The sequence below is a fragment of the Silene latifolia genome, chromosome 2, assembly GCF_048544455.1.
Source record: "Silene latifolia isolate original U9 population chromosome 2, ASM4854445v1, whole genome shotgun sequence".
In the NCBI taxonomy this organism is placed as follows: Eukaryota; Viridiplantae; Streptophyta; class Magnoliopsida; order Caryophyllales; family Caryophyllaceae; genus Silene; species Silene latifolia.
Window position 1 is genome coordinate 48,533,646 of NC_133527.1, and position 144,179 is coordinate 48,677,824.

The following is a 144,179-nucleotide window of genomic DNA, read 5'->3' on the forward strand; positions in this document are numbered from 1 at the left end:
CGTGGATGTGTGAACCATCGGATGACTCCTCATTTTCAACAATTGTTGGTTGGTGAACGGGGGGTTGGTTTTCTCCTTGATGGTTAGGTTCATTTTCAGTACTACCAAACCTCTTCTCCAAATTAGCCACCGGAGTGTTCAAATCATCGATACCAACTTGCAGCTTTGAGAATATGTTGTTGATGGAGACGGAGAGCATCATTATTGCGCTTTGTAAGCCATCTTCGTCAATTGCATGAATTTTCTCATCGTCAAGAGAGATGAGATGAGAGCAGTCTAGGGAGATTCCTGACTGTGTCCAATAGGATTTTCCGGAGGGTTACTTTTGTGGTTTGTTGAGGGAGGTAATGGTAACTCGCCCTTTTCGATCATATCAAGGATGACACCCTTTAGGGGGAGACATATTTCAGTATCGTGTCCGCGGCCTTGGTGATATTGACAAAACAGTTTTCCGTCCCATCTACGTCCTCGCTTGTGTAGTGAAGGGTCTGGAGTTGGACCAATCGGACTGAGCTTTCCATAAGAGATTAGCCTCTCCAAGGCTGTGGCATAAGGTATACCCAAATCAGGGAAGGACCTATGAGGTTGTCTGGTTTTGGTTTTGGTTTTGTCGATGGCAAGTAGCCGGCTTTCAAGGAGCTTAACCCTTCGCTCAATATCAGAAGAGGTAAACTTCCCGGTTATCATTTTGTCCTCCACATGGGAGAGACGAGTGCTCAAGTTTTCCACGGTAGTTGCTGATTTCGGCGGAAGTCGTGGCAGATGCAGATTGATCAGCTTCTTGAGCTCCTGGTTGGCAATTGATGGCACCCAAGGGATTCGTATTTGACATAACGATAGGCGTTATAACTTGTCTTGGCAAGAGATTGCACAAACAAAGGCAAGTACGACACATATGTACAAAAGGCAGTTTTGTTGTGGAGACGCGACGGTGTGACTAGGTTATTAGTTCATTAAAGATTGTGAATGACCTCTTGTGTTTGAACTCTTTGTGCATGACTTTGAACTTAGACTCGAGTGTCGAATTTGGCATAGTGATGCCTAGACAGACGACTTCTAAAGAGATTTGGAGGTTTGTTGATGGCTTGATGCCGTCGGACGAGATATGTACACAAACTTGACCTTTGACCCGTAATTTAGGGGAAAGATGGGTTTAATACCCGAGAGGTTTCGACTCTGCTAATGCCATTGGAGATGTCTCGACAATTAGGCGATACGACCTAGAGCAGAAGGTAGGTACTGACTTCGGCAGAGACTCGACGTTGTAGAGACAACTTGACTTGAAATCGACTCGACTCTAATCGACTCAAGGCTGAACCAGAAAGGTGGACTGAAATTTCGAAAAATAGAAATTTTCAAAAAGATTCATTTGTCGTTTTATGGACGGCTTCCGAAATGATCTTCAAAAGTCGGTCAGTTGAAAGGGTTATCCTAAGTTTGTAATCAAAAGACGGTTGAGATTGTGACGGCTCTCAAAACAATGTGTTGTTTCCGAAGACGGTTTTTGAAATTCCGAATCACGGATTTGAAAATCGTATTTGGAATTGTCATCACAATGGCCATGAAAATAGTTAAATTTATTTTCAAAGGATTTAAAATTGGGTTGAAAATTTAAAAATGGTTAAATTTGTTTTCAAAGATTTAATTTTGATTTGAAATTTGAAAACGGATAAATTTGTTTTCAAAGATTTGATTTCGGATTGAAACTTGAAAACGGTTAAATTTGTCTCCAAAGGGTTTGGTTTGAAATTTGAAAATGGTTAAACTTGTTTTCAAAGGGTTTCAAGTTGGATTTGAAATTTGAAAACGGTTAGATTTGTTTTGAAAGATTTGAAATTGAATTTGAAATATGAAAACGGTTAAATTTGTTTTCAAAAGAATTGATTTTTATTTGAAATCTGAAAACGGTTAAATTTGTTTTCAAAGATTTGATTTTGAATTGAAATTTAAAAACGTTTAAATTTGTTTTCAAATGATTTGAAATTGAAATGAAATCTGAAAACGGTTAAATTTGTTTTCGAAGATTTGATTTTGAATTGAAGTTTGAAAACGGTTAAATTTGTTTTCAAAAGAATTGATTTTGATTTGAAATCTGAAAACGGTTAAATTTGTTTTCGAAGATTAAATTTTGAATTGAAGTTTGAAAACGGTTAAATTTGTTTTCAAAAGAATTGATTTTGATTTGAAATCTGAAAACGGTTAAATTTGTTTTCAAATGGTTTGAAATTGGATTTGTGAGGATTGAATTCGTCATTACGACGGGTAAGAAAACCGTTTTAACTTTTGAAAGACGGTATACAAATCGAAAAGTGTGAGAATTGAAATCGTTATTACGACGGCATAGAAAAGCCAAATTTGATTTCGAAAACGAGATTTATATTTGGAAAGTTGCACGGTTTGAAGTCGTCATTACGCTGGTTTGGAAAACGTTTTTATTTGAAAACTGATTTTGAATTTTGAAAATTCGAGGGTAAAATTCGTCATTACGACGGCGTGAAAAGAGCACTTTTAGAATGCAACGATCGGCGACAGACCGATGTTTGAAACGGCCATTATGACGACGTAAAAGGGTATTTTAAAATGGTTTGTAAAAACCAAGGTTTGAAATCGTCATTATGATGGCATAAAAAGTTGCAATTGAAATGGTTATAAAAACCGGGTTTTGAAATGGCCATTATAACGGCATAAAAAGGTGCTTTGAAAAGGTTTTAAACACCGAGTTTTGAAAGTCGTTATTACAATAGCCTAGAAAGGCGTTAAACGGTCGGCGAAAGACCGAGATTTGAAATGGTTGTAGAAAACCGGATTTGAAAATAGTCATTACGAAGGTATAGAAAGGGGTGTTGTTTGAAATGGTTGTAGAAAACCGGGTTTTGAAAATCGTCATTACGACGGCCTATAAAGACGTGCAATGGTCGGCGAAAGACCGAAGTTTGAAATGGCCATTATAATGGCATGAAAATTGTGTTTTGTTGAAACGGTTGTAAAGAACCGGGTTTGAAAATCGTCATTACGACGGCCTAAAAAGGCGTGCAACGGTCGGCGAAAGACCGAGGTTTGAAATGGCCATTATAACGGCACAAAACGGTGTTTTTGAAAGTTAAAAATGACATGGAAGGACTTATGATCACATAACACATAAGCACTCGCAATTTCATTATCTTATGCATAATGCTGACACGTGTTTTGGCTTAAAAGGGTGGGTTACACACCAAGCAATCAAACCCCGATTTGCGAGAGGGATACCAAACAAAATGTGTAAGGAGGGTGCCCTAGCCTCGTGCTCGAAGGTGATGAAAGATCTTTGACGAAACAGAAATGTGTAACGTTAATGGTATGCTTGACTCAATCGGGATTCAAAACGCGGGGTGATAGGTCCAAATTATATACATTTTTACCCCAATATTTAGCTCAATTTTATATGTATTATGCACTAACATTAGTGTTAATGAGCTAATATTTGCTTTCTAGTTCTATTTGTATGTTTTGTCATGTTTTGTAGGTACATAAGCTTTTAGGAGCTTAATCCTACTCATTTGCAAGTCACTAGAAGCAAGCTAAGTTGAAGACTAAGTATGGACTAGCATGAAGATAATGCATGGACTTGCATAAGCAAAAGTGATGGATTAAATGAAGAAATGCACAACAAAGTCAAATGGAAGTCAAGTCCAAATGCAAAGTCCACAAAATGCAAACATAAGATGCTAAATATTGGATGCTACTTTGAATGCTTTGAGAAGCTTGGGATGTCAAAGTGTGATTAACCGGGTGATTAAACAAGCATTGAATCATAAGCATTGGATACCATTTGATAATTAATCGCAATTGAAGACAAACAAGCGAGAAACACACGACCCCGATCGGGGTTGGCATCCCCGATCGGGGTTGAACAGTCTGTGGGTGTGTTCAATGCTCCATCAAATGCATACGTTTCCCTTATGATCTCCTATAAATAGGGGCCTCGAGGGACACCTTTGGCACCAACTTTTCTACACACTCTTACATAGAAATTCTCTCTAAATTTAGTAGTTAGTTTAGATTAGCTCTTAGTTTAGCTTAGTTTAGATTTACTTTATGTTATTTACATTTCCTATTTACATTACAAGTTATAATACAATTTACATTTATAAGTTATTTATATTACAAGTATTGTTCTTCCATTTCCATTTCCATTTCCAATTGCAAGGTAATTTCTTATTCATATTTTCATTATGTTTGCCATTTCATTTATCATTAGTTTAATTTACATTTCCACCATGTTAGAGTAGTTGCATTTGTCTAAGAAGTAAGGGAAGCCATGCATGATTAAGTAAATTGTAAATGTCAAAATGAGGTTAAGTTAATATTGATAAATTGTTTCTATCACATATTTGCAACGTCACGTTTAATCTTTGGTTATTGGCCGTAATCGTAGATTAAGTTTGTTCATTCTTTCTAAAAGTCGAGAGGCATGAAATCGAGTTAGACTAAGCATGTGTAGTAGGACGACCTAGTCATGGACGAGAGTTTCTCTAGGACCCGATCTATGGTTGACACTAATATCGTAAGGTGGGTGTCTTTAAGCCTAAACAATTGACAATATTGTTATTATCGAGTTTAACATAATCATATATTTACGTAATTGGCATGTGTGACCCGACCTCCCTAGACATTTTATTTATTATTGTTTTATCACTTCAACCCAATCAATCAATCGATAATCTACCAAGGTAACATTCAATCCATAACAATTAATTACTAACTCCCTTCTCCTTTGCGTTCGACCCCTAAGTACTACATTAATTTGTTGTTTAGGGTATAAATATTATCTTTGCATAGGTGTGCGATAGCCTATCAAATTTTGGCGTCGTTGCCGGGGAGACTGTTTTGTTTGTTATTAGTTGTTGAATTTTATCTTATTTTATTTTATCTCGAGGAACACTTGTTCCTTGAGATTCATCTCACCATTTTCTTGTAGTTTTAGTGCCTATTTTTGTAGGTGATAAAGCTATTGGCCTTTAATAATGAATGACGAATTCGTTCCACAACCCAATGATGAGCATTTCTATGACTATTATGCTCGATTTTACTACTACCGCAACACTAGACTCATCCCCCTCATTTCCCTTGGGTATGTCCTTGATGCGGATTACTTGGGTCGTCTCGTGCTTCATGGCATGAATCTTGAGACCCGTGAAAAGGCTCTTAATTTGAGTAATGGGAGTGTCTACTACATGGTTGGGCCGGAACTTTGGAATTTCTTTGAGTTCATGGCTTGCGAAAGTCGGGGGGTAGCTCGCCAAGAAGAATTGAGGCGTGCAATGCTTCTTCAAGATCATTTGGAGCAACAAGCGTCCGAGGCTCGTATCATAAAAATACTCGAATACATGCTCACAGAAATGCGAGAAGGAAATGAGCGATTTATCGAAGCTTCTACTCTTCCACCTTCCCAATGTGAGTCTTTTGCAACTAATAATTTAGAATTATTGGAAGATGATGATGATGGTCCTAATTTTTCTTTTAAAATTCCCCATAACATCACTCCGATTGACCATTTAGAGACTCATGACATTGACCTTGTAGTAGATGACACCCATGTCGTGGACGATGTTGGGCCGACGAGGTTTTACCCGAGACCTTAGAACCCTTTACAAATCCTTCCATGGAGGATATATTGGACCCATTAGAAGTAGATGGTGGACCATGTGACATAGAAGTTAATAGGGATGAAACCCCCAATTCCCCAAAGTTCTACCATTCAGAGTTTTCATACCACCCAATTGAGACCGTTTATGATGATATGTTATGCACTCATAATTTGTTTCATGGTCTTAAGCATGGTGCTCCATCTCTTACTGACGAGTGGAGTGATACGGTGGTCAATCTGATCCGTCACGTATTCGGATAAACCGTAATTGGAATCGTCCTAGACAAGTACCAAAACGAGGCAGAACAGTGTTAGGCAGCCCCGTTAAGGTTCGAGCCTATTGGCGAGATAAAGGGCTCTACCCTGGTTTTGAAAGATGGAAACAGACGGCCGCTTGGGGCACGAGCCATGAGCCGTCCTAAGGGGGCATCTCCTGGTTGTTGAAAAGGTTGTTTAAAACCGTATTTGTGATTAAATAATTTGCAAGTATTGTTTGCATGACTCGGAATAATTACTATTAGGTTAGTAATATTCGTTGTCGGATTTGCAAGTTTGAAAAGCATAGTTTACAAATAAAAATGTAAAATGTTTGATTTGAACTAATTATGTTAAGTTCATTTCTTTGTAATTAGTCAAGTTAATCATCGTACTCGGATTAACCGGCATGGTATAAATAACCAAGGATGATTATGAATTATGACTAATATATTTACAAATGTAAACAAATGAGAAAAATGGTAAATAAAAGAAAAGGGTGTTAAAATACCCATTAAAATATAATTAACCAATAATATCATCGAGTCACGGAATAAACCGTCATGGTATAAGGAACCAAAGATGATTTTGTAATGGTCAAAATATTTCTCATAAAAATGAATTAAAATGGTAAAAACCGTAAAAGGAAAGAGGTAAAAATAAAAGAAATGAATAAAGAGGAAAGACGAGAACAAACACGGATGAGTCTGACCTGGACACTCACAAGAGGCGCGAGCATCCATGCATAGCAAGGAGCTTCTGTCTCAGGCCAAAACTCGGTTTTGGCTCGTCTAACCTATATTTGAATCGTGTTATGCATTGTTCATGTTTATAAAGTTATAAAAATAGTAGAGACATGAAATAAGTGAGATATTTACACCCTCAAACTTACGTGTATTGATGTATGCGAAGTATATGACTTTAGAGACGGTTTTCTCGTTGTGACTAATCGCGATCAAAGAAGTTCAAAAAGGTGCCTTAAAAAAAGGATTTTGTTTTGAAAATGAGTTGAAAAAATGTTGTTGAAAAACATATTGATTAATGTTGAGTTGGTCGAATGGGTCGATCGAATTCACGGCGACGGTACCAAACAATATGTGTAAGGTTTGTGTTTACGATCGGTAGGTCGTAAACACGTGTCGATTTTGTGACTCAGGAAGTCGGGTCTAGAAGTTTAATAGAGAGGTGAGGGGGCGGACACTCGCGTGAGGATTATGTTGTGTGAAGGGTGGTACTTATAGAGAAATGTGAGATGGTAGGTCGGTTGTGTTTGCTTGGAGCCTAAGCAGACACCCTAAAGAGGCGCGAGCTACCTTGAGATACAAGTGGGTGTATTGTCCCTTTCGCAAATTTGGATTTTGCATTTGTTCTAACCAATGTTTTGCTGGTTTTGATTTGTGGTCTTTGAGGTTTGCTTAGCCGTGTAAGCTTCCTCTTTGGTGATATTTGGGGTAGGTATTTTGTGTCTTTGGCTCGGGTTTGACCCGTGTGAGTCGGGATTTGAATTTCGAGTCGGTTTTTGGCTCGGTGTCGGTTTAGACTCTAAATAGGGTCATTTTAATGGAAATGATATGATGAAGACATTCATGGCATTATTTTTGACATTCGAGATTTGGGTTGACTCAAGTTGACTCGAGTTGCGGGTTTCTGAGTCGGTTTTGGGTCCGAAGACGGTTTTAACTCTAAATAGTGTTATTTTAATGCAAATGAAGTTAGAAAACTTTTGAAATCATTTTTCATATTCGAGTGGTGCATTAAACCGTCTCACGTATAGCCAATCCACGTACGCATATCAAAAACACGTTATAGTCTGATCATCATCGGGTTGTTTTTGGGAGGTGCAGATACTGGGTATCTACAAGGACACTTACTCCGACAATCTCCCACTTGTCTGAGACAAGTGTGAGTCACCAATTCTCTTGTCCTATTACAATCTCCCACTCAATGCAAGGTGTCTTGCAGGTCGTGCTTGCATTTGATCATATCTTGAGTGGTTTCCTCGATCTGGAGAGTAACTGTCTGACCGAAATTATCTACCGTAGGTACCTTCCGAGCGTGGCCACGCATTTTCAGTTCACTACTCCTCGAGTGGCCCTGAGATTTTAAATAACCCTGACAAAGGGGTGGACAATTCTTATCGCATTATTCCCTTCGTATAGCCACAGTTCATCATGACCCAAAATGCACCCATTTGACTTCAGTTACGATAGTCGTAGAGCATAAATCAAAGTCAATTAGAAACTTGTGCCAACTTGGGTGAATAGTCTCTAGTCAAAAGAATTGACTCATAAGAATACTATAGTAGCTCTCGCCATGACCACGCTTTATTAATTTCCAGAACTCTATTAGCGGTCACTGCCCGATAGAGTGTCCCATACAGTCTGTCTATGTGATCGACTAGTCATCTCATATGACCCTATGGCACTTGAACTTGCCACCAATCGCATCACACTCTAGTCACTTTGAGACGTCACCTCCTTTAAGTAACTAGGGGCGAATACTATGTTAATCCAGTTCACTTTAATAGGGTTCAACATTGTCTCAACAACCTATTTAGATTAACAAAGTAGTAAATAAATGAGTTTACATAATGAAACTCAAACGATAAATGCGATTATCATATATGAACAAAACAAAAACAATGTTTTTCATTCCATATCTCATAATCTAATACAAACTTGGCATGCATTTAAGACCCATGGAAATAACATGTTTATCATACTTAGTCTGCGATAAAGGCTTGGTTAAAGGATCAGCGATGTTTTCATCTGACCCAATCTTACAAATCGGTATTTCCTTCCTTTCGATGAAATCTCTAATTACATGAAATTTTCTAAGTACATGTCTAGTCCTGTTACTAGACTTGGGCTCTTTAGCTTGAAATATAGCCCCACTATTATCACATAAGACCGTGATAGGATCTTTGGCGGTAGGAACTGATGCGTGTCTTTTATATGATGTTTTACATCCCATTTTACACGCATTTCAGAGCTCATTCATGTAGTTTATGCTGCATTTCTCTCTATTTCCGTCTACTTCCGTATTTTGTACATTATTGCAGAAATGTGAAGAATCCAGCGGAAATCAAGCTAAATCCGTCCCCGAGTATCCTGCATTTCATTTTTGACGTGAAGTATTCACCCGAGGAACGAGCTTGGTGCGCAATTCAAGGCCCAAAAGACAAGTCCACGAGTTCATAGAAGTCAAGTAGCAGCTCAAGCAGTCGATCGACCATCACCTTGATCGATCGACCAACCCTCGAATTACTGAAGCTACTGTTCATCGCCAAGCGATCGATCGACCCTTCACATCAGTCGATCGACCACGATGCTATTCCAGACGAGAATTAAAAGACTGAGGAAACGCAAGCCCATGATGCTAGGTTTAGGAAATAAGAAGTTACGTTAATTGCTATATAACGTAACCTAGAAACATTCAGTTAGCATCAAGTTTTTAATCAAGTTTTATTCAGTAGTTTTACATTAGTTTCACATACGGTTCTTTATAGTTAATTAGGGTTTGGGATTATTGTTGAGCATTGGATCTTTGGTTCTTATCAATCTTTCCTCTGCAAATTCGGTATTCATCTACCCCAATTTCAGTTTATTGCTTTGCTTTATCATTAGTATAGAATTGCTAGCTAGATTCCCGCAACCAATTTTATCGTTTATGTTAATTGTTTACTTTATCGTTTCAAGCATGAATTCAGTAATTCTTATCGTTAATGTTATTGTTTTTACCCTTAGCATGAGTAGCTAATTAGTTTGTGCTAGGATGTAGGCGAATTTTAGCGTAGGCGGCCAAGTATTGAACACGGACTGATTCGCATGTCAGTCGATCGACTGACATTCTCGGTCGATCGACTGACCTCGTGAGGTTACCCTTCGTTTTAATTGAATTTAATGTTGTATTTAACTAATCGAATGCATGCGACCAGTTAGATGCTTATTTTATGACTGACCCATTAGATCGAAAGATAGGGAAAGTTATTTGACCACCAATTAAAATGACTAAACTGTGCTAAGATCGAAAGATAGGTATAGTTTAGACCGTTAGTCACTTTTCAGGACGAGAGTCAGTATTAGTGATATTAGGGACCTATAGCGAGATCGAAAGATGCTATTTGTTAAGAGTGGACCGAGAGGACCTCTTGTTTTCCGCTTCACCTGTGTTCGATTTAGACCTGTTTAGTATGCTGCCGTCGAAGCTTTAATGAACCGATCATCCTAGTACCCCTTCTTTATCTGTTTAAACCGCCTTTTTAGTTTATTGTCTTTATTTATTCTTAGCTATAGACTATCTCAACTCAACCCCCACAATTGTTACCTTAGACTGAATATAAATCAACTAGAATTTACATCTGCCTCCTTGTGGTTCGACCCTGTTACCACTAGCCTAGGTTAGTCTTAATAGGAAATTATAAATCTTATTTTTGGTACTCACAACGACGGGTATCAAATTTTGGCGTCGTTGCCGGGGAGGCAATAGTTCTAATTTTAGTTGTTTTATTTTTAGTTTTTCTTAGTTTAAGGGACTTCTGTTCCTTAAACTTTTCTTATATTCTTTTTGTAGTTTCTTCTTATGCGCAGGTCACAGGGTGGTGAACTAGTACCATTTGATCCTGAGATAGAGAAATCTTTGCGCGAGTTGAGACGAACACAAAGGGTATTACCGACAGAGGAAGAGTTGAGTACTCTGTCAAGCTATTACGAGAACGACCTGTTCGAAGAAGACCCACATTCTTCACCCGTTTCCACTTCTTCAGCCGAGACAGTTACTTCTCCAGAAATTCCAGTCATGGCCGAGGAAGCGAGTATAGCTAGTCATTCTGAGCCGACAGCTGAAAATTTATATAAGGAGTTCGAATTACCAGGAGATGTCAGGAAGTTCGAACCAAAGCCTTCATACATCAACATGGTTGAGAGAAACCAGTTTGGGGGAGCTGCAAATGAAGATGCAGCTAAGCATATGGAGACCTTTATTGACTACTGTTGTTCCATACCCCCACCAGCCGGTGTGACCCAGGACCAGATCAAGGAGACCATGTTTATCTTCTCCCTTCGTGATGCTGCAAGGGAGTGGTATAGGGATCTGGACCGAGCCGTTCATGGGATTACTGATTGGAATTCCTTGGCATTGGCGTTCTACAAAAAGTACTTTTCTGCTTCAAAGACGATTGCTATTAGAGCCCAAATCACAAGTTTCAAACAAGGGTCGGATGAGAACTTCCACGAGGCATGGGTCCGATTTAAGAAGCTGGTGCGAACCATACCGCACCATGGGTTCGAAAAATGGAGCTTGTGCAATCATTTCTATAATGGGTTGTACGACGATCGAGGGCCATTTTGGATCTGCACCAATGGCCGATTTGCTGAGAATTTGGGAGCAACCAAGGGGTGGAAGATCATTGACGATCTAGCCACCCACAAGGTGAGTATGGTAATTCCGGAGGGAACCGAGAGGAGAGTGCTTGAATCTTCCTCTGTTGCTGCGCTTGAGGTTCTCACTGCGAGATTTGACAAGTATGAACTAGGAGGAGCTTCTAAAGGTGGGATGTACCAAGTAAATGTTGTGTCAGACGGTCCTTTCGTCTGTGAAAGGTGTGGAGCTGAGGGACACGTTTCAAAGAACTGCCCTAGTCCCTTTGAGTCTTGTGCTGCCTTTCAACACTATAGGCAGACCAACACCTACTATGAGCCAAATACCCATCCAAACTTGAGTTGGAGGAGCCAAAATGTCCTGAACCCAACTCAAGCTCCGCCGCAGCAGCAACCCTATGTGCCCCCTCATCAAAAGCAACAACAATATCAGAAACCTCCCTATGTGCCGCAGCAGCAACAATCGCAGAATTCTGAATTCTCCGAGCTTAACAACTTGTTGCTAAAGGAGTCCCAAGCACGAGAGGCCGGGATGAAGCTACTAGAGAGCCAAATTGCTCAATTGGCTAGCAAAAGTAACACTCGAGCTCCCGGACACTTACCGACCCAAACTGACCAAAAGGAGACCTTAAATGCCATCACTTTGAGGAGTGGGTCCACCCTTGATGGTCCTGCCATGGTCGAGGACGCTGTTGAAAAAGATGAGCCGGAAACAAGTCAAAAGAAAGCTTCAACGAATAAATCAAAGAAACGGGCGTTTACCAGATATATCAGTCGATCGACTGATACAACCGGTCAATCGACTGATACACGGGTTACAGGAGCTTCTGGAACTGTACACAACAGTCGATCGACTGAGGAGAGTGGTCGATCGACCAAGGTTACTACTGATAGCGAGGAATTTCGTCCTTCAATGCCCGATAATTTGAGAGACCATTTGTTCCGAGGTTCGACAATCCCGAAGACGTTAGGACCAGACCCGAGTGCTGATGGGTCCATCCCGGTTCCGAAGTTTGACCCAATGACGGTCAATGGCTCACATTTGAGACGGTCTGAGGAGGGTTCAAGCTTCAATAAGGAGAAAGCAGTGGACTTCCAGCCTAAGTCCACGGATGCGGCATCTTAACCTAGAGGAGAGGGCTAAGGTACTTCTTACAGCCCCATATCCGGAGAGACTAGTGCCAACAAAAGAACAGGTATCTTTCAGTAAGTTTGAGAAAGTTATTCGTAGCTTGAATGTTCAGGTACCCTTCCTTGAGTTAGTTAACCAAGTGTCAGCATACACCAAGTTCAGGAAACAGTTATTGTCTAAGAAAAAGTCGCTTGAACATGTTCACACTGTCGCTCTAACTAAAGAGTTTTGCTCTTACCTATCTCACACTGCACCCCATAAGCTAGAGGACCCGGGTAGCTTTTCTGTTCCTTGCAGAATAGGTATCTTCTCTATTGAGAAGGCATTATGTGACTTAGGAGCTAGTATAAGCGTCATGCCTTTGAGTCTAGCTAGGAAGCTTAAATTGATTAGGTTCGCAGTGATGACATGACATTCGGATGGTGACCGATCTGCGGTCCAACCCATAGGAGTCCTAGAGGACATCCATGTCCAAATAGGGAAGTTTTTCTTTCCTGTAGACTTTGTTGTCCTTGACATGCCTGAGGATGCTCATATTCCCATTATTTTGGGTAGGCCATTTCTGCACACTGCTGGTGCAGTCATAGATGTCGGCCTAGGTACCTTGACTTTCAAAGTAGGCAAGCATTCTATTGTCTTTGCCCAACCGGCTAAGAAAAAGGACCCCATGTGGCCGGTGACTTGTAACACGGTTTATGAAAAGAAATCGTACTTTGTGGTTCCTGAATTACCTGTCTCTATTACTACTTATGTGTTAACCCCTCCGCCCCAGATTGGGAGCAAGAAGGAGGAAGAATCTGTTGTTTTAGATAATGCAAGAGCTGGTTTGGGGAAAGAAGTGCTGCAAGTTGTGCCAGCTGTAAAGAAGCCGATCATTCAAAGAGGAGGTCTTGGTTGCCTGGGCTATGGCATTGATGAGGTAGTTGATGACGAGCCAGTTAAAGCCAGAAAGTCTGATCTGGATTCTGACAAGCCCGAAGAGATCCTTGACTGGGGAGATGATGAGAATGTTGATCCGTTGAGCCATACGGACGTGGAAGCTAAGAAGGGTGCACCTGCTAAGATAAGCACCATTGAGGCTACCTCTAGTAGCCAAAAGCCGACGAAGTGGGCCATACCGTGGTCTTTCTTGATCAACTATTAGTTGATCGAGTTCGTTATAAACTTCATTTCATTTGCTTTTGTTAAGACATTTTTTTTTATTGCTTTTGTGTGCGCGAAAACTTCGCATTTTATTTCGCTTGCTTAGGATTTTTAAGTACTTTAGACTTTATTCTGGGTTTTGCGCAATTTTGGGCGCGTATTATTGTGCATTTAGAGGTTTTTAGACCTCATTTGCTCAAGTTATTGAGCAAATACGAAGAAATAAGGAGTACAGCAGTACTTTCAGTCGATCGACTGGCCATCTTGGTCGATCGACTGAGTTGCGCTTTCCAGGAACTTCTGTTTCTGTTCATCTGGTCGATCAACTGCCACTTTTGGTCGATCGACCAAGGACGCTGCTGTATCTGATCACGACCTCTCCCCTCCTGTGTTTGGTCGATTTGCGGACTTGAGGGAGTTTTCTACTCCACTTTATCTTCCGTCAAACTATATATTTCTTCTGGTTTTCTCATTTGTGCACAATTTTACCGCTTCATTATTGTCTTTCTCGGTTTTATGCGTGGTTTTTGTCTGTCTTTTCAGGTACCTTTTAGTAGCACTGCTGGCTACTGAAACCTCCTAGCTCACGCTGGTTTGGGGAGGTTTCCTTGCTGCGCTTAAAGTCTTGTGAGTTCCCAAGTTCCACTTCATGTCATATTTACTTATTTTCTCGCAAATTCCCATTTCTCTTTTATTCATTACATGATTTTGCACAATGGGGACATTGTGCGATTTGGTTTGGGGAAGGGTTTTGCGTTGCATATCATTTGCTTGCATTCACGTTTAATTCTGTTTTGCATTGTTTATTTCATTTCTTTTATATATACAAAAATTCCAAAAAAAAAAATTGAAAAATTTCAAAAATTTCCATAAAATGCACGTTTATTTTAGCATATAGGTCGAGTCGGAACGGTAGTATTTCAAGGATGATATTGCATTTGCATCTGTTTTTGCCTGAGCCTTGCTAATTAACATGTTATTAGTAGAATCACATATGCATAGTCTACGAGTTTTCGTTAATTTCCTTGCTGGACTTGAAACTTGACTTTGAAAATTGGCAAACTACATCATATTTCTGAGATTTAGAGCCTATAACTGGTGTCATTCATGACCAGTTCATTTAGGAATGTGAGTAGTACTCCTTATGAGGCATGTCACATAAATATGCATAAATATGAACTTAATCTGCTTAATACCTGTATGCATTCGGTATGTGGTTAGTTGACACATGTGGTAGAGGTTTCCTTTTCTCGTTTTGCCCATAAGCTCCACACTGCTAAAAATATCCTTTTTTGTCCTATTTACTACATCCTACATTTAGCCTGTCCTTTGTCGAGCTAGTAGTCTGTGTTCTTGGGGTTGTTACTCTTTTTTTGGTGGCATATGCTCATGTTTGAGATAATATTGGGAAGATGAAATGAAGGAGGAAAGGAAGAAAAAAAATAAAATGAAAAAAAATGATTCGGAAAAGAAAAGAAAAAAAAGAAAGAGTTCTGTAGTGGTTAAGCAGTCGATCGACTGCCCCTATAGGTCGATCGACTGATGTTCAAAGAAGAGAAAATCAATTCGCATAATTCAATCTTTTATCTTATGGCGATTTTTGCTCCCATGTTTTATTCTTACTTCATGGGGAGTTAGTTGATTACTTGTATCTCTGGAAATTGTGAGATTTGTGCTTGCTATAGCACCGTTTCGTTTGATTATGAGCAAGAAGTTGGCTGTTGCCATTTGGTTCCGTTTTGGTACTAGCTTGATCACCTGTACCTCCACTTTACCATAAAATGCTTTGCCTCTTCTTACCCATACCTCACATATCCACATTTATACCTCGGCATGTGTCATGGTCATTTTGTTGGTTGGAATGCGTATGTACGGTTGTAGAGATCATTTTCATATTATATTGCAGGCATGTTCTTATAGGTCGTAGTTAGGTGAGAGTCACTACAAAATTAATTCTTTCTATCTTACATATATTCACCTGTACTTATTGAGTGATTTGAGCGACCCGTGAGAGTCCAATTTGATAAGTCTCTACAGTTGACGGTTCAGGGGTTTTTTACGGCTTCATAACTCGTTTTCATGATTCATCTGCTGATTGATTGTTGGTTGTGCATTAAATTGGTTAGGCTTTACATGTTGCATTTCGCTCTGAGATTGAACTCGTTCCATTAGGTCATTAGATCGAGTCTAGTTCTTGCTTGGGGACAAGCAAGGGTTTGGTTTGGGGAAGTTTGATGCGTGTCTTTTATATGATGTTTTACATCCCATTTTACACGCATTTCAGAGCTCATTCATGTAGTTTATGCTGCATTTCTCCCTATTTCCGTCTACTTTCGTATTTTGTACATTATTGCAGAAATGTGAAGAATCCAGCGGAAATCAAGCTAAATCCGTCCCCGAGTATCCTGCATTTCATTTTTGACGTGAAGTATTCACCCGAGGAACGAGCTTGGTGCGCAATTCAAGGCCCAAAAGACAAGTCCACGAGTTCATAGAAGTCAAGTAGCAAATCAAGCAACGATCGATCGACCATCACCTTCATCGATCGACCAACCCTCGGGTTACGAAGCTACTGTTCACTCGCCAAGCGATCGATCGACCCCTCACATCGGTCGATCGACCACGATGCTATTCCGGCGAGAATTAAAAGACCGAGGAAACGCAAGCCCATGATGCTAGGTTTAGGAAATAAGAAGTTACGTTAATTGCTATATAACGTAACCTAGAAACATTCAGTTAGCATCAAGTTTTTAATCAAGTTTTATTCAGTAGTTTTACATTAGTTTCACATACGGTTCTTTATAGTTAATTAGGGTTTGGGATTATTGTTGAGCATTGGAACTTTGGTTCTTATCAATCTTTCCTCTGCAAATTCGGTATTCATCTACCCCAATTTCAGTTTATTGCTTTGCTTTATCATTAGTATAGAATTGCTAGCTAGATTCCCGCAACCAATTTTATCGTTTATGTTAATTGTTTACTTTATCGTTTCAAGCATGAATTCAGTAATTCTTATCGTTAATGTTATTGTTTTTACCCTTAGCATGAGTAGCTAATTAGTTTGTGCTAGGATGTAGGCGAATTTTAGCGTAGGCGGTCAAGTATTGAACACGGACTGATTCGCATGTCAGTCGATCGACTGACATTCTCGGTCGATCGACTGACCTCGTGAGGTTACCCTTCGTTTTAATTGAATTTAATGTTGTATTTAACTAATCGAATGCATGCGACCAGTTAGATGCTTATTTTATGACTGACCCATTAGATCGAAAGATAGGGAAAGTTATTTGACCACCAATTAAAATGACTAAACTGTGCTAAGATCGAAAGATAGGTATAGTTTAGACCGTTAGTCACTTTTCAGGACGAGAGTCAGTATTAGTGATATTAGGGACCTATAGCGAGATCGAAAGATTCTATTTGTTAAGAGTGGACCGATAGGACCTCTTGTTTCCCGCCTCACCTGTGTTCGATTTAGACCTGTTTAGTATGCTGCCGCCGAAGCTTTAATGAACCGATCATCCTAGTACCCCTTCTTTATCTGTTTAAACCGCCTTTTTAGTTTATTGTCTTTATTTATTCTTAGCTATAGACTATCTCAACTCAACCCCCACAATTGTTACCTTAGACTGAATATAAATCAACTAGAATTTACATCTGCCTCCTTGTGGTTCGACCCTGTTACCACTAGCCTAGGTTAGTCTTAATAGGAAATTATAAATCTTATTTTTGGTACTCACAACGACGGGTATCAGGAACTATCCTCAGTCCTTCAAAAAATTGCCTAATCCACACGGCTTCCTTAGCAGCTTCAGATGGTGCAATGTACTCAGCCTCCGTTGTATAATCTGCAATGACCGACTCTTTGAAGCTCCTCCAGCTAACCGCACCACCATTAATCATGAAAACAAAGCCAGTCTGGGATTTCAAATCATCCCTATCAGTTTGAAAGCTCGAGTCGGTGTAACTCTTCACACTCAGCTCGGAATCTCCTCCAAACACTAAGAATGAATCCTAGTCCTTTGCATGTACTTAAGGATATTTTTTACGGCTATCCAGTGACTTTCACCTGGATTGGCTTGATATCTGCTTGTCATGCTCAAAGTATACGATACATCGGGACGAGTGCATATCATGGCATACATGATTGATCCAACGGCGGAAGTATAAGGGATCAATTTCATGCGTTCAACATCTTCAGGTTCTGTGGGTGACTGAGACTTGCTCAATGTAATCCCACTACCCATTGGAATAAAACCCCTCTTGGAGTTATTCATGTTGAAACGTCGAAGAACCTTATCAATATAAGACTCTTGACTTAGTGCCAATATCCTCTTAGATCTATCTCTATAGATCCGGATACCCAATATGCGTTGTGCCTCTCCTAAATCTTTCATCTGGAAGTGATTCCCTAGCCACCCCTTTACAGAGGTAAGCATTGGTATATCATTGCCAATGAGAAGTATGTCATCTACATACAAGATTAGAAAGATGACTTTGCTCCCACTAAACTTCATGTATAAACATGGTTCTTCGACACTTCAAGTGAAACCATTCTCTTTTATTACACGATGATTCCAACTTCTTCATGCTTGCTTAAGACCATAGGATAGATCTCTTAAGTTTGCATACCATGTTAGGATTTTTAGGATGTACAAAACCCTCATGTTGTGTCATGTACACTTCCTCCTCTAAATACCCGTCTAGGAAGGCGGTTTTGACATCCATTTGCCATATTTCATAATCATGAAATGCGGCTATCGCTAACATAATCCGAATAGATCTAAGCATGGCTACGGGGGCAAAGGTTTCGTCATAGTGTAAACCATGAACTTGAGTGAAACCTTTTGCAACTAGCCTTGCTTTGTAGATATCGCCATGCCCTTTTATACCATTCTTTACCTTAAAGATCCATTTGCATTGAAGTGGTCTCACATCTTTAGGCAAATCAACCAAGTCCCATACTTTGTTCTCATGCATAGAATTTATTTCGAATTGCATGGCTTCTTGCCATAAAGTCGAATTTGGACTAGAAATTGCAGCTTTGTAGGTTGCGGGTTCGTCACTTTCCAAAAGTAAGACGTCCAATTCGTCATCTATCTCGATGATACCCACGTATCGATCGGGTTTGCGACTAACTCTACCTGACCTCCTAGGTTTGGAAGGAACAATAACTTGATTAGACAATGAAGAAACATCTTCTTGCACCTCTTCTCCAGTTTGTGGTTCTTGAACTTCGTCAAGTTCAAATTTTCTCCCACTCTGTCTTCTAGAAATGTAATCCAATTCTAGAAAGACAGCCTCATAACCCACAAACACTTTGTTCTCATGATGGTTGTAGAAGTAATATCCACGAGTGTTCTTTGGATAACCTACAAAGTAACACTTGTCAGATTTGGGTGCTAGCTTATCGGTAGACTTATTCTTGACATAAGCATCACAACCCCAAATTTTCATATATGACAAGTTTGGGACTTTTCCCTTCCATATCTCATATGGTATCTTATCTGCAGCTTTGGTTGGACATTGGTTTAATGATTTTATGGTCGTCTGAATTGCAAAACCCCAAAACGAATCTGGTAGATCCGTTTGACTCATCATCGAACTATATCTAGTAGAGTTCGATTCCTCCTTTCGGCAACACCATTGAGTTGAGGTGTGCCAGGTGGAGTGAGTTTGATACAATACCATAATCCTTTAAGTGAGAATCGAATTCAATGCTAAGATATTCTCCACCACGATCGGATCATAGTGCTTTAATCTTCTTGTTCAATTGGTTCTCTACTTCCTTTTGAAATTCTTTAAATTTCTCAAATCCTTGACTTTTATATTTGATTAAGTAAATATACCCATATCTACTTAAATAATCAGTAAAAGTGACGAAGTAGTCATAATTTCCCCTTGTGGTGGTACTCATTGGACCACATACATCGGTATGTATTAGTCCCAACAAATCACTTGCTCGTGTCCCTTTACCACTAAAGGGGGCACGAATCATTTTTCCAAGGAGACAAGATTCGCATACTCCATATGATTGGAAATCAAATGGCTTAATAATTCCAGTCGACACTAGCCTTTTAATGCGTTTCTCATTTATGTGACCTAATCGAAAATGCTAAATGTACGATTCATTTGGGTCACTTGTTTTGAGTTTTTTGGATTGTATGTTATAGATATCTTTGCTTGAGTCAAAAGTTTCAAGAACATAAATGCCATTAGTTGAAGTGCCTTGGCCTATGGCCAATTTATTTCTAGAAATTTCACAACAATTGTTCTTAATAGCAAAAGAAAATCCTTCCATGTCTAACATCACAACGGAAACGATGTTCTTAGATAAAGTAGGTACAAAATAACAATTATGTAAGTACAACTCAAATCCATTAGCCAAAACAAGTACATAAGCCCTTCTTGAAGTGGCGGCTACCCTAGCTCCATTTCCTAGTCGGAGATCTGCATCACCCTTGTTTAGTTTTTCCACGTTTCTAAGCCCCTGTAAATGATTACAAAGGTGAGAACCACAACGGGTATCCAATACCCATGTTGAGGTAGAAGTATAATTTATATCAATAACAAAGATTTCGGAAGAAATATTACCAAGTGGAACGTCAAGTCCATCATTGATATCTCCCAAAAAGATGGGGCAATTCCTCATCCAATGGCCCATGCCATGACAATAAAGGCATATATTATTGGTAGTCCCACTAGCCATTAAATCCCTATGGTTTGAATTAGACTTCTTACTTTTCTTCCTCCATTTGAACTTTCTCTTATTGGTTGCAAGCCTTTTGCTAAAACTCTCACTAGCTTTATCATTTCTCCTTGCTTCCAAAGACAAGGATCCCATGGTGTTAGTGAGGTTGTCTTCACAAGACTTATCCACTAAGTTGCTAGATATGATAGGAGGTGAGGAAGTAGTAATGAAGTTAAGACTACCATCGGAACCAATGCCAAAATGAATTTCTCTAGTCATCCATTGCGGTAAAAGATAACTACAAAACGGATATGAAGGAAATTGTTTAACATTTATTGTTATAATACTTGTAAACATTAAGACAAGTATAGCATTTATATAGTGACCTCTACCCAACTATAATAAATGATTTCGAGACCCAAAATTCATATTAACTTGGATGTGAGCCAACGGGCCCTCTACACCTTTACTAATGTAACTTGGTGGGTTAACCCTTTTAACCGATTCTACAATTATAACTCTCTGTCGATGAATTTACGAAGTTCATCTTTAGCCCGAACCTATTGCGGCTACGGTCGCAAATACTTTCGTTGAGATCAACCAAATTTTCGAAGTGTAATAACTATTTATTACCCCCACTTACCCAACGTCAATTGAAGTACCCCGAAAAATCGTATTGTATCCCTTATGAAATTGAGATTCATGGGCTCCTACTATTTGGTAAGGCTAAGTCTCAATCTTTTAAAGTGGTGGTCTTGTCAATTTATTATCTATCAATTTTAAGTGAGCTAAAAGTCGAATTACCGATAATTATAATTGACACGGTCGAAGACTCGATATGATATGCATGTGTTGTTATGGCGATTTGGCAATGCATGCAACATATTAAAATAAATGCAAAGCAAATAATAAATTCCTAGTATGGTCTTCCTAAAATAGAAAATAAAGTAATCTATTACAAATACGGAAACCAACTCCTTTGGTCCCTTGAATCTTCAAGCGGCACGCCTCCCAAGAACATCGTCTTTGTCGGAACGCCTTTCCGAATGGCACTGTCTTGAAGGAACTCCGGGATTACAAATAATAATAAAATACATAGTTATTCCTAATATACATTTGTAATATGAAAAACTAGTAAAAATAAAAGTGATACGAGATCACATTAAATTACAACCGAATAAATATCCCCTTACTTTACGAAAAATATCGATTAAAACTAAGGCCATACTAAGATAAAATTACATAATTCAAAATTACATAAATAAAATATGACATTCAACAATGAAATATGCAGCATTATAATATGTATCTAACATGCCAAATTAAGTGCCAAATCGCCCTATTTAACTTATATCGTACACATAACCCGGTTTCATGGAAATTCACGATTTTCAACTTATTAAAATCGCAAAATAATACTAAAATCTATTTTTAGCTCAAGTTAATTATCCTAACTCTCTCAGGACTCAAAAATTAGTCATTACTCAATTTTTGACGATAATTCAACTTGATATAATATTTATGCTCATTTTGACCCTAAAATCATAACTTTTATGAAATAAATCCAAATTAAATTACAATAATTTCAAAATTTTAATTTTAAATTTTTGAATATTCTGGAATATATCCATGACACTCATAATATCAAAAATTAAGGTTAAAATTTTCGAATTTATTTCGACAAAAATGTAGTTGAGATTTATCGGTTTTATCAAACAAAACATCTAAAGCATATGAAAATTATTCTAATAAATGTTTCAACTTTAGATATGATAAGTGGGATATAAATTAAACCTAAAATAATTTTATCATGCCATGTAATTCGTTTTAGCTATTTATGCTAAAATAGTCACTATTTATGTCATTTTTACACTAAAAATTCCTAAATCATGCAAAATGAATCAAGTTCATCTTAAATTTTACACACGGTGAGTAAAATATGCATGTGACAACATATTAAAATTTCATGGCCTGTTTTGAAGTTTAACTAATTTTAACTATTTTACCTCCATTTATTCCATTTCTATCTCATAAAAATCATAAATCATGCAAAATAAATCAAATTTATACGAAATTTTACATACAATAAGTAAAATATGCATGTGAGGTCATATAAAAATTTCAAGGTCATAAATTAAGTCTAACTATTTTTAGCATTTTAAATACCATTTTACCCATTAAAATGTAATAAAATCACTAAAAATCATTAAAATAAGCAATAAAATGCCATAAATCATCAAAATGACCTAAATACATTTTAGGATTAGAATATATAACATGTAATATGATTTCATGACATTATCTAATAAATCACAAATTATTAGTTTTAATTAAGTTACTTATAACTCGAAAAAACTATAAATCGATTATGCATGCAACATCCTATGCTCTGATACCAATTGTTAGGTTCATATACCTATTATTAGATATTTCTAATAGTGATCTAATTAACATTTTAACTTATTCATGTAAGATCTAGTGCATGCATAACTAAAAAGAGATAAAAGAAAACAATGTTCCTTACATTATTGTTTTTGGTTCGAAATTTTTTGGCACAAATAAGGACACCTTCCTTATTTGTTCTTAAGCTTAAGTATTATGGATGATCCTTCAAAATCTCAAATGTAGAGATTCTCCTCTTGTTGCACCCAAAACAAAACCCTTAATACTAATATACTAATTAACTAGATTAATATATTAGTGATCCTTAACAATTCTAATAATATTATTTATATTACTACACTAGTAATAATATGATGTAATATTAGAATTTAGTTGAACAATTTTATAAGATCTAAACTATTTTAGAGAGAATAAGGAGAAGCATGTAATAATGATCAAAAATGCATAATAGAAAAATGAGAACATTTTTCTCTCATTAAAGAGGAGGGGGAGCCGGTTTTGGGAGGTGAAGAAGGGTAATGCATGGCCTTCACCTTTTCCTTTTTCTCTTCTCTAAAAACATAGGCATGTAAGGCTATTTTTTAGGTAATGATTATGTTTCATTTTAACAATTAAAATAAAACACCCACTAACCTCAAAACCCTCCAATATTTCGGCCCATACATAAAATGGACATCCATTTTATGTTTGTGATTTTGTCAAATGTCATATGTTAGGTCATGTATCACACACCATGCCCATATCTATTTTTAATGCATATTTATCCAAATAAATATCATTTCACAATAAATTAATTACATATGACAAATTAGCTAGTAATTCATGATCACAAGTATTTAAAATGGTTTATGTTAATATATTCTATAACATTTTGTAATCATAATTAACTATTCATTCTTATCTCAATTGTTTCATAAATAATAATCAATTTTAGTAATGAAAACATTTCAATTACTAAAATGAATCTTATTTAATCAAATTACAATAAGATATAAAAATTCTCACTCACAAATAAATTGTTCAGTTTTAAGGAATTGATTAACTTGTATCGATATACAATTAATTAACTTATCTATTAAGGGAATTGTCCTATAGGTGTGACCATAAGGGATCAACTGATCACCACCGTCAAATGACAGTAATGTCAAACTCTAGTTAGCCAATCATTACCGATTAATGTTAATCAGTTGACTATATAAATGAATCATCCCTTACGTATTCTTATCATGAGATTTAAACATGTGATCGCACTATTGTTGAGAACACTTACTCCAACAATTACAACCCAAATACTCAAGTTTAAACTATTGAAACTAAGTAGATCTAGGCTAATTAAGTAAGTAATTAAGGCTTAATTATGGAAAGATTAAATATTTGATTAAGGAAACTTGCATAAAACTTAGTAATAATTAGTAGTCTAGGGTTATGTGTCAATGACTAAGGGATGGGGGTATTTATAGTCTTGGTGCAAATTAGGTCAAAACACAAGGGAAGCTTGAGAAATGCGTAAAGGCGTCCCAGCCGGTGGGTCGGCCGTCGGTGCCCTAACCGACTGGGAGTCTTCTGTTGAAAAATTCTTCAAAATCAAATGCCAGGTATGCTCAGCCGGTGGGTCGGTCGTAGGTACCCTGCCCCGCTGGGAGCTCCCTGTTATTTTCTTCACTTTTTCAACATTGTCAGGTATGTCCAGTCGGCGGGTCGGCCGCCGGTGCCCTACCCGACAGGAGTCTTCTGATCTTTTCTTCACACTTCTCATTGGGCTTGAGTGGGGTGGTTCCCAGTCGGCTGGCCGGCCTACCGGCCAGGGCTTCTTCTCAGCACTTCTTCTTCCTTTCTTCCTCAAGTCCACTTCAACTCTTGTTTTATCAACTTCTTTTCTCGATCTCGACTCCTTTCCTACAAAATCGGGGAGGATAGTCATAGTATGGGATACGAGGCACGAAATACGAGATAAGTTATGCAAACCATCTCGAAATGGGTAAAAATGTGAGGAAGAAAGGGGTAAAAATCGGCACAAAATGGTGATACATCAACAACATTGCATGAATCTCTATCTATTCAACTTCTCCTATGAGATCGAGAGCCATGTCTATCGCGAAAATCAACTATGTAAGAACATATTTTTTTTGAAATGTAAGACCACCCCCAAGCAAGGTCAATTGGGGGGGGGGGGTCAATTGGTGAAAGGTCACCTTAATCCACATTTAAGCAAAAGATTAGGGTGACCCAAGGATTGAAAAGGTGAGAAGAGGTCAATTGGTGACCTTCACTTGCTCAAATTGACTCAAGAATTGACCTTACATGTGTAAAATTGTAATTGGTTATAATATTTAAAATCCAATAAAAAAAAGAAAACTAATATATTAACATTAAAAGTACAAAGAGTACAAAGCCTAGAAAATATTCTGCCAAAGTGCCAAATGTGTGAACTTTCATGTGCTTTTACTACCACCTCTTCAACCTTCAACCAACTCCCTCTTCAATATCTCAACTCAACTCAACTACCAGCACCTGCATGGAAAAAAAAAATTAAATGAACATTAACACCAACTTTCCATTTAATTGAATAATAAATTTTTTACTGTCTAAAAATTCACTATAAAATGGCCAAAATCAGATTTTTTACATAAAAATTACTCCTTGTCTTCTGAGTAATTTTTTCAAAATCTTCAAAATCATAAAAATTATTGGCTTCTTTTACATAAGGAAAAAAAAACACTTATAATCTTTTCTGATTTTCAATACAATATGGATTTAAATCATTTTGATTTTCTAAGTTATGAAAATGACGATTATATATCACCTCTAAATACTGAAAATATCGATCTAAATCAAAGTACTCCAATTCCTACTTTTACGGAATTAGTTTCGGGTGATTAAAATTATGAAAATTTTGATTGTTTTGGAAATCCAATTTTGTTGTCCCAACTCCAGACTCAAGATTTTGTTGAGGAAACCCCTAATTTTCGTGCAAAAAAATCCAAAAAAAATCATTACCATAAAAAAAAAATCAATCCAAATCACTTGGTGAAGGTCGAAAGTGGACCGAAAAGGAGGATGAAGCTCTTATGTCCGCTTGGTGTTTACATACCACCAACTCAATAGTTGGCAAAAACCAAAGAGCAGTCACAATATGGAGTAAGGTACACGAGTTGTATGAACAAACTCGGACGGAAAATCAAAATCAAAGTAAAATTGGTATTAGGAGTCTTGACGGAATGAAAAACCGTGCTAAACGACTCAATTTCCTAGTCAACAAATGGGTTGGTTGCTACGGAAAAGTTTTAAATAGACCACCCACAAGCGGTACTAACATTGAAGACGACATTGAATTAGCTCAAAAATTATTTCGTATGGAGAACGAAAATAATGATTTGTAGACTTTCATGTTTATAAAATCATGAGTAAATACCCAAAGTGGAGCGTACAAAATTTTCAAACGAATTTAAGTGAAAACATTAGTACCTCGGGTTCAAAAAGGTCGAGGTCGGAAATGGATTCTAGCCCTCTTAGTGTCAATTACCCAACCCCGTCTAATGTTAATGTCCCGATCCCGTCTAGTGTTAATGTAGCAACCCCGTCTAGCGTTAATGTAGACACAAAAGACCGTCCCGAAGGACGGGATGCAGTGAAAAAAAAGCAGAATGGTAAAGCACCTGTGGTGGTGCTCGAGTCTATGTTTTGTGAAGATGATAGGTCACTCATTAGCGGAAATAGAGACGCTAATATAGAGCAAATTGAGTTTCGGCAAAGAAGGATCGCATCAGATGTTGAAATAGAACAAATTAGAGCCCAAAAAATGATTAAAAAAGCGGAGATGGGTTGGCTAAACACATTGCTCTCTCAACAAAATTTGAATGCGGCTGATCAAGATTTGAAGGACAAGCTAATGAACAAATATGTGCCATCAATTTAGTTTATTAAACCTGTTTTTATTTTCTGTTTTTATTGTTGGTTGAATTATTAATCAACAATCTAATTAATCATCAATGTTTTTCTGATCCTCGAAATAAAAATGAACTAAATAATCAGAATATAACCAGATCCTCGAAATAATCATAAAATAATCAGATCCTCAAAATGATCAGACAAATTAATCAAAATGATCGGACAAAATAATCAAAATGATCGGACAAAATAATCAAAATGATCGGACAAATTTAACAATAATTTAACTAGAATGTACCTGCAATCCAGAAAAGATTGAAGCTCCCCCTCCCCTTCAGACTTTCCTGCTCTGATTGCAATCCAAACGGATGATTTAACCCACAAAAGATCAGATTATGATTTAACCCAGAAAAGATTCCAGAAAATTTAACAATGATTATGATCGGATTAGAAAAGATTCCAGAAAAGATTATGATTTATGATGAATGAAATGTTGGAATATGTGTCCTCCGACAATAATGCGATCACGACTGTTGATCATGATGATCACATGTTTAAGTCTCATTAAAATGAATACAATTGGGAAGTAATATTGTTACTGTCAACTGGTCAACATATATCGGTAATGATTGGCTGACTAGAGTTTGACATTACTGTCGTGTGACGGTGGTGATCAGTTGACCCCCTAGGTCATACCTAAAGGGCAATACTCTTAATTGATTATTTAATTAATCGTATAATGTTGCGAGTTAATTAAATTACTTGAAAATTGACGGACGATTTTGGAAGTAAAATTTACGTATCAAATTGAAATGTGATTAAATGAGATACGGTCTAAGTAATTAAGTTGTATAATTACTCGGATGAAATAAATTGTTTAATGTAACAATTAAATTTGAATGAATTGTTATAAATACAATCTGTTGTGATTTATAAATGGTAAAATATTTTGGCACAAGTAATTATGAAATTACTAAGTCGATTTTTGTATGTGACGTATTTTTATTAATACGTTGATTTTTAATATGTTAAAAATACATAGCAAATTTATGTGACATGTGACATGTGACATATTGACAATTGACAAAGATAATATGGACTCCATATTAGCTATAAGTGCCGAAATATTAGAGGAGTTTTAGGGTTAAATTGTGTTTATATTTTAAATAGAAAACATAATGATGAAAAGCTAAAAGTAGCCATGCATGCCTACTCACCTTGTGAAGACAAATATGGGCATGCATTGGCTCCCCTAAAAGCCCCTCCCCACCGGTTTTCCTTTAGCATTTTAGAGAGTTTTCTTCTCTAAAATTATTCATTCAATAACATTGATAATATTCTAGAGTTATAAATATAATTACCTCTCTACATTTTATGATAAATTAGAGAGATTATTTACTCCAAAATCTCTTCTCCTCTACCCGGTTTTAGGAGCTAAAATACCAACTATTTTGGTTCAATTTTTCATAAGATTAATATTATACTAGATCAAATAATATTAATTAGATTAAGAGAAAGCCTTGGGTATAAAGCTTAGGGAGAGAGCTTACACTTAGATCTTGTTCATCCATAAGGAAAGCTCAAGAACAAAAGAAAAGGAGATTTCTTTTGTGCCCTATAAATCCGAAATACCCATTGTAAGAACATGATTTCTTCTCTTTGTTACTTTGTTTGCATGCATAAAATCCGTAATTAATTTTATGACAAATTATTTAGACATATTAGAGTATGTTAGTATGTATATGAATCTACATTTCCTTCAATCGGTATCATGAGCCACGGTTGTTTGCATGCAAATTGGTTAAAAGTTTTTCCGAGTTATAAGAATAACAAATAAAACTTGTAAAATTTGTGTTATTATGATATATCACGAAATTATTACATGCATGTTAATATTTCTGGTCCTAAAATGTTTTAGGATTTTTGGTTAATTTTTCGGATTTTTATTGTTCATAATTTACAATAATGGCATTTAAATGTGATTTTATGAGTAAAAATGTCATTTTTGGTCTAAAATTTGCTATACTTCGAATTTTCAGGTAATTTTTGGATATGTTGTCACATATATTATTTTGAGATAACCTGTAAATTTTCATAATTTTTGGACTTGTTATGCTCGAAAAATGGATTTTTCATTTTTAATTCGGATTTAAAGTGAAAAATAGGTTAATATGAGTTAAGTTTCGAATCTGGTCATAGAAATTTTATATGTTGTCACATGCAATTTTACAAGATGTGTGTAAAATAATTGGCCATAAAGAAGTCTTTATGCATGATTTATGGATTTTTGAAGAAAAATAGCATAAATAGTGACATTATTAGTTAAAAATTAATAAAACATAATCTATGACTTAGGAAAAATGTCTAATGTTGCATTTTATTATCATTTTCAGATATAAAATTGAAAAGTTAATGAATATATTTTTTCCTCTTGTTTTATGATTATTTTAGTTAAAATCGATAAACCGCAACATTGTTTTTCCGAAAATTTCGAAATTTTTTAACCTAAGATTTTGAACATTATGAGTGTCATGGTATTTTTCCAGAATTTTCATGAATTTAAATTTCAAATTTTGAATTTATTTGAAGTTTTGTGATTTATTTGAAGTTTAATAGCTTATTTTTGGTATTTTTGGACTATTTATGAACAAATTTTAGTATTTTAAGTTAATTATGGTCAATTTATTAGTGAAGACTAAATATTGAGTCCTAAGTGGTTAGGGTAATTAACTAGTGCATAAATATGAATTTATGTATTTTTGTGATTATAAAATGTTGAAATCACGCAAATCCGTAAAAACCGAGTAATATACGATATTGGCTATTAAAGGCGATTTAGCATAAAACTTGAGCATGTTCATACATATTATAATGCTGCATTTTTCTTTATGATTGTCATAATTTTAATTTATGTAATTTTGAATTATGTAATTTTACTTAGTATGGCCTTAGATTTTAATTGATATTTCCCGAAATGTATGGGAATATCGATTCGGTTGTAATTTTTATTGTGATCTCGTATCACCGTTTTGTAATTTAATAGATTTATTTATTTTAGTTACAAATGTATAATAGGAAATTATGTAATTTATTATGTAATTTTATTCATTCCGGAGTTCCTAAAGACGGATTTCTTCAAGAATGGCGATACATAAAGACGGTGTTACCTCGAGATGCGTGCCACAACCGAAGTTCAAGGGACCAATGGAGTTGGTTTCCGAATATGTAATAGTTAAAGAGTTTTTCTAATTTAGGAAAGGCCATACTAGGATTTATTTATTTTATGCTTGCATTTTATTTTATGTCACATGCATCGCTAAATCGCCATAACTAAACATGCATTGTTATTTTATCGAGTTTATCGACCGTGTCAATTAGAATTATCGTAGTTCACCGCTTTAGTTCACTTAAAACGTGATAGATAATAAATTGACATGACCTCTCGCTAAAACAATTAATTGAGACATAGCCTTACCAAATAGTAGAAACCATGAAAACCTATTTCGCGAGGGAGTGCACTCGGCCCTACCGGGGTACAAACCTTGTTACGTAGGGGAAGTGGGTGATGAGTGTTAATCCACCGAGTTCATGTTAATAAGGGTTTCATCGGCCATACCGTGCCCAAGTTGATATGGATTTGGATCATGGACACATTTATTCGAAATTTGGATTGACCTCAACGGAAGTATTCGCGACCGTAGTTGCATGTGTTCCGGGCTATAGATAAATATTAGAGTAATTTTATCGACCAAGAGTTCTAAAAGTAGAATCGATTAAAACGTTAATCCACCGAGTTATATTGATAAGGGTTTCATCGGCCATACCGTGCCTAAGTCGATATGAATTTGGGTCTTGGAATCATTATTATAGTTGGGTAGAGGTCACTATATAAATGTTCATATCTTGTTAATTTGCAAGTATGATTTAAAAAGACAAATGTTAATATTTCCTTTTCCTCCATATTTGTAGTTCCAAACAATGAATCCATCAAATGCTACCGCACCAATTACTATTGATTCTTACCACAATGTTCTTGATGACATTTGCTCCAACAACGATTTCGATACAACTAGAGAACTTCATTTCGGGATAGGTTCGGATGGAAACCTTAACTTCATCACCTCTTCTATACCACCCACTACTACTAGACCTCGTGTGAGTCCGTCTCAGGAAGACTACCTCATGCAATCTTTAGGGTCTTTGTCTCTGGAAGATAAAGATGCCAAAGCTAGTGGGAGCTCTAGCAATCAAGTTCTTGCTACAAAGGGCAAGAGGTTTAAGAAGAAGGGAAAGAAAATCAAGAACTTCAAGCAAGTTAATGATGAATGCCATTATTGCTATGGCATGGGACATTGGCTTAGGAATTGTCCCGTGTATTTGCGAAATATAAGGGAAGGAATCATCACTCCGAAAGGTACAATTCCTAAAGAAATTTATGTTATTGATATAAATTATACTTCCACTACGACATGGGTACTAGATACCGGTTGTGGTTCTCACCTTTGTAATCATTTACAGGGTTTAAGAGATGTGGAGAAGCTTAGCTAGGGAGATGTGGATCTTCGACTTGGAAATGGAGCTCGGGTAGCGGCCGAATCCAAAGGAACTTATGTTCTAGCTTTGCCAAACGGTTTTGAGTTGTATTTGCATAATTGTTTTTATGTTCCTACGCTCTCTAAAAACATTATTTCAATCGCCATGCTAGACATGGACGGTTTTTGTTTTGTCATTAAGAACAATCGTTGCTCTATTTCTAGGAATGATTTGGTTATTGGCCAAGCTTCTTCCATAAATGGCATTTACATTTTAGAGAACTCAAATCCGACTAATGATATTTATAACATTCAATCAAAGAAACTCAAAACAAGTGACCCAAGTGAAGCGTTCATTTGGCATTGTCGATTAGGTCACATAAACGAGAATCGCATCAAAAGATTAATTTCTACTAATGTGATTACACCATTTGATTATCAATCATTTGGTACATGCGAATATTGCCTACTTGGCAAAATGACTCGTAATCCGTTTAGTGGTAAAGGGACACGAGCTAGTGAGCTATTAGGACTCATACACACCGATGTATGTGGACCAATGAGTATCACCGCTCGTGGTAATTATGACTACTTTATAACCTTCACCGACGATTTAAGTAGACATGGGTATGTCTATTTAATGAAACATAAGAGTGAAGCGTTTGAGAAATTCAAGGAATTTCAAAACAAAGTAGAGAACCAATTGAACAAAAAGGTAAAAGCACTACGTTCCGATCGTGGTGGTGAATACCTTAGCCTTGAATTTGATTCACACTTGAAAGGTTGTGGTATTATATCACAACTTTCTCCACCCGGAACACCACAACTCAATGGTGTTGCCGAAAGGAGGAATCGAACCCTACTTGATATGGTTCGATCCATGATGAGCCAAACCGAGTTACCGAACTCGTTTTGGGGATTTGCGCTTCAAACCGCAATTAGATCTTTGAACAATAGTTCCACTAAATCCACCGAAAAGACTCCATATGAGATGTGGACGGGAAAGGTTCCCAATATATCCTACATGAGGATTTGGGGATGTGATGCTTACGTCAAGACTAAGCCCGACAATAAGCTTGCCCCAAGATCCGAAAAATGCACTTTTGTGGGTTACCCCTCGCATTGTCGAGGATACTACTTCTACAAACCTCAAGAAAACAAAGTGTTTGTGTCTAGTGAGGCTGTCTTCTTAGAAAGTCAATTCATTTCTAATCGACAGAGTGGGAGAAATTTTGAACTTGACGAAGTTCAAGAGCCACAAACCGAGGTAGAGACGCAAGAAGATGTTCCTTCGTCGTCTAACGCGGTTGTACCTCCTCCACTAAGAAGGACGGGACGAGTAATTCGCCATCCCGATCGATATGTGGGACTTATCGAGGAAGATGGAACACTCGATGTGTTGCTTATGGAAAGTGACGAGCCCGCCACCTACAAGGCCGCAATCTCTAGTCCTAATTCCACCTTATGGCTTGAAGCCATGAAGTCCGAAATGGATTCTATGCTTGAAAACCAAGTTTGGGACTTGGTAGATTTGCCTAAAGGGGCAAGACCCCTTCAATGCAAATGGATATTCAAAGTCAAGAATGGCATAGAAGGACATGATGATGTCTACAAAGCTAGGCTAGTGGCAAAAGGATTTACCCAAGTCCAAGGTCTCCATTATGATGAGACATTTGCCCCCGTAGCCATGCTAAGATCCATACGGATTTTGTTAGCGATCGCCGCATTTCATGATTATGAAATATGGCAAATGGATGTCAAAACCGCTTTTCTAAATGGGCATTTAGAAGAGGAGGTGTACATGATACAACCCGAAGGTTTTGTTGATTCTGAAAATCCTAACAAAGTGTGCAAGCTTAAGAGATCCATTTATGGTCTTAAGCAAGCATCTAGAAGTTGGAATCATCGATTCAATCATGTTATAAAGGAAAATGGTTTCACTCGAAATGTTGAGGAACCATGTTTATACATGAAATTCAGTGGGAGCAATGTTGTGTTCCTAATCTTGTATGTCGATGACATACTACTCATTGGAAATGATATTCCAATGTTGTCTTCTGTTAAGAAGTGGTTAGGTAACCACTTCCAAATGAAGGATTTAGGAGAGGCACAACGCATATTAGGTATCCGGATCTATAGAGATAGACCCAAGAGGATATTGGCACTAAGTCAAGAGTCTTATGTTGATAAGATTCTTCGACGATTCAGCATGGACAAATACAAAAGGGGTTTGGTACCTATGGTAACCGGGACGATATTGAGCAAGACTCAATCTCCCTCTAAACCCCATGATGTTGAACGCATGAGTGAAATCCCTTACGCTTCCACTGTCGGATCAATCATGTATGCCATGATATGCACACGCCCTGATGTCTCGTATGCCTTGAGCATGAAGAGTAGATATCAAGGAAATCCAGGTGAGAGTCACTGGATTGCTGTCAAGAACATCCTTAAGTACTTGAGAAGAACTAAGGACTCTATTCTTGTGTTTGGAGGAGACACTGAGTTGCGTGTTAATGGATACACGGACTCAAGTTTTCAAACAGATAGAGATGACATGAAATCACAAGCTGGTTTCGTGTTTATGCTCAATGGTGGTGCCGTAAGTGGAGAAGCTTCAAGGAAGTCAGAATCATGATTCTACAACGGAGGTGAGTACATAGCAAAGATCTGAAGCGCCAAGGAAGCTATGTGGATCAAGCAATTCACGGAAGGTCTAAAAGTAGTACCTACCGCCGATGATCCCATCACTCTCTATTGTGATAATAGTGGGACAATCTTCCAAGCTAAAGAGCCAAAGTCTAGTAATAGATCTAGACACGTACTTAGAAAGTATCATGTAATAAGAGATTTTATTGATAGAAAGGAAATTGCGTTATGTAAGGTTGGGACGGATGACAACATAGCCGATCCGCTCACCAAGCCTTTATCGCAAGCTAAGCATGATGGACATGTTACGTCCATGGGACTTAAACGTGTACCAAATTTTTGTTAGATTTTGAAATGAAATAAAAGTGTTGTTTTTGTTCATGTTCATAATCACATTTGTCTTTTATCTTTAATTTATACATTGTTGCATCCAAACGGGTTGTAGAGACAATTGAACCCCGTTAAAGTGAACATGGATTAACATTGTATTTGCCCATAGTCACTTACATGAGGTGACGTCTCGAAGTGACTAGAGTGTGAGGCGATTGATGGCAAGTTCAAGTGCCATAGAGTCATGTGAGATGACTAGTCGATCACATAGGCAGACTGTTAGGAACATTTTGTCGGGCCTAATGACCGCTTATAGAGTTCTGGCAAATTTATATAGCCTGGTCGTGGCAAGAGCTACTATAGTATTCAAATGAGTCGATTCTTTTGACTAAAGACTATTCACCTAAGATGGCACAGTTTCAGATTAACTTTGATTTGTGTTACTACGACCTTCGTAAATGGGGTCAAATGGGCATATTTTGGGTTATGATGGCCGTGGCTAGTCGAAGGGAATGAGTGCGATAGGAATTGTCCACCCCTAGTTAGGGTTATAACAATATCTCAGGGCCACTCGAGGAGTAATGAACTGGAAATGCGTGGCCACGCTCGGAAGGTATCCAGAGTGGATAAATCCGGTCAATCAGTTATTCTCCAGATCGAGGAAACCACTCTCGATATGATCACTTGCAAGTACGACCTGAAAGACACCTTGCATTGAGTGGGAGATAGTAATAGGACAAGAGAATTGGTGACGCACACTTGTCGAGGACAAGTGGGAGATTGTTGGAATATGTGTCCTCCGACAATAATGCGATCACGACTGTTGATCATGATGATCACATGTTTAAGTCTCATTAAAATGAATACAATTGGGAAGTAATATTGTTACTGTCAACTGGTCAACATATATCGGTAATGATTGGCTGACTAGAGTTTGACATTATCGTCGTGTGACGGTGGTGATCAATTGACCCCCTAGGTCATACCTAAAGGGCAATACTCTTAATTGATTATTTAATTAATCGTATAATGTTGCGAGTTAATTAAATTACTTGAAAATTGACGGACGATTTTGGAAGTAAAATTTACGTATCAAATTGAAATGTGATTAAATGAGATACGGTCTAAGTAATTAAGTTGTATAATTACTCGGATGAAATAAATTGTTTAATGTAACAATTAAATTTGAATGAATTGTTATAAATACAATCTGTTGTGATTTATAAATGGTAAAATATTTTGGCACAAGTAATTATGAAATTACTAAGTCGATTTTTGTATGTGACGTATTTTTATTAATACGTTGATTTTTAATATGTTAAAAATACATAACAAATTTATGTGACATGTGACATGTGACATATTGACAATTGACAAAGATAATATGGACTCCATATTAGCTATAAGTGCCGAAATATTAGAGGAGTTTTAGGGTTAAATTGTGTTTATATTTTAAATAGAAAACATAATGATGAAAAGCTAAAAGTAGCCATGCATGCCTACTCACCTTGTGAAGACAAATATGGGCATGCATTGGCTCCCCTAAAAGCCCCTCCCCACCGGTTTTCCTTTAGCATTTTAGAGAGTTTTCTTCTCTAAAATTATTCATTCAATAACATTGATAATATTCTAGAGTTAGAAATATAATTACCTCTCTACATTTTATGATAAATTAGAGAGATTATTTACTCCAAAATCTCTTCTCCTCTACCCGGTTTTAGGAGCTAAAATACCAACTATTTTGGTTCAATTTTTCATAAGATTAATATTATACTAGATCAAATAATATTAATTAGATTAAGAGAAAGCCTTGGGTATAAAGCTTAGGGAGAGATCTTACACTTAGATCTTGTTCATCCATAAGGAAAGCTCAAGAACAAAAGAAAAGGAGATTTCTTTTGTGCCCTATAAATCCGAAATACCCATTGTAAGAACATGATTTCTTCTCTTTTTTATTTTGTTTGCATGCATAAAATCCGTAATTAATTTTATGACAAATTATTTAGACATATTAGAGTATGTTAGTATGTATATGAATCTACATTTCCTTCATGAAAGAGGCGATTTGAAAGAGGCGATGAATTTGAAAGAGGCGATTTTCTTATGATGAATGATCTCAAATGGTAATGATGAATAATCTAGGTTTATTATGATGATCGGATGATTTATTGCAATGATGATCGGATGAGGAAGGCGTTGTGTGATGAGGAAGGCGATGTGAACGATGAGGAAGGCGTTGTGTGAATGAGAAAATGAAGTAGGTTAGGTTTCATTGTGTATTTGTTTTATCAAATACGGTTATATCTGTCAACAATATTTGTTTTCATTGTGTATTTGTTTTATTTCTATAAATCCGTCAACTAATTAATATTTCTCTAAACCCGTCAACTAATATTTCTATAAAGCCGTTGCATTATTTTTAACCATAAGATTAGAAATATAGCCGTTGGATTGATTTCAGCCATTCGATTAGAAATATAGCCGTTGGATTGATTATAACCATTCGATCAGAAATATAGCCGTTGTACATAAAAAGATTATATATACCTCACATAGTTGTTCAACAATATCACACTCACATTTTCTTTCTTTCAAATTACTCTCACATTTTCCTTCTTTCAAATATCTCTCACAAAAACACTACTAAAATGTCTGATTCAAACTCCAATTCTGATTCATCAAACAACAATATTGTCGATCAAAATAGGCTTTCCGATTACCAATGGGAAGCCGAAGTCGATGAAAGATCTGAGGTAATACAAAACCTTATTACAAAACGTATGAATGCTTATGTCAACAGAAGAATCCGTCAACCAATTCCTCCTCCTAGACGTCCTAGGAGAAACATTGAGAGGAATCGTGAAGAAGGTCATAACCAATTATACAATGACTACTTTATGAATCCAGTCTATCCCGAAGATGTATTTCGCAGGAGATTTCGCATGCACAAGCATCTATTCATGCGCATTGTTAATGCTTTATCCGCCAATGATCGATTTTTTCAACAAAGAGCTGGCGGTAATAAGAGACCTAGTTTCTCCCCATTACAGAGATGCACAGCTGCTTTAAGAGTTCTAGCTTATGGTACGTCTACGATTCAGTAGATGAGTATTTGCGAATGAGCGAGACAGCCGTAAGGGGCTCTCTCAAATTGTTCGTCGAAGGTGTAATAAGCTGCTTTGGGAACGAATATCTACGGAGGCCGAACCCTCAAGATTTAGGGAGATTACTTCATATGGGGGAAGTTCGTGGATTTCCTGGTATGGTGGGTAGCATTGACTGCATGCACTGGGAATGGAAAAATTGTCCCACAGCGTGGGCGGGACAATATACCGGGAGAAGTTCAAAGCCAACAATAATTTTGGAAGCGGTCGCTTCGTACGATTTGTGGATATGACATGCCTTCTTCGGTACACCAGGTTCGCTCAATGATATTAATGTTCTTCAACGTTCTCCACTCTTTAATGACGTTTTGGAAGAATCCGCCCCTAATGTTAATTTTGCGGTTAATGGCACGGAGTATAATATGGGATATTATATTGCTGATGGTATATATCCTGGTTGGGCAACGTTTGTTCAAACAATTAGTGCGCCACAAAATTCAAAAGCATAAGTTATTTGCAGCTCGACAAGAGAGTTGTCGAAAAGATGTCGAGCGTGCTTTTGGCGTCCTACAAGCTCGATTTGCGTTCATCAAACGCCCCTGTCTTCTTTGGGATCGAGATAATATGGGGAAGGTTCTTCTGTATTGTATTATTATGCATAATATGATTGTTGAAGATGAACGAGAAACCTATCTTAACTATGAAAACATAATCGCAGAGTTCAAAGAAGATAATCCGATTTCAACTAGTGATGATCCGTATGAATATCATCGTCTTAGAAGATCGCCTCAAGAACGATTCGTAGAAATTCATGGTGAGATTCGTGATCGTGCCACTCATATCGCTCTGAAAAATGATCTCATTGAGCATATTTGGCAAAACTTTCGTAACTAAAATTAGTTTTGGATGCTTTATATTATTTCGTAGTATTTCATGCTTTTTAATATCATGTTTGCTTTTTTTTTTTTTTAAATTATGTATGCGCCTTTTTTAATTATGAATGCGGTTTTTTTTATTGTCAATGAAATCGTCTTTTGGATTATTAAATTTTAACATTGTTATTTAATATTTTTTTTCCAAAGTGTACGTCATTAAATTTATGTTTAATATATTAGATTACTTTTATTTTTTTTAAATTACAATAAAAACTTGTGTATAATTAGTTAGTAAATAATAATTAAAAAAGTAAGAGAGATGTTTTAGTGGGGTAGAGAATGTGGGAAATGATTAAAAATGTTGAAAAGTGAAAAATGAATTGATTAATTGACCCAGGTCGTGACCTTCTGCTTAGGAGGGTGAAAATAGGTCAAGTTTTTTTTTTTTTTGATGACGAGGAGGTTGGATCCTCCCCGGATACAGGACCCCACCCTGCTAGGCGCCTGTACCATGTGAGTTCTTTCCCGCGGGGATTATTCCCTCTCCGGGCGTCAGGTCCCCAGGAAAGTGTTCATCTAGGGAATCGACTCTAGGGAATCGAACCCAGGACCTCGCAATTCCTCCTTAGAAGGCTTTGAGGTTACCCTGGAATTCCACTAGACTCACACATCTTGGGTAAAATAGGTCAAGTTAATAAGGGGTGATTAAGAGTAAAAATTCTGATTGACTCGACTTGAGGATGGTCTAAAGGAAAAAAAAACTCAAAATTTACACTTAAGGACCAGCTAACCAAATAAGGTTGAACACCTATATTTTAAAGCAAAAAAACAGAATTTTAAAAAAAAAAAAAGGATTTGGTGGGTAAAGAAACAAAAGAAAAGAAAGAAAATGGTGAAAAAAAGTTAGTGGCATGTTCCACATTCCAGCAACACAATCCGTGTCATTTTCTGTGTCCTAACTAAAATTTGTCCATCTCCTTCTCCTTCTCCTTCTCCTTCTCGGACACGCCGGAAAATGACGTCATAAGGGGTGCCCTTTGAATTCCGTAGCGTTCTAACAATGTCTCGGCAAATGGCGCCTCATTTTCACAAATCCAAGACGCTCGATAACAAATATGTGAGTCCCATTCATTTCCCTCCTTTTTTTTATTTTTTTATTTTTTATATAGTTGCTGTGTGTAATTGTTCTTGTTGATTTATATCCACTGATTGCTCGTTTCACTTGTATTGATGTTAATATTTAGATCCGAGGTTGGCAACAAATAAAATCGAGTAATTTAAAAGTCAGTCGCTGAAATTAGGACAAAATAAAGCAAAATGACTCGCTAAATTGGTTATTTTTTCAGCTCCACAATAAAATGAAGACTCTATTTGGTGGTAACCCTGAAATTATGACGAAATAAAGCAACAAATTGGTTAGTTTTTTCAATTCTGAAGTAGCAGTCCAGACAACCTCTTTGGTGTAAAATTGGGTACATCCCACCCCGTTACCCCCTGGGAGTCATGACCACTTTCCAAAAGTCATTCGACATGCTCAATGAATATTAGGGAGAAAGGGTTTACCTGTCGTGCCTTGCTTGACAGAAGGTATAGGGGTATGGACATGCCTGCATTGCAACCCTGCAAACAACCTTAAATGTCGGCGCTGTATTTCTCACAATATTATGACAAGTACGGACTCATACTGAGTACAACCACTAAGGAGGTTAAACATGATCAATGAATATTTGAGAGTTTTGTTATGGATTTTTAAGACAAGATTCTACATAAGGGGGGGAAAGCTTATATTACAATGAGAGAGTATATTTTACAAAGAAAGCTTACAAGAGAGTTTTTAGAGATATAAAGAACTTAAGATTTAGCTTGACCATTTCAAACACTTCTTTTGATTGTGCACTCTCATTTGTGAGTTGTGACTTAATTGCTTCTTGAATTACATTCCTTGAGATACTGTGTGAATTCTTATATCGTCGTCACAATTTTCGCATGTTCTAGGTTAAACTCCCTTCCATGTATTTGCTTTATGTACTTGACAACATTAGGTTTTCTTTAATGGTTATGGCTAAAGTCAAGTACTTGCTTTTAGTTCATTTCATATGCTTTTTCCTTATCGGACGTGTTAAAAAATTTCATGATAGATGCTTGGTGATGAGATTGGCAAAGGTGCATATGGTAGGGTTTACAAGGGATTAGACCTGGAAAATGGAGATTTTGTTGCAATTAAGCAGGTTTCATTGGAGAATATAGCACAAGAGGATCTTAATATTATTATGGTATGTTTTCTTGCCTCCACATGTCTTAGACATTAGAGAGTTAACATAGGAGACACTCGCTGCGTAATATCCTTTTCTCACTCCCGCACCAAAGTTTTCGTAGTTTCTGGTAGTATGGAAGACCAGTCTTTGCATGCAGTACATTTTTTGTTTTGTTTTCAGCTCTCTAAATTTCTCAACTGTGGTGGGAGCAATATTTTTCCTGGGTTTTATTTGTTTTTAGGATTCAGGTACTTTTATGAACCTAGTAAGTGAGATGTTTCCATCTTAAATGGAGCCAAAGCCTCGCTAATATTTGATTATGGGTTATAATGGAATAAGACAAAATGACTCCTTAAACTGCCTGGACTTCTTTTTATCGTAAGGTTGCTGTCTTTGATGCAATTTCTCCGCACAATATTCATTACGAGTCATCCAAAGCAGCTTCTTTATGTAACACATGGTTAAAGTTGTATACATTCCAACTTCCCTATCCCACCATTTGTTGGAGCCCTTGAGAATGATCTTGTTGTTGAGTGTAGGAGAAATTCTCTTTGTGCTGAGTTTGAAGAAAGGAAAAAGGATATCTGTGGTGTCTTATTTATTTGTTTATTTTTCAATCTCTTCCTTTTCATTCGAATCTCTCCTTTGTCATTTCCCCAAGTGTTCTCTGTTAACTTTTCCTCTTGATTTATCTTGCCACTATATAATCCCTTTCCAATCTCTTATTAATTCACATTCAAAAAGTTATTTTTTTTCTCCCATCCTTTATTTTCTTCTCTTCACACTTTTTTAATGCATATTTTACTTCATTCTATTACCTTGTTCTCCCTTCACTTTCGGAATAGGTCTTTCTTCAGTCTCACATTATGATCCCCCCCTCCTAAGAAAAAAAATGAAAGAAAAATACATATTGCCGTGTAATATATCCGTTCCGTATTGGACTTACATGTGATTTTTTATTTGACATCATATATATATCGTTTGGCTTGGCGCATGGATTCTCTATTCCTAGCAAGAGATTGACCTCCTCAAGGTACTCATTCTTTGCTTTCACTCATTAGCAACCCTATGCGACGTGTGCATAATGGGAGCTGACCTCAAGTTTCCAAGTATATTTATTGACTGCTGAGCATTGTCCTGCCTGCCTGTGGGGACACGCTTTTGGGATTGACATTATACATATCCTATTTCCCTGGAGCCAGGCTGATTAACATTATTATAGTAATTGTAGAAAATATGAAAGTAGTTTGGTGAGACTATATAAAACTGAAAGGCACACTAATAGCTGCATATTGTGTTGGAGCCTCCTTTTTCTGAATATTGCACGCTTAAAACCTCTGTAATAATAATGACAATAACAATAACAATAACAATAACAATAACAATAACAATAACAATAACAATAACAATAACAATAACAATGACAATGACAATGAAGTGACTGTTAGCTGATTTGCATGACATTTGTGCAATAGCTCATTGGTAATAGGCATTTTTGTAACTTCACTTTACAGAATCTAAACCACAAAAACATCGTGAAATATCTTGGATCCCTGAAGACTAAGAGCCACCTTCACATAATACTTGAGTAAGGGCCTCTTTTTGTTTTAGCTTTTTGCACAGAATCCAGTTAGCATCTATTCTGTATCTAGTAACATTTTGTTGTGGCCAAATCTTGTTTCTGCAGGTATGTGGAAAATGGATCACTTGCAAATATTATCAAGCCAAACAAATTTGGGCCATTTCCGGAGCAACTAGTTGCTCACTACATTGCGCAGGTTTACTTCTACTTCATGTCATACTATCTTTTTATCTGTTTATGTTTGAATATGATCATCTATTTGTGCTCTTGACTAGGTTTTAGAAGGTCTAGTGTATCTCCATGAGCAAGGAGTCATACATCGTGACATCAAGGGTGCCAATATATTGACTACCAAGGAGGTATATCTTTTCGACATTGATCATTTGATGTAATTCTATAAACGCCATTATGGTCAACAACAACAGAGCCTTAGTCCAAACATGGGTTGGGGTTGGCTAACATGAATCATCATTCGAGTCCTTTTAGGCATGAGTCCACCAATACAATCCAGGGTAAATAAGCAAAGTAAAGAAAATAAAATATAGATGAACGAAACATGTACGTTGTAAAAATAAAGCAAAGCAAGAGAAATGTGAAAACAAAAATAGGTTTGTAAAATAATAGGAGTATAAGTCAAAGAAAAACTGTTCTTTAAATAAAATAGTAAAAAAGTAAGTAAAGATCTAAAATTCGAAGTACATCTTCAACATGAATTCTTTCTCTCCACAATACCATCTCCATCGCCGTAATCTCACAAATCCCAAAAACATTCATATCGCTTTCAATCTCTCTTATCCAGGTTTGTTTCGCTTTTCCCCTAACAATATTACCCATTTCCGATTTCTTAATCCTCCTAACCGGTGCCTCCAGTGCTCTCCGTCGTACCTGGCTAGTGGCTACCCATCTAGCGGAGTATACGAATTTCAGCTACCTAGCTACCCTCATCGTTTGTACATGTCCACGGTTTACCACTCAACACTCACTTTCGTAGAGAAGTGCAGTTCTAGCCGTCGTGCGATAGAATTTACCTTTTCACTATAAGGCACACCCAAATCACATAGAAATTCCGTGGCATATCTCCGTCTAATTTTCCATTACTTCAACCATTCTGCTTTGATTCTATAAGTCATATTTCTGTCTAATTTTCCATTACTTTGGATAATAGATCCTAGATACCTAAAAAGACGGAACCATGGACTATCTCCACATCAAGACTGATTGATACCTCCATACCACCATTTCCGCTAAATCTACACTAAATATTCCGTCTTCTTTCTGCGGAGTGTAAAGCCACGATATTTTAAGTCTATCTCCAAAGTTCCAATTTTCTTTCAACTCCATCCTTTGTTTCATCTATCAATCAGTGAAATACCGTCAGTAAACATCATACACCATGGAACCTCGTCTTTAATTGACCTTGTCAATTCGTCAATAACCATAACAAAGAGCAAATGACTAAGAGTCGAACCTTGATGCACTCCAATTGCAATAGGAATTCTTCTGTCTCTCCCACATTAGTATGTTTACTTGTAGTGGCTCCCTTATACATGTCCTTTATATGATCAACATGTTTCGTAAGTTGTCTTCCAAATTTCTATGTCCTCATTGTGGTTTCCTACTTTCCTTTGTGTTCTTCGGAACATTTATGTTTTGCTAGAAGAGTGGCATTAAATATCATATGTGAAAGATTTACTGTTTGCCACGGCTGATCTTGTGTGATAAATGAAAGGCTAAGAAACATGCTCCACGAATCTTGTCCATTTGTTTACTTATGCCTTTTTGGTCTGGCTTAACCATTTGTTTACATTTCTCATTTAGGTAACTGTTTTTTCTTAGAGTGTTACAACAACCCTTTTGCCCTTATGACACTCTCATCTATAAATACTCCTACTCGACTTGCATGTGCTTGAACAAGAAACCGTTCCAGAAGCAAAAGTAAATAAATGGATATGGGGGAGGAGTAATTGGTATTTGGCCGATACCGCTGATACTTAGCTGACACATGGCCTATAAATTCGGCTAATATGACCAATACAAAAAGAAAACATGCTCCTTCATGTTACATGCTTGAGAAGTCACTTTTGTGTCAGTAATAGTTAGACTACCCATATCATGTTTTTTGCTCAAAGATTACTCCTTCATATTACTTGGACTAAGGCCTGAGATACTTTTATCTTGCTTTATGATACATTTTGAGAAACCATTTTTGTTATATGGTGAATTTCACAATGTACTTTCTCCTCGACCTCAGTCCCACTGAAGTTGGTTTACTTCATTGTCTCTTGATTGGCCTGCATTCTGAAATTTTTTGATGAAATTGTGCATTTTGAGCGCCCAATCCCTTCTTTGATTATTTATTTTTAAAACTATAGTAGTAGTATTGGATGAAGGAGACATTTGGTAAAAGAATCAGGTAAGCTAGGATTCAAGTACATGAGCCAAACTCTGTATTTTGATGCTCTTACTACCATAGATCAGCCTAATTACAAATCCCAGAACTCTTTTCTACCGGCTACTAGAAAACCTCAATTTCAGGTGGGAAAAGGGTTACTAGCTAATTGTACTAGTATCCAACTAATGGGTAGGATGTAATCATTTATTACCAACGGCATTCAGTGTTGAACGCCTCATCCAGGGTAGAATGTTTTCCAGATACTCTTCTTCTAGTCAGAGTTTTAAAGCGTTGGTTTACAACTTTTGTAGAGATTTGAAGACTTCAGTCCTGCAATGTTTATGGAAAATGGGTGTCTGTTGTAGCTAATTTTTATGAATATATGGTGTCTTTATCTGTTGTTGGGACTTGGATATCGTAGTATAATTGTTTACGGTTTACCAGACTCTTCGAAATATTTTGATACGTGTGTCGGGTGTCTTGAACTGAGGGGAGAAGTTCTTGTTCTCAACTCCAAGTTTTCTTACTCTTTGTCTGTTTGTTGGGGTTTTCTCATTACTTGCCTAAAATCACAAGTTCACTACTATCCTTCAGGGTTTAGTCAAGCTTGCTGATTTTGGGGTCGCAACGAAATTGACGGAAGCAGATGCCAATACTCACTCTGTTGTTGGAACACCTTACTGGATGGCTCCTGAGGTACTTAAATGGTTTGAGCTTGTTTCTCATGATGCTTAAACTTTTTCCTTTGATTCTTTTTTTTCGTCCATGTTTGGCGCTTGCTTTTGTTTTATTGGGTTATTGTGAAGGGAAACTTGAAGTAATGACTCTTTGTCAGATAAGCTAAGCTTTTGTTCACGAACATATGAACTGTAATACCTTGCATATGAACTTCTGAATATGCTATTGATAGTTATGACCGCTGCTAACTGATGGGATCCATTTATGTTACCTTTGTTTTGTAATTAGTGTTGGGGTGTTCAATTTTATGTTGCTGAAAGAGTGAAAGTACATGAAAATGTTCAGGGTTTTGATGCCATGAGTTTGTACTGCATCAGATATATGAAGCATCATTGCACTGTGATTGAAAATGAACTTCTGAATATGCTGTGTGTTGTTTTGCTATTTATGATCACTGATAACTTGTGATATACATTTATGTTACCTTTTTATTTTGTAATTTGTGTTTGAGTGTTCGATGTTTATGTTGCTGAAAGTACTTGGAATTGTTCAGGTAATCGAAATGTCAGGAGTTTGTGCTGCATCAGATATATGGAGTGTCGGCTGCACTGTGATTGAGCTTCTCACATGCGTACCTCCATATTATGACCTACAGCCTATGCCAGCTCTCTTCCGTATTGTACAGGTCTAGGCTCTATTTCGCTCATGTCAGTCAAGTTGTGCACAATGTATGCAGGAGTTGTATTTGTGGGGTTTCATTTTTTTTCCCCACTTTAAGCTGGTTGCTTAAATGTCTAAGATCATCAAACAGAGAAATGTATGCTGTTAAGTGTTGAAGTAAGGAATGCCCTTAATGAATATAAAGGGATAAGGGGAATGCTGTGGCACTGTTGAGGGTAAGAAAGGGTGATGCCAAAGAGAGAAAATGCCAAAATGGTATAAGGGTGGCATGGAATATGCTCCTATGTTAAATGACGAAACTCATAAATCCATGAGCTCAAATTTGCTGATATATGATTTGTCAGTAAATTGGAGTCTTTGTGCAAAATCCTTTGTTCAAATGTGGAACTTATACAAACATTCCCTTTCAAGATTTACTAATCTTTCATGTTCCCTGTCGTTTTTTATAATGCGTTTTTTATGAGAGATTGGATTTTGGGTGATAAAATTCTCCTTTAAGAGATTTATGGAGGTTAAATGTGATATAGTCTTACCTGTACCTAGGTTGTATCTATGGCATGCATCACGGACGATACTATAAGAGATATAAGTTTATGAATAAAAGTTGTATTTACCATTGAATAGGTTACAAGTATTTATAGTGTACATAGATTAGCAAATATGGTAAGGAGATAATCTACAGAATAAAGAAAGCTATATTTTCAATATTTACTAGATTACTTTATACAATTTCCTAATTGTGAGATATTTGGTTAATACGCCCCCGCAAGATGGACGTCCGATGGGTAAGACCAATCTTGGAGCGAAGTAGGAGATGCTGAGGCTTGTGAAGAGGCTTGGTGAGAATGTCAGCCAGCTGATCTTTGCTTGCGACATGCTGGATGCGAATGTTGCCATGAAGTAATTGTTGTTTGACGAAGTGGAACGATAATGCCATGTGCTTCATGCGCGAGTGGAAGACCGGATTCTTGGCGTAGAGGGTGGCGGAAATGTTGTCGCAAAAAATGGCAGGAGGTGTGGAAATGGATATATTAAGCTCGGTTAGAAGGTTACGAAGCCAGAGAAGTTCGGTTGTGACAGAGGCAATTGCTCGGAATTCGGCCTCAGTGGTAGAGAGAGCAAGACCTCGCTGTTTTTTGGAGGACCAGGAGACAGGATTTCGACCAAGGTAAAGGATGTAACCAGTGGTGGAAACATAGGAGTCTTTGTCGCCGGCATGATCAGCATCACAAAATGCATGAAGGCGAGATGGAGAGTTGCGATACAGTTGAAGGCCAACGGTTTGAGTCCCCTGTAAGTAACGAAGTAGCCGTTTTAAAGCAGTCCAATGGGTGGTGGTGGGGTGATGTAAGAATTGAGCAAGACGATTACCGGCGAATGCAATGTCAGGCCGTGTGAGTGATAGGTATTGGAGACTACCAACGATGGCTCGATAGTCCGAATGGTTATCAATAGCAATGTGGTCTTCACGAATTAATGGGGGAGAAGTAGCCATAGGTGTCGAATTTGGCTTAGCCTCGAGCATTTTGTACTTGGTTAAAAGATCATGGACATATTTAGATTGGTTTAGGTGAATACCATGAGAGTTATGAGCAACCTCAATGCCTAGAAAATAAGATAACGGTCCGAGGTCTTTAAGCGAAAAGCGTTGAGACAAGGTTGCAACGAAGTGGTGTAGTTGCGTGGGATTCGGACCAGTGATGATAATGTCATCAACGTAGATAAGCATGTAGATAAAGGTGGTTTGTGTTTGTAAAATGAATAGGGATGAGTCAGAAACGGATTGTTTAAAACCATAGTTGAGAAGATAGGAGGTTAATTCCATGTACCAGGCTCGAGGAGCCTGTTTTAGGCCGTAAATGGCTTTGTTCAATTTGCAAACATGATCGATTTTTGATTGGTTAACGAAACCAGGTGGTTGGACCATAAACACATCATCACTTAGTGTGCCTTGTAGAAATGCATTGTTAATATCTAATTGGCGTAGCGACCACGAGTTTGTGACTGCTAAGGATAAAATTAAACGGACGGTCGTAGGTTTAATTACAGGACTAAATGTCTCTTTAAAATCAATGCCAGGTCGCTGATGAAAACCCTTAGCCACAAGACGAGCCTTGTGTTGTTTGAGGGTGCCATCGGGATTGAATTTGTTGCGGAAGACCCACTTACAACCTATAACATTTTGAGAGGAATTGCGTGGGACTAGTGTCCAGGTTTCGTTACGTTCAAGGGCGGCAAATTCTTCTTGCATGGCGGTACGCCATTGAGGAAGAATGAGGGCCTGTTTTACTGTGTTGGGTAAACTATCATTGGTTGTCGATGCTTGAGCGAGGTTGTTAGTGTAGTTAGGATTGGGTTTTCTAATGCCATTAGCTAGACGAGTAACAATGGTCTTAGGAGGAGGTTGAGCTGCTTGTTTGCGCGGCTTAGGAGTGGCAGAAGTAGGGATAGGCGTGGGGTTGTTGTGCGGGTTGGACTGGTTGTGAGATGCCGTGGAAGGAGGCATGGTTGAAGGACGAGGCCGTCTGGAATATGTGATTGTGACAGGAGGGCGCGGGGTGGGTTCGACTGAAGGAGAAGGCTGAGATGTGGGTGTGGACACGGCAGTGGGCAGCGGAGAGAGGAGAGGAATGTGAAGAGTACACCAATCATCAACCACGGGTGTAGGAGATGACGAGGTGGGGTTGAGATATGGGTAGTGGTGTTCGATGAATTTTACATGTCGTGAGGTATATATACGATGAGTTTTTGGGTCCAAACAATGATACGCACTTTGGGTATTAGAATAACCAATAAAAATGCAAGCTATGGAGCGATCTTCTAACTTGTGTTTTGTATATGGTCTCAGCCACGGATAGCATAGGCATCCGAAATTTCGAAGCTTATGATAGTTTGGCTGAATGTTATGTAGGCGAAAATAAGGTGAGTCACCATTCAAGATTTTTGTGGGTAAGCGATTAATTAGATACGTTGCGGTGGCGAAGGCAAACGGCCAGTAGATGGTGGGAAGGCCGGCGTGATTAAGTAAGGCAAGACCGGTTTCTACAATATGTCTATGTCGTCTTTCGGCATAGCCATTATGTTCGGGTGTGTGAGGTGGACTAGTATTGTGTGATATGCCATTAGTAAGCAATGTATGATTTAATTTTGTGAATTCGCCACCATTATCTGAAAAGAAGCGACGAATGGGTTTATTAAAATATTTCTCGACTAGTGCCTTAAATTGCGTGAAAACTTGAGTAGTTTCGGACTTTCGTTTTAAGGGATATAGCCAAACATATTTAGTATAATGGTCTACAAATACAACATAATATTTGTAGTTGTCACGAGATAAGACGGGACTAGTCCATAGGTCGGAAAAAATGAGGTCTAATGGCGCGTTGGAGGTGATGGACGTAGTGGAGAATGGAAGTTTTTTGCTCTTAGAAATGCAACACGCATGACAATAATCAAAGTTTCGAATGCGAAAAGATAAATTTTTATTGATTAGGTGAAGTACATCGAATGTGGGATGACCCAACTTGTGGTGCCACGAAAGAGGCGTGGTTCCTCTATTTTGGAGAGCGGCTTGGTGGACGACCGGTGGTGGACACCATTCATACACTCCCTTGGTTGCTCGGCCCTGGAGGAGGGTTTTCTGGTTGTGACGGTCCTTCACAAAAAAATAATTATCAGTGAAAAGAACATAAGCATTGTTATCTTTACACAATTTCGAAATAGATACAATATTGCGCGATATTTTAGGGACATGAAGAACGTCATTGAATTTAAGATTTTGCATAGTAAATGAACCTGTATTTTCGATTTGGAGTGCAGAGCCGTCACCAATGATGAGATCATCAAGGCCGTCGTAAGGTGAGTGGAAGGCGAGAGTGTCTAAATCATGGGTCAAGTGGTGTGAGGCACCACTGTCGAACAAGAAATTCGGGTTAGGAATGGTGTTGGTGTAAGATTGGTTGCCATAATTTGCAACGTGTGCTTGCGGTGGGGGTTGGGTTGCGTTTTGGTGTTGACGATAGGTTGGTTCAGGGAACTGGATGTTAGGGAATAGTTTTCGAAATAGAGGACAATTAGCAATTACGTGTCCTGTTTCCCGACACCATTGGCATCGACCCTTGAAAGGGCGTGAAACAGGCGGGTTCGAAGGTGAGGTTTGGTGAGTGGGTTGTTGATAATATGTGGCAGGTTGTTGGCGATTGGTGGTACGGTACTGATTGGTGTGACGGTGTGCGGGATTGGCCGAGGGAGTGAAGTGGTTGTGGGTGGTGGAGTTGTCATGATTAGACATAAGGTCGTGGTTCAATAGTTGCTCGTGAAGAGCTTCGAATGAGATGGGTGTGTCTCGGCCTCTTACGGTGGTGATAACGGGTTTGTAGGTTTCATAGTCGAGACCTTTGAGGACTCTATCTATGACATCTTCAGGGTCAAGTATCTTACCCATGAGAGCGAGTTGATCAACACAAACTTTGATCGAGTTCATGTAATCGGTTATGGTTTGGTCGGAGGTTTTAACAATTGACTCAAAGCGGTTTTTAAGTTGCATTATGTGTGCCCTCGAAGGGTTGGCATAGGTTTGAGCAAGGATATCCCATGCTTCTTTAGCGGTTTTGGCCCGTACTATGAGAGGTTGTAGGGCAGCCGAGAGGGTACCCATAAGGGCCCCAAGAATAAGACCGTCTTGTTTGAGCCATGTCAAGTAAGACGGGTTTGGTTGTTCACCTTTGGTGTCATTCACGGTTTTGGCACTTGTATCTGTGTACACTGTACAGTAATTCCATATGCACCTGTGTTCAACACTTGCAACCAAGTCTGAGTAACATATATCTGTAGTACTGAAAATGTGTCATACAAAATTGTTAGATATGTGGGGATCAACTGTGGGATTTTTACAGCACTCCACAATCCTGATGGGGAAGTGGGTGGGAGACATCATAGTGATGTTAAGCTTCTTATTGCACAGACCTCCATCTTTAAAAGGAAGCGAGTAGTATGCTTATAGATCCAAGATTATTTCTAGTCACATTTTGTGAGTTCTAGACTTAGAGCTAGCCACCTGCCTGAAATTGTTAATCCTAAATCTGCTTTTCTCACAGGATGAGAACCCTCCCATTCCAGATGGCCTTTCTGCTGACATGTCTGATTTTCTGCGTCTATGTTTTAAGAAGGTAAATTTTAACATGGTGTACAATTTTCCACTTTAGATTTTGTTTTGCCCTGTTATGTTGCTATCACTTGCTTGGTTATTGTTATTTGAGCATATATTGCACAATGGAGCGATTAAGGATCTTCAGTACATGTATTCCATTCAGCCATTGCTAAAACTATGTCTAATTGTCCCTCTGAAATGAGTTCTCTACTAATCTTTGATTGATTCAAAGTAAATTACATGCCTCTTGTATCTTGATCTTTCTAAATTTTGTCAAAGTTGGGTGGGGGAAAGGTTTTCTTGGGCGAGGTGGTGGTGTAGTTTTGAGTGTGGGGATAGGTTTCGACAGGGGTAAGATCACTGGTGGCCGCGGGGGTGTCGCTCTGCAACGTTTGTGGTTTCAGGGTAGGAGTGAGTTTTCGAGGTAGGTGATGGTGGTTTCAGGGAAACTGGGGTGGTGTTTTGTCATTCTTTTTCATGTTCAAAACCAAACAAGGGAATTAACGAGATATCCCTTTTCTTTCTCCTTGTATCGCTTTCATGATTCCTTCCCTTACCTCTGCATGAAGCAAATGCCTTCTTAATCTGTTCGTTCTTTTTTTGTATGGGTATCACCCTCTTGTTGTACGTTGTTCATGGCATCACCCTGTTGGTGTCCATTAATCTATATGCTGTTACTTGTCATAAAAAAAATTACCTCTTATTGATGGCGTCTAAGTGAACATATGTAGTTACAAATTTTTATGTGTCAATGTCTGTTTGACACTTTTTGTCAATGTCTCCTGACTCCTATCATTTACTTTTTCCTTCTTATGGTGACATTTTCTAGCTAATTTCAGGATGCCAGACAGAGGCCTGATGCCAAGATGCTTCTTTCTCATCCCTGGATACTAAATTATAGGCGTACTTTGCAGCCTTCTCTTCCCCCGAGTGATGCAATCAGGTAGTTGATATCTAGCATGAAAATCTGGTTTTCTCCTTTTTGCCAGATTGATTTCTGGGTTCAAGTCTTAGCAGCTTTTTATCGTCTTCTGCAATTTCACTACTTCTCATGAAATAGACCCTAGGTTTTTTTCATAGTGTTTTGAAGTCTGTTAGATTTGCTTGATATCTATTCTGGTCACCTTGGAAAAGGAACCAAAATAATGTTTCTGAAATTACTAGGGTGATTCTCAAATTGCTTCTTAAAAAGCAGATGATGTAATATACTACTCTGTTGCTGGAGTACTGATAGTGATGATTGAAAATTTGGATTGTCCGGGAGTTGAGGTCTGCTGGCCTTTTTTTTTTCTCTTTGTTTAATTCACCTAATATGTTTAGTTTTGTTACTGAGGTTGTTTGCTTGCAATCAAATACCTAGGGGCAATGGCGTTCTACTCTGAACAACCTGCAATATTTGAAGGCCATCTTAGCCAGAATTACGGTTCCGTGTTTTTGTATTCTGAAGCAATTGCATTGTATTGCCACGGTTTAGTAATCAGAAAATTCAATAAGACTGGCCATTTCAATCATTTCTGTTCAACAGTTATTCTTGCATTTTTGGCGTAATCATTTCTTTCTATACAGTTCATGCTTTTCTCTTTGCTTACCAGTGCGTAAAAATTAAGCATGGTCCATATACTGGGATTTTTAGAGGATGATCTCATTCACATGGCGCTACAATATTAACAAGTGGATAAGCATAACTATATGTATAAAGCAACGTTGTGCATTCTTCGCAGATTATTCCTCTGGTTTAACAAGCAGTCTTCTGCACTCTTCAACTTTTGATTATTTATGTAATGATAGCGCCTTGTTGTTTTACGTTCTCACTTAAATTGTTTATTACATTGAAAAATGCTCTCACCAAAACTCCATGTTGGCATGATCTACATTTCTACACAATGTTATATGGAACATTCAGGCTCTACTCCTCTGTGTAGTAAAGTGTTATTGGTTCTATTGTTGCAGGAGTACACAGGACGATGCATTGACGGATGCACAGATATCTAATGGTCACGAAATTGTCATGGCTGAAAGCCATTCTATGGATGGAGTAAGTATAGATCTTTGGTGTTATAATATAGTACTTGTTAGTAGTTATAAATGCTGATTGTTGGCTTTGAATGGATATAATATAACCTCTTTATACAGTTAGCAGAAAATTCTTGGGCTTTACTTTTCTTTCTGACTAGTTACTTTCTGTTTTTGTTACCTTTCTCCAATGGCGTCATTCCATTTGTTTTGTCGCAAATTTTATATCGTTGTAGGGTCCACATCATTCATTAGTGTTATTTGTGCATGATCAAATGATTTCTAGAGTGTCAATGTTTTGTTGTGAACTCCATGTTCCTTGAGTTTTAACTGATACAACTGTATGCATATTAGTTAGGAGAGCAAAAACCTTGCTGTGTTCTTTTCCCTGTTTTGTTGTTTGAGTGACCGCTTAACCTAATGGCAGGCTGCCCTGAGAGAGGCTTTGTCTAGTGATGATGGTGATGCAAATAAATTTGATGATGTTGATCATGGACATACCATTGGTGCATCTGAAGAAAGAGCAGAAATTTCTGGAAGCGTGCCATCAGATCAGGTGCCTACGTTAGCTAATCATGATAAAGTTGCTCAGGCAGAAGATTTCCCTGCTTCATCTGAGCAATTTCCTGAGCCAGGTCATAAGAGTTATCACGGTGAAGTCTGCACCAATGGTGAAGCAGGATCTGTAAAGTCTAAGAAAAAGGACGTGTCTGGAGAAGTTGAAGGGAAATCAAGTGCAGTGCAAAAAGTGAGCAGTTTATTCAGTTTCGGAGCAAGGAGTCATGACGAAAATCTTCAGAAGGTAGAAGTTTGTTTCACAGCCACTATAACTACTCTGACATCATTATGCTCAGTTAATCGTTTTCCTAATAGATATGTTACTCACTCGGTTGAAAATCATATTTTGGATTTGCTTTGTTATTTAGCTTCTAGGATTATCATTGATGAGTTCAGTTCACTCTGTATATATGTTGTAAAGAAAATGACGCTTTTGTTCTATCTCCCTGTCTAATAGGTAAGAAGTAATTGTATTAGAATTTAGAATAAAACCAAGCGATGTCACCTAGTACAACTCTTGTTTATATCTATCCGAAATTCCTATTCTTGTGAGAAATTAGAGTGAGGGATTCGTTGACTACGAACTACGAAGCGTTCCAAATTCTGTCTTCTAATGAAGCACACTGTTTTTTTTCCCCACTCTGTCTATGATGCATATGTAACTATGTATGAGGCAACTATATTGTTCTTCCCTTAGGCTTTGTAACCCGTAAATTAAGCTGGAAATTAACCCTTGCTGATCCCTTCCCCATGCCTCTATTCTAATAAAGAAGCCCTTGATGATTAAAGAGGTATGCTGTTGTTCCTTATTGTGTACTATCTTGCAAGGTGGCCAAAAAGGGCAATTCTGATGGAAACGAACTTAGTAGATTCAGTGATCCACCTGGTGATGCATCTTTGGAGGACTTATTTCATCCACTTGATAACAACATGGAAGATCGTGTTACTGAAACGCCCGCATCAACATCCTCCTCAAATGCTAACCGACATACTTCAACTCCCGAGTCCGGAAAGAATGACCTAGCAACAAAGTTGAGGGCTGCCATTGAACAAAAAAAAAAGGATAATGAAATGGGTCAGGCAGATGGAGGAAACCTACTCCGTGTTATGATACGTGCTTTGAAGGAGAATGTGATAGACATAGACAGCGGTGTGGTATGCTCCAACGAAATTTTACATATTTTCTGTGGTTGAATTAGATCTTTCAGTCTATTTACTTTCACATTTATGTCACAGGGTTTTGATGACAAGCTGCCTGGAGAAAGTCTCTTCCCTCTTCAGGTAAAGAGCAATGTTTCTAGACTGTAATCTGTTTTTTGACATCTGTTCTGGTCCATTGTCCTTAGGATACTTACAGCTTAGGCCTGTGCGGTACACAAGCCTGCTAAAAGTTGCAAATTATAATTCTCTTAAACGGTTTTTTTTTGTCAAAAACTACCTTATATTTAGGGGTATTTGTAAAAAGGCTACCTTATATTATTTTTCTTGTTTTAGACTACCTTTGTTTTCTCCTTTTCTGGTCAAAAACTACCTATAGTGAAAATATGGCGAAATTTGGTCGATTTAACGACATTAACCTATCTCACATTACTCTCTTAACACCAAACAACAATGATCAAGTTCGTTCAAACCACAATTTAACTTCAAATAAGCATAATTTATGTTTTCACATTTCAATAATAACTACGAACATCTCTTAACGTTAAGCGTAAGTACATTATGACTTCCCAAAATAGGGTCTAAGCAAATTTGAAACATAAAGGACTCATGCGAGATAGGTTAAATTCAGAAAACTGATCGATTCCGTCTAGACTCTTAGCATAGGTAGTTATTGACCAAAAATAAAGAAACCAAAGTTTAGTCGAAAACAAAAAAAATAATGTAAGGTAGTATTTTTACAAATACCCCTAAATATAAGGTAGTTTCTGACAAAAAAACCCTTATATAAACTAAAAAAAAAAAAAAAACCTTAGCAAAGCTTTGGAGTTCCATGTCATGCCACACGGCCCACACGTGCTTCTTTGTGTCATGACTCGTGGCACTTCAAATAGGCATTTTACTCTAGATTATCTCCTTTATCCTTAGCAAAGCCATGCATTAGACTGGTCCGTAAACATCATGCTGTTGATGAACAATTGGCTTATTAGTTTGTTATGCTCCCTTGTAAGTGCCATTTCTTTTTCAATCATAGTGAATAGGTGTTGACTCAATTGACTGTTGTCTTCTCTGTAACTCTGAAATATATGCTTAAGACTTTATTCGAGGACTATGTTATTATGAGTTTATGCTCATAACTGGGGGTGACTACCTTTCAAGTTTCATCACTCAGACAGGAATAATACACTAAAACACTTCATTTAAGCCAAAACCTGAATATATATTTTTTTTAAATAAAATAGACGATTCAGAAACTTGTACAAACACCAGCGTTGAATACTGGGAAGGCTAGTTTTTCTAAAACTTTATTGGTTATCTAATCCCATGATACATTCAGATTTAAAGGAGTCATAAATCATAATTACCTCATTTTATCGTAGCTGGTCCTTTTTTTATCCTATTGTTAAGAGCCACAGTTACTCCCTTGATTGAAGAACAACAGGGAAGAACCAGGCAGTTTGGGGCTTCGTATTATCGTAATGCATTCTCTAACCATAGATAGGTTTGGGCCTTCTAATTCGAAGTGCAAAATTGGATGGTAGGTGGATGAGGAAATTGGTTGCGAAATAGACAAATAGTTGAGTGAGGAATCAAAGTGGCTGTGTAGGATTCCAAGATCTGTAAGAAGGAACAAATCTGGAGACGTACAGTCAGTGAATCCTCAAATTCTCTTCCCTCGGCCTGCTTCATGAAAATGGATTCGAGTAACTTTTGTATGACCATTCCCACCACTTTCTCTAGCCTGCAGACCATTTTCAGCATGCTCGACACTACTAGTTGATTGTTCCTTATTTCTCAGTTGACGTCCTTTAATGAAGTGTAAGATTAGATTTTGGCATGGTAATTGGTTATTTTGGTATGAGGGAAGCTGTCTATGTAAAGTTCATGCATAGTGTAATTCAAAAGCTATATGTTGCTATGCCATTCATTTGTCTTTGATGGGTTGAGCTAATCGTCGACTTTATGATTGGTAGGCTGTTGAATTCAGCCGATTAGTTGGGTCACTGAGACCAGAGGAACCAGAAGATGTGATTGTCAATTCTTGTCAGAAGCTCGTTGCATTTTTTCATCAACGTTCTGAGCAGAAGATTGTTTTCATCACTCAGCATGGCTTCCTACCTCTTATGGAATTGCTTGAAGTGCCTAGACCTCGGGTATCTAAACTGTTATGTACCATGTTGGCGTGTACTTCTCGTCTTGGAAGTTATTCCGTCGAGTACTGTTTACTCTTAACAGGATCAATACATAATGTTTTTAAACTTTGCGTGAGACAGGTTATATGCTCAGTCCTACAAGTGATAAATCAGATAATCAGAGATAACATTGATTTCCAGGAGAATGCTTGTCTTGTTGGACTGGTGAGTATCTCTTGGTTGATTCGCACTCAGTAATTTCATTTGTGACTGGATAAAATAAGGTATATAACTATTGTCCGTGATTTCTTTTGTGTTCTATTTGTTAAGTTTTGTACTCCCTCCAATTCTGAGGAAATGGCCCATTTTAGTTGGGTGCTAAAATTAAGGTGTATATTGACAATTTTACGCTCATCTTCTACCTACCAACCAAGAATACCAATCCCACTAAACACTCCCTCTCACCATCCACCGTCACTGGCTCACCTCAACCTCAATGGCCTACATCAATCACCACCACCACCATCGCTCCCTCTCACCATCCACCACCACTAGCCCATCACAACCACAACCACCGCTCGCCTTCTCGTCTACCACCACCATTTCCACCTCAACCACTCACCAAGCCACCACCACTATCCGTCTATCCATTGTTCTCCCGCCGCCAAGTCACCACCACCACAGATTGTCGAACCACTCTCCCAGAAACACTCTCATCAAACTACGTACAAACCCTCATCAGCTACCACCAAGCACCAACCACAGTTGTGGGCAAGGTAGATAAGGCCAATGTTGCCAGCAAAAGGAAGGGAGATATGGACGAAGGTCGGAACAGACTAGTGTGGGGTTGATGGTGGACTGGTGACCCGTGGCGGCCTAGTTGTGGTGGGGGTAATATGATGGATTATAAAAGTAAAGGGTAATATAGACATTTCATTTGAAAAAGATATTGCGGAAATGGAGCAATTCCAGAGAATAGTCCGGAAACAGAATATGGGTCATTTTCTGAAAAGCGGGGGTACCAAAAATGGATTGGGGTGAGGGAATGACCCCCCCCCCTCCTGTCCCCTTCCTTTCTATTTTATATGGAACTTCATAGCAGTTTTCGACTTGGGCAGATAGAATTGAATCTGCCTATTGTTCAATGTCGTATCAAAGTTGCTTTTTATGTGATGATAGTCCGGAAACAGAATATGGGTCATTTTCTGAAAAGCGGGGGTACCAAAAATGGATTGGGGTGAGGGAATGACCCCCCCTTCCTCTCCCCTTCCTTTCTATTTTATATGGAACTTCATTGCAGTTTTCGACTTGGGCAGATAGAATTGAATCTGCCTATTGTTCAATGTCGTATCAAAGTTGCTTTTTATGTGATGATATTTTTTTGAATTATGATTCCCGACTAACATAGTGTTGATAATCTTTGATTATTGGTAAATGAAACTATGTTTAAAGCTATCCTTGAGTGATTTGGTTAATCGAGCAGTCATAGGTACAACTTTTTTTGGTCTTGTGTTCAATCGTCCTTTAGTTTATAGGAATGGCTAAGAGTGTTTTCACTGATAATATTTTTGTTCAAATTTTTTTATGGCATCCAACTGAAAGTTCATATACTGTCCTCTGACCTTCCAGACCAAGTTGTGCTTGCTTTTACATTGAGGAAATCTTGTTACATTAATTATTGATCCCTTGTATATCTGATTCATTAAAGGCATGAGCCAGTAGACTTAGTACACTGCTACTTCAGGGCTTGTTTGGGTTGGGAGTTTTGGAGGGATACTGAAGGGAGCGGGGAGGGGGTACAGATCCCCTTGTTTGGTTAACTAATAGGCTTCGAGGGAAATGGAGGGGTAGAGAATTGGGGGGATCCCTATGTTTCCTCCACCTCCAATAAGCTTTATCAAAATAACTCCAACATAGGAAAGACTGGAGGGAAAACTTATTTGTTCCATTCCCCCTCCCATTCCTTCCCCTTCCATCCATCCCAGGTCCCCTCTTTCCCTCATACTTATGTTTCAGAACACATCTAGAAGATTTTCGTCACTACAATGGTGTTTAATGTTTGCCATTTGTATAATGGGTTCCAGCATCTTTTATCTGGCATGGGTTTTTATTCCACATTCTTATGTTGCAGATACCTGTTGTCATGGGTTTTGCTGTTCCTGATCGTCCTCGGGAAGTTCGTATGGAAGCTGCTTATTTCCTGCAGCAGCTTTGTCAATCTAGGTGACGCTTATTTCTTCATTTTTTACATAGAATACTAAAGTATAGGCTTGTTGAGAATTACATGAGAAATTTTAATGGCCATCCGTCAAAACTACTTCTGCAGCCGTGTCAAAAATGTTACAAGTCCAACCCTCTAATTGACCTTATTGGCTCTTTCTTTGTGTTGGGCAAAAAGTAGGTATAAGCTCACAATCTCACATAATTCATGTCAGAATCCTCTGATGGATCAACAAGAAATTTTTTGTACTGGTAACTAGCTAAATCTTGTGGCGACTGCTAAAAAACTTGATACCAGTTTAAATGAGGCAGGTATCTTAACTCTTATATCTCCCAACTGATTCACTATTAATTTTGTTATAGGCTGCCTAATCATAAATTTTATCAAAAACTAAAAAGTATTTACAATTTACCAAGTTCTATTAAGAGGGATTAGTATACAAATTTTGGACTACCGAGGACATTAGATGGCTGTGTTGTCTTTCATTTACAATTTATATTACAAGGTGCAGTAGTATTCTGCAGTTCTATATACTACTGTGGAAGATAGCTGACATTGATCCTGCTTGCGTAGTTATTTGGTCATCCATCATTGGTGTTGACACCGTTTTTCCCTTTGCAGCTCGTCCACATTGCAAATGTTCATTGCATGCCGTGGCATACCGGTTTTGGTGGGATTTATGGAGGCTGATTATGCAAAGTATAGGTAGGTTACTATCTTACCGCAACACACATGTTAACCTGTAATTTCTGGTTAGAACACTGTTGAATTGACAACGTGGGTGCTTGAGATTTTATATCAATCTCACTCTGTGAAGCAGCATTTCCTTGGTTTCTTGGATTTGATGTGACACTTTAAACAGACAGAGTTACTAACATGGAGTGAATAACATGTCATTTTGTGGATCTAAAATTATGTTTTCTCTTTGTCTATCTACCAGAGTTACTTTGCTGTTTAACTTTAGGGCTTTAAGCTTTATATGCAAGAGCTGCAATTGTGTTACAGCCTTTGTAATGAAATAATGATTTTGTCGAGGATGTCTTGCATTTGACTTTTTTCTTGCGCTGTCTAAGAAAAAGTTACAAACTGTCCAGGGAAATGGTTCATCTAGCTATCGATGGCATGTGGCAGGTGCTCAAACTTCAGAGATCAACCCCAAGAAATGATTTCTGTCGGATTGCTGCTAAAAATGGGATTCTACTGAGGCTTACTAACACGCTTCATAGTCTGAATGAAGCTACTCGCCTTGCTTCCATAGCTGCTGGTGGTGGAATTCTGGCTGATGGTTCAGTTCAGCGGCCACGTTCTGCTCAACTGGATCCTAGTCACCCTACTTTCATCTCAAGTGAAGTGCTTCATTCGGGATCCGAACAGATTGATTTCAGGGACTCTTCAGCTAATGGTATGTAATGTACATTTGATCCATTTTTCAAGGCAAGATGCACGCAATCTGAAAAATTCATATTATTCAGTTGATCCAGATAGGCCTGAGTCAAGCTATACAACTGCTGAGTCTGCAGCTACTTCTAGACTGACTGACCCTGCAGACAAATTTGTGAATGTGGTAAAGGAGGCGACTCGAGCTGAAATAGATTTTAGACAGCAACGAAATGCTGGTTCTACCCATAGAACGTCCACAGACAGGCCTCCAAAATCTGCTGAAGGTGCTGCAAATGGGCTTCCCGGTGCTGTTGCTTCTCAACAGGAGCAAGTCCGTCCACTTCTTAGTTTGCTAGAGAAGGAGCCTCCTTCCCGGCATTTATCTGGCCAACTAGATATGCGCCATTTAACAGGCATTGAGAGACATGAAAGTATAGTTCCTTTGCTGCATGCATCAAATGATAAAAAAACAAACGATGAACTTGATTTCCTTATGGCAGAATTTGCAGGTAATTCTCTCTGTTGGTGACTGTTTGTGCATGTATGTTTTTCTGTAGATAGAGCTTCTATTGGCTATATGTTTGATTTCTACTATATTTTGGGGGAGGGCTGCAGCTTTTGAAAAATCCTTTGTTGCATTCATATACACATAATTCTACATATCAAAGGGCTACTTTTGACACTTCCTTTCTACTAGTTTGTACTGCCTCCCTTCAATCCACTCTTCCCCTTTGCTTTTTGCACAAAATTTAAGGGTAGAATTGAATATTAGTATAAGTACATGGTAATGGACCAAAGTGGAATTAAATATTAGTATAAGTACATGGTATTTGTTAAATAGACATACTCAATGAGGACAAGTATGTCCTAAAAATGTCCTAAAAAGGAAAGGGAGAGAGTGGATTGAATGGACCGAAAAGGAATAGGGGAAGAGTGAATTGGAAGGGAGGGAGTAGCATTCTACTCCATTTCTGATAGATGATAGTGGCCTAGTTATAACATAGACTCACTTCTAGCACACTTTTTGCTCACATTCGTGCCTTGATGTATTTGTGTAGATTCTTTCTTTGTCAACATCACACATTCCTAGCTCATGTACTAGTCCTACATCGTGGGGTTGCTGTCTTTTTTTTATTTTCCATTTTTTATCAGTTCATCATCATATTTCTCTCAGCAGCCTAACGAGATGGGTAATGGGCCTTTGGGCCGCATGTGAGTATGTGACCCTTCTGCAGAGAGATATCTATGTATGTTTATTGGTCCAAATCCGAATATAGTCCAGCTACCTTAACTCTCTCTATGTACAACATTGCAATATAGTCACGTAGATTCAAGAAGGTAATCCTTTTCCCACTTTCAAGGATTGTTATTGTGAACTTGAGTGAGCTTGTCTAGGATATACGCCTCTGTGATGTCTTTCAGTTGTGCACCTTTAAGTAGACACTACAGATTTGTTTGATTAATGAAATGATAGACGATATTATTTTGTTCCAAATATTTCCCGCAAGAGATCCAGTCCCCCTTTTTGCGGATCCTTCGATAAAAATATGCACTCTTCTTAAAAAATATAGGAGGATGAACCAATAAAGATTTATTTTTCTCTCTATTTGTATCCATCTCTACGTTTCTTTCGGCTACTTTTTTGTTAAATGCTTATATTGCTGCTAAACAGCGGGTTTGTTTCCAATGATGGCAATATTGATATCTCCAGGACTCAGATTGTTTCTGATGCCTCACCATTATGACCTGTTCTATTGCTTTGCTTGATTTTTTAAACTTTTGTAGGATTAAAATCGCATTTTTTTTTTCTCTGCAGAGGTCTCTGGGCGTGGAAGGGAAAGCGGAAATTCTGAAACGCCAAGAATCCATAAGACAGCAGTTAAGAAACTGGGGTCATTGACTTCGAATGATGGAGCTGCTTCTACATCTGGACTTGCATCCCAGACTGCGTCAGGTGTACTCTCAGGTTCAGGTGTTCTAAATGCTAGGCCAGGGAGTGCAGCATCATCAGGGCTGCTTTCTCATATGGTGTCTGCTTCAAATTCTGATGTTTCGAGAGAGTATCTTGAAAAAGTGGCAGAGCTCCTTCTTGAGTTTGCCAAAGCAGATACCACAGTGAAATCGTACATGTGTAGTCAAAGTTTGCTTACCCGTCTTTTCCATATGTTCAACAGGGTTGAACCTCCTATCCTGTTGAAGGTACAAGGTCTTATCATCTAAGTTCTGCCCTCATAACTGAGATATTATTAACTATTTATCCATTTGACCACTATACCTTTGTTTGTACTCTCTTAAAACTAGTTGAAGGTTTTTCTTTTCCTGTTTCTTTCCAATCTCTTGACGAAAAACTGCTTAGAATTCGTTGTGACTTTTCATTCTGTTTCTTGTTGCAGTTACTGAAGTGCATCAATCATTTATCAACTGACCCTAACTGTCTGGAGAATCTTCAGAGGGCAGAAGCAATTAAACATCTTATTCCTAACCTTGAACTGAAGGAAGGGTCTCTAATTTCCCAAATTCATTATGAGGTAGGAATCCAAGTGGTTTTTTTTTTGGATATTTTTTTCTTTGGAAGTTGCGCGCATTTGTCATCTTGACTCTTGGTAAAGACAAGTCCATTAGTGAGAGGAAAGGTTCAATGTCTTCTAGTTCTAATGGAACCCATTGTCCTGTTTTCTTCAAACTACTCTATAATTGCCAAATGGTCCAGATTGCTGTCTAGTTTTTCTATTGGGTATTCATATATCTCGATGTGCTTTTGTATCACAATATTTGACAAAATGATACTCCTTTCATCCCACTAGTTTATTTACCCTCTTAAAAATATGTGAGGCGGATTTTGAAAAGTGTAATCAACCTATCGGAATAGAGGGAATATGATTTTTATCTGGTATTGGTGTTCTAAGATTTCCCTTACCCCGCAATTTGCGGGAGCCATTGAGGCACTGGGGTAATGTTGTTGTTGATTGGTGTTCTAAGATTTGCAAACTCTTGAGGTGATCAGAACGCTTAAGGAGATCTTTATATGTTACTCTATAGTAGTTAGCGATCTTACTTCTTGCGACATACAATGTGCAAAATTCTCCCATTACGCTATTTGCATATCTGCTTGATTTATAGATTCTAATAGAATTTAAAGTAGTGAAATCAAGAGAGAATACTAAAATTATTGTAGAAGAGAATGCATGTTGTGCTTCGTTTGTCGACAACATATAGCTTTGTAGATAATATAGTGAGAATAGGGTGTATGCTTTTGATAAGAGATTGTCCTGTGCTTATACAGTTATACCTGTAGTCCTGTACCACAGAGAATTCTGTCCAATTTGGGAAACTATAGACTACATTTTTCTGTTGTTTCAACTTTGTTTCGTTTCCTTCTTAAAATGTAGACCACATTTTTCATTCTCTCTCTACTCTCAACACTGCCCTTGCAACCTGCTCCTTTAAGATAATGTGCCTAAAAGTAATTGGCCGTGGTCTTTTGAGGTTTGATTGACTCTTTTGATAGTTCTGACCTGAAGGTTTCTTTCTCTAAAGGTCCTCAACGCGCTGTTCAACCTCTGTAAGATAAATAAGAGAAGACAAGAGCAAGCAGCTGAAAATGGAATCATCCCACACCTGATGAATTTTATCATGGTAGATTCTCCTTTGAAACAATATGCATTGCCCTTGTTGTGTGATATGGCACATGCATCACGAAATTCAAGGGAGCAGTTACGAGCCCATGGTGGATTGGATGTCTATCTAAGTCTGCTTGATGATGAGCTTTGGTCCGTGACTGCGTTAGATTCAATAGCAGTTTGTCTTGCGCATGACAATGACAATAGGAAAGTTGAACAAGCTTTGCTTAAGAAGGAAGCAGTGCAAAAGTTGGTCAAGTTTTTCCAGGACTGTCCAGACCAACATTTCGTGCACATATTGGAGCCTTTCCTGAAAATTATTACGTAAGTTGTTGTTCTTTTGTACCATAGGAAAATAGGAACTACATGCATTTATTTACACTGTACTCCTGTATCCCAATTATTCGGTCCCCTTTTGTTGAGGTCAAACGATGTCAATATACATTAGTTACCAGTCACTGTTTCCATGTTTGATGCAGGAAATCACCCCGAATAAACACAACATTAGCTGTCAACGGTTTGACTTCATTGCTCATTGCTAAACTGGATCACAGGGATGCTATAGCTCGGCTTAATCTGTTGAAGCTAATTAAGGTTAGGAAACCTGCTTTCATTATGCTATATATGTATGCTTCATTGTTTTAATGCTTGTTCTTAAAGCTCGAGATTGTATGCATTGGCGACTTTGGCGTCATATGGAGTTTATATTATGGTTTGAATCAGATGATTCATTTCCCTTCCTTTTTTCCATTTTTAGAAATTAAATTTCTTGCTGAAAATCAGCACCCAATAAAAGTACCAAGTTTTTTCAATACTTGGGAAAGGTTTTTAAAGTTTTTATTTTAAAATTCTCGAGGCATAGTTGATATAATCATTCAAATTTCAAACGATTCACGGGTTATGATATTAGCTGACTGGCATTTGTTGATATGAATGTTATTTCTAGGCTGTTTATGAGCACCATCCTCGGCCGAAACAATTGATTGTGGAAAATGATCTTCCACAAAAGCTCCAGAATCTAATCGAGGAGCGAAGAGATGGGCAGCGAGCTGGTGGTAGTGGCCAAGTCTTGGTTAAACAAATGGCTACTTCTTTGCTCAAGGCTCTCCATATCAACACTGTTTTGTAGTTATTTTAATCTTATTCCATATTTTTTATTTTGTTTTTCGCCCTTCAACCTGTGGCTGTGTATGGCTGTAAGTTTGCTTAGTAAGTTGATCATGTAAAAAAATTTCACTTTTATTTGTGCTTCGTAAGTAATGAAGTAGCATTTGGTTCCCGCAAATTTTATTGGGTTGTGCTTTTTCACATACAGATTTTACTCTTTTACATACAATTTTTACAATTCTAACCTTGTCATTTGTTGTGACCTCTTTCGCTCAATAATCAATACAACTCACTCATCGACACATCAACAACCACCCACCCCCTCCCTATTGTAGAATCTATAACTTCATCGTCTATATCTTATCATTCATTAACAAAGCATTTTCTTTTGATATAACATACAATTTGCTTACAAGGCATTGCAATTTGCAAGTGACGTCAAGTAATAAATACACATTAATGTGAAAAGGAAAAATCCAGAGAAAAAGGATTACGCATCTGAGGTAGTATCTCAGACTTTGTAGTTTTTGAGCATATACGTATTTTTTCTGAGCATATTACCATTTATAAATATAGTTTTTGAGCAATATTGTATTTTTTTAGTGTAATGTTTTAGTAAATGTGTTCAAAAACTTTATATTAGAGTAGAACTCAAAAACTTTAAAATAAAACTCAGAAAATAAACAATAAGAGGTACTACCTCAGATGTAGTCTATGAACTGTAAAATCCGTATGTGACGGACATATTCGTCACAAGTTTGCGACGGGTCAAATACTACCCACATGGGTAGATAAGACAAAACAGAATGCTATTCCCTAGACACTTTGTTTTTGTCTTATCTCCCTATGTAAATAGTATTTGACCCGTCATAATAATTTGTGTTACCTTAGTGATAGCCTGACAGGCTCCCACACATGGTGAGTTAAAAGGTCAGCCATAATCACGCACCAAAATAAATGGGAATAATGTAAAAGTTCTATATACCGCGCATATATTTGCCGTGTGCGGGATCTACACTAGTTTCTAATATAGTCCGTCTCATTGAATTTGGTTTGCGTATCCATTTTCCACCACTTACACTATCCATTTGCATTTTGTGAGAGAGACACTATATGTTTTCAGCTTGTGACGGATATTGTCCATCTTCAATGTAATTTGTATTTCTAATATGCAGCCGATCCGAACTTAGGGTAAGATTATTGGTAGTTTGGAGACAAGACTTTGGTAAGTCTTGAGACAAGACTCACTCAAGACTACCAATAATCTACCCTAGTCTTGATAGAGTCTTAACAAAGTTTTAAGTTGAGTCTTATAAATCCAAGACTCAACTTAAAACTTTGGATGAGTCTTGATCCCACCTTAAAGAAAAATTATCCAATGGGTGGACAACATGTGTCTTTTCTTTTTGTTAAAAAAATAAAGTGGAGTGGAAAAGTAGAGTTTGAGGTGAGTTTGACGGATAATGAATAAAGTCTTAGGTGAGTCTGACATGTGTCTGAACAATAAAGAAATAATAAAAGTTAGGCAGAGTGACTTGGGACTTGGAAGAGTCTATAGAGTGCAATCTCTCTCCAGTTCCTCCAAGAAACTGGAATGTCCAGTACCCATGTATGATGCTGCCATCTGTTAGATCTACTCTCCTTTTAGGATGTTTAGGAAAAACAAAGATGACCCCACTTCATTAAATTTGGCGGGAATACTAAACAAACTTTAGGGGTTAAAGGCTTAAAGCCGTTAGTTTACCTTATTATTTGACATAAAATAAAGTTTAATACAAGAATACTCATTGGTTATTACAAAAGGAAAATTTATCAAGCTCACCAAGGTATATTCTTAATTTGTTTTTCTTCATCCCTCATCCTGTATAGTTTTAGTGACAACTATTCTCATCTTTGTTTCGCCATCTTTAATAATTCCAACATCGTATGCTTCAAAATATATGTATTTCTCTTCCTATTTGCAGCCGATTATATATAATCCTGCATATTCATTGTAAAAAACAAAACCACAATCAGATTTAATTTCTGAAACTAAAAAATAAAATATTGTATGCTTGGGAAAGATAATCTTATACAATTCTTATAATTTCTTTTATTTTGCTTAGTTTGGGATATGGACAATACTGCAATCCCAGACATAACAACTTGGATGAATATAATCCATGATCAATCCATGAGTCATGGCAAAGAAACCCCTGGTGACGATACTTCAATAGTAGCAATGCAATTTGAAAATGAAAAACAAGATTATGAGTTTTACAATGAGTATGCAAGGAGAATTGGTTTCGGTATTCGTAGAGAGTATCAAAATTTAAGCAAAAAAGATGGAGTTTTGACTTCAAGAAGGTTTTCTTGTCACAAAGAGGGTCAACGTGGTGTCGATAAAAGGGACTACTTAACGAAAGATGGTAGAGCTGAAACAAGAACAGGATGTGAAGCTCATATGTCTATTTCTCTTGACCGCAAAGTTGGTAAGTACAAAGTATTTGATTTTATTGCTGAGCATAATCACCCACTTCAGCCGGCAAGTTATGTTCATATGATACGTTCACAGCGACAATTAACAGAGCTACAAGGGGAGGTAAAATGCCACAAACCATTCTGACCAATCAAGCTCAAGCTATGATAAATGTTATTCCCTCAATTATGCCGCAAACTTTTCATGGATTGTGCACTTGGCATATAAGAGAGAATGCATTGAGGCATGTGAATCATCTATATCACAATAATCCTGAATTTTCTCGTTATTTAGAGGCGTGTATTGACGTCTATGAGAAGGGGGAGGAATTCTTGCAGGCTTGGGATGCTCTACTTGTGCAATATGGTGTGCCTAATGAATCTTGGTTACATTCTATTTTTAAAGAGAAGGAAAAGTGGGCATGGGCATATGTTAATAAAACATTTACAGCAGGCATGTGCTCAACCCAGCTAAGTGAAAGTTTGAATTCTCATTTAAAAAGTCATTGAAAGTCGGATTTAAACATGGTATATTTCTTCACTCATTTTGAAAGGGTTGTCAATGAAAAGCGTTATAACGAATCAAAAGCAGAACATGACTCCATTCATAAGCTTCCAAGATTGAAAATGAAAAAAGCACCAATGTTAATACAAGTCGATAATCTTTACACACCAAAGATATTTGAAGAATTTCAAGAAGATTATGAAGAATTTTTAGGTGCTTACATAAAAGATCACAAAGACGACCAATTAATGCATGTCTATACGGTTGGAATATCAACGAGACTAAGGAGCGAACAGTGGCAAGCAATCCTTTGAAACAAACTGTTTATTGTGATTGTCGCAAGTTCGAGAGTCGTGGAATTCTTTGTAGTCATGCTTTAAAAGTGTTAGACATCATGAATATCATGTTGATCCCAGAACATTATATACTTTAGGGGTTGTTTGGTTACCCATTAAATAACACAGGAATTCCAATTCATGTGAATTGCAAAATGGGTAACTTGTTTGGTTACCCCAATTCACATGAAATACAATTACCTTGGAACTCTAATTCCTCCATAATGGAGGAAGTTGCTTACCTAGGTCCCCCTAGGTAAGTGGGAATGCCTACATGAATTACATTTCCTTTATGGAACCAAACAACTTTTTCTAATTCACATGAATTCTAAAATCATTTGATTTATCACTTCCTAGGCAATGCAACTTCCTACATGCAACCAAACGACCCCTTAAGAGATGGACAAGAGATGCAAGACGTGGACTCAGACATGGTGAAAATGAAAAGCCTACAGAATTAGATATGACAACTCATTTTACCAGTCGCTATAGAGAGTTATGTCCTCGTATTGGAAGTTTGGTAAACCGAGCATGTGAATCCCATGAAACCTACACTTTCATGTCCAAGGTTTGTGAGGAATCAATGAAAATTCTTGAACAAATGCTAGCTAAAAGACTATGTGTGGATGGAGAAGCTGCAAAGACTTGTCACGTTTCAATATCAATGACAAGTGAAGATGTCGAGAAAAGTTTAGATAACATAGATTGTAATACACCAAAGGGTATAAAGAAGAGGGAGTGCCCTTACAAAAAAAGTAGTCGACCAAAGACTTGATTAGAGAAAAGCAATTGGAAGGCAAATGCTAAACCGAGACAGAGGCGTACAAATTCTGCAGCAATTACGGTATTAGTTAATTTGTTTATTTACTTGTTTTGTGACAAAATGTTTAGCTTGATTTTTTGGTTAGCTAATGCACTTTAATCTTTATGCCAACCACCAACCGAGAGTATCCCAACACTCCAACCACAACCAATTGCATCGCCTACTGCCTATTGTGTGTTTCAAGCAACAGAGAACCTCAGTTTCACACAATTACTAACGGTAAGCAAAAAAAAAAAAAAAAAAAAAAAAAAAAAAAAAAACTCATATAATTCCATACAAACTAACATTCTAATTATGCAGGATTCATTGGGTATCAACTCAGAGTTATTTTCATGCAATACTCTCATGGGATCTCAAGACGATCAAAGTACGATATAATGGTGTTCGGCACCGATTGAGAAATTAAATAGTTAAAAACTTCAATAGTTCGTGTTTTTTTATGTATAAAGTTGATGCAGTAGAAGTATTTTGTTATAAAATTACATGCAGCGGAATAGAAGAAGACATACCTTGCCGGATTTCACCTCGGAGCAAAGCAATTGATCATGGTCTATTCATATCAAAACATTCTCAGAAGAAGTTGATCGATCAGTTATTATCTATCAATAGTTTTTGTTCTAGTTAATATTTCATGTTTTTAATCGTACGTGTTTATTTGATAATTTGTTTATGGAGATCAAGGGGAAAGATGGTGAATTTTTTTGGGGACGTGTTTTTTCACATACGGATTTTACTCTTTCACATACGACTTTTACAACACTACCCTTGTCATTTTCTGATCAATCCTACCCCCAATTAATTTTTTCCTCCCTTCCCTCATTTCCAATCACCACTTCTGTTCACCGTCTCCGATCAGTCACCGGCAAGCCTCACTTGAACAGACCTCCTCACCGCCCCTCATCACCACTGGTCAACATCACACCGGCCGACCACCACCATCTTACTCTTAGTTGATTTAGTGCAGCAGCGTCAATTATAGGGGTAAAAATGGCAGACATAACAATCATAAAGAACTCGACATCAAATGTATCAAACTCATAGCATCATAAGGGCAATCATTTACTCACCACTCACTGGTAAATCCCCTCTACAAAGAAGACCAAACAATTTATTAGAAATTATTACACTGAATATACCGTAATCCAAGACAATAATTGCAAAGAAGATGAAATGACCATAAACCAAAGCATCAAGTAAAATTCAATTTTGGTCAACGCACAACATTTCATTGCGTCTTGTATTGCTCACACTTTTCATCAGTGAAACTAATACCTTGCCTGGCAAAATAATCGTATGAACCCTAATTTTATCTTTTAACAAAGAAATAAGAGTTGTTAAAATAAATAAAACTCAACAAAGAACATTAATAATTGATAACAAATAAATTAGATTAGATTTTGCAAATGGTGATCCATTGTTCAAGTTCTTGGAGTAATTAGATTAGATTTTAGGGAAAAAGTTGAAATAGGAGTTAATTTGCTTAGGTTTTAGGTTAGAAGGGTAGTAGATGGATGATATAGGATTTATTTGCGCCGAATTTCCCTCTTTCTTTTACGTATTCCGACTCATGTCGAGTCGGTTTCGTGTGCCTTTCCTTGCATTTTGTGCCCAATCCCCGTACCTGTGATTTGGTGTATCCTCTTGCAGGAACCGAGTCGAGTATAGAGGAATTGGGGCAAGGAAGGCATTTCAATGCCTTTACATGAAAAAAAGGGAGATAAGGAGCTGAGGATAATCCTCTGCCGGCAGGCCGGCAGCCGGCCCACCGGTAGGGGATGGTGTTGTGAGGAGAAAAGGAAGAAAGCAAGCTAGGAGATGTTCTCTGCCGGCAGGCCGGCAGGGAACACAAGTCCAACACTCAGAATTTTTTGAAGAAGTTTTCGGCCAAGAATTTGAAGAACGCGTTGCCGGCATAGGTAGCCGGCAGCCGGGCAACCGGCAAGGAGCAACTTTACATGAAGAAATGGAAGAAAAAGTCAAGAAGGAGAATTCTCTGCCGGCAGGCTGGCAGCCGGCCCACCGGCAGGGAAGTACGCAACATCTATTTCTTCCCAGTTTTTGAAGAACTCGCTGCCGGCAGCCGGCCCGCTGGCACAGGGTTACGCAGCACACAAATGGGCTTTTTCTCTTTTCCTCCCTTAATCCATTGAAACACTATATATACCCCTCCCCTAATCAATTGTAAACACAACCCTAGACCTGGAAACTTTCCCTAATTATTGTAATCTTTCCTTAATCAAGCTTTAATCTTTCCATAATAATTATTAATTACTTAGTGAAATTAGTTAGTATTAGTGAGAATTTATTGTTTACACTTGGTTTTTGAGGATTGTATTGGGAGATTTTGGAGGATTTCCTTCATTTATTCAATCAAAGCAATCATCTTTACTTTTGTTGGTACATCTCTTTCCTTATTTACTTTGTTAATCAATTGTTTACATTTTGACTTGCCTTTTATAATTGTTAGAATTATTACTATGTCATCTCCTTTTGTTGTTTGCTCTTCTCCATTTATTTGCTTGAACAATTTAAACATGAGTGAGTAGTTACCCTTCTAGGGTTTAGGAGGAGTCTAAATGAGATTATTGGGCATGATAGTTTGATTATTTTGAGTCTTTGGTGTAGAATTTGTCTTTCTTAGCATTGCATGCAAGGTGTTTGATGAATTGTGTGAGTGAGAACTTGTACTTTTTGTCTTAGTTGCTTAATTCCTCCATTAAATGAGAGTTTGTGGTGGTCTTGTTGCATGCTTTAGAATGGGTAGTTGCTCAATGAGAGTTGGTAATCACCTATAGGATAATCAAGAGATTGAATCTCGTCCTAGGACAAACCTTCATCTTAGACTCTTTAAATCGACTTGTTTGCCCATAGATCATTTAGATAACCCCGAAAGCCCTAGCCTTTAAGCAATTGAACACATATTTCTATAATAATTTGTTTAGTTGCATCAAGTAGTTTAAATCAAACCTTTTTTCTTCATTTTTGATTAGACTAGACTCTTACTTAGACTAAGTAGAAACCCCCTCCATCCTTGTGGTTCGACCCCGATTTAAGCTTAAATAGGGTTAATTTTGTTGGTGGTAAGCGACTTGACCCTATCGTTAAAATATTACACATCAAATGGCGCCGTTGCCGGGGATGGCGTTAGGTTATACTTAGTTTTGCGTATAGTCTTTGCTTTAGCCTTATCTCAATTGTTAGTTTGTTTTAGTAGTTGTGTGTTCTTTGTAGAGTGTGTGATTTCTTGCCTTCCCCTAGTCTGTAAAAACACTAGGAGACTAACGGTTTGTTGAGTGCATGCCTAGAAGGAACCACCAAGCTCTTCTCTTCAACTCCGACCCCGAAAGGCTTTTTAGAACCTTGAGGACAAGGACCTTTGAGAGAGTTAGGAATAATTCCCCTCAAGCAAACTTTGACCAACCAAATTCACACATCCCACAAAATATTGATACCACAACCACAATTTAACCAAACCTCACAATTGAGACTCTACTAGAAAACCCCTTTCATAACTTCCCTATCCCAAATAACCCACCCCAATCACCACCCCCTCATATGCAAAATCCACCACCACAAATGGCTCTTAGAGATCATAACCGGCCCAACCATAATGATTCATGTAACCTTATTAATTTTGGCGCCTTGGCCCCAAACAACTTTGAAATGCATCCCGCCCAAGTCGGGTTGATTGAGAAGGATTTGTTCGGGGGACATATTGAAGAGGATGCCCATGCTCACCTCCGGAAGTTTAAAAGGAAGGTTTCAATGATGAAAAAGAATGGGGTGTCCGAGGACACCTTGAGAATGATGTTGTTTCCGTTTTCATTGACGGGCAAGGCGGACCGATGGTTGAACATTCACCCACCGGATACCTTTACTACATGGGATGCCTTGGCTAAAGCATTCATGGCCAAATATTACCCTTCATCAAAGACCGTGATGCTCCGTAATGAGATTCATACATTTCAACAAGAGGACGGAGAGTCTTTCGGTGAAGCTTGGGACCGTTATCAAGACTTGATAGCAAGTTGCCCCCACCATGGAATACCGGAATGGTACATCACTCAAACATTCTTTCAAACTTTGCGACCGAGGACTAAGGAGATGGTAAATGCCTCCGTAGGGGGAGGATTTGATCACTTGAATGATGAAGAGGGCACGACATTGATCAAGAAAATGGTAGATTCGGAGGCAGACTATGGTTCTAGAGGAAACCTGCTAAGAAGGAATGGGAAGTTTCCTAAGGAAAACTCCTCCAACTCCGAGACAAATGGCAAGCTCGACTTACTCACAAAACAATTTGAGAAGTTTCAAAGAAATCAAGTTCACCAAGCCGCGACCTCCCATGGGCCACCCATGGAGGAAGTGGTTCAAGTTTCAAGTTGTGAGCTTTGTGGAGGGAGTGGTCATACATATGATTTGTGTGCCAACAATTACAATGGTGTCTACGAAGAGAATGTTTAAGAGGTTAACGCTTTTCAAAGCTTTAACAACAATTCAAGACCCACAAGACCACCTTTCAACAACCCAAACGTCTACAATCCAAATACCAATTTCTACGACCCCGGTTTAAGGAACCACCCCAACTTTAGCTACAAAAGTATCAATGTTCAAAACCCACAACACCTTCAACCACAAGCCCCAAACAATCCACCCGATTTTGCTCAACAAAGGGGAATATTCCCCAACCCAAGAACTAGTCCCGGGAATCAAAATCAATGGTCAAACAACAATCAAAACCAAAATTATGGGAACCAACCACAAGGATGCCAAGATTTTGGTGGAAATAAAAACAACCAAGGGTTTTACCAAGGGAATCAAGTGAACCAAGCAAACCAAGGATTTGGGCAAGGGTATGCTCAAGGGTTTCAAGAACAAGGTCAAGGATCAAACTTCAACAACAATGGTCCTAGATCTAACTTCCAAGGGGGACAAAACAACAACCAAGGTTCCAATGCTTGGTATGACTGTGGGTTCCCTTTACCCATAGCCAACCAACCTTATCAAGAACCCCAAGGTGAGCTCTCTCAAGTTGAGCTTTTGAAGATGATAAAGAACATGCAACTTCAACATAGTCAAGAGATGGCAAATTTTGCTAAGGCAACCCAACAAGAACAAGCAAACTTGAGGGCTACCTTCCTTAAGGACATGAGAGAAATGGAATCAAGGATGGCTTCTCATGCTATGGCTAACCCTCAACGACCGCCTGGTGGTCTATTGGCCCAAGGACAAAGCTCCAAGGATGACTCAAATAGCCACCATGCTCATGCGGTAGTGCTAAGGAGCGGTGTAGAGCTTGAGGACACCTATAAGGACCTTGTTGTGGAAGTTGATGAAGATCCCAAGGGAAATAAGTTGGAAATGAATGGTGAAGAGGAAATCTCGCCCATTGAACCGATGGGGAAAGCTAGTGAAGACAATAAAGGGAAGAAAGCTTGTGAAGATTTGTCTAGAAGGGTAATTCAAGAGGACAAGGATGTTGATGGATATGTGGAAGACCTCCCTTATGAGGAGGAAGCTATTGAAGAAGCACCTTTGCAACACTCTAAAAAGGTAACAAAGAATTTGGCTCCTCCAAAGGTACCTTCCAATTCTCAACTTGTTCCAAAAATTCCTTACCCTTCAAGAGCCATAAAGAGTAGGGAAAACCTTAAGTATGCCAAGTTTTGTGATATGCTTGAGAAACTTGAGGTTACCCTACCCTTTACGGAGGTGATTATGAACATGCCAACCTACTAAAAATTTTTAAAAGATATTTTGACAAAGAAAAGAGTCTTGGGTGACCAATAAATAGTGGCTATGGAAGAGGCATGTAGTGCTCATATCCATAATAAAATGCCCACTAAGCTTGGTGACCCGAGAATCTTTTCAATCCCATGTGTTGTTGGTGGTGTTCCCATATCTAGAGCTCTTTGTGATTTGGGAGCAAGTGTGAGTGTTATTCTTTTAAAGGTTGCAAAGAAAATCGGCATTCAAAACCTTGCTCCCACTTCAATGACTCTCCAATTGGCGGATAGGTCCGTCAAGCACCCTATGAGGGTGCTTGAAGACATACCCGTTAAGGTTGGAAAACTTTTAATTCCCACCGATTTTGTTGTCCTTGATATTCCGGAGGATAGTCATACTCCCATCATCCTAAGTAGGCCATTTTTGGCTACCGGAGGAGTACTCATTGATGTGAAGAATGGGCGGCTAACCTTCCAAATTGAGGGCAACGACATCGAATTTAACCTACCGAATTTGATGAAAGGACCAAAGATGGAAAGGTTGAGCACTATTGAGTTGGTAGATGAGGTAGTACATGAGGTAGCCCGTGAAGAAGCGGAGATGGAAGAGGTTTTTAAAATCTCCTTGCATGATGAGGCTATGAAGGAAGATCATGAAGTTGATGAGGAACTAGTGAAGAAAGTGGAGGGTTTTCTCCCTCCAAAGGTACAACTCAAATCCCTACCTCCCTCACTCAAGTATTCTTTCCTTGATGAGGGGGAGGCTTACCCGGTGATCATTAATGCTAACCTAAGTGAATCCCAAGAAAAGAGGTTTTTGCAAATCTTGAAAACTCATAGAGGGGCACTTGGGTATAGCATTGATGACATCAAGGGCTTAAGCCCGAGTTTGTGCATGCATAGAATAGTTTTGGAAGAGGGGAGTCAACCCAAGGTTGACGGTCTTAGGCGGATAAACCTAAAAATGGTCGAGGTGGTAAAAAATGAAGTGTTGAAATTACTTGAGGCCGGGATTATATACCAAATAACCGATAGTAAATGGGTTAGTCCGGTTCACTTGGTACCAAAGAAAGGGGGGGCGGGGGTACAAATGGTTGAACAAGAGGATGGCACCACCCTACCTACTAGACCCATGACCGGGTGGCGCATGTGTATTGACTATAGGAAGCTCAATGCCGCCACCCTAAAAGACCATTTCCCGATTCCCTTCATAGACCAAATGCTAGAGAGGCTCGCGGGCCATGCATACTATTGCTTTCTAGACGGTTATTCCGGGTTCTTCCAATTTCCCATCCACCCGGATGACCAAGAGAAGACAACCTTCACTTGTCCAATAGGAGTCTATGCCTATCGTAGGATGCCATTCGGGCTTTGCAATGCGCCCGGCACCTTTCAAAGGTGCATGATGGCAATCTTTTAGGACTTTCTAGAGAAAAGCATGGAAGTTTTCATGGACGACTTTAGTGTCCATGGGGACTCGTTTGATCATGGTCTTGAGAACTTGACTAGTGTGTTGAAGAGATGTGAGGAGCACAACCTCGTCCTTAATTGGGAAAAATGTCATTTTATGGTAGAGGAAGGGGTTGTGCTCGGTCACGTTGTCTCTAGTAGGGGTATTGAGGTCGATGGTGCTAAAGTTGCCGTTATAGAGAACTTGTCACCTCCTTCCAATGTAAAGGGAGTGAGAAGTTTTCTAGGCCACGCCGGATTCTATAGGCGTTTCATCAAAGATTTTTCAAAGATAGCAAAACCATTGACCTCATTACTCCTCAAAGATGCCCCATTTGTGTTTGATGAATTTTGTCTTGAAGCTTTTCATAGGTTGAAGAGAGCATTGGTCACGGCCCCAATAATCCGGGCTCCGGGTTGGGGCCTTCCCTTTGAGATCATGTGTGACGCTTCGGACTTCGCGGTTGGTGCGGTACTTGGTCAAATGGTGGATAGGAAGAACCATGTGATATATTATACAAGTAAGACGCTTGATCAAACACAATGCGGGTATTCAACAACCGAGAAAGAAATGCTAGCAATTGTCCACGCCGTGGAAAATTTTAGGCAATACCTTGTTGGGTCTAAGGTGGTGGTTTATTCCGACCACACCGCCTTAAGACAATTGATGGTGAAGAAGGACGCTAAACCCCGACTTTTGAGATGGGTGCTACTCCTTCAAGAATTTGATCTAGAGATTAAGGACAAGCCGAGATCCGAAAACCTTGTGGCGGATCATCTTTCAAGGTTAACTAAAGAGTCCCGAGGGGACAAAGACGATGGGGTCCCTATTGATGAATGGTTATCCGACGATTCTATCCTTGCTATTACCCATTCCACCCCTTGGTATGCGGATATAGCCAATTTCTTGAGTTCTAGCTTTATCCCCGAAGAATTCGATAATCAAGCTAGGAAGAAGTTGAGATATGAATCAAAGAGATATGTTTGGGAGGACCCTTACCTATATAGAAGATGTAATGATGGTATTTACCGGAGATGTGTCTCTCAAGAAGAAGGTCGTGCAATTCTCCAAGCTTGCCATGCTACCACTTATGAGGGCACTTGTCCACATCTAGGACCCAAGCTCGGGTTCTTCATTGTGGCTTCTATTGACCCTCTTTATTCAAAGATGCATATGCCATGGTACACTCTTGTGATTCTTGTCAAAGAAGAGGTAACATTGGAAAGAGAGATGAGATGTCGTTGAACAACATCTTAGAAGTTGAGCATTTCGATGTGTGGGAGGTGGATTTCATGGGACCATTCCCATCTTCATTTGGCAACCAATATATATTAGTTGCGGTGGACTATGTGTCCAAGTGGATCGAAGCAATAGCCGCCCCTACCAATGACTCAAAGGTTATTTCCAAGCTCTTCAAAGACTATATTTCCCCCCGTTTTGGAGTACCCCGGGCCGTTATAAGTGATGGTGGCTCACATTTCATCAACCGAACCATTTATGCACTCCTCAAGAAGTACGGTGTCCGGCATAAGGTAGCTCTAGCTTACCATCTCCAAACAAACGGGCAAGTGGAAGTCTCCAATAGACAAATCAAGGCTATATTGGAGCGGGTTGTGAACAAGTCTAGGAAGGATTGGAGTGCCAAGCTCAACGATGTGTTGTGGGCTCTAAGAACCGCATACAAGACCCCAATTGGCACAACTCCTTACCGGTTGGTCTATTAAAACACTCCGTTAATTTGAACACCTTTATTATATTTTAAAAGTAATATTTTAATCTATTGGGCGCTTCTCCCTAGCAAAAGCTGGGCTTGATACCCGTGTAGTTCGCACCGGCCAAGGGCGTCTTACTCATCTTATTACTACATCTCCACCAAATAAAATTTATTTGATAAAATATAATCTTATTTTATTTTGAAGAAATGTAATTATTTTTGATAGTTTAGAAATGTTTAAAAGTGATTTAAACTATATTTAAACCTTTTCCTTTGATAAAATAGATTTCGGATAAAAGTCGTAAAATTGGGATTTTCCCATTTCTTACGGTCGTTGGGTAAACGAGTTTGGATATTGGGCATATGAGTACTTAATCTTTTAGTAAAATCGTGTTTAAGAACTTTAATATTCTCGGAAATCGCGTTCGACGGATATTTCTAATTACCGTCGAAGCGAACCCAAAACGTAAACAATTGACCACCCTCCCCTTGCCATTTGGACCGCCCAACCTCTCTCCTTTTGCCTCCTCTTTCAACTTTCATTTCCTCCATTCTCAATCTATCTCCTCCTTCTCTCAAACACCAAAAACCCACCAAAAATCCTCTTTACAATCCCTAAAACCACCATAAATCCTTCATTTCTCCACCAATTTGCATAAAACTTATATATTTGGAATCCTCTCTTCAATCCTCATCTACTAGTAAGCTTTATTTTCATTTCCCTCAATTTCGTTTCGGGTCTTATCTTTTTAGGGTTTCGAATTTCAGCTTAATAATTGTGTTTTTGTTGTTCTTATAGGTGAAGAATTTGAAGATGAGTTAGGTGACTCATATGTTGTTGAAGATGAAGAGTAATTTTGGGTTTTAGAAGCTTTTTCAAGTTATTACTTGTCTCTTTGCTAGCTTAAGGTAACTATTCCGAGTTACTCGACGATTTAATATCACATTAGTGTTGTTTATGATGTGTTGGATGCTTATGTGATTAATAACATGTTAACTTTAATTTTCACATGATTTGTTGTTGTTAAAGTTTGTTAAATATGTTGTTTTTCACATGTTTAAGTATTGAAACGAAATGGGTATTGTTGATTGTTGCTTGAGACGGTATTAAATTGACCTTGAAACGGATTTTGGTAGGAAAAAGGGGAAAGGGGCGGAAAAACTGCCCAAAATAGCCCGTAAAGAGGCGCGGTTCAGGCCCGGTTCATGGCCCGTTGTGCGGGTCGGGTCTTGGGTCTATTGTTTGATGTTTTGGGTCTTTTGTTTGCATATTTATGTATTTTGGTATTTTTGGCATGTGGGTAATTATTATTATGCGAGAATTTAATTGAATTGGATATTTTGTAAGTTGGAATATATTTCCTTATGTTAATAGTTTTTCACATGATATAAATTGGAAATGGCATGAGAATGATATTGTGATGAATTTTGTGATTTGGGCCAAAGTAGGCCAAGACTCTGAGCTGGGCCAGATTGACCGAACGAGTTTGGTCAAACTAGGTTTAAACCGGTCAGCCTCGATTTGATCGATGACCCGTCGCGGGACTCGGGTCGAGGGTTTGTCTTTGAGGAGAAATTAGTTGTTATTGTATGTTTTATGTTGATGCCTTGATATTTGTGATTATCATTTCACATGTTGGTTGTTGGATGCTGTGGATGCCTTATGCTTGAGTCTTATTGCCTCTTTGCCATTTTAGCTTGTTCTCATGGACTATGATACTGTTGGTTAGCTGGAATTTGGATTATTATTGATATTGGAGATATTGTTGGTTTGTCAGCTGAATATGCTCTTGCTTAGCCTTTCATATGCTAGGGTGTGTATGATCATTTGTGTGTGCAAGTTTGGACTCTTTGCCCCTCTTATGGTTAATTGGGTGTCCCACTTGTCTTGTGTGGCGTGGGCTAAAGTATTCAAGCTGGGACTAGGTCCTAGGTGAGTATTTCGGCCTTCATCTTAGATAGACCATTATAGTCTTTGACGAGTATATGTTCACCGCTTAATAGCCTTTGTGTCTTAGCTTGGTGGGTTTATATCCAAGTTAGGGTATGACTTCCTAACGTACTCTTAGAAGTATGTAGTCAGCTTAAGTACTAGCCAACCCTTTGGTGGACTCCTTAGGGGTACTCATGTGTTGTTATCATGGGTCTTGGATGCGGTAGTTTTCCGCATGTCGCTAGGTCTCAACGCAGTTTAGGACTAGGGTGTTTACCTTACCTCGTGGTATAGACTCGAGTTACAGAGTGACTATTGACTGTACTAAGAACTTATGCCTGTCTCTAGATATATTGTCCTTTCTTGTTTGATGATTCTATGAATCATAGAAGGTGAGATGCAAGCCGGCTATGGTTGATAGAGTTTGGATTCCTGGATGTTATGTGATTCACATGATAGTGTAGTATGAGTCGGTCTAGTATTCACATGCTACGACTATGTGTTGTTATATTGTTGTTCACATGATAAGCACGATTGTCTAGCATCTATATGCTAAGGCTATGTGTTATTCGTATTCATATTCTTATGTTTACATGTTATATTAATCATGACATTTCATGGCTGGGAGGACTCGGAGTTACTCCCCACTGACTGTGGCTTTCGTATTTGTATAAAACGCGATTGACAGGTAGGTGATGCATATATGGGGTACATGGACGAGCTAGCGAGCAAAGTAACCTTGGGACCTAGATTGACTTTATTTTATTGTGACCCTTAAACAATTTTTATGTCATATACTTTTTAGGGACATATGTCTCCCTTTTTCATATTTGGGTTGTATAACTTTGTTTCGCGACTTTAGCGATGTTTTATTTATGAGATTTACTTTAGACCTTGCATGTTTGACACCTTCCCATTTGGATATTTTTATGACAGGTTCAGGTTTCGTGTTCGGTTTTAAAAATTACAGGTTTTTACCCAAATGAACCTATTACAAACATATCTATGCAGTTTTTATCTAGAATTATGTGTTTACTTTTCCGCAATGAATGAGGGTGTCACAGTTGGTATCAGAGCATATTTGCTCCCGACGCATGTTTGTGCACCCCCAATATAAATAACTTGACCTTAAAATACTAAACTTGAGAGATGGGTAGGATGGGTAGACTTAGGACTTTATGTTGTAGTCTCTTTGTGATTGCTATTTATTAGGTGCTAATCAATGTTCTCTTTTACAAGATGGCTCCTATAAGGAACGTTGATAATGAAATCTTGCAAGCTCTTACTCAGATTCTTCAGAATCAGCAAAACCAACCTGCTCCTCCCCCTCCTCAGTTTTCAGAAGGTGATAGACCCGGTTCTTACACTTGGGTGGCAAGTCAATTGACTCGAAACAAGACTCAAACTTATGGTGGTGAAGTAGACTCGGTGGCACTCACCGAATGGTTTCGGGAATTGGAGAAGAGCTTTGCCTTGTATGATGTTCGTGAAGAGGACAAGGTGAAATTAGCTTCTCACTTCCTTGTGAAAGAAGCTGATAGATGGTGGACCATGACTAGTCCTACTTCCACGCTTGAGCCTGGTTTTGGTTGGGATCGCTTTAAGGATCTAGTTGAGACTAGGTTCTATCCAAAAGAGCTGAAACAACAAAGGCTTAAAGAGTTTATTAATTTGAAGCAACGAAGTCTTTCTGTCCAAGCCTTTACCGACAAGTTCAATGAACTTGCTCACTATGCTTCTAGACTTGTCAAAAATGAAGAAAAAAAGGCTTTCTTTTATCTTGACAAGCTTACTCCAAAGCTTAAGAGCTTGATCCGTAGGGATTCTACTTCCTTTGTCTCAATCTATGATGATGCATTATGGGCCGAGAGCTCTATTCGGGCTATTGATGAAGAGGCTCGTGCTTCTCGTACTTCCCTTGGCAAGAAGCCACTCTACTCCACTTATAGGCCTTATGTTGCTCCTTCTAGACCATTTGTGCCTACTTCTTCCCCCTCTTATCCTAACAAGAAGAGGTTTGTTCCGAGTGGACAAGCAAATCAAGGTGCTCGTGTTCTATCTCCTAGCAACGACAAAAATCCCAAGGGTCGTATGTGCTATCATTGTAAGAAGTCTTTGCATCCCGGAATTGGTTGCTTTGATAAGCAAATTGTGTGTTTCTCCCGCAACAAGCCTGGACACAAGGCTAATGAGTGTCCTGAGAAGAAGACTACTACTACTCCTGCTGTTCCTGAGAGGCCGAGAGGTCGCATCTTTGTGATGAGCCGTGCTAAGGCTGAGGCACACCCAGACATAGTCACTGGTACGTTCTTAATATTTGATGTCCCTTACTTGGTTTTATTTGATACTGGTGCTTCCTTGTTATTTATATCGATGAAATTCTCCGACAAGTTACCTCTTGAACCTTCACTTGGAGATAGTACATCAATATCTTTACCCTCCGGTGACATCTTCGCTTGTTCTTATTTTTATTCGGATGTCCCTATATCGATAGCGGAATCTATTTTCCCGGCTAATCTCCTTCGATTTCCCCTTGAGGAGTTTGATGTTATTTTGGGCATGGATTGGTTATCCACCTATCATGCTCGATTTGAATGTCGAGATCAAAAGATTGTTCTTAAAAGCCCTTTGGGTACTCGCGTATCTTATCAAGGGGTTAGAAAGCAAACAGGTGTGAAGTTGATCTCAGCTATGACAATGGTGAATGCTTTGAAGAAGGGTCATCAAGCATTACTATGTGTAGTGACTACTTCTAATTCTCCTTCTCTTCCTCCCTTGAAGGATGTTCCCATTGTTTGTGAATTTCCGGATGTATTTCCCGATGAATTACCCGAGATTCCTCCTGAAAGAGATGTTGAATTTTTCATTGACCTAGTTCCCGGAACCGGTCCTATTGCTAAAGCTCCTTATCGTATGGCACCTTCCGAATTGAAAGAGTTGAGAATTCAACTTGATGACTTGATTGAGAAAGGCTTTATTAGGCCTAGTGCTTCTCCTTGGGATTCCCCCGTCCTCTTTGTGAAGAAAAAGGATGGATCTATGCGACTTTGCATTGATTATCGTGAACTCAATTGTGTGACAATCAAGAACAAGTATCCTCTTCCACGAATTGATGATCTCTTTAACCAATTACGTGGTGCTTCTAATTTTTCCAAGATTGACCTCCGATCGGGTTATCATCAAATTCCGGTGCGTGAGTCCGATATCCCTAAGACTGCTTTCAGCACGAGATATGGTCATTTCGAATTTAAAGTGATGCCTTTCGGATTGACTAATGCTCCGGCTATCTTCATGGATCAAATGAATCGTACCTTTAGTGAGTACCTCGATAAGTGTGTGGTGGTGTTCATTGATGATATCTTGATTTTCTCAAAGAATGATGAAGAACATGCCCTACACCTCCGTATCATCTTAGACATTCTACATCGTCAAAAGTGGTATGCTAAGTTCTCAAAATGTGAATTTTGGTTGCATCAAGTAAATTTTCTTGGACATGTCATATCCAAAGATGGTGTTATGGTAGATCCTTCTAAGATTGAGGCCGTTGTTGATTGGAAGAGTCCGAAAAATGTGACTGAGATTCGAAGCTTTCTCGGTTTGGCGGGTTATTACCGTCGATTCGTGAAAGATTTCTCTAAGTTAGCTAGACCGATGACTCAATTGTTGAAGAAGGAGTCTAAGTATGTGTGGACCGATGAGTGTGAGAATGCCTTCTTAGAGTTGAAGACTAGGTTGACTACCGCTCCGGTGTTGACCTTACCTGAGAATGGTGTGGACTACGATGTTTATTGTGATGCTTCAAAGCATGGCCTAGGTTGTATCTTGATGCAAAACCGAAGGGTTATTGCTTATGCTTCTCGACAACTGAGGGTTCACGAGGTGAACTATCCGACTCATGATCTTGAATTAGCCACCGTGGTACATGCCTTGAAGACATGGAGGCATTACCTTATTGGAGTTCATTGCCGCATTTATACCGATCATAATAGTTTGAGGTGTATCTTTACCCAGAAAGAATTGAATATGAGGCAAAGAAGATGGCTAGAGTTGGTGAATGATTATGATGCCGAGTTGATTTATCATGAAGGGAAAGCAAATGTGGTGGCCGATGCTTTGAGTAGGAATACTAGTCACTCTTTGAGCACTATCCGTGTGTTACCTGATGAACTTACCACGGAAATTTAAAAGTCAGGGATAAGCCTTGTTGGGAAGGGCTTTGACTATCTTAGTGCCTTGAATGCAGAACCCGACTTTTACCGTGAGATCCGTACGTGCCTACCTGAGGATGCTACTTTCAAGTCCATTCAAGCAAAAATCCAACTTGGGCAAGCTAAGGATTGTGTGGTGGATAGTGATGGATACCTTCGTTACCAAGGTAGGATGTATGTTCCGAGAGTAGCCGAGTTGAGGAAGAAGATCCTTGATGAAGCTCACCTTTCTCCTTAATCTATTCATCCTGGTGGTGACAAGATGTATAAAGACTTGAGATTACAGTTTTGGTGGCCTAGGATGAAGATTGATGTCCTAGAGTATGTTAGCAAGTGTCTTACCTGTCAGAAAGTGAAGATTGAGCATCAGAAACCCGGGGGTTTGCTACAACCTTTGGATGTTCCCCTTTGGAAATGGGAGTCCATCTCCATGGACTTTGTGATGGCTTTACCTAAGACTGCTAGCGGAAAAGATGCGGTTTGGGTGGTTGTAGATCGATTGACCAAATGTGCTAGGTTTATACCTATCAAGGAGACATGGAGATTAGATGTCCTAGCTGGTGCCTACGTGAAGGAGATAGTACACTACCATGGAGTGCCTAAGGATATAGTTTCAGATCGTGACCCGAGATTCTTTCCCATTTCGGACGACCGCTTTGCAAGAAGCCATGGGTAGTAAGCTACTGATGAGTACCGCTTTTCATGCCGCTACAGATGGACAGACTGAGAGGACTATCCAGACTTTAGAGGACCTCCTCCGTGCTTGTGCTTTAGACTTCCACACTTCTTGGGAGAAGTGCTTACCTCTTGTCGAATTCTCCTACAACAATAGCTATCATACTTCTATCAAGATGTCACCTTACGAAGCTTTGTATGGTAGGAAGTGCCGTAGTCCGGTCTGTTGGGATCAAGTCCAATATGCTCATGTGTTGGGACCCGATTTGGTGACTGAGACCATCAATCAGGTTCAGATCATTCGAGAGCGTATGAAAACCGCTCAAGACCGACATAAATCTTATGCCGATGTCCGTAGTCGACCACTTTCCTTTGAGGTTGATGATCGAGTGTTCCTTAAGGTATCACCTATGAAAGGGGTGAAACGGTTTGGTGTAAAAGGAAAGCTGAGTCCCAAATACATTGGACCTTTCCGTGTGCTTGAGAAGATTGGCCCCGTTGCTTACCGTTTGGAGTTGCCCCCGAATTTGAGCAAGGTTCATGATGTCTTCCATGTATCTCAGTTGAGGAAGTACATTAGTGATCCGAGCCATATCATTCAAGAAGAAATCCCAGATTTGGAGCCTAACTTGACTTTGGAAGAAAGGCCAATCTGAATCCTCAAAAGAGCAAACAAGCAACTTAGAAACAAAGTTGTGCCCCTAGTTCGTATCCTTTGGCGTTGTGGAAATGTCGAAGAAGAAACTTGGGAGCCTGAATCTTCTATGTTAGCTAAATATCCCGAACTCTTCTCGTGATGTACTTTCCGTTCCTTTATCTAATCCTTGTGAGTTTTACCTATTCTTTCGAGTGTTCCTCTCCTTCTCTTAACTACTCTCCGTGTTAGTAGTCCTTGCTTAGTTGTTTAAAAGTCGTAGTTAGAGTTTGGTCATAGCTAATGGAGTTATTATCCTTTTTATAGAGTTTCGAACTAAAGTTTTTTGAAAATGTTTTAATGTTTTCCACTGGTTTTAACGTCAATGAGTGGTAAAGCTCGTTATTGGAGACGTCCGATAATTAGTTTTCTCATTTGTTGGTGTAAAAATATATATTTTTATGTCTTTTATCTGGAATGTTGATGTTCTTGAACGACCGAGGAGGATATTCCGTTCCATTGAAAAGACACTTATATTTCATACGTTCATATTTTGAAGATTTTGTTTACTGGATTTTAAAGAGATAGACCTACATATATACAATGTTCCTTCTTCTAAGTTTCGGGGACGAAACTTCTTAAAAGGAGGGATGATTGTAACGCCCCGTAAATTTGAAGACCTTTATTATATTTTAAAAGTAATATTTTAATCTATTTTAATTTTATATTAATTTATTTGAAATAAAATTTATTTGATAAAATATAATCTTATTTTATTTTGAAGAAATGTAATTATTTTTGATAGTTTAGAAATGTTTAAAAGTGATTTAAACTATATTTAAACCTTTTCCTTTGATAAAATAGATTTCGGATAAAAGTCGTAAAATTGGGATTTTCCCATTTCTTACGGTCGTTGGGTAAACGAGTTTGGATATTGGGCATATGAGTACTTAATCTTTTAGTAAAATCGTGTTTAAGAACTTTAATATTCTCAGAAATCGCGTTCGACGAATATTTCTAATTACCGTCGAAGCGAACCCAAAAAGTAAACAATTGACCACCCTCCCCTTGCCATTTGGACCGCCCAACCTCCCTCCTTTTGCCTCCTCTTTCAACTTTCATTTCCTCCATTCTCAATCTATCTCCTCCTTCTCTCAAACACCAAAAACCCACCAAAAATCCTCTTTACAATCTCTAAAACCACCATAAATCCTTCATTTCTCCACCAATTTGCATAAAACTTATATATTTGGAATCCTCTCTTCAATCCTCATCTACTAGTAAGCTTTATTTTCATTTCCCCCAATTTCGTTTCGAGTCTTATCTTTTTAGGGTTTCGAATTTAAGCTTAATAATTGTGTTTTTGTTGTTCTTATAAGTGAAGAATTTGAAGATGAGTTAGGTGACTCATATGTTGTTGAAGATGAAGAGTAATTTTGGGTTTTAGAAGCTTTCTCAAGTTATTACTTGTCTCTTTGCTAGCTTAAGGTAACTATTCCGAGTTACTCGACGATTTAATGTCACATTAGTGTTGTTTATGATGTGTTGGATGCTTATGTGATTAATAACATGTTAACTTTAATTTTCACATGAATTGTTGTTGTTAAAGTTTGTTAAATATGTTGTTTTTCACATGTTTAAGTATTGAAACGAAATGGGTATTGTTGATTGTTGCTTGAGACGGTATTAAATTGACCTTGAAACGGATTTTGGTAGGAAAAAGGGGAAAGGGGCGGAAAAACCGCCCAAAACAGCCCGTAAAGGGGCGCAGTTCAGGCCCGGTTCAGGCCGGTTCAGGCCCGGTTCATGGGCCGTTGTGCGGATAGGGTCTTGGGTCTATTGTTTGATGTTTTGGGTCTTTTGTTTGCATATTTATGTATTTTGGTATTTTTGGCATGTGGGTAATTATTATTATGCGAGAATTTAATTGAATTGGATATTTTGTAAGTTGGAATATATTTCCTTATGTTGATAGTTTTTCACATGATAGAAATTGGAAATGGCATGAGAATGATATTGTGATGAATTTTGTGATTTGGGCCAAAGTAGGCCAAGACTCTGAGCTGGGCCAGATTGACCGAACGAGTTTGGTCAAACTAGGTTTAAACCGGTCAGCCTCGATTTAACCGATGACCCGTCGCGGGACTCGGGTCGAGGGTTTGTCTTTGAGGAGAAATTGGTAGTTATTGGATGTTTTATGTTGATGCCTTGATATTTGTGATTATCATTTCACATGTTGGTTGTTGGATGCTTTGGATGCCTTATGCTTGAGTCTTATTGCCTCTTTGCCATTTTAGCTTATTCTCATGGACTATGGTACTGTTGGTTAGCTGGAATTTGGATTATTATTGATATTGGAGATATTGTTGGATTGTCAGCTGATTATGCTCTTGCGTCCTTTCATATGCTAGGGTGTGTATGATCATTTGTGTGTGCAAGTTTGGACTCTTTGCCCGTCTTATGGTTAATTGGGTGTCCCACTTGTCTTGTGTGGCGTGGGTTAAAGTATTCAAAGTGGGACTAGGTCCTAGGTGAGTATTTCGGCCTTCGTCATAGATAGGCCATTATAATCTTTGACGAGTATATGTTCACCGCTTAATAGCCTTTGTGTCTTAGCTTGGTGGGTTTATATTCAAGTTAGGGTATGACTTCCTGACGTACTCTTAGAAGTATGTAGTCAGCTTAAGTACTAGCCAACCCTTTGGTGGACTCCTTAGGGGTACTCATGTGTTGTTATCATGGGTCTTGGATGCGGTAATTTTCCGCATGTCGCTAGGTCTGCGCAGGTTTAGGATTAGGGTGTTTACCTTACCTCGTAGTATAGACTCGAGTTACAGAGTGACTATTGACTGTACTAAGAACTTATGCATGTCTTTAGATATATTGTCCTTTATTTTTTTATGATTCTATGAATCATAGAAGGTGAGATGCAAGCCGGCTATGGTTGATAGAGTTTGGATTCCTGGATGTTATGTGATTCACATGATAGTGTAGTATGAGTCAGTCTAGTATTCACATGCTACGACTATGTGTTGTTATATTGTTGTTCACATGATAAGCACGATTGTCTAGCATCTATATGCTAAGGCTATGTGTTATTCGTATTCGTATTCTTATGTTTACATGTTATATTAATCATGACATTTCGTGGCTGGGAGGACTCGGAGTTACTCCCCACTGACTGTGGCTTTCGTATTTGTATAAAATGCGATTGACAGGTAGGTGATGCATATATGGGGTACATGAACGAGCTAGCGAGCAAAGTAACCTTAGGACCTAGATTGACTTTATTTTATTGTGACCCTTAAACACTTTTTATGTCATATACTTTTTAGGGACATATGTCTCCCTTTTTCATATTTGTATAACTTTGTTTCGTGACTTTAGCGATGTTTTATTTATGAGATTTACTTTAGACCTTGCATGTTTGACACCTTCCTATTTGGAAATTTTTATGACAGGTTCAGGTTTCGTTTTCGGTTATAAAAATTACAGGTTTTTACCCAAATAAACCTATTACAAACATACCCATGCAGTTTTTATCTAGAATTATGTGTTTACTTTTCCGCAATGAATAAGGGTGTCACATTTATGGTAAGTCTTGCCACCTACCTCTCGAGTTGGAACACAAAGCAAGATAGGCACTCAAAGAGCTCAACTATGACTTAGATGCCGCGGGAAACAAGAGATTTCTTCAACTCAATGAACTTGACGAGTTGAGGATGGATGCCTATGAGAGCGCAAGAATTTACAAGGAAAGGATCAAGAAATGGCATGACTCGAAAATTACAAGAAAGGAGATTGTTGTGGGTGACAAGGTGCTACTTTTCAATTCCCGTTTTCAACTATTTCCCGGAAAGTTGAGGTCTATATGGTCGGGACCATTTGAAGTAGTCACCGTGTTTCCTTACGGTTCCTTTGAGTTGAAGAATGACAAGGGAGAATGTTTCAAGGTGAATGGTCATCGAGTTAAGTACTTCTATGAAGGTCTACCCATTGAGACCCGCAATGAATTTGATTTGGAAGACCCTCCATCCTTGGGGGATGATTAATATAAAAACTGAGCAAGCTTTGGTTTGGTGGAGTTCCTCAATAACCACCACGTGTAAATAGCATGCATGTAGATAGCATTTGAGATAGTTTTGATTAAATATTCTTGAAGAATTTAGATTGGAAGGTGGAACCCTTAGCCTTGCCCAAAACCCCGACATGAACCGTCGGTTTGAAAGATGAAAACTCGAGAAATGGGCAAGTATAGGAGTCGGGAATTGATTGTTGAGTCAATAGAGAAAAACAAGTTGAAAACGAGACTGTGTAACGCTCTGCCGGTGGACCGGCAGCCGGTGCCCTCCACCGGTAGCGAGTTGAAATTTTTTGATGGAAATTTGAAGGAACCATGCTTAGGAGAAGTCCCTGCCGGCAGGTCGGCAGCCGGCCCACCTGCAGGGAGATCCACACTTGATGAAAAAGCACAGAATCTGAAAGAGGAGATCTACCTGCCGGCAGGCCGGCAGCCGGCCCACCGGTAGGGGAATTGCTGAAGGCTTGAAAAGAGAATAGGGATACGCTCTGCCGGTGGACCGGCAGCCGGTGCCCTCCACCGGCAGCGAGTTGAAATTTAACTGAGGCAATTTGAGTTTTTTTCAGATTTTGGGCAAATTCCCTGCCGGTAGACCGGCTGTCGGTTCACTAACTGGCAGGGACACTCTCTAATACGCATAACAGCCCGTATTCACCCCTTATTTCCTCATTCTTTCCTAATTTCTTCTTCACCCTTCTTCCTCATTCCTCCTCTCCATTACCATCTTATCACTCCAAATCACCACCAATCACCCTTCAACCTCCATTCATCAACCTTTTTGCATCCTTCCACCACTAATCCTTTACTCCTCCTTCCCTTTTAATCCTTCAACAATAATGGCAAACAAGAGGACAAGGGCAGAAATGGCGCTAGCACAACAGCGTTTGGTTGAAGCAGCGGCGAACGACACCAACCCGGATCCCGATTTCCCGGATGTCGAATTCGTCACACAAACGCAAAAATGTAAATTTATCTTGTTCAAAAATCGCCCCTTAACCCCGACTAAATTCATTTGTAGACCAGCTATGAGGAATATGGGTTTAGATGGGGAAATTTTCGAATTGTTTAAAGGTGTCGGAATGAAAGGCTTTTATGATTTGCACGAGTAAACTTATCCCCGCCTCACATGGGAATTCCTTAGTAGCTTCCGTCTAGACAATCACCGACAAACCCGTATGGTCGAACAAATTCACTTCCGATTGATGAACCGTGATCACTCTTTGTCCCTTGGTAGATTATGCCGAATTTTCGGCCTCACCAATCCCCCAAATTTTAAGCCACCTGAGACCGCTCACTTTTCTAGGGTGTGGAAAGCCATTTCCGGATTGGATGATCAAAATGGCGTTAAAAGGCCGAAAATTGCGTGCCACAATGCCCCCATTCGCATATGGCATCGATTTGTGGGGGGTTCAATCTTTGCGACCCATGAGCCGTGGGTTTTCCAAGTTGTTGAATTGGAAATTTTGGGGTCTTACTTACTCACCACCCCGGCCCCCTATGAAATTAATGTGGGTCACCATTTGGCCCTCCATTTGGCCAAACTTGCTAATTCACCGGGGCAAAAAGTCCTTCTTCATGTGGGTGGGATAATCACCCGAATTGCTAGGTGCCTAGACCGCCCGGTGGACTTGACCAACTTGAGGTGGATCTGAGGGGAGACCTACATCACCAAGGATTGGATAACAAAGAAGCTAGAGTGGATTAAAACCAATCCTTTTGATGGGGTCGATTATTGGCAAGTGCAAAAGAAGAATTCCGTCCCAATTCCCAACGCTTCAAAATTCAAAATCAAGCCCGGAGAGGCATCCTACCTCCTTGAGATTGAAGAGGAGGCCGATGAGATCCAACCTCCCCCGACTCACCCTATCACCTATGGTCGTGACAACCGGAGGGAAAATCCCTCCACCCTCCACTACTCCATGCCACCTCACACCTTCCGACCACCCACCTTCCATACTCAACCTTGGGGGGGTAATTTTGGTGAAGGCACTTCTAGCAACGTTCCTCCTCCCCCGCCTCCTCTACATGCCGATTTGGTCACTTTCATGAGTAATATGCGGTTGGGTTTGCAAACTGCCGCTAGTGAGAGGCGGGGCATTGAACAAAGGTTGGACCGGATCTACTATGACAACTCCGTGGGTCAATTTCCGGTCTACGACGACTACATGAGACGGAACTACGAGCACCCTTCCCACCTCCACCCCTCTTACTACCTTGAGCCGGATGGTGGATACCACAAATATGGGCGGTTTGTCTACGCCGACATCAATCTTCGGCCAGATTACTTTGCCGCCCGGTCTTTGCCCCTCCCGCTTCTCAAGAGGAGGGGCATGATGCCCAATGGTACGGAGGTACCCCCTCCATTTTCTCCAACCCCGATTTTGGGAGTGCCTCGGGGGCGGCCACAGGTAGCTTTATCGCGTCCGACGTGGGTTTCGGCGATACCACTGCTCCCATGAACACCGACGACTTCCTTAGGGAGTCCGAGATTGGAGCGGTGGACGGGGACGATGATGATGATGATGGGGACCATGAGTCCTAAACGGCCGCACTTGGCCTATTTTTGCTCCCTTCCCAATCCAAATGTCAAGTATGTTTCCCAACAATCCAAATTTCTCATTCATATTTCAATTTTGTATGCATTTAGTTAGTAAGCATATAGTTGCATTCATCTATATTGCATTAGATTTCAATTTTGTAAAATATTGTCACATTTAGTTATTACATCCATATAGTATAGCTTGCATCGTATTTCAATATTTCATATAGGTTAGATCATGCATTGCATGTTTATTTGAAAACCACTAAAAATTTGAAAATCAAAAATCACCAAAAACATGTATTTCATTTCCGAATTTCCTCCACACATTTATTTCCATTGGAAATATGTAAATAAATAAGTGTGGGGAGGAAATTCCATCAATTTAAAAAAATACAAAAACATGTTATTTATTTTCAAATATTCAAAAATCCAAAAACAAGTTCTTTAATTCCTCCAACTTGCCCTCCCATTTAAATGAATAAGTGTGGGGAGGGCCTAATAAAAATACAAAAATATGTCATTTTCATTTTTCAAAAAGTAAAAATACCAAAAATATGTTATTTTTATTTTCATTTTCCAAAATTAAAAAAAATTACAAAAATATGTCCCTTTCTTTTCCTTATTCTCTCCCTAGACTTATTCCATTGGAGACTTACTCGGGGACGAGTAATGTTCAAGTGTGGGGAGGAAAATATGCACTTTGTGAATATTTGTTTAAATTTGTACATACCTTTAAATTTGATAAAAATTCAAAAAATGACTAAAAAGTGAAAAATTTCAAAAAAAATTTACAAAAACATTGCATTGTATATATACGTTGTTTGTTGGCTAACCTTTGGAATAAACATCGACCATTTGAGGCAAAAAGGAGCTAGAAGTCGCTTGGTAAACTCGTTCTAATCTCTTACTCCTTTACCGTTCTTTCTTTTTATCTCTTGTATATTTGAAGGAGAATGGGATTTTGTGCCTTGGATGTTCCCTTGGGGAACTTGTGGATTGTTGGTGTTGATGTGTTGCTAGGATTAGTCAAAGTTGTTGCATGTCTACCTTATGTTCATTTCCATTTCTTGCTTGCATTCGTTTCACGTGTAAATATGTGTTGTGTTTCCTTCTTGTTGCATTGAATTTGTATATAAATTTTTGAACAAAATTTGGTCTAGGAAGGGAGCATGATACCCTCTATGATGATATTGTCTAGGCCATGTTTTTTCCCTCTTAGTGGCTTGCACCTTGTGACCTCCTTGTTAGGGTGTTTGCTTGCAAATACCCGGGAAATGAGGCTAGACCGGAAAGTTTTGACCACCATGTGAGGCCAAGACCGTAGACTAGGCCTAGATTTCGACATAGCTACTTACATGTGAGATTTAGAGCCTCCTTGGGACCGGTACATCCATATCCGATCTTCCTTAGGTGTGAGTAGGCTCCTTGCGCCGCATGTCACATCACGATGCACAAGCATGACGTCTTTTCCTTTTTAGACCATGAGATGTTCATTTATATGCATATTTTGAAACAACTAGTTGCATTTCATTCTTGAGCCTCACATTGCCAAATAAGCCTAATTTTTCGACCCTTTAGACTAGGTCCTATTTTGCTAACCCCTTTTGAGCTTGAACCTTTTTTCTTTTGGCACCTACAAAACTAGCTACATACCATAAAAAACCTTCCCTTATCAAGAAAGTTGCTTACATGTTGTTGGTTGTATGAAGAAGGGTGTTTTGAGTCCTAGTTGATGATTTGAGTCGGAATAATTGCCTTCATTTGGTTGGTTTGAAATAAGAGGTTTTGAAAAAGAAAAGAAAAGAAAATAGAAAAGGATAAAAATGTAATGAAAAAGAAAAAAATCTGCACTAATACCTTGTTTGATAAGAAAAAGCCAAGCAACACTCCTTCATCAATGGAGTAGAAAAAGGCGTTGCAAGAATAAAAGGGCATTTGATGTTTTTCCTAAGTGAGTCGGGTTTACACAATTTTTGCTTGATTTTGGCAAGCCAATTTCTTGTTAGGGTGTAGACGTTACTCATTGGTTGCAATAAGGTGATAATTTTCGTGTTTTTCCAAAGTGAGTCGGGTTTACACAATGTTTGCATGAATTCGGGGAACCAATTTTTGTTAGGGTGTAGACGTTACTCATTTGTTGCAATAAAGTGGAAGAAATGGAATTTTGGCAACTTCTTGATGTGTACCTCCACATTTTTCCAAAATAGTGCTTGCACCAATCCCATTTCGTCCCGTCACCTAGCCCCGTTACAACCCTTGTTTCTCTTATGCATATTTTCCTTTTTTGCATCTCATTAATGGTCTTGTAGGAGAGGATTCCATGTTAGATTGCAGGCATGCCTCACGAGTCAAGTAGTTGAGTGATTTTGGTTACTTTTTGCACAAAAATCACCCGTTCTAAAAAGAAAATGAGAGACTAGTGACACCGTGAGGAAGTCGGTAGTCTTGGTCCCCTTAGTCATGGGTCAATTTGGTTGAATCTTGTGTGTGTCGTGTAAATCTTGAAGGTCAGGCTTTGCTTCCCCCTTTCCCGCCTTTGAATTTGTTTCCTAGGCATTTGGTTGTCATATTGAGGTTGCTTGAGCCACCACTAGGGCATTGACACCCGCCAAGACTATGAGACGGTATCTCCCTACCAAAACCTTTAATTGTTCAAGGAAAAACGGTCACTTAGATGAGGAAAGCAGTTTGACTTTTTGTGATGCATCTTATATGTTGATTCATGCTTAATTGTTGGATGTGTCAAAAGTTTTGTAGCAAGACCCAAATTGCCTTGAAATAGGGCACTTTCCCCTCATGAGTGTCAAATTGCGAGTTGAAGGGGCGTTGAGTGCGCTAATACTCGATCGGCTTAGGTAGTAGCTTAGTTGAGTGATGCTTATATTGTGCACCCACTCTCATATCTATTATAGTAGTGACTTGTACATTAATTTTGGACTTACTCGAGGACGAGTAAGGTTTAAGTGTGGGGAGGTTTGATATAGGATTTATTTGCGCCGAATTTCCCTCTTTCTTTTACGCATTCCGACTCATGTCGAGTCGGTTTCGTGTGCCTTTCCTTGCATTTTGTGCCCAATCCCCGTACATGTGATTTGGTGTATCCTCTTGCAGGAACCGAGTCGAGTATAGAGGAATTGGGGCAAGGAAGGCATTTCAATGCCTTTACATGAAGAAAAGGGAGATGAGGAGCTGAGGATAAACCTCTGCCGGCAGGCCGGCAGGCCGGCCCACCGGTAGGGGATGGTGCTGTGAGGAGAAAAGGAAGAAAGCAAGCTAGGAGATGTTCTCTGCCGGCAGGTTGGCAGCCGACCCACCGGCAAGGAACACAAGTCCAACACTCAGAATTTTTGAAGAAGTTTTTGGCCAAGAATTTGAAGAACGCGCTGCCGGCAGCCGGGCAACCGGCAGGGAGCAACTTTACATGAAGAAATGGAAGAAAAAGTCAAGAAGGAGAATTCTCTACCGGCAGGCTGGCAGCCGGCCCACCGGCAGGGAAGTACGCAACATCTATTTCTTCCCAGTTTTTGAAGAATTCGCTGCCGGCACAGGAGGCCGGCAGCCGGCCCGCCGGCACAGGGTTACGCAGCACGCAAATGGGCTTTTTCTCTTTTCCTCCCTTAATCCATTGAAACACTATATATACCCCTCCCCTAATCAATTGTAAACACAACCCTAGATCTGGAAACTTTCCCTAATTATTGTACTCTTTCCTTAATCAAGCTTTAATCTTTCCATAATAATTATTAATTACTTAGTGAAATTAGTTAGTATTAGTGAGAATCAATTGTTTACACTTGGTTTTTGAGGATTGTATTGGGAGATTTTGGAGGATTTCCTTCATTTATTCAATCAAAGCAATCATCTTTACTTTTGTTGGTACATCTCTTTCCTTATTTACTTTGTTAATCAATTGTTTACTTTTTGTATTGCCTTTTATAATTGTTAGAATTATTACTATGTCATCTCCTTTTGTTGTTTGTTCTTCTCCATTTATTTGCTTGAACAATTTAAACATGAGTGAGTAGTTACCCTTCTAGGGTTTAGGAGGAGTCTAAATGAGATTATTGGGCATGATAGTTTGATTATTTTGAGTCTTTGGTGTAGAATTTGTCTTTATTAGCATTGCATGCAAGGTGTTTGATGAATTGTGTGAGTGAGAACTTGTACTTTTTGTCTTAGTTGCTTAATTCCTCCATTAAATGAGAGTTTGTGGTGGTCTTGTTGCATGCTTTAGAATGGGTAGTTGCTCAATGAGAGTTGGTAATCACCTATAGGATAATCAAGAGATTGAATCCCGTCCTAGGACAAACCTTAATCTTAGACTCTTTAAATCGACTTGTTTGCCCATAGATCATTTAGATAACCCCGAAAGCCCTAGCCTTTAAGCAATTGAACACATATTTCTATAATAATTTGTTTAGTTGCATCAAGTAGTTTAAATCAAACCCTTTTTCTTCATTTTTGACTAGACTAGACTCTTACTTAGACTAAGTAGAAACCCCCTCCATCCTTGTGGTTCGACCCCGATTTAAGCTTAAATTGGGTTAATTTTGTTGGTGGTAAGCGACTTGACCCTATCGTTAAAATCTTACACATCAATGGAAACATAATGAAAAAATGTATGTGAAAGAATAAAATTCGTATGTGAAAAAATTAATTCCGTTTTTGGGAGTGAAGATGGAACGAATTGAAGCATTGAATTGGTGTATTATTTTGGTCAGAGAAGATAAAGTGAGAAAATAACAATTGGCTAAATTGATAACTTATACCTTACATAATACTGTTTTTTAAATCTTATACCTAAGATAACTTTTTTCAAAACTTATACTAAGAATGCCATTTTTTTATAAACTTAATACCAAGTCATTTTTCCGGTGAAAAATTTACGAAAGTGACCGATTTGCCCTTATACTAAACGTGTACACACATTTGCACACTCTTGTGCTAAGCACAAAAAAAAACACACACACACACACACAAATCCCGAACTACACTGCATTAAGATTCAACATCCCCAATTAATCGCATCAGTTTAATACTAATTACTAATTCATCATCTACAATTACGAATTCAAGCTCTACTTGAACATCTCCAGTTAATCCCCCTTAAACACCCAAAATCCTTCAAATTCTTTCAATGACAACAATTTCTTGCACTCTAGATTTCATATTCAGTATACTAATACATCCGATAGTAAAATGGCTTATTAATTGAGCTGCCAAGCTTACAATTAATAGCTAAAACTACATACAACCACAACAATACTTAGTAACTCTTAATTAAAATCACAGCAATGGTCATAAGGCAATCAAATAGAATGATATAAAATCTCTTCGAGAATGTTTTCTTGTTGGGTGCAATTTCATTGTCAACCCAATTCGCTTTCGTCTTCAACATCTCAATCTCATCCTTTTAACTTCTTCATTATTATTCCATATGTGTAGTTTCCGCCCCAAATGAAACAAATCCTAATTTTAATCAGGGTTCTGGGATTGCTTTACCCAAAATTCTAAAACTATGAGAAGAATGAAATATAAAAGAAGTAAAGAGAAAGATGGTTTAAGTAATTTCTTGAATCAGTAAGATTATTAACGACAATATCACAACTGAAAGAGATTGAATCTGGGAAGAGTTAGGTTGAAGATGAACAATTGAAGAACTAAATAGACAGAGAGAATGCTTTATAAATTATTACATCAAGGGTAAAATTGGAAACAAACACTTCATTATAAGTCAACAAATTTGAATTCTGCCGGAAACAAATCATTTTTTTTACCGGAGTTTTAATTTGGTATTAAGTTTATCAGAAAATGGTATCCTTGGTATAAGTTTTGAAAGAAAATTATCTTAGGTATAAGTTTTGAAAAACAGTATTATATTAGGTATAAATTATCAATTAACCCTAATAATTAGTTAATCAATTAATGTAGAATTAATGTGAGTTGTTGGGTCAGTGCATTATTTTTACTTTTTTATTATACACAACAATCAAAGCCATCCATTTTCTTTAATAATACGTGTCACTCATCTGGCTTGGTGTGACGATCCGCACACTTCGAACCCTTAGGTTTATTTATGCTATGTAGTTTCATTTCCTCTTGTATATTTTTAGTAAATACTTTCCTAGTTTAGCATAGTTAGCATAGCTTTTCTTTCCATAAATAGGTATATCGCTATTCTACACTTTTAATGTTTCATGCTACCAGGATGTAACTATCAAATTTCCATCTTTAGGGAGTACTGGTCAATCAAAAATCTACTTCCTACCAAGTTGCCTTCTTATTGCTTGTTGTTGCTTTCTTATGAATGACTCTTGCCTTCACTTCACTAACTAACAAGCCCGTGAGTGTCGATCGAGACTAGGATTCTGACACCCACAATCCGAGACCGATTACGAATGCACTAGTGCTTGACAAACACTAGTGCTTGACGCTCTCGCTTGCATTCTTGTCGAGTGTTTAGACAAAGGTGCGCGTCACGCCCAGACTCAAAGTTTCGGACCGTGACATTTAGTATCAGAGCCCAGTCTTCTTGACGGGCTGTTGTATATGATGGCATCAAAGGCGGTAGATCTGAGTGGGAACAAAAGTGACACTAAGGCCAGAATGGCAGCTTTAGAGAGATTGATGGACGAGAAAATTCCATCCTTGGAGGCTCTCATTGTGAGTTTGGAGAGTACTCACCAAGTAGTTGATGAGACGGTAAAGAGGCATGATGCCTTCTTCGAGGCCGTAGACGAGTCTATAAAGGGGCACGAGAGCCGCCTTGTGGCCGTCGAAGAGGCGATTCCGAAAGAGTATAACTCGGATATGGGTTATCTCTATGAAAAAGTCGAGCAACTCGAGAACATGTGCAATACCTTGATGAAAATGGCCGCGGATGGGAGTTTTGGTGGAACTTCTAAGGTGAAGCCGCCTACACCCCTCAAGTATAGTGGGCGAGAGATCCGAAAGAAGTCGATAACTTCATCTTCGACATGGAACAATACTTCCGAGTAAGCGCGCTCGACGAAGGTCTAAAGGTCAGCACCGCGAGTATGTACCTAACGGATGACGCTAAACAATGGTGGCGCTCGAAACATGCCGAGATCGAGGCAGAGACCATTAGGCTAGAGTCATGGGACGATTTCAAGTGACTCTTCAAGGAGCAATTCTACCCGGAAAACACCGATTTCCTAGCTCGCAGGAAATTAAAGAACATGAAACATTCAGGCTCGATTCGTGACTATGTGAAAGCGTATTCGGCTTGTATGTTGGAGATAGCGGACATGATCGAGAAGGATCAGGGGTTTCAGTTTATTGATGGCTTGAAAGAGTGGGCGCAGCGAGAAATCATGCGATAGCGACCAGAGTCCCTCTTGACTGCGATGACAGCGGCTGAAAGGCTAGTTGACTATTGCACGGAGCGCGAAACCTCCCAGAAGAAGGGATTCGCTGCAACGGGCGGAAGCAGCCAAAGGTTTGGAGGGACGACTTCACAAGCAAGACCTCCCTCTATGGGTAATAGTCGGTTCCATCCCGGAGGTGATAATAGGAGATGGGGTCCGGCGAATTCTACTCCAACCTCTTCTAAGGGTAGTAATTCTGAAGCGTCGACTGCCAGGAAGCCGTTCGTGTGCTTCCTTTGTAAAGGACCGCACCGAATGTCCGAGTGCCCTCACCAGGGGGAGTTCAACACCCTCAAGAAGAATTTGTCCAAGATGTCGGTAGAACAGAATCCCGAGGGGGCAGACCAAGATGCAGAGGGGTGCGATGATGATGACGCCAGTGAGCAAGGAGAAATGGCTCAAATGGGAGCAGTCCATATGATGTGCTCAATGGGCAAGGGCGCTGAGCGCTCCGAGACCAAGTCCACGGAACTGATGTACGTGGAGATAAGCGTCAATGAGAAGGCTACTCGAGCTATGATAGATACAGGGGCCTCCCATAATTTCTTCACTCCCGACGAAGCGAAGAGACTCTTAATGAAGTTGAACCGAGGAGGAGGAAGCATGAAAGCTGTCAATTCCAAGGCCTTGTCGATTCAAGGTGTGGATAGAGAAGTGGTGATCAAGATGGGCGAATGGACGGGAAGCTCGACTTCACCAGCGTCCCGATGGATGACTTCAAGATCGTCCTCGGCATGGATTTTCTGAAGCGAACCCCGACCTTTCTGGCGCCCCACAATGGGTCTTTAATAATGGTGGGATCAAAACCATGTTTTGTGAAAGCTGTTGAAGCTGACCTAAAGCAAAAGGGGCCACTCCTCTCGGCAATGCAGTTAAAGAGGGGACTTCAAAAGGGAGAGCCTACATACTTGTGTACCGTGTCCATGAAAGAAGACACCCTTGCTGAATGCGTGGAACCACAAGTAGAGAAGGTGCTAGAAGACAATAAGGACTTGATGCCTGATCAGTTACCTATGAGTCTGACACCCCGACGTTTGGTAGACCATCAAATTGAATTACTCCCGGGCACAAGACCTCCTGCTCAAGAGCCATATCGGATGGCGCCTCCTGAACTAGCGGAACTACGAAGACAGCTAGACGACCTGATTCGCTCGGGGTCGATACGACCTTCCAAAGCTCCCTATGGAGCCCCTGTACTCTTCCAGAAGAAACAGGACGGTAGTCTGAGATTGTGTATCGACTACCGGGCTCTGAACAAGCTGACGGTGAGAAACCGCTACCCCATCCCATTGGTAGCGGATTTATTCGATCAATTACAAGGCGTTGTATACTTCACCAAGCTCGACCTGAGATCTGGTTATCATCGAGTTCGAATTGCCGAAGGAGATGAGCCAAAGACTGCTTGTGTGACGAGGTATGGGTCTTTCAAATGGTTGGTCATGCCATTTGGCTTGACGAACGCACCTGCAACGTTTTGCACGTTGATGAACCATGTTTTCCACGAGTACCTGGACAAATTCGTGGTGGTATATCTGGACGATATCGTTGTATATAGTCGCTCATTGGCTAAACACGTAAAACACTTGGAGTTGGTGTTCGCGAAACTACGAGAGAACCACCTATTCGTGAAAAGAGAAAAATGTGAATTTGCCCAACCCGAAGTGAATTTCCTTGGTCACATAGTGGGCAAAGGCAAACTGAAGATGGATCCGAAGAAGATTGCCGCTATCAAGGACTGGGGAACCCCAAGGAGTGTGTCTGAGCTCCGCTCTTTCTTGGGGCTCGCAAACTACTATCGAAGATTCATCCGAGCGTACTCGAAAATCGTTGCCCCGCTCACCGACTTGCTGAAAAAGGATAATAAGTGGGAGTGGTCTGCCGACAAGAAGAGGGCCTTTGAGAAGCTCAAGGAAGCGGTGGTGCAGGAGCCAGTCTTGGCGTTGCCGGATATCATGAAGCCTTTTGAAGTTGAGACGGATGCATCTGATTACGCCTTCGGGGAGGTGCTACTCCAAGAGGGTTACCCAGTGGCTTTCGAGCAAAAAATTTAATGGAACCGAGACTCGTTATGCGGTACAAGATAAGGAACTCCTAGCTATTGTTCATTGCTTGCGGGGATGGATGCACTATCTCTTGGGATCGAAGTTCGTTGTCAAGACTGACAATACCGCAGCATCTCACTTCTTGACTCAGCCCAAGCTGAACAGCTGACAAGCTAGATGGCAAGAATTGTTGGCAGAGTTCGATGTGGAATTCGCTTACATACCAGGAGCCGCGAACAGAGTCGTTGATGCCCTCAGCCGGAGAAGTGATTTGGCCACATTGCACACGATTGCTCATTTGTCTACCACCACAGTGGCTACCGATATTCAGGCTAAGGTGAAAGAGCACCTCAACCAGGACCCGGTGACAAGAAATCTGAAATAATTAGCCATCGAAGGGAAGACTCGCAAATTTTGGATGAAGGATGGCCTCTTGTTCACGAAGGGACATCGGATCTTTGTTCCAAAAGCGGCAGGGCTGCGAAAGATTCTCTTGCTAGAGTGCCACGATACATTGTGGACAGATCATCCGGGTGACAGAGAACTTTATGCCTACTGAAGAGAAGCTACTACTGGCCGCAGATGAAGGATGATGTGATGGAGTACACAAAGACCTGTCTGATCTGCCAGCAAGACAAGGGAGAGAAACAGAAGCCGGTAGGGCTACTAAATCCTTTACCAGTACCAACTCGTCCATGGGAGAGTATCTCGATGGACTTCATATCTGGGTTACCGAAGGTAGGGGCTCTCAGTGTGATCCTTGTCGTTGTGGATCGCTTCTCGAAGTATGCCACATTCATTCCCCTTCCGAAGACGTGCAGTGCTGAAGAGACGGCCACGATGTTCTTCAAGAATGTTGTGAAATATTGGGGACTACCTCAAAGTATAGTCAGTGATCGCGACTCTCGCTTCACGGGACTATTTTGGGAAGAGTTGTTCCAGCTCCCGGGCTCTAAACTTCGGATGTCCTCAAGTTACCATCCTCAAACAGATGGCCGGACGGAAAGATTCAATAGCATGTTGGAAGTGAAGGAAAAGTAGATTCATATACATACTAACATACTCATATATGTCGAAATTAATTTGTCATAAAATTAAATGTGGATTTTCTGCATGCAAACAATATAATAAAATAGAGAAGAAATCATATCCTTACATTGAAATTTCGGTTCAAATGGGCACAAAAGAAATCTCCTTTTCTTTTGTTCTTGAGCTTTCCTTTAATGGAAGAACAAGATCCAAGTGTAGGATCTCTCCTTAGGAATAATACCCAAAGCTAACTCTTAATCTAATTAATATTATTTGAGCTAGTATAATATTAATCTTGTGAAAAATTGAACCAAAATTGTTTGGTTTTTAGCTCCTAAAACCGGGTAGGAGGAGAGGTGAGGAAGAGGATTATTTTTATCTCTCTAAAAATAATAATATGAAGTGAATGAATAAAATTATCTTACACACACTTCATATGGTGAATGATAAAGATAATAAGTAAAAGAACCCTTGTTCTTTCCAAGGGAAAACCGGGTAGGGTGAAGGGAGATGGCCAATGCATGGTCTTTGTGCTCTTACACAAAAGACACTAGGTATGCATGCCTAAATTAGAGTAATAATCATGAATTCTACTAATCTTTATTAACACAATACAATTTGTTAATCACACCCATATTTCGGTCCATTTGAAGATAAAATGGAATCCATTTTATTTTTGTCAAATGTCAATATGTCACATGTCATATGTAACATAAATTTGTTATGTATTTTTAACATGTTAAAAATCAACGTATTAATAAAAATACGTCATATACAAAAATCGACTTAGTAATTCATAATTACTTGTACCAAAATATTTTACCGTTTATAAATCGCATTTATAATAATTCATTCAAATCTAATTGTTTCTTTAAACAATAATTTCATCCGAGTAACGATACAATTCGATTACTCGGACCGTATCTCATTTAATCACATTTCAATTTGATACGTAAATTTTACTTCCAAAATCGTCCGTCAATTTTTCAAGTAATTTAATTAACTCGTAACATTATACGATTAATTAAATGATCAATTAAGAGTGTTGCCCTATAGGTATGACCTAGGGGTCAATCGATCACCACCGTCACACGACAAGAATGTCAAACTCTAGTCAGCCAATCATTACCGATATATGTTGACCAGTTGACAGTAAAAATACTTCCCAATTGTATTCTTTAAAATGAGATTTAATAATGATATTTAAATCATGTAATCGCACTATTGTTGAGGACACATTTCCCAACAATCTCCCACTTGTCCTCGACAAGTGTGCGTCACCAATTCTCTTGTCCTATTACTATCTCCCACTCAATGCAAGGTGTCTTTCAGGTCGTACTTGCAAGTGATCATATCGAGAGTGGTTTCCTCGATCTTGAGAATAACTGTTTTGACCGGATTTATCCACTCGGATTCCTTCCGAGCGTGGCCACGCATTTCCGCTTCATTACTCCTCGAGTGGCCCCGAGATATTGTTATAACCCCGACTAGGGGTGGACAATTCCTATCGCACTCATTCCCTTCGACTAGCCACACCATCATAACCCAAAATATGCCCATTTGACCCCATTTACGAAGGTCGTAGTAACACAAATCAAAGTTAATCAAACTGTGCCATCTTAGGTGAATAGTCTTTAGTCAAAAGAATCGACTCATTTGAATACTATAGTAGCTCTCGCCACGACCAGGCTATATAAATTTGCAGAACTCTATAAGCGGTCATAAGGCCCGACAAAATGTTCCTAATAATCTGCCTATGTGATCGACTAGTCATCTCACATGACTCTATGGCACTTGAACTTGCCATCAATCGCCTCACACTCTAGTCACTTCGAGACGTCACCTCATACAAGTGACTATGGGCAAATACTATGTTAATCCGTGTTCACTTTAACGGGGTTCAATTGTCTCTACAACCCGTTTGGATGTAACAATGTATAAATTAAAGATAAAAGACAAATGTGATTATGAGCATGAACAAAAACAACACTTTATTTCATTTCAAAATCTAACAAAAACTTGGTACACGTTTAAGTCCCATGGACGTAACATGTCCATCATGCTTAGCCTGCGATAAAGGCTTGGTGAGCGGATCGGCTATGTTGTCATCCGTCCCAACCTTACAAATCGCAATTTCCTTTCTTTCAATGAAATCTCTTATTACATGATATTTTCTAAGTACATGTCTAGATCTATTACTAGACTTCGGCTCCTTAGCTTGGAAGATCGTCCCACTATTATCACAATAGAGAGTGATGGGATCATTGGTGGTAGGTACTACTTTTAGACCTTCCGTGAATTGCTTGATCCACATAGCTTCCTTGGCGCTTCGATGCGCTATGTACTCACCTCCGTTGTCGAATCCGCGATTCTGACTTCCTTGAAGCTTTTCCAGCTTACGGCACCACCATTGAGCATGAAAACAAAACCAGCTTGTGATTTCATGTCATCTCTATTTGTTTGAAAACTTGAGTCCGTGTATCCATTAACACGCAACTCAGTGTCTCCTCCAAACACAAGGATAGAGTCCTTAGTTCTTCTCAAGTACTTAATTAAGGATGTTCTTGACAGCAATCCAGTGACTCTCACCTGGATTTCCTTGATATCTACTCGTCATGCTCAAGGCATACGAGACATCAGGACGTGTGCATATCATGGCATACATGATTGATCCAACAGCGGAAGCGTAAGGGATCAACTTCATGTGTTCAACATCATGGGGTTCGGAGGGACATTGAGTCTTGCTCAATATCGTCCCGGTTACCATAGGTACCAAACCCCTTTTGGATTTGTCCATGCTGAACCGTCGAAGAATCTTATCGACATAAGACTCTTGACTTAGTGCCAATATCCTCTTGGATCTATCTCTATAGATTCGGATACCTAATATGCGTTGTGCCTCTCCTAAATCCTTCATTTGGAAGTGGTTACCTAACCACTTCTTAACAGAAGACAACATTGGAATATCATTTCCAATGAGTAGTATGTCATCGACATACAAGATTAGGAACACAACATTGCTCCCACTGAATTTCATGTATAAACATGGTTCCTCAACATTTCGAGTGAAACCATTTTCCTTTATAACATGATTGAATCGATGATTCCAACTTCTAGATGCTTGCTTAAGACCATAAATGGATCTCTTAAGCTTGCACACTTTGTTAGGATTTTTAGAATCAACAAAACATTCGGGTTGTATCATGTACACCTCCTCTTCTAAATGCCCATTTAGAAAAGCGGTTTTGACATCCATTTGCCATATTTCATAATCATGAAATGCGGCGATCGCTAACAAAATCCGTATGGATCTTAGCATGGCTACGGGGGCGAAGGTCTCATCATAATGGAGACCTAGGACTTGGGTAAATTCTTTTGCCACTAGCCTAACTTTGTAGACATCGTCATGTCCTTCTATGCCATTTTTGACCTTGAATATCCATTTGCATTGGAGGGGTCTTGCCCCTTTAGGCAAATCTACCAAGTCCCAAACTTGGTTTTCATGCATAGAATCCATTTCGGACTTCATGGCTTCAAGCCATAAGGAGGAATTTGGACTAGAGATTGCGGCCTTGTAGGTGGCGGGCTCATCACTTTCCATAAGCAATACATCGAGTGTTCCATCTTCCTCGATAAGTCCCACATATCGATCGGGATGGCGAATTACTCGGCCCGTCCTTCTTAGTGGAGGAGGTACAACCGCGTTAGACGACGAAGGAACATCTTCTTGCGTCTCTATCTCGGTTTGTGGCTCTTGAACTTCATCAAGTTCAAAATTTCTCCCACTCTGTCTCTTAGAAATAAATTCTCTTTCTAAAAAGACAGCCTCGCAAGACACAAACACTTTATGATCTTGGGGTTTGTAGAAGTAATATCCTCGAGAGTTCGAGGGGTAACCTACAAAGATGCATTTTTCGGATCTTGGGGCAAGCTTGTTGTCGTTCTTAGTTTTGACGTAAGCATCACATCCCCAAATCTTCATATAGGATATATTTGGGATCTTACCCGTCCACATCTCACATGGAGTCTTTTCGGTGGACTTTGTGGGACTATTGTTCAAAGATCGAATTGCGGTTTGTATAGCAAATCCCCAAAACGAGTTCGGTAACTCGGTTTGACTCATCATGGATCGAACCATGTCAAATAAGGTTCGATTTCTCCTTTCGGCAACACCATTAAGTTGAGGTGTTTCGGGTGGAGAAAGTTGTGATATAATACCACGACTTTTCAAGTGTGAATCAAATTCAAGGCTAAGGTATTCTCCACCACGATCGGATCGTAGTGCCTTAATCCTTTTATTCAATTGGTTCTCTACTTCGTTTTGAAATTCCTTGAATTTCTCAAACGCTTCACTCTTATGTTTCATTAAATAGATATACCCATATCTACTTAAATCATCGGTGAAGGTTATGAAGTAGTCATAATTACCACGAGCGGTGATAGTCATTGGTCCACATACATCGGTGTGTATGAGTCCCAATAGCTCACTAGCTCGTGTCCCTTTACCACTAAAAGGATTACGAGTCATTTTGCCAATTAGGCAATATTCGCATGTACCATATGATTGATAATCAAATGGTGTAATCACATTAGTCGAAATTAATCTTTTGATGCGATTCTCGTTTATGTGACCTAATCGACAATGTCAAATGAACGCTTCACTTGGGTCACTTGATTTGAGTTTCTTTGATTGAATGTTATAAATATCATTCGTCGGATTTGAGGTCTCTAAAATGTAAATGCCATTTATAGAAGAAGCTTGGCCAATAACCAAATCATTCCTAGAAATAGTACAACGATTGTTCTTAATGACAAAACAAAAACCGTCCATGTCTAGCATGGCGATTGAAATAATGTTTTTAGAGAGCGTAGGCACATAAAAACAATTATGCAAATACAACTCAAATCCATTAGGCAAAGCTAAAACATAAGTTCCCTTGGATTCGGCCGCTACCCGAGCTCCATTTCCAAGGCGTAGATCCACATCTCCCTTGCTAAGCCTCTCCACATCTCTTAAACCCTATAAATGATTACAAAGGTGAGAACCACAACCGGTATCTAGTACCCATGTTGTAGTGGAAGTATAATTTATATCAATAACATAAATTTCTTTAGGAATTGTACCTTTTGGAGTAATGAGTCCTTCCCTTATATTTCGCAAATACATGAGACAATTCCTAAGCCAATGTCCCATGCCATAGCAATAATGGCACTCATCATTAACTTGCTTGAAGTTTTTGATTTTCTTTCCTTTCTTCTTGAACCTCTTGCCCTTTGAAGCAAGAACTTGATTGCTAGAGCTCCCACTAGCTTTGGCATCTTTATCTTCCAGAGACAAAGACCCTATAGATCGCATGAGGTAGTCTTCCTGAGACGGACTCACACGAGGTCTAGTAGAAGTGGGTGGTTTAGAAGAGGTGATGAAGTTAAGGTTTCCATCCGAACCTATCCCGAAATGAAGTTCTCTAGTAGTATCGAAATCATTGTTGGAGCATATGTCGTCAAGAACATTGTGATATGACTCAATAGTTATTGGTGCGGTAGCATTTGTTGGATTCATTGTAATGCACTACAAATATGGAGGAAGGAAATATTAACATTTGTCTTTTAAAATCATACTTGCAAATTAACAAGATATGAACATTTATATAGTGACCTCTACCCAACTATAATAAATGATTCCAAGACCCAAATTCATATCGACTTAGGCACGGTGGGGCCGATACATCCTTTATCAATATAACTCGGTGGATTAACGTTTAATCGATTCTACTTTTAGAACTCTTGGTTGATAATATTACATTAACAATTATCTCTAGCCCAAAACACATCTACAAGGGCACGGTGGGGCCGATACATCCCTTATCAAATACTTTTGTTGAGTTCAATCCAAATTTCGAATAAATGTGTCCATGATCCAAACCCACATTAACTTGGGCACGGTGTGGCCGATACATCCCTTATCAACATGAATTCGGTGGATTAACATTCATCACCCACTTCCCCTACGTAACAAGGTTTGTACCCCGGTGGGGCCGAGCGCACTCCCTCGCGAAATAGGTTTTCATGGTTTCTACTATTTGGTAAGGCTATGTCTCAATTGATTGTTTTAGCGAGAGGTCATGTCAATTTATTATCTATCACGTTTTAAGTGAACTAAAGCGGTGAACTACGATAATTCTAATTGACACGGTCGATAAACTCGATAAAATAAGGATGCATGTTTTAGTTATGGCGATTTAGCGATGCATGTGACATAAAATAAAATGCAAGCATAAAGATAAATAAATCCTAGTATGGCCTTTCCTAAAATAGAAAAACTATTTAACTATTACATATTAGGAAACCAACTCCATTGGTCCCTTGAACTTCGGTTGTGGCACGCATCTCGAGGTAACACCGTCTTTATGTATCGCCATTCTTGAAGAAATCCGTCTTTGGGAACTCCGGAATGAATAAAATTACATAATAAATTACATAATTTCCTATTATACATTTGTAACTAAAATAAAATAAATCTATTAAATTACAAAACGGTGATACGAGATCACATTAAAAATTACAACCGAATCGATATTCCCATACATTTCGGGAAATACCAGTTAAATCTAAGGCCATACTAAGTAAAATTACATAATTCAAAAATTACATAAATTAAAATTATGACAATCATAAAGAAAATGCAGCATTATAATATGTATGAACATGCTCAATTTTATGCTAAATCACCTTTAATTAGCCAATATCGTATATTACTCGGTTTTTACGGATTTACGTGATTTCAACATTTTTATAATCACAAAAATACATAAACTCATATTTATGCATAAGTTAATTACCCTAACCTCTTAGGACTCAAAATTTACTCTTCACTAATTATTTGACCATAATTAACCCATATTTTATAAAATTGTTCATAAATGGTCCAAAATTACAAAAATAAGCTATTAAACTTCAAATAAATTACAAAATTTCAAATAAATTCAAAATTTGAAATTTAAATTCATGAACATTCTGGAAAAATACCATGACACTCATAATGTTCAAAAACTTAGGTTAAAAATTTCGAAATTTTCCCGAAAAAACAATGTTGCGGTTTATCGATTTTAACTAAAATAATCATAAAAACATGGAAAAATTATTTTCATTAACTTTTCAATTTTAGATCTGAAAAATATAAAAAAATGCAACATTAGACGTTTTTCCTAAGTCATAGATTATGATTTATTAATTTTCACTAATAATGTCACTATTTATGCTATTTTTCTTCAAAAATTCATAAATCATGCAAAAAGACTTCTTTATAGCCAATTATTTTACACACATATTGTAAAATTGCATGTGACAACATATTAATTTTCTATAACCAGATTCGAAATTCAACTCATATTAACCTATTTTTCACCTAAATCCGAATTTAATAATGAAAAATTCATTTTTCGAGCATAACAAGTCCAAAAATTATGAAAATTTACAGGTTATCTCAAAATAATATATGTGACAACATATCCAAAAATCAATGGAAAATTCGAAGTATAGCTAATTTTAGACCAAAAATAACATTTTTTACTCATAAAATCACATTTAAATGCCATTATTGTAAATTATGAACAATAAAAATCCGAAAAATTAATTAAAATATCCTAAAACATTTTAGGACCAGAAATATTAACATGCATGGATTAATTTCGTGATATATCATAATAACACAAAATTTTCAAGTTTTATTTGTTATTCTTAATACTCGGAAAAACTTTTAACCAATTTGCATGCAAACAACCGTGGCTCTTGATACTGATTGAAGGAAAAGTAGATTCATATACATACTAACATACTCATATATGTCGAAATTAATTTGTCATAAAATTAAATGTGGATTTTATGCATGCAAACAATATAATAAAATAGAGAAGAAATCATATCCTTACATTGAAATTTCGGTTCAAATGGGCACAAAAGAAATCTCCTTTTCTTTTGTTCTTGAGCTTTCCTTTAATGGAAGAACAAGATTCAAGTGTAGGATCTCTCCTTAGGAATAATACCCAAAGCTAACTCTTAATCTAATTAATATTATTTGAGCTAGTATAATATTAATCTTGTGAAAAATTGAACCAAAATTGTTTGGTTTTTAGCTCCTAAAACCGGGTAGGAGGAGAGGTGAGGAAGAGGATTATTTTTATCTCTCTAAAAATAATAATATGAAGTGAATGAATAAAATTATCTTACACACACTTCATATGGTGAATGACAAAGATAATAAGTAAAAGAACCCTTGTTCTTTCCAAGGGAAAACCGGGTAGGGTGAAGGGAGATGGCCAATGCATGGTCTTTGTGCTCTTACACAAAAGACACTAGGTATGCATGCCTAAATTAGAGTAATAATCATGAATTCCACTAATCTTTATTAACACAATACAATTTGTTAATCACACCCATATTTCGGTCCATTTGAAGATAAAATGGAATCCATTTTATTTTTGTCAAATGTCAATATGTCACATGTCATATGTAACATAAATTTGTTATGTATTTTTAACATGTTAAAAATCAACGTATTAATAAAAATACGTCATATACAAAAAATCGACTTAGTAATTCATAATTACTTGTACCAAAATATTTTACCGTTTATAAATCGCATTTATAATAATTCATTCAAATCTAATTGTTTCTTTAAACAATAATTTCATCCGAGTAACGATACAATTCGATTACTCGGACCGTATCTCATTTAATCACATTTCAATTTGATACGTAAATTTTACTTCCAAAATCGTCCGTCAATTTTTCAAGTAATTTAATTAACTCGTAACATTATACGATTAATTAAATGATCAATTAAGAGTGTTGCCCTATAGGTATGACCTAGGGGTCAATCGATCACCACCGTCACACGACGATAATGTCAAACTCTAGTCACCAATCATTACCGATATATGTTGACCAAATGCTTGATTGTGAAAAAAATACTTCCCAATTGTATTCTTTAAAATGAGATTTAATAATGATATTTAAATCATGTAATCGCACTATTGTTGAGGTCACATTTCCCAACAGGAAGAGTACTTGAGACATTTTGTGGGCGCAACCCAGATGGAGTGGGTGCGCCTCCTAGATGTTGCCCAGTTCTGTTTTAATGTTCAAACGAGCTCCTCTTCTAACAAGAGCCCGTTTGAGCTTGTCACAGGTCAACAACCGTTATTGCCTCCCACAGTTGCAGATTTTTATGGTGGCCGGATGAAGAAAGCTCACGAGTTTTCTAAAGAATGGAATGTCAATGCTGAGATTGCTCGCACTTACTTGGAGAAGGCGTCCCGCCGCATGAAGAAGTGGGCAGATGAGAACCGGAGGCCAAGAGAGTTCAAGGTAGGCGACATGGTCATGGTGAAGTTGAATAAGAAGCAGATGAGATTTCTTAGGGGAAGAGACAAGCGGCTGGTGCGAAAGTATGAAGGCCCCATCCGAGTGATCAAGCGGATTGGGGAAGTTGCTTACAAGCTTGACCGCCCTGCCTGGATGAAGTGTCACCCGGTCTTCCATGTGAGCTACTTGAAGCCGTACCATCCAGATCCTGAAGATCCAACCCGCAACAAGAGCAAGCGCGCCAACATCCGTTCCAATCAACTTCCAGCAACATCAGCCGACTAATCCAGCCTTGAAGACTTGAAGAGTTCATGCGTTGCAGAGGACGGCAACAGATTAGGTAGGGGAGAGTGTGACGATCCGCACACTTCGAATCCTTAGGTTTATTTATGCTATGTAGTTTTATTTCCTCTTGTATATTTTTAGTAAATACTTTCCTAGTTTAGCATATCTTTTCTTTCCATAAATAAGTATATCGCTATTCTACACTTTTAATGTTTCCTCCTACCAGGATGTGACTATCAAATTTCCCTCTTTAGGGAGTACTAGTCAATCAAAAATCTACTTCCTACCAAGTTGCCTTCTTATTGCTTGTTGTTGCTTTCTTGTGAATGACTCTTGCCTTCACTTCACTAACAAGCCCGTGAGTGTCGATCGAGACTAAGATTCCGACACCCACAATCCGAGACCGATTACGAATACACTAGTGCTTGACAAACACTAGTGTTTGACGCTCTCGCTTGCATTCTTGTCGAGTGTTTAGACAAGGGTGCGCGTCACGCCCGACTCAAAGTTTCGGATCGTGACACTTGGGTACTGGACCTTCCAGTTTTTAAGATGGACTGGGAGGATCCGCGGCTGAGTCTATGATAATCTCACCCTTAGCGCTTAGTATGAGATGTTCGAAATGTGTTCTGCCCTAGTTGTTACGGCGTTTGAAGTTGTGCGCTCAACCCATAGGCCATAAATTTGCCCATACTTTAAAAGTAAATATAGTTTAAGTGATTATATGTTCAAAACCAAAACTGATAAAAGGAAATACAAGTTCTCAAAACTGTCTACTATCAAAAATACTATAAAGTGTCAGACACAGCGGAGGACTTCTAAACTGCAACGTAGCGACTCATCCCAGCTATCCCATACGCATCGACTCATACCTGCTCAATAACTGCTCACCACCCCCAAATGGATCACCACAGTTTTCAAAACATTTAAACGGAGTCAGTACTAATTACATAAAAACAACAGCAGTCACAATGAAATAGAAACACAGACAGCTCAAACAGCTCAAACCAATCTCCAGTCTCCATCTCCAATCTCCACCCAACTGACTACACACTAAAGTGTGTAGCCCTGCCAGAGTACCCATCACAACAGGTACTCCTCGCCGCCAGTGGGGGATCGCAGCCGTTTCCACCTAAGCCCCGCTCATCTCCATCGAGCGATAAACCCAAGTCCATTAATGTGCACATCCCTTCTGTGTCGGGTTCCACAGAAGGCGAATTATGGGCGTGAAACCACTCCCGCAAGTGACTCCACTCAGCCAGGGACGTACCCCGAAGATCACAGACAGATACAATCAACAACAATCAACAACGATAATATTCAACAACTTTGACACCCTTAAATATAGCGTTATCTAATTATTTAAATTCTACAGAAAAACTGACAGGATATGTTTGTAATTGGTTCAACTAGATAAAAACCTGTAATTTTTAAAAATTTCCTAAACCATTCACAAACAATTCCAACTTAAGAGTGCCCAAAACCTGCAAATGCAAACCAACTAATTTACATAACCCAACTAAAGCGCGAGAACATATAGATACAAACCCAAGGTAAAAGAGGGAGACATATGTCCCTTCAAAAAAAAATATACATAACCAAAAGTTAAAAGGTTTATTATACAAATAGCCAAACTAGGTCCAAGATTCCTTATGCTCACTAGCTCGTCTGTGACCCCAACTAAATCTTCAATCTGTCAATCGCATTTTATACAAACACGAAAGCCACAATTCAGTGGGGAGTAACTTCGAGTCCTCCCAGCCACGAATCGTCATATTTAATGTAAGATGTAATGACAACATGATAAATAATTCAATTATCAATTATTCTAACATATGAGTCCTAACTGACCAAACTAAACTATCATGTGAAACATATAACAAGCAGTAATCCAAACTTTATCAATTGTAACCGGCTTACATCTCACCTATTACAATTCATAAAATTACCATACAAGAAAGGGCAATATATCAAAGACAGGTATAAGTTCTTAGCACCGTCAATAGTCACTCTGTAACTCGAGTCTATACCACGAGGTAGGGAAGGTAATCGAACCGGTATCTTGGCTCGGTTTAATATTAATAAAACATGGCCAAGACACAACACAACCCTAGCCTAAAATCACAAGAGACCTAGACATGCGGATACACACCACCGCACCCAAGACCCACAATTTTTCTAAAACAAAGTGAGTACCCTAAGGAGTCCACCAAAGGGTTGGCTAGTACTTAAGCTGACCACTTACTATCAAAATAAGTAATGAGGTCATGCCCCAACTTGGATATAAATCCACTAGTCGAGAACACAAAGGCTATTAAGCAAAGCGGTGAACATATACTCCGTCGAGACTATAAAGACCTATCTATGACAAACACAACAACCTGCAAGAGATATTCAATACCCATTCCAATTCTAGCAATTTTAATAATATTAAAGGCTTCAGGGAGTCTAGGGCCGTTTCTACAATATAAGAACTATTAAATTCAACCAATTATACATGTGAACTGAAACTTGATAAATGGCCTAAAACAAGAAAAAGACCGATTATCCAATTCATATAAAATTTCATCCAACCGAATTTTTACCCGCAACCCCACTGCGACAGTGCGGTTAAATTGCGGTGACCAATCACTCAATTAATCGACATCGAATCACCAAAGGGGACCAAGGCTCGATTTTGACAATCAACAAAACATTACAATTATCACTATAAAATTCATTTTGAGCCTAATCATTACAATTTCATTTTATGATTTATCCTAACATGTGTCAACTACCATAATAAGCATACTTTTTACTATTAACACAATTTTCACTACTAACATGATTCAATTTAAAGTGTACTCAAGTGTAACTTATACTTAACATATCATTAATGAACCCGAAATGACAAATATTGCATGAAAAACCGCGAAACAAGCAACGGGCTGACCCGGGCCAGCCGTGGGCCTGCCGGACTGCTGCCGCCACCCCCACACCTCCATTTTTCCGTTTTTGTTCAGTATAAGACCGTCTGAAACATAATTAATCGTCCCCAATACTAACTTACTAACTTAAACTAACAAAAATACATGAATTAGCCATGCATGCAACCATTTTATCATGTGGAATTTGCTACTTAAATAAAAATCACAAAACATACAAAAACAACAAAGAATGTGACGATTATTCGTCGAGTAACTCGAAATATGTTACCTTAAGCTAGAAAATGAGCAATTAGCACCTTAAAACCCAAACCCTAACAAGCAACTATCCGCTATCTTCGACAATATACGAGTCCCCAAACTCGTCTTCCAATTCTTCACCTAAATAAACAATAAAAACACAATTATAAGTATAAATACCGAATTTGTGCCAAAATTCGTCTTAAAACAACTTCAAGAAAACTGAAATTAAATTATACCAGGTTGTAGATCTCGACGAGAGGATTCCGGAAATATAAATTATGCGAAAAACCGATAAGAAATGAGGAAGTTATGGCCAAATTAGCTTGAAATTGTTGAAAATGGTGTTTGTTTTATGTTTAGAATGTTGAGGAAGATGAACATAAGAAAAAAAATCAGAAAAGAAAGCTGAAATGGAATGGGGTGCCGCGTGAAAGGGAGAGGAAAGGAAGGAGCGGGTTTTTAGTCGGGATTTTTACGAGTCGGTTTTGGCTCGTTTCGATAATAATTAAAACCGTTGGTCAAATGCAAATTCCGACAAGACCAAAGTTCTTAAACACGAGATTACAAGAAAATTGAATATTCATACGACCCATTTCCAAAACCGTTTACCCAATTTTCAAAAGAGTTGTAATTTTTTCCCGATATGTCCTTATTTCGAATTGAAAGATTTTACACGGTTTAAACTATTTTTAAACATTTCGAAACTATCAAAATAAATACTTTTCTTCAAAATATAATAAAATTATATTTCTTTGAATTATTATTACTTCAAATACATTAATATCAAATTTTATTTGATTAATAAATTACTTCCGAAATTTATTAACGGTCCTAAATTACGGGGCGTTACAACAACCGTCACAATACCAACATTATACTTTAACAACAATCATAATCAAATCACCAACCGTCTGAATCAATCAACAATCACTAACTACAACACAATCACCACAAATCATGTAATTAATACCGAGTAGGAAAACCCTACCTGTGGAACAGCAATCCACAGACGGTCACAATCAGCTAACCAACATCGCCCTTCACTGAAATCACTTCCTATCAAACATACAATTATAAAATCACAATCTAATCACCAACAATACTCTCAAAACCCCCAAATTACCCAATTAGGGTTTTAAAGAAACTCAACGAAACCCAATATAAATGATACAAGGAACTTACCCTCGACACGACGATCGCAACGATATAAAGAATAAGATGATCCGACGAACGTAGCGTTGGGGATTTGCTAATGATGCGACGAAAGCAACTTACGTAACTCCTCTATTTCTCAATTAGGTTTTTAAGATGTTAAAAAGATTAGGAAACGTGACGGTCATCAATATATATTAACCCCGCTTCATTAACAAAACCCGTCAAAACTCAGCCCGTAAACTCACTTACTCGATCGAGTAAATAACTTACTCGATCGAGTGCCCCTTACTCGATCGAGTGCCACACATACTCGATCGAGTACCCATCAAACAGACTACTGTTTCGTATAAAAACACACTTACTCGACAGAGTAAGCCCCACTCGATAGAGTACCCATAGACATAGAAAACCGTAGTATTAGAGAGAGTGTGATGATCCGCACACTTCGAACCCTTAGGTTTATTTATGCTATGTAGTTTTATTTCCTCTTGTATATTTTTAATAAATACTTTCCTAGTTTAGTATAGTTAGCATAAATTTTCTTTCCATAAATAAGTATATCGCTATTCTACACTTTTAATGTTTCCTCCTACCAGGATGTGACTATCAAATTTCCCTCTTTAGGGAGTACTAGTCAATCAAAAATCTACTTCCTACCAAGTTGTCTTCTTATTGCTTGTTGTTGCTTTCTTGTGAATGACTCTTGCCTTCACTTCACTAACAAGCCCGTGAGTGTCGATCGAGACTAAGATTTCGACACTCACAATCCGAGACCGATTACGAATGCACTAGTGCTTGACAAACACTAGTACTTGACGCTCTCGCTTGCATTCTTGTCGAGTGTTTAGACAAGGGTGCGCGTCACGCCCCGACTCAAAGTTTCGGATCGTGACACTTGGGTACTGGACCTTCCAGTTTTTAAGATGGACTGGAGAGGATCCGCGCCCGAGCCTATGATAATCTCACCCTTAGCGCTTAGTATGAGATGTCCGAAATGTGTTCTGCCCTAGTTGTTACGGCGTTTGAAGTTGTGCCCTCAACCCATAGGCCATAAATTTGCCAAAACCTCAGTTAAACCCATAAACCCAGCATCGACCGTTTTGGTTTCCTCTCCTTCTTGTTCAGTTCTTCCCTGCTTCGAGACCTCCAAGGTAATAAGGTAAGTATGTTGTTTATGTCATAGTTCATTTTTTTCCATATCATTATCAAGCTTAATTGATTACCAAAGATTATAAGTTTTCCCCTTTCCGCCTTGTTAGAATTGAACCCTCATACCATTATCATGCTTAATTGTTTCTTCACTAAAATTGTATTGTAGAATGTGATAGCTACACACAAATTCCTATACCTGAAATTTGGATATGCCGAAATTGTAGAATCTGCCAAAACACTGTAACTCTGTGATTATAAACACTGTAACTCTCTGATTATCGAATTTTCAATAATTTTTCATATTTTTACTTGTGTTGTTGCTCTAGGTTATACTCGGTAATATGCCAAAACGATTTAAACACACTCGAGGTACGTATTCTTTATAGCAATTACACTCTAACTCTGTGATTATCGAATTTTCAATTAGTATTTTTTTACTGTTTTACAATGCAAATTAGGCAGTAATTTGATTGTAGATATTCTGATAAGCTTATTATTTTACTGACTGAGTTAGTTTATTGTGGAATCTAGGTTTTGAGGGTTCTAGAACCAGGAATAGGAACAAGAGTCGTCGTGTCCAAAGCAAGGATGTTCATAGCTCAACGCCTGATACTTTAGGTTACAAAATGTTTGCGTACTACCTTTTTTTCATGTTAGTAAAAAGGAGTAAGGTATTGCGACACTTGATTATAGCTTTTGATCAATGGTGTAAAAAATTCATAAGTAATTGCTCTCAAGTGTACGTACCCTTGCTTGCTTGTGGAATTTGTTCCAATTATATTTTTCCACTGTTATATGTAAATGTGGCCGAACTTGGTTTTTACTTGTATAATCAGATGATATGTCTGAGAAACGATCTAGAAAACAAGCTTATGAAAAAGATGATGAAGTGGAGTTCAGAGAGGAGGGCAGTGATGATAGCGAGGGGGAGGACAGCCAAATGGAGGAGGATGAAGAAGAAAAAAGCGAGGAATTGGAGGCTATAAGAGAGCCTTCTCTATATGATACCTTGCTCAAGAAACTTGACTCAAGTAGCAAGTCACAAGAGAACGGGTGTGAGAAGAGGTAATCAATTTTGCCATCTCCAAATATAAGTTATAGGGATTTTAGATTATTATTGATTTCCTTTACGAAATTAAGCTTGTGTGTTAGTATTTTTGTTTTGAATAGTTCATTTGGCATTCTTAAACTTTTTATATAATATAATCACTTGAGCCTCTCTCTTTAAGTGCATTGGATCTTTAACCCCTTTGGTGGTTGTGAAAAAAGGAGATAACAGAAGGGAAGGTTGGCGATGCTTTTTTCATGTTTGATATTCATACAAGTGAAGGAAGATTTCTTTTTGATGTGTTGATGAATATTCTGTAGGAAATGCAAGGACAAGAGTGCAAGTGATTCTGCCTTCGACGAGGAAATTGATTTAAAAGGTAAATTGTTTTATTTTTTTGGAGTTCAGTTTGTTTTGGAATTTTTTTTTCCCAGAAATTTGTTCTTTGTAGAAAAAGGGGGCTTATGATCAATTCTATGAAGTTCTTTAGGAGATTATTATTCCCTTAATTTATGAAGCATCTCCTTGAAAAGAAAGACGTTAGGAAGTACTTCACTGCAGGTGATTAGTATACTGATCCTAGTGTATAAATTTGAAGGCAGGTGATTAAGTTTGTAGACTTTGTACTGCTATGCCACGCTCCAATGTTAGTGTTAGTTTTGCACTTATGACATTCATTACCTTCTGCTAACAATATTCTTATATCCATATGGCGCGCTGGTTATGGTACTCTATTATATCAAATCAACTTTGTGGAGGGATATACCTATTTGGCTATTGCAGACTTGTACTTGAAATGTACTGTACAAGTAAAATTACCACCGTTTTGCCTAGTTTCTTTATATTCTTTTATTTTGTAATTCACCGTCCTATTGTTTTCAGGTACCGGTCAAAATATTGGGACATGTAGTGTGATGGGTGATGCTCTCAAATTAAGTGAAGATGAAGCCTCAGATATGGCAGAGGATGATGATGATGTGTCTGATGCAGAGGATACCTCCACGAGTTCATCTCTAAGCAATAGGTTGTGTCATACTCTGTATCATTTTATATGATGTGTGTAGAGCTAATTCAATTTCTTATTTTTCCTTTTTTCGAAGTAGTCTCATGTTCCTTTCTATATTGTATTTCTTAATCCTTGCCTTCTTCTTTGAGTTGCCAAGTTTATATCTTCTACAGCAGGAATAATGATATTCTACTGACAACACTTCATCAAGGAGACCATTGTAGTGCTTTATGTATGCTAATGTTAGGCTGCTTTGAAAAATCCAAATGAATACTTGATTATTTGTCCTGAAGGGAAACTATTAAAGCTTATGGGTGGAACACACAAGTTAAAGGAACTTAAAATCTGTTTTGCATGCTACTTAATCTCTTGCATTCTCTCTTTCACTCCCAATGCTCGTCTTTTTAATGTTTAAGCACTAGCTTTAGAAGGTGGAATATTGTTGATGCTATGCTTCAGTTCTTTCCTTTTACTTTGAAGAAAGCTTCGTGCAGTTAGTAACTTATCTGAAAATTGCCATGGAATGTTGGTGTTGTGCAACAAAAAGAATGCTTGTGGAATATTATCATGCTAATTAGAGTATTTATCATTTTTTGTTAATACTCTACTTCTTTGATGTTTGTGCAGTAGATTTGTTACTCATACAACACGTAAGTTGTCTGAACAAGATACTCAGTCATTGTTGAAGAAAAAATGGGAATACAAATGGTCTATGCCAGCACTGGACTCGACTACTGCTAAATGGATGGGTACTGGGGAGAATTTTGCCGAGGTATCTGTCTTTTGTTATCATTATCAACTTGGTAATGGTGCGTGTTTTATTTTCTAATTCGCGTTGTTTTGAATAGCGCTGCATTATCCAACGTTAAGCAGTAGTCACGAACGAAATATATTAACTATCTATAGGAGACAACCATATATGCCTACCGCTTTTGGCTCATCTTGTATGTACAAAATATATTGCCTGTATGCAATGCATATGTTAATCTAGCAGTTTGCTCCTCAGATGGCACATGGCTGTTAAGAATCATGAATCATCCAGTCTAGCCATAGATTTTATCAACAGTTAGGGGTTGAGGCAGTGTTCAGCTCTTTGATGTAAAAAAAAACCTTTATTTGAGAACTACATGTTCACTCTTATCCTTGCAAAATTATTTTTACCCTAAATCTACAGTCCTCACCAGCTCTCTGATTTTTTTTCTTTTGTCCTTAACATGCATTTTTCTCCTCCAATGTTTCCAAAATGTACCCAAAAGTTGAAAAAGGTAAATGTTTTAAATGTCTAGTATGGTGGGTGTAATTTATTTATCAAGATCATCGATGGAAATTTGCAAATGGGAGCCATCTGCATTCTTTTGTTATTATAATTTCACCCTTAACTATTTAATACACGCAGAAGAAAGGAATTGTATAAACATCCACTGTGTAATTACTTTGTGGGCTTAACACTATTGCATTGATTCCATTGAATATCTAGGATGCTGATTTTTCTGCGGTTGCTCCTTACGGTCTCAATCAGAAGTTATACAAGCATTGGTTGGACATTTATAATGCATCTGGGGGCAAAAACTTCGAATCATCCAAGCAAATATCATTTTTTAAGCTTTGTAAGTGTCATGTTTTTGCATCATCTTTTTTCTTACAATTGTGTTGTTTTCAACATAGGGGCAAGGCAATAAGGCTTCATACATCTGACCCTTTGCCTTGCCATTGGTAGGCAGGAGCCTTTTTAAGTCATTAGGGTAATCTCGTGGTCGTATTTTGTCATTGGTGAAATAGCTTTTGTTGTTCAGAGGAAATTAGTCGTCTGAATCCACATGCTGTGGTTTCCCAACTACTCGTTTGCAGTTCTTAATTTCACAATGAGCACCGTTTTTCAATGAAAAAAGAAAATCATCTTGATGTTGTTGTTCTTGTAAAAACTATTGCGTGTTTAGCTATTTACTTAGATAATGAAAGACACATCCATGTCATTGTTTTTTTTCATCTCTTTTGATTCCATGATTTCCATCCATTGTTCTTTCTCCTTTATTCCTCTCCCTCTCTTTCACTATTGAGATTATTCTGTGAACGATGTACGTGTTAGTCTATCAGTTTACGGTGAAGAAATCTTATTCCTAGAATCCTAGAGTAGCCCACCGTGATAAATTTCCTTTTGATTCTTTAAACCTTTGATGTCTAATTGTTGCACAATATGTATGGGTTTTAGGCAGTAGCTACCGGGATATACTTCATCACCAAAAGAAGGGCTTCTATCAAAAGGGATCTGATGAAGACTCAAGTATCATGGATTCTTATGTCATGCATATGGTTTGTGGCCAGCTCTAGCTATGAAGTCTGGTGGTCTTTTCATTTTTATATCTCCCATTGTTCTTTGCCCTCATTTATGTGTTTTTTTGGTTGCTTCAGCTTAATCATACCTTTAAAACCCGAGATCTTGTCACGAAAAATAGCGCAAAGTTAGTGAAAAACAAGGAAGCGCCCAATGAAGAGCTCAGAACTACCAATTGTTTCCTTGATCAAGGCTTTTGTCGGCCAAAGGTGGGATTTTTGCTTTGATAATCATTGCTCAATTTTCTATATTGCAGAAAGTTGACTGAGAGAGAAAGATATGGATTTTTAAACGTCCCTAGGCAGCAGGTGCTGTAAGTTGTTTTAAATATATGGAATTCGACTTTCTTCTAATGCTTGCAATTGAGGACTCCAAGTCCTCTACTGCTTTGCTAAAATATTTCTATAAAAAAAACAGTTTTTTGGTTATGTAGTTATCTCTTTCAGCAAGGTCAGTTTCTCTTGAACCAAGATTGATTTAACCTTTTAACATCGTTATATTTGTATATTATTGATAAATGGACATAAGGGGCTAATGATTTCTAATGGGATATGGCATGGGGTGATTGCCTACTGGTATGTTAGAGACAACCATAGGTGTCTAATCGTCTATATATCGTTTTTAAGGTTACACACATACAGCAAACACGAATGCTGTTTTTCAAAGATGTTTTATGTGTTGCTATGGCTGTATTGACGGAGCCAGAAATAGGAATTTGGGGGTTGGGGTAATTTTCATTTCATTTCTCCTTTTTTTTTTTTTTTTTTTTTTTTTTTTTACAGAACTCCTGTTGACTTGTTACCACCTTTTTCTAGGTTTTGTTTCTGCTTCCATTGGCAAGCATTGCTCTCCGTCTTGTGAGGAGACTTGTACATTTGACCCCTTCAACAAATAAGGTTTGTATACATTGTACTTTTCATATTTTATCTTTGGTGTTGGAGAACAAACTCATACTTGCAAGTTGCAGCGACCTGCCATTTCCCCATCCTTCGGAATAAAGAAAGGAAGACACTCATTTACACCTGCAGAATTTACACCTTGAAAAGCTAAAGCACACAGCAAAACCGAGGACAGTTATGTCAATTGGGCCTCTATGAATTCATCTTCCTAATATTTCTTTTTCTGCTTTTCATTTTATTCTTAGGTCAATGTGGAGCATATGGATCGGTTTAACAAAGAGTTTGGAGCTGATGTTGAAGAAGAAAATGATGAACTTGAAACCAAGGATGTGAAGGCACAAAAGCCATCAAAACCTTCTGATTATCAGGCGCTTTTTGGTGGCAATAATAAAGATCTCTTTATGGTTGGGGTTAAATTTACAAGGTGTTTTATCTGTTAATCTCTCTTGTTTGCTTCTTAATTCCGTTTAAGCATTGACAATCTTGAATGTCATGAAGTGTAAGGCTTCTTGAGGAAGTTTATACAAAGATTTTAGTTGCCCACAGCTTGAAGTGGAAGTTAGGGAATGAGGGGGTGATTTGTAATTTTTCCAGCATATCCATGGATGAATATCATCTTTAGAAAATTTAAAGAGGAATGGGATTTGCAGAGCTTTGGATAGGTTTGGTATGAGGCACAGTGCACTCCCTGAGGTTCCAGAGGTGAGCTGCTGAAAAGCTGCTGAAGGGAAGTTCAATAGAAATGATATTACTCAAATGTCGCTTTAGTCAGTGAGTTTTCAACTCAGTTCACATGCTCCTTCAAGCACAACTTTTAAATATACTTTTGAAATTCTAAAATGCTGTGAAATGAAAAGAAATGAGCCATTGAATGGACCAGTTTGCTTGTTGGAAGCTTACATGAGTACAAAGTGTGCTACTATTGGGCTCTGGCTTTTTGTTACTTATGCCTACTGATAGCATCTCTTTTTTCCTTTCTTGAAATTTGGAATAATCAAACAAAATTCTGATGAAAATAATTCAAAGAGATATTCGTTAGTTTCTACTTCCCCTAGAGTGTTGAAGATGATGCATGATGTTCTTCTCTGGGTAGAAACTACAATGTAATTTGCTAACTTACATGCCTTTGACTTCTTGTAACATTGAACAGGGGCAATGCTTTCCTTAAATCTTTGTGTTATTTCATCTTAGACTTGGTTGTGTCTTTGTAGGCTAATCCTCTTTTTTGGGTACTTCTACAGGAAGAGCATAAAGCTGTACAGTGATTTCTATTCTTCAGACATAATTATCGCCTCTCCTCTTGGCCTAATTACTGTAAGTGTACTTGTGTCATGCATTTTTAATTGTGCAACTGGATTTGTTGTGTTTCTATATGATCTATTGTCAATCCTTTCCCATTGCTACTTGCTAGGAACCTAGTGTCTTTGCTTACTCATACTGGAATTACAAATTGAGATGGCTCCATCTTATAAGTGGCCTGTAAAAAAAGTAGAAACCATTAATAACATAAATTTAGTAAGCTTTGAAGATGTTGGTATACTTGCTGAAGCTAGGTATATAGATGATTTACCATTCTATCTCGGTGTATCTGGCTTGCCCCAGCTCACTATCATGTTTTACAAACAAGCCAAAACGAAATTCAGATATGAAGCTATGCTAGATATCTACGTATCATGTTTAAAATCCAACCGAGATATTGGAGTTGTTATGACCAAAAGAATGGTTGGAGATGAGCTAGCCAATGTTTAGCCCTCGTTGGACCTGTCCACAAAAAATATCCATTATAATCATAATACTTCTTACAAGGTTTCAGTCTAGGGGCCCTAAAAAATGAGATTTCAGTAAAGGAAGTTGAGCCATTCCATCTCTCATTGACTAACCCAACACCTGCACAAATTCTTGTTTAGGACGGACATATCCGTCTTAAACAATAAATGGGTCAAATAGATGGATGAGACAAAAAGCAAAATGTCTAGGGAATGGCAAAGTCTCGTCCCATCTATCTATATGGGTAAGTATTTGACCCCGTTTTACACTTAAGACGGATATGACCGTCTTAAGGGAGACGAACTGCAACACCTGAGGTGTAAACAATCTTTTTAAAATTTTTAGAATAGTCTTAGACCCTGCTTTGAAGGGGAGCCTTGGCACACCGGTTAAGGTGTTGCTTTGTGACCGTGAGATCACGGGTTCAAGTCCTTGGAGCGGCCTCTTGCCAAAATGGCAAGGGAAGGCTTGTCCGTATTCACCCTTGTGGTGGGACCCTTCCACGGACCCTCGCCTAGCGGGGACGCCATCGTGCACCGGGCTGTCCTTTGTTAGTCTTAGACCCTGCTTTAATCTCTAGAGTAAAGATACTTTTATATTGAGCCTGCAGTCTTTTTTCTGTTTAGTCAAAAATGCTTACCTTTAAGGTATGTCTCCAAATTTCTAACTTGCCATCTACTCCCTTGCTAGTGCAATGTTGTCATGGGTTTTAAATTTTACATCTTGAAATACTCCGGTGTGGTATATTCTGCTTTGACTGTTAATATTATTTTGTTTCCCTCGTGTAAACTACGTGCTATAGTGAATTTTAGCTCTACCTGCACTGTTTTCAAATTTGCTACAGTTTCTCAAACCTCTATTGAAATTTGTTTCTGGCTACTAGTGTTTCACTTGTTACGTAAAAATCTGAATATGTTTTTGAGTTTTGACACATAAGCCTTACAGATATCTAATAATGTTGTCAGTGCGAGACTAGTCATTTTTTTTGGTCAGTAGAAAGATTTTACTGTGTTATATTTGGCGGTGTACACTGGTTTTTAATATTTGAAAGATGTTCTGCAGAAAATTGGGGAGGCAGAAGCAAGCAAGGGAAAAGATGTGGATTATCTCTCTTCAATTGAGGTTATATCTCTGAAGTTTCTTCAGAATTTTATTTCTATCTTGATGACTTTGTTCCATTGGAAATAAAAATGCTTTTTTTTTCCACTGTTTATGTGCAGATCCTTGTGGTAGATCATGCAGATGTAATCACAATGCAGGTATGCGCTGCAGTCATTGTTGTACCAACATATCCCAAAGGCTATAACCCCTATAGGCAAGCCGTGGAAATATAGTTTCTTAATTTTTCATGTTCATAATTATTATGAATCTGCAGAACTGGTCTCATGTTCAAACCGTTGTGGAGCATCTTAATCTCTTGCCCACTATGAATCGATCTGATATTATGCGTCTTAGACCATGGTAAAACTTTGTTTCTCTCTATCCATTTTGTTATGGCGTAGTTGCTGTATATGTTACTAGCTTCAAGTTCCAGGCGCGGCAGTGTCAAGTGTCATATACCTATTTTCTGAACAAGTTTCATGTTCTTTTGGTCTAAAACGAAGCGTCTAAGTGGCATGCTGTGCCACAATGGTGGAATGTCAGATACGTCACCATGGTGACATGTCAAATTAACATAGGTCTCTATTATTACAGTGTTTTTAATGCCTTATACTTACAATGTGACATCTTGTTCTTGTTGGATGGCCATTTAGAAGCAGAGATCTTTAAATTTTGTACTTGGAAGTTATAAGGTGCAAGCATGTAACAAATTGTCTTTTTCATATTATGTCAAGGTATGTTGATGGACAGGCACGGTTTTATCGTCAGACGATTATATTAAGTTCTTATCTGAATCCAGGTATGTTGACTGGTTCACTCAGTATTTTAATATTGTATCAGTAAGCGAATCTTTGTTTTCTCGGAACCTGCCTTCCCCATACTGGTTTGTTGAACACATGATGTAGGCAATTAAGCAAATAACTACGGGCTCTGTGTTACCTACTTGTTTCCTATTACATGAGTGGAACTAGTAGCCATAAAAAATTAAGCTGGAGAAAATATATAAACCAATCACCTCAATCAACAGCTGCCTTTCCCTTTTTGTCATGCTTAAGTATACGGACCTCCAACATGATAACTTGGTAAGTCCCAATGTTCGCTGCACAATATGGGGTATATCAGTGAGCGCTTCCAAAGCTTAAACATGGCAAAATTTTCATGGATCAAACAAGACGTGAATTCATGCTCATGTTAATGGGTGCTCCTATTTTGATTTAGTGCCTTCGCTTGAGGGAAATTTTACTGTACTCCACTTCCAACTTGTGTTGACTCCAGTAGTCCAATCCATGAGGCCCATTGAGCTCACAATTTGATTTTCCTTACAGCCTTGTGCTTTGATAGTCACCGTCGTAGAATCTCCCCTCACCTTGTTAAACAATCAGTAATGTCTCTGAATTCTCACTGCCAACTGTGATCATCATTTGTACGACATAACCCTCTCCCTCTCCCCCCTTCTTACCCATCAATAAACAACTTTGATTATAAGGGCCTTCCCAGTTAAGATAAGCTAAAATTGATAAAGACCAACAGACTTATCTAGACAAGGGCCTACTGTTAAAAAGTACCCCCTTCATCCCGATCACTGTTTTCCCTTTGATTAAAATAACTCTCACAAAGAATATAAAAGGTAAACAAATGATTGAGATGGAGGGAGTAGTACCTATATAATGGAGAAGTTGTGTATGTATGCTATCTGAGAGGTGAAATGTGGTATGCTTAAATTGACTGGGCTGGAAATGGAGTGGTCCAAGTTGTATTTCAGGATGTGAGTGGTGGGTTTGAGAAATACTAAAGATAGTTCAAGTGAGTGAAGACTCGGGAGCAGGCTTCTTTCACCGTAGAGTGCCATTGTTGAGGACTTGATGATATTACCTGTTTTAAAAGCATGCTCTATATAGGGGAGAGTACTTCGTGATCAGTATTTTGAAGATTGCATACAGATTATAGATTTATGGGTCTTATTGTTAATATTTTTTTTAGGATTGGTAGCAAGTTAGTGAACATTCTTTTATGACTGGGATTTTGGGCTGTTAGGACTATGAATTTTACTCATTACTATACCAGCGAAGAAGGATGAGTTTTTTTAATTATATACTCCCTCCAATTCACAATAAACCTCCCTATTTCCTTTTTCGGTTATTCACAATAACCTCCCTATTTCCTTTTATGGTAAGTGTTTGTGTGGTCTAAATTTAATTGTATGGTGGGGTAGTGTATTTGTGTGGTCCAAATTTAATTATATGGTAGGGTAGTGTGTTTCCTTAATTTTTGTGCCAAAATGAAATGGGAGGTTTATTGTGAATTGGAGGGAGTAATATTATGGCTGTTTTTTTTTTTTTTTTTTTTTTTTTTTTTTTTTTTTTTGTATGCTTTATCGTCTTAATATTGTTCGATAAATCTATTTTGAACTATTTTGCAGATATCAATGCTTTGTTCAATCAACATTGTCTAAATTTTGAAGGAAAGGTTAGTGCATATCTGTTTTACTATGAGAGTGCAGATTGCAATTTGTAAATTGCAAATCGCAATGAATAGAGTTCACGAAAGTTTCTAATAAGACTTTTGATTAAAAGAATATCCGTAAGACTATATTATGAAGAAACCACCTAGATTGATAGTTTTTGCTTAGTGAAGCCACCTTATGGCAATGACAAGCTCTGAATATGACTACATTTGGACATTTGATGGGTTTTCGTTAATTCATGTTTTATTATGTTGTTGCGTATAAGCTCGATTTAGATCGTTTTTGTTTAATATTTATTTATTTAGGCTCACTTTCATGTTCCTATTTTTGAATAGTAGCTTAAGTGTGTACGTAACTGTTCATTTGATATTTGCAAAGTTGAATGTTTGTTTTTGATCTGTCCTATCTGTAGAGCAAAATTTGTCCTATTGTTTTTTTTTTGTGAGCCCCTAAAATAAGGATGGATCTACCAAATCCATCAAGCTATTGTTACTTGAAAGTCCTAAAGTAGATTTTGCTCAAAGATCACTTGCTATCGAGGTGGTAAGTTGAATAAATTAAAAGTTCACGCTCCCTCTTATTCCCAACGATAATTAACACTTGCTTCTTTGGTAAATTCGCAATGGTTTTGTATTCTCACTTCTTTTGTTGCTATGGAAAATAACCTTATTGTCCTAATGAGAAGCTAATATCACAAGAAATTTCATCAAAATAACCCTCTCGAACCCCACTTTCACGATTTATGCTGTTTCAATAAATCAATTTGCCCTATTGATTGTTTTCAATACTTGATTTATTCAGCTTGTGCAAAACCAAAGTGGAAAATCATTGAGAATGAGAGAGAGTATGTGTTAACTTTTATAGAAATAAATTATATCTTTTTCAAACTTCTACTTTTAGTAGTTAAGACTTAAGATTACTATATTAGAGTGGTAGCTTGAGAGTTTCATTATCCAGCTTTTCTTTTCTAAATGGGTATCACCCTTTTTGCGGTTTTGTTCATAGGCGTAATTTTCTTGACGTTTTCTTCTAAATATCTTCTCTTAATAAAAAAGGAGAAAAAGATGTCTCATCTGATTTGTTGCCTCTTCCGCAGCTACGATTGTCATGTGAATACAAAGGCATCCTCAAGAAGGTTGTAGTGCCAGTGCGCCAGGTTGGTACCACTCAAATGTAATGCTATAACTTGGTAGTTGTATATGTATGCTTATTTTTCTATTCTAGCTTAACTGCCTGTGGTGGGAGTGAATGTTGTTTTTCTACGCCACCCATTACCACTGACTAATGTTCATACCCCTTCTGTTGCCTTCTATGTGTTGATTGGGATCGAGAAAGCTTTAGCCTCTAGATGGAATTTGAAACTTCAGAGGATGTAATCTGCTACTTGTGATCTTTATGGACATTGTCATGTTGTTTAGCATTACTATGGGCAAAAGTCGTCGGTGTTGTAAAGGGGACCACATTATCCTTGCTCTAAAGAAATTGGAATATCTTGTAATGTTTTTGCAAGAAGCTCCGTATTTAATCTCCAGTTTTTTGTTACTACTCACTCCCTTTTGTTCAATAATATTTGTATTGTTTACCAGTTTAGCAATCCTAAATTAATTCTCAATATACCACATGTTCTAGAATATGTGAATGTATTTGAATACAACTGACTAACTTTGCGCCTTGTCTATTTTTCCCACTATCTGGACGTAGAGGGTATTAGTTTTTTATGTCAGAAATCTGCAATTCATGTTGATTTATGTATTAGTGTTGTTACAATCTTCACATATTTTGTTAGTATGTATTTCGTGCTAAAATACTCTTATGTTTTCAGCTAACGACTAATCATGTCTCTTTCTGCATTTGCCTTTTAATATTTATGTACTTTTAGACTAATCATCTGTCTATATTCAAAGATCAATTGTATTATCTCAAGCTTACAATCTGTATGACTTAGGTTTATGAGCGCTTTGACCCTAAATCTATTGTTGACGATGATGAAGATCGCTTGCAGTACTTTATCACAAAGGTTCGAAACTTTCAACATACTTTCAATCTGCATATGTTTGAGATTCCATTTATATTGGGTGGTTTTTATGAAACAATACGAAAATATACAACTATATTAAGAGGGCAGGGCTGGCTTATTGTTTCTTCTCTTCTTGACAAAGAAATTTCTGGAAGCAGTAGAAGTGTTGTTTATTACTGAAATTATATGTTTCATCTTCAGTACCTAGAAATAGCTTTTGTTTGAAGTTGAGGTGTGTGCAGATTAATGCTTGTGATTAAATTTTACAACAAGCTTTCGCTAGATTGTCAAAAAAAATAAAAAAAATAAAATCTTCCTGCTGATTCTCAACACAAAATGTAAAAGGTGGACAACATTACAAGCCATTTTTTATTTGTTCGATTATACTTTGAAGCCAAGGAAACAGAATCATAGGCTTCGCCCGAAATGGGAAGAAAACAAATCTCTGGGAATACGTTTTTCTAGTTCTGCTCCTCTTTAATGTTGGAACAAGCTCACGACTTACAATTTTTATGAATCGTTTTGCTTGTCCCCAATTGATGGATGTCTGGACTTGTTGCAGGTGTTCCCGAAGATCAAAGATTCCATGCAGGTATATCTCCCTCTTAGTTATAGCTGACATTATCATTTGAGAATTGTAATGGGAGAGCGTTGTTATTGAATATATCCTCTATTTTGGTTTTTCTGATAAGTTATATTCTCTTGCCTTGAATTTTTTGTGCACACATTTTCAGGGTGGAATCATGTTGTTCATAAGTTCTTACTTTGAATTTATTTGTATTCGGAATTTCTTGAAGAAACAAGACGCTTCCTTTTGCCTTTTGAGCGAGTTAGTTCTCTATAACTTTTAGCAGCGAGCTTCTCCATCTTGAGACATCATAGAGGAATTTATTGTATATTGTCAAATGTCAATCCATTTCTATTTGTTGCGGTGGGTAGGTATACAAAGCAAAGTGATATCTCTCGTGCAAGAAACTGGTTCATTAAGGGTGATCGAAAGATCATGCTTTATACTGAAAGAGCCCACTTCTACCATCGCTACAAGGTAGTTTCTGCTGTGTTAGGTTGTCTTTTGATCATTACTAGTGTGTGGTTTATTGAGTGCCAACTGTTTACATTATTTGTTATCACAAAGATTCAATTGAGAGTCCACAAGCAGGAATGCCTATGAATTACTACGGAGTGTGTATTGTGTAAAAAAACAACAAAATTAGTGTGATCTACGTCATGCACAATGTGCATCGTGTAACAACCCGCACATCGCAGTGTCAGACATGGCTAATTTGTTAAATGAAATTTGCGATTTTGGCCTAAAATGAAGTGTGGTGTTGGGTTGGCACATGAGTTCATGACTTGCACATCCAAGGTGAAGTGTCAAATAACATAGATTACCAGGTTTTTCTGATCTTTCCAAGCTAACTTCTCTCCAATTTTTTTGCCATGTAGATCCGTGGCGTTAGGAATCTAATTGTTTATTCTCTGCCCGAGAGGAAAGAATTTTACCCTGAGGTCAGTATGATTGTTTCTCTATTGAGTCTTCAGTTTTTTAATTGGTTTTGATTGTGCATCTCAGTTGATCAATTTAATATTTTCTTCAGATTCTAAATATGCTTGAAGAATCTCAAAACATGACTTCAACGGTGCTCTTTTCACGCTTTGATCAGCTACGTGTAAGCATCTTCCCCTCTTACATGTTGTAAACACTGAAAATAGAAACTTTACATGCGTAGGGTGTGGCAAGTTAAATCAGGGTTTGTTGATACTCGACTTTTCTTTCGTAGCTGTTTGATTCTGATGATATATTTATATTGTATCCGCCTTCCATGAATAAGAAAATCCGTTCAATATGACTATCTATTCCTATTGCCGTTTGATATTTTTCCTAGATTTTGCAGCTTCTCGTGTTCTAACTAATATTGTACCCATATGTGCTTGTAGCTTGAGAGGATTGTTGGAAGTGCAACAGCTAAGAGGATGACTAGATCGGAGAAGAACCTTTTCATCTTCACTTGAGCTATTATGATAGCTTTAGTGTTCCCCAGAGCACTGGCAAGCAAATTTCTGATTCCCGCTTCGTAGAAGAATTATATCATGATTAGGTTTTGTAGTTGGAAGTCAGTCAGGAGACGAAGTAGGCTCAGTAAATCACTCTCGACGAAGATTAGAAGAGCATCTACGAACAAATTTTGTTAGCATTTCTGAAATTTCTACGAACAAATTTTGTTAGCATTTCTGAAATTTCCTCGGTGCTTCCGACAAGAGAATTATCTTGTTCAGTGACTTAAATGCAATTATTTTGACGCAATTTTTTGTTGTAAATCATCGTACCCCAGTGACTTCGTGGTTCTCAATCTAGAGACCCTCTTGCTTTGTCGTACACGGAGGCCCTCAAAGCAGTAATGTAAAATATAGTTTACAGAAAGCTGTAAATTATTTTCCGAGTGTAGAGCATCATACTAAAAAAACATGGGTTACAAGAAAGTCTATTGTACACAATAAAACTAGATTAGCGATTTCCAAAAATTCATTCTATGTCGAACCCATACAATTATATCAACAATAGGTCTTGGTATAGACGGGTGGGGCGAACAGACGGGTAAAGACCTCTAATAAAATGGGTAGGAGGACAAGGTTGGGCACTCTCCATGTGCTTTAGCTTTTTTGAACATGATTGGTAAAGCTGAGACTTGGGTCACTAGTTACCTTGCTGTCCATAAAAGGGTTTTATGAGATGAATTTGTTGTTGATTTACCTGCAAGATTCAGGGATGAGAGTTCTCATAACATAGTTGAGAGATTTAATAGATTGCATCAGTTGGGGTCAATTGATTCATATATTGATGATTTTGAGGCATTAAAGGGTTTGATGATCTAAAGGAATCCGTGTTTAACTGCTGAATATTTCCTGGATTGTTTTGTTGGAGGTCTTAAACCATCTTTAAAACCTTTTGTCAAGGCTTTTAAACCCATAACTATGGCTGGAGCCATTGACTATGCCAGATTGCAGAAAGAAAACCTTACTGCCACTGTAAAACCCACACACAATTACCCTAAAACAACTGTTACACCTTTTACTCAAAATATTCACTCAAAACCACATGTCTTATCTGTAGGTTCCAAGTTTAACCCAAGAACTTACATTCCTGCTTCGGATAGAGCTGAAAAAATGGCTAAGGGTGAATGTTATTACTGTAATCAATCTTATGATAAAAACCATAATTGTCAATTTAAAAGAACCCAATTGTTTACAGTTGAGATTTTGGGTGAGGATGACTTAGGAGAGGAGTTGTTGGACTTAGTAGAAGAGGATGAGGAAACAATGGATGGGCAGTCATTGATTGAACCATGAATTTCAGTGAATGCTTTGTCTGGTAGTCAGAGTATCAGACTATGAGAGTGGTGGGCACATATATCAGGAAACCTCTGCATATTCTGGTGGACTCAGGGAGTACACACAATTTTATGGACCTGACCTTGGCTTAAAAATTGGGTTGTCAGTTGGAGAAGATACCACCTCAGGCTGTGGCAGTAGCAGATGGCAACCATTTGGCTTGTCAATACATGTGCAAGAACTTCACTTGGGATTTACATGGCCAAAAATTCACCACAGATGTCCTATTAATTCCATTAGGGAGTTGTGACATGGTCTTGGGAGTACAATGGCTGAGTACTCTAGGATCTGTTCAATGGGACTTTAAAAGATTGGTAATGGAGTTTCAATGGAAGGGTACTTCAGTTAAATTGCAGGGGGTACCAGCAACTCAGTTCAAGGTTCATAAGGGGGAAATTTCACAAAAATTGGTGTCTCAGGCCTCTCAGTTGTGTCTGTTACAGCTAGTTTCTCCTGGAAATAGTTTGGATATAGAGTTCAACCACCTATCTGTGCCAACAGACACTGAACAACACACCAATCCTGAACTTCAGACTCTCTTGGACAAGTACAAAGCAGTATTTGAAGAACCAAACTGTCTTCCTCCTTCTCGAAGTGGCTTTGATCATAGAATACCACTGGAACCAGGGGCAAGCCCAGTGAGCATCAGACCATACATATATCCACTAAAGCAAAGAGATATCATTGAGAAATTAGTAGAAGAAATGCTGCAAAATGGTATTATTCAAAATAGCAGTAGTCTATTTGCATCTCCAGTGGTCTTGGTAGGAAAGAAGGATGGTACTTGGAGGCTTTGCATTGATTACAGGGAGCTCAACAAGAGAACTGTCAAAGACAAGTTCCCCATACCAGTAATTGATGAGCTTATTGATGAGCTGTCAGGGGCAAGCAAATTCAACAAATTGGACTTAAGAGCTGGGTATCATCAACTCAGAATGCATACGGAAGATGTTTATAAAACAGCTTTCAAAACTCATGAGGGCCATTATGAGTTCTTGGTAATGCCATTTGGACTAACAAATGCGCCAGCTTCTTTTCAAGAGTGGATGAATTATGTCTTTAAGAAATTACCGAGGAAGTGTGTATTAGTATTCTTTGATGATATACTGATATACAACAGGTCACCAGAAGAGCATTGGCAACATTTGGAGGAAGTGTTCCAGCTGATGCAGTATCATAAGATGTCAGCCAAAGCATCTAAATGTTCCTTTGCTATGGGGAAGGTGGAATACTTGGGTCATTTTATCTCTGGAAATGGAGTTGAAACTGATCCAAAGAAAATTGAAGCTGTTGCAAAATGGCCTGTACCCACATCAGTCAAAGCATTGAGGAGTTTCCTAGGCTTAGCTGGGTATTACAGGAAATTTGTTAAATTGTATGCAGTAATAAGTAAGCCACTCACTAATTTTTTGAGGAAAGGAGCATTTACTTGGGACCAAGAAGCCACTAAAGCTTTTGAAAAATTAAAAACAGCCCTGACCACTGCTCCAGTCTTGGCCTTACCAGATTTCTCAAAGCAATTTGTTGTTGAGACAGATGCCTCCAATGATGGAATAGGGGCAGTTCTGATGCAGGAGAACCATCCCTTGGCCTACATTAGCAGGGCTCTGGGCCCCAAATGGCAGAAACTATCTGTATATGAAAAAGAGCTGTTGGCAATTGTATTTGCAGTCCAAAAATGGGAGCAATACATATTAGGCAACCATTTTCTCATCAGAACTGATCAAAGGAGCCTCAAGTGGTCATTACAACAGAAAATCTTTACACCATTTCAGCAACTCTGGTTGTCTAAACTGATGGGATTTGACTATGAAATACAGTATATGAGTGGAAAAGAAAATCTGGTTGCAGATGCTCTTTCAAGGGTTCGGGGTTCAGAGATTCTATTAATGGTTATTTCAGTGGTGTCTTCTGATCTCAGGCAGCTTATTATTGATAGCTACTCAACTGATGGACTGCTCACTTCCATTATCCAGAAATTAAATCAAAAACAACCTGTGGACCATTACTCTCTTCAGGATGATTTCCTTAGAAGGAAAGGAAAGATTGTAATTGGCAATGAGATACAATTAAAAGAACAGCTGCTAGTCTGCTACACTGGGGCTTCATGCTTCAGGAGAGGCAGGGCATTCTGGAAGAGATATAACTCTTAAGAGAGTGAAAGCATTGTTTTACTGGAAGGGAATGACAAAGGAGGTGGCAAGATTTGTAAGGAATTGTACCATTTGTCAAGCTGCCAAGGGTGATTGTGCAGCATACCCAGGGTTACTACAACCACTCCTAATCCCAGAAGAGGTATGGGTGGATATCTCCATGGATTTCATTATTGGCCTTCCTAAATCCAATGGGAAAGATGTCATATTTGTGGTAGTGGACAGATTGAGCAAGAGTGCTCATTTTGTGGCACTGGCTCACCCTTACACAGCAATTCAAGTAGCTCAGGCATACCTTGACAATGTATTCAAATTACATGGGTGGCCTAGGAGCATTGTCAGTGACAGAGATTCAGTATTCCTTCGTCAATTCTGGCAGGGATTATTTTCTTTGCAAGGAACTGAATTCAAACTTTCTTCAGCCTATCACCCTCAAACAGATGGCCAGACAGAGGTGGTAAATAGGTGCCTAGAAGCATACTTAAGATGTATGTGTGGGGACAAACCTAAGGAGTGGAGTTTATGGTTGCCATTAGCTGAATGGTGGTTTAACACTCATTTCTGTACTGCTACTGGCCATACTCCTTATGAAGTGGTTTACAATCAGCCGCCACCATTGCACTTGCCTTACTTACCAGGTGAATCAGAGGTTGAGGCAGTTGACAGGTCAATGCAGAAGAGGGAGCGGATGATTGCATTAATTAAACTGCATTTGACTAAGGCACAAGCTAGAATGAAGCAGCTGGCGGATGAGCACAGGTCTGATAGAGAATTTGCTTTAGGGGATTGAGTGTGGCTCAAACTTCAACCATATAGACAGATCTCGGTACAACAAAGGGCTAACCAAAAATTAGCTCATAAATACTTGGGACCTTTTCAGGTTGAAGCAAGAATTGGACATGTTGCATACAAGCTCGAACTTCCCACTACTGCTCAAATACATGATGTCTTTCATGTCTCACAACTTAAGAAGTTTAGGGGGATACTACCTATTGCCATTCACATTCCTAATTGGCTACAGGGAAAATCAGCAGATCACCCACTCCAACCTGCTGTAATTTTGGATAGGAGGACTGTTAAATTCCAAAATGGGGCACAAGTTTAATACTTAATTCAATGGGAAGGATTTACAGACTTGGATGCTACATGGGAACCTGCTTTGGCATTTGAAGCAAAATATTCTAACTTTGTCAATCCTGGAGTTCATAATTGACTTGAGGACAAGTCATTTTAGAAGGAGGGAAGTATGATGTAGTGCAGCAAGTTGTTAGGGAATTAGTTGTAAAGTTAGTTTGTTAAGTCGGTTTATAGTGCTGAGCTGTCATAAGCTGGCAGTTAGTTAGAGTTGTTATAAATACTAGAGAAGTTGTAAGCAAAGAATTCATTCAATCAAATACACATTTTCAGTTCTACATTTAAATTCTCTCTCTACTATCTCTTTCTATAAACTCTCTCAACAACTCTACATCATCTCCAAGGTCGAGCTCGGCTCCATTGTTGGTGTTTGTTGAAGTTGCAGTGCTCCAACCAGTATAACCAGTATACTGCATCAAACAATTTTTCATTTGAAATGACGGTTTAAAATCAGAAATATATAAATTTGGTAGAAAACCAAGAATTCTATTTATTTGAATCCAAAGAGGAAGGGTACTACTACTTCTCACTAGGCACTATAGTACAACAATTGCAGCTGGTGAAACTATTTCGAAGTCCTAATTCATACCTGGGTTTAACAAACATCAACAGCAGTCAAAAACTTGGGTCATTTTCGGTGAATCTTCTTAAAACTACAACAGGCACGCAAGTACCAGGAACATATATATGGACACCCGAAAAACAAGTAGAGGTTTCTGCAGTCCCTTTGCGGCTCAACCTGAGAACTTAAACTACTCAAATAAGTTCTCCCTTCATAGATGAAATAAAGTTGTTGCCACAAAAGCACAGTCAAACCGATCCAAACCGATATACTAGAAACAAATAGATATAGAAGAATGAGGCCTCTTGTTGAGAAGAACATTGCTGAAGTCATGAAAGCAATAACAACATCCTTGAGAATTCCCATGACCGCTATATTGTTGCCAACTCGATGCATCTGCATCTGGTCAACAGTCGTCTCCCCCAAAGACGGTGATATGTGAAGAATTGTATAAGCACACATAAGGGCAGCATATGTGACGCTAATGACAGCAACAATCAAGAAGCTGACAAAATGGCGATGATTTGCAGCTCCAACACAATTCCCAATCTGCAAAATGAGTAGGCACTAAATAAATCCCTTAGTTGGAAACCATCTACAGTAGTATCGGAATTCTTAAGTGCAAATCTTATCACTTACAAATGGGCAGTGATGATCCATGTCTAAGACACACATCCCACATGTACTGCAGTGATGAGCTCTAGGGGACTTGGGTTGCGAGCAGTAATGGCAGAAGGTATAGTCCCGTAGCTCATCTTTTCGTACAGCTGGATAACTACCCCATACTATTGAGGGTGGCGTGCCCGGATCAGAAAAGGCTGCCAAGCTGAACATTGAAAGAGTAGAGACACCCAATATGAAAGCAAGCATACAGTGGAAGAATCCACAAAAATATCCCTTTGAAAACAGAACCGGGTATACTGCCCACACACCGCCACCTGCATCCCCACCACCCATAAATCAAATCTATCAGCCAAATCATTGTAAGCTTGATCAATAATATAAGGAAGAGTGAGTTTGCATACATACATATGAGAAAGAGCATAAATATGAGGAGGAGAGCGACAAAAGAACGATCACGCAAACGTCTCCAGCGTACAAGTTTATGTTGATGTTTGCGGTGATGTTGGTTAGTTATGGCCCCACACCAACCACACTTAAAAACAGAAGCATTAGAGGGTAGAATAAGTCGCAATCCGCAACCCCAGCAAATGGATTCATATGAAGATGGATGTTGTTCCTAGAAAATATAAACACTAAAATTGAGCAGCAGTTGAATCAAAGTAAAAGATTGAAAATGATTAAAAGCTGCTAAATCATCATCTGTGGATAACAAAAGTCAACTCTAGTGTATCTAAATTAGATGAATCAACAAAATAAATAAACTGACAAGGTCGTGGGAGTGGGGTTGATAGGGAGGGAAACAGCTTGTAATTGTCTCCGACGACGGAACACCGTTGACGTTGACGCTGCTGCTGCTGCTGCTGCTGCTTTCTTGGATGTTCACTGTGGATTACAACAACAACAACAACAATAATAATCCAAAATTAAGGTCACAGATACTTGCTACTTAATAGTTAGTTAGTTTAATAGAAAATACAAGTTACCGGCGGCAGCAGACATGGCGGAGGAATGGAAGATAGACACCAACCCAAATCAAGCAACTTCCCATTCAACCCTGCGCCCACCAGACACCCACACACACATATACACACACACAACGTCTATTTTAGTTAGTTTGTTACAAAACACGGGGACACACAATTATACACAAATGCCCACGCCCCACTCAATCAATACTTATTTCCATTCATAGGATTTCGTTATACTTCTTTTTTTTTTTTTTAAACAAAACTAAAAAAAAAATTAATTTATGTTAGGAGATTACGGTATATTATTGCGATATACCGTAATCAAAATAATATCGATATTATTATGTTTACCATTATTAAGAAATATTATTATTATATTTAGATCTTTATCCGTACTATAAATTCGAAGCTATTGTAATGGTTGAAAATCACGAATCATCAATAATACTACGATTTCCGCTATGCTTTCCCCTTTCTTCAATTTCTATTAATTTACATTTATTTATTTATTTTGAGAAAAGGAGAGGTGTTTATTACCGTAATCACAATAGTTTATGTTCTACCAAAGTTGGCTGTTGTGACCGCAAAGGGACGGCTGAAACCTCTATTGTTCAACACCAAGAAAAAAACCAACTCATTAAATTGCATGTTGGTAGATGATACTCTTGATCAACACCAAGAAAACACATCTTTTAAACAAGTGGTCGAAATGAAAATTTAAACTTACAAGGGATCAACTCATTAAAGTACATGTTGGTAGGTAATACTCTTCGTCAACCCCAAAAAAAAAAAAAATTAAAATTCCTCTCAAGACGTTCGATTATGCTCACTCTTAGAACTCAGTAATTCGGTTAGGTAGAGGACGACACGATTTGGTTGTATGTTTCATACTCAAATTGACTTGATAAATTATAATGATAAAAACATTTAAAATTTAAACATTACTTATTGTTTATTTTCTGAATTTTATTTTAAAGTTTTTGAGTTTCGCTTTAGTATAAAGTTTTTGAACAAATTTACTAAAATATTACACTAAAAAAATATAATATTGCTCAAAAACTATATTTATAAATGGTAATATGCTAAAAAAAATGTGTATATGCTCAAAAATTACAAGGTACTACCTCAGATGCGTAATCCTTTTTCTCTACTTACATAGTTGTGCATCTACGACGGCTACTAGTGATAGTCGTTTCTCTAGAATTTGAAAATTTGAACTTGTCACCTAGGTAGAATCGAAACGGACACGAACACCAACACGATACAGACATCCTATGAAATTTAGGACAGGAGACACGTTATTTAAATTTAATAAAATATATATTTTATAATTATATATGTGTGATTTTATTTTTGAAAAAATATTTGATATTAAATTTAAATAAGTGAAAGTAAAACCTGACATAGTTATAACTCATTTTCATTTCCAAAACCAAAATCCAACTTATAATCAATCAATTTCGACATTTCATTACTCATCTAAAGAACATCATTTGCCCCAATTTCAACTTATTTTCCCACCAAATGCAACCATATAACAATCCACGCCACCAAATTCAACTTGATTCCATTTGAAGTATGTCCAAAATGTGTCCAAATACCGTGGACAACCCAAATGAAAGATGAAAGTTAGACACGGCTTTAGAGGTGTCCGACACGTTTTAATGCGTGGCCGCCACAGAAAGGTCGATTAGAAGGAGTGTCCGTGCTACCTAGCTTGTCACTAGCTTTACCACAATACTCCCATGTACTTAGAAGCAAAATAAAGGTCAATCTCGACTAGATAATGTCATTTGTAGTTTGTAACTAAAAGATTAACAATGTAATTAAAAAAAATACTACTCCATCGACAAATAAGTATCAAATTACCACAATACTCGAAGAAAACTAAATGCAAATATGATGTACCCTTCACCTAAACAATATGCATTGTTACATTTTCGGGTTAGGCTCTGTTTTCTTAGACTTAAAGTCACTTCCTTTAAATTCAATTCACCTATTATGAGTTTATTAAAGTTCAGCTCTTATAAGCTCAAAAAAGTTCAGTTAAAAAAAAAATAAAATAAAAAATAAAGTTAGTAGAACAAGGCCTTAATCCTCAAATAAAAAATGACTTTAAAATTTAGATCGAATTGGAAATAAACAAGCTCAAGATAAAGTGACCTGAATGTGAAGGACTCACCCCTACTTGGCCTGAAAAAAAAAAACACTAGCTAAACATAAACATGACTCGAGGCAAAACAGGGAGCGAATAACGAGTCAGATTGAGCTAAATTAAATAATTGTGTAAAAAGGCTGATGAGGCTCGATACTGCAAATTTAGTGCAAACCCCTCCTGCTATGCCCTCTTTCAAAAACCATGGCCTGTATGTCACCATTTTTGTGTAATTATTAATTTCTTGAACCTAATAAACTTGTATACATATTTGTATAATTGTATTACTAAGCTTTAGGTCTTGAGTTTACTCATTTACAAGTTACAACATATTTCATTGACAGTCGACGATGTGTTTTACAAAGTCAGCTGTTAACAATCTCATCAGAAATGACAATTTTTGGTTGTCACATGTTGATACATTCTCAATCCGCTCACTAAATGCTAAAAATATCAACTTTTCCATTAAATAGTCATGTTATCCAACGTGCAACAAAACACTAGCAATCGAGTCTAACCAACATACAAGTATACAACCATATGTTTGTAACAGCGCCTGGCGTAAAATGTCATGTATGCAAATATTCAATTACTCCCTATATAATTATTATGCTCACTACAAAACCCCCTATGATTTGATGAACCAAGACTAACAAGTTGCAGTATGCCTGAAACAGAACGTAAAACCAGGGCACTTTTTCATTACATCTGGACAACCTGCTCTATGATTTCCGATCAGAAACAAAATTGGCGTCCACAACAAGGCAGCTGAGACGAACCGTTGTTTCACGTCTTTCATATATCAACAGTAAGGGACAAAACTAGCTGCAACACAAATAAAGGCAAACTATATTAAACAAGTCGTAGATGAAACCCTTGGTGCCTAAAATGAGAGTGAATCTTGTATGAGTCGAATGTCTTTTAAGTTTGTGTGCTGTAATAGATACAGCACAGATGAGAAATTGAGAGTCGGCGAGATGGAATAGTCTAACATCTAACCAAAGTAATGGTGAGGGTCTAATCCTGGTCAAGCCAGTATTGTCTTACAAGGGCATGTCTAAAATGCCATATAGTCAGTCCACTATTATTGTTATCACTTTGACTAGCAAGTAGCAAACTTATTGTTAGAAGGCCAAGCAACAATTAAGGAATCATTGGTTTGAAGAAGAAAGAAAAAGGGAATACAGAATAACATGTCTATAGCGTGATGGCAACAAGAGGAATGGTAGCTTGTCGGTGGTCATGACTAATGAGTGGAGCTAGCTGTTTTAGTGATACAGCAGCAAGATCTTCAGGAAAGGTACCCCCTTAACTCAGTTAGCGTGGATGGGAATGAGGTAGAGTGTTTTTTGTAATTTATCAAAAACACAACCAAAAAGGGAATAATTCAAAAACACAACCAAGCGGAATTTGAGGTCTGCGGTTTACTTTCTTTATGTCCTGACCAAACGCCCCTAAGAGCATTCATTAATGGTCTCTAGATTTGAGGAGAAAGTGTGTGAACTTTTGACAGAAGAAAGAAATGGTGAAAGATTATTATTATTATTGATGATCTTCAACGCAGCATACAACTTCTAAAATATATAGTACAAGATACGAGGGTTCCTAACAAACAATCCTACGTTAGTTCCTACATATAAGGTAACAAATTATCTACTTACCTAAAGATAATATACATAGTATACATCCACAAGCTAAGAATAATATCATATCGAAGATATTATTCTCTACACTCCCCCTCAAGTTGGAGCACTCGGTAAACCGAGTCCCAACTTGAACTGCAAATGATCAAATGTTTCACCTCCCAAAGCCTTAGTACATAAATCCGCTATTTGCTCCTTACTCCGAATATGGGCAGTTCGAATTTCATTTGATATCAAATGTTGGCGCACGAAATGACAATCAATCTCTATATGTTTCGTTCTGTCATAAAACACCGGATTCTTCGCAATGTGTAGTGCCGCTTGATTGTCACAATACAAACTCATGGGTGTCGTATGAAACACACCCAAAGATGCTAAGAACGACTTTATCCATAACAATTCACTCGTCACAGCACCCATTGCCCTGTATTCTGCTTCCGCCGTTGACTTCGCAACCGTCACTTGTTTCTTTGCCCTCCATGAAATTGGTGACTTTCCAATGGAAACAAAATACCCACTTAATGATCTTCTAGTCAACGGACAACTCGCATAATCGGAATCACAATATCCCCTTATATGTAAATCCGAATCCTTCTTGAGCATGATCCCTTTACTCGAATTTCTTTTAATGTAACGCACAACTCGTAATGCAGCTTCCCAATGTTCTTTTCTTGGCTCATTAACAAATTGTGATAATATATGAACTGCATACAAGGTCCGGTCTTGTAATTGTCAAATATACTAACCTTCCAACAAGACGACGATACTTCATTATGTCCTTGAGAACATATCCTTTTGCTAACCCCAAATTGTGTCGTTGTTGAATAGGTGTATAAACGGGCTTCGCATCTTTCATTCCCACGTCCTCAATAACATTCACTGCATATTTTCGTTGATTCAAAAACAAACCATTCGGACCGTGTGCTACTTCTATGCCCAAGAAGTACTTCAATCGTCCCAAATCTTTGACTCCAAATTTCGTGTGCAAGAAATTTTTGAAGTCCTTACTCGCTTTTTTATTATTGCTAGAAATGATCATATCGTCAACGTAAACCAATACCTCAATAAAAACTTCATTTTTACGAAAAGTAAATAAAGAGTAGTCTGCCATTGATTGCACAAATCCATAACTTTTCATAGAGACGGTCAATTTTGAAAACCAATTTCTGGAAGCCTGTTTTAATCCATAAATCGATTTTAATAGTTTGCAAACCTTACCTTCCCCTTTTCGTTCAAATCCTTGTGGAATTCTCATGTATACCTCTTCATCAAGGTCTCCGTGTAAGAAAGCGTTGTTCACATCTAACTGTTCAATGAACCAAC

The 144,179-nt window shown here is 38.2% G+C and overlaps 4 protein-coding genes, 2 long non-coding RNA genes, 1 other non-coding gene and 1 pseudogene across 10 annotated transcripts; 5 read left to right on the forward strand and 3 right to left on the reverse strand.

Moving 5' to 3' along the window:
* The first annotated feature begins 38,836 nt into the window (after positions 1 to 38,836).
* LOC141642713 (MAP3K epsilon protein kinase 1-like) lies at positions 38,837 to 65,107 on the forward strand. Of its 2 annotated transcripts, none has more exons than XM_074451603.1 (25): positions 38,837 to 39,123; positions 40,145 to 40,279; positions 41,274 to 41,294; positions 41,776 to 41,849; positions 41,949 to 42,039; positions 42,119 to 42,202; positions 44,830 to 44,931; positions 45,467 to 45,598; positions 50,688 to 50,759; positions 51,580 to 51,683; positions 52,691 to 52,775; positions 53,181 to 53,555; positions 54,140 to 54,466; positions 54,548 to 54,592; positions 56,443 to 56,622; positions 56,743 to 56,826; positions 58,733 to 58,824; positions 59,444 to 59,527; positions 59,917 to 60,224; positions 60,295 to 60,711; positions 62,019 to 62,401; positions 62,596 to 62,730; positions 63,740 to 64,146; positions 64,302 to 64,416; positions 64,769 to 65,107. In XM_074451603.1, exons 1-25 carry the CDS (start codon positions 39,067 to 39,069, stop codon positions 64,949 to 64,951), a joined length of 4,092 nt encoding a protein of 1,363 aa, XP_074307704.1. In that variant the 5' UTR covers positions 38,837 to 39,066; the 3' UTR covers positions 64,952 to 65,107. The 2 variants fall into 2 exon arrangements, with proteins under 2 accessions (XP_074307704.1, XP_074307705.1); XM_074451604.1 differs by having other exon boundaries at positions 60,304 to 60,711.
* A 1,935-nt stretch (positions 65,108 to 67,042) lies between these two features.
* Positions 67,043 to 69,001, forward strand: LOC141640749 (protein FAR-RED IMPAIRED RESPONSE 1-like; annotated as a pseudogene).
* Positions 69,002 to 72,988: 3,987 nt separating this feature from the next.
* On the reverse strand, positions 72,989 to 73,095 carry LOC141644748 (small nucleolar RNA R71). Its single transcript, XR_012544357.1, has one exon. It is a non-coding gene; the product is annotated as a small nucleolar RNA R71 (small nucleolar RNA).
* A 1,036-nt stretch (positions 73,096 to 74,131) lies between these two features.
* LOC141640750 (uncharacterized) lies at positions 74,132 to 77,470 on the forward strand. The gene is made up of 3 exons (XM_074449432.1): positions 74,132 to 74,629; positions 75,002 to 75,481; positions 76,196 to 77,470. Exons 1-3 carry the CDS (start codon positions 74,132 to 74,134, stop codon positions 77,468 to 77,470), a joined length of 2,253 nt encoding a protein of 750 aa, XP_074305533.1.
* A 1,094-nt stretch (positions 77,471 to 78,564) lies between these two features.
* Positions 78,565 to 80,776, forward strand: LOC141629513 (uncharacterized). Its single transcript, XR_012537301.1, has 3 exons — positions 78,565 to 78,640; positions 78,739 to 78,848; positions 80,561 to 80,776. It is a non-coding gene; the product is annotated as an uncharacterized LOC141629513 (long non-coding RNA).
* A 32,845-nt stretch (positions 80,777 to 113,621) lies between these two features.
* LOC141629517 (uncharacterized) lies at positions 113,622 to 115,701 on the reverse strand. Its single transcript, XR_012537302.1, has 3 exons — positions 115,523 to 115,701; positions 115,315 to 115,424; positions 113,622 to 113,812 (listed from the first exon to the last, which is right to left on the reverse strand). It is a non-coding gene; the product is annotated as an uncharacterized LOC141629517 (long non-coding RNA).
* A 1,687-nt stretch (positions 115,702 to 117,388) lies between these two features.
* On the forward strand, positions 117,389 to 132,532 carry LOC141642714 (protein NUCLEOLAR FACTOR 1-like). Of its 3 annotated transcripts, none has more exons than XM_074451605.1 (26): positions 117,389 to 117,600; positions 117,920 to 117,962; positions 118,125 to 118,211; positions 118,430 to 118,658; positions 118,962 to 119,020; positions 119,524 to 119,665; positions 120,275 to 120,419; positions 121,125 to 121,254; positions 121,857 to 121,957; positions 122,057 to 122,188; positions 122,795 to 122,875; positions 123,124 to 123,302; positions 124,120 to 124,192; positions 125,708 to 125,767; positions 125,866 to 125,904; positions 126,021 to 126,106; positions 126,481 to 126,545; positions 128,166 to 128,212; positions 129,307 to 129,366; positions 130,156 to 130,227; positions 130,790 to 130,819; positions 130,962 to 131,056; positions 131,167 to 131,272; positions 131,674 to 131,736; positions 131,826 to 131,897; positions 132,166 to 132,532. In XM_074451605.1, the coding sequence occupies exons 2-26, from the start codon at positions 117,935 to 117,937 to the stop codon at positions 132,238 to 132,240; spliced, it is 2,256 nt and encodes a 751-aa protein (XP_074307706.1). In that variant the 5' UTR covers positions 117,389 to 117,600; positions 117,920 to 117,934; the 3' UTR covers positions 132,241 to 132,532. The 3 variants fall into 3 exon arrangements, with proteins under 3 accessions (XP_074307706.1, XP_074307707.1, XP_074307708.1); XM_074451606.1 differs by having other exon boundaries at positions 117,389 to 117,592; XM_074451607.1 differs by having other exon boundaries at positions 117,406 to 117,600; positions 120,278 to 120,419.
* A 4,601-nt stretch (positions 132,533 to 137,133) lies between these two features.
* LOC141642715 (protein S-acyltransferase 11) lies at positions 137,134 to 139,248 on the reverse strand. The gene is made up of 6 exons (XM_074451608.1): positions 139,074 to 139,248; positions 138,857 to 138,972; positions 138,496 to 138,706; positions 138,106 to 138,404; positions 137,494 to 138,015; positions 137,134 to 137,314 (listed from the first exon to the last, which is right to left on the reverse strand). Exons 1-5 carry the CDS (start codon positions 139,087 to 139,089, stop codon positions 137,533 to 137,535), a joined length of 1,125 nt encoding a protein of 374 aa, XP_074307709.1. The 5' UTR covers positions 139,090 to 139,248; the 3' UTR covers positions 137,134 to 137,314; positions 137,494 to 137,532.
* Positions 139,249 to 144,179: the final 4,931 nt, after the last annotated feature.

Coding starts and splice junctions, on each gene's coding strand:
- LOC141640750 (XM_074449432.1), top strand. CDS start 74,132: ATGGCAAATTTTGCTAAGGCAACCCAACAAGAACAAGCAAACTTGAGG. Junction 74,630..75,001: donor AGAATTTGGCTCCTCCAAAG/GTACCTTCCAAT, acceptor ATTCTTTTAAAG/GTTGCAAAGAAAATCGGCAT. Junction 75,482..76,195: donor AGGGTTTTCTCCCTCCAAAG/GTACAACTCAAA, acceptor GCAATCTTTTAG/GACTTTCTAGAGAAAAGCAT.
- LOC141642714 (XM_074451605.1), top strand. CDS start 117,935: ATGCCAAAACGATTTAAACACACTCGAG. Junction 118,212..118,429: donor CTCAACGCCTGATACTTTAG/GTTACAAAATGT, acceptor TTGTATAATCAG/ATGATATGTCTGAGAAACGA. Junction 128,213..129,306: donor GTCTAAATTTTGAAGGAAAG/GTTAGTGCATAT, acceptor CCTCTTCCGCAG/CTACGATTGTCATGTGAATA.
- LOC141642715 (XM_074451608.1), bottom strand. Junction 138,707..138,856: donor AACCCCACTCCCACGACCTT/GTCAGTTTATTT, acceptor TATATTTTCTAG/GAACAACATCCATCTTCATA. Junction 138,016..138,105: donor TGGATCATCACTGCCCATTT/GTAAGTGATAAG, acceptor CTCATTTTGCAG/ATTGGGAATTGTGTTGGAGC.
- LOC141642713 (XM_074451603.1), top strand. CDS start 39,067: ATGTCTCGGCAAATGGCGCCTCATTTTCACAAATCCAAGACGCTCGAT. Junction 56,623..56,742: donor TTGAAGTGCCTAGACCTCGG/GTATCTAAACTG, acceptor TGCGTGAGACAG/GTTATATGCTCAGTCCTACA. Junction 62,402..62,595: donor AACCTCCTATCCTGTTGAAG/GTACAAGGTCTT, acceptor TTCTTGTTGCAG/TTACTGAAGTGCATCAATCA.